Source organism: Pogona vitticeps, chromosome 1 (assembly GCF_051106095.1).
Source record: "Pogona vitticeps strain Pit_001003342236 chromosome 1, PviZW2.1, whole genome shotgun sequence".
NCBI lineage: Eukaryota > Metazoa > Chordata > Lepidosauria > Squamata > Agamidae > Pogona > Pogona vitticeps.
In genome coordinates this window covers 266,703,391-266,809,265 of record NC_135783.1, presented here as the reverse complement: position 1 = coordinate 266,809,265, position 105,875 = coordinate 266,703,391, and the positions used below count along the sequence as shown (strand labels likewise).

Below are 105,875 nucleotides of genomic sequence, written 5' to 3'. Positions count from 1 at the left end.
ATTCATATACTTACTGTTTTTAGTTTTCAATATTGCATTTTACTGATGCAAGCCACCTTGGGTCCTTGTTAAGGAGAAAAACAGGTAAAAATATTTTAAATAAATAAGACAAACATCAAACAACTCATTGCAACAGGAGGACAATGACCTTTTGAATAAACTCTTCATTAGTCTTCAACTGAAAGGTTTCATATCATGCTCCTTTTGTACTTTCTGGCTAGGCAAGGGACTTGATTTTTGTCCCCTTAAAGCAAAATCTGCTGTACAAATTACTTGAAATGGAACTGGTATTCAAGTTCGCATGGGGCTTTTAAACCAATGACTCCAAAATAAAAGGTAATTAAGGCAAGTAGAAATTTTCCAAACCTTGATTTGGCTATCCAGTGGCAGAACACAGTCTGGCACCCTTCTGTGTGGAGATTCAGTAGATTTCCCAAAATGGGCCTTAAACACAGAAAAAGCTACACCTATCATTTTCGTAACTCCCCGAAAGAATTCCATGCTGGCTATAGTCTGCACAGCCTGTTGAGCTAGCTAAAGTTAAATCCAAAAGGAAAATCTAGTTATCCTAACAATATATTTAAGAAGTCCAGAGGTTTGGTTAAAATAACAACAAAATGAACAAATGTTTTATTGGCATGTTCATTGTTGTAAACAACATCTGGCATGGAAAAGTTTACCAAAACCTTTTATTGATTGATATAAATTAGATGGTATTTTCAAAGCCAAAACGAAAGTGAAAGAATTCTCTATGGAATTATTTGTAAATGATCTTGTAATGTAGCAAAGCAAAATTGTACTTCTCTAAGCTTTGCAATGCAATCATGTTTACTGTATCAGTCTGTACCACATCCGGAACTACTGGTGAATTTATACTGGGAAGTGTTAAAAGACATCCAACTCTGGAAAAAAAACACTCTACATATAAAAACTATGAATCAACTCGAGGAAAAATAAAATATGACTTGCAATGGTACTAGAAGATGCAAACGTGCAATGAGTCCCCAAACAAAAATGTACAAAAATACGTAGCCGATCAAAACAAAAACAAAACCCCAAAACTCATTAACATGGGAAAATTACAAATCTAAGTACCCAGCATTGCTCAACAGAAGATGAATACAAATTTAAATAGGCAACTATACTCATAAAAGTACACAAAGAATATTGATATGTGAAAAGAAACATTGTAAGCAGCTGAAATGTAATCCTGCCAACTTGTAAGGGCAGAATTGTATTTACACACACTGAATAGAACAAAGAAGTTGCCTGTATCCATAACCTAAATAAAAATCAGTTACAACATTTCTGCAAAATGGAACACCATCTGCTGGTATGGTAACTTTTGCTAAAAATACTTTCTTCTTCTTCAGATATCCTGTTCTGTGGAAGAGAAATCCAATGAGATTCAGCTAATTTTTAAATTCATTTTGTAAAGTTGGGTACTGCCAATTTTACCACATATCCGTCCACTTTCACTCTCATGCTTTAAAAAAAGCCAGTCATATTTACTTCAGAAATCTTCAATGAGGTAATGTGTGTATCAGTGAAACAAACAGAAAATAATTCATTCATGGCCTTTCCACAGCTTTTATTATCAAGCTATGTGTATCCTGTTTGAGGCTAGTTTACTAGCTACCGTTTTGTGCACATTGTCCTCGATTTTTGCTTATTACCCTCCCCACCCCATTTTCATACTTTTCTTTTTTATTTGCACATCCCTTTTCTCTTTACAGTACATTTGACTATAGTGCACAACATGATTCCAAGTCAAACAGTGACCTGACTGGGGTACTGAGCTTGATGGGGCTGCAGTTTTACCAATCAGTGCTGGTGTCTTGTCTGTACACCTCATGTCCTGCCATAACGGCACTACAGTCGTAGTGTACCTCTCTCACACTTCTCAAAAAAGCTTCCTCAGAGAAAGTTCTGAAATAAGTATCAGTCTTGAGTCAAATCTTTATTTGGCGCTCCATCCAGATATATTTTTAGTGCTTTTTCTTTACGAGGGGAATAGGTCACACGGTGTCCAGTTTTCTGAAGTCTGCTGCTTTCTTTTTTCATCAGTTCATTTCTCTGTTCCTCTGTCAATTCCACCACTTCTTCAGTTTTATCCCTATTGATAAACAGAACATGTTTTCAACTGCATACATACAGTTTAATTTACACACAGTGAAACCTTGATCATTTTTTATCTATCTGTTGATGTAAACTCAGTCAGAGTTGCTAACATCTCTGCCATCTGTGGTCATCTTGTGGTAAGAACTGAGAACCGCCAGTTCCAAAGGCAAATTCTGAATCAAGGATAAATTCTGCACCAGAGTCAAAAGAATGGTGCTGCAAAACAACTTTGCCGAGGACCATTCTGAAATGGAACAAAGGGTCAATATTCATTTTCTCTACTTAGGCCCCCAAAGGAATGTGCCAGCAAACTAATTACAGACAACTATCTTTGGCCATCTCATGAGAAGAGAAGACTCCCTGGAAAAGACCCTAAATAAAATAAATAATAAAATAAAATGTTGGGAAAGTGTGAAGGCAAGAGGAGAAGGGGATGACAGAAGACGAGATGGTTGGACAGTGTCATTGAAGCAACCAACATGAATTTGACCCAACTCCGGGAGGCAGTGGAAGACAGGAGGGCCTGGCGTGCTCTGGTCCATGGGGTCACGAAGAGTCAGACATGACTTGACTAAACAACAACAATCTTATGGTAAGAAAATCAACTGGAGAAAATCATAGAATAATGAAGTTGGAAGAAGCCTGTAAGGTCATTGAATCCAACCCCCTGCTCAATGCAGGAATATAAATCAAAAGATATCTGCCAGGTGGTTGTCTAAATTTCTCTTCAATGACTCCTGTGTTGGAGCACCCACTACCTCTCGAGGTAACTGATTCCACTGCCGTATTGCTCTAATGTTACGAAGTTTTTCTTGATAACCAACTGAAATATGGCTTCCTGTAACTTGAGCCCATTGTTACATGTCCTGCACTCTGGGATGTTTGAGAAGAGTTTCTGCACTCAATGAATCCACTTTGAGTTAATTCCCCAAACAGTGGCTGAAATCTTGTTGAGCAATGTACACTGCATAAGGCGGATGATGTAAGAACATAAGAAGAGCCCTGCTGGATCAGGCAAGGGCCCATCAACTCCAGCTTTCTGTATCTCACAGTGGCCCCACCAGATGCCTCGGGGAGGACACAGGACAACTAGATAACTGTTTCCTGATACCACTCATCTGCATCTGCCATTTGGAGGTACCTTCCTTTTAAGTCTGGAGATTATACATCCCCATCATGGCTTGTAACTTGCGATGGACTTTTCCTCCAGGAATCTGTCCACTCCCCTTTTAAAGGCATTTAGGCCAGATGCCATCACCACATCCTGTCATCAGTAATGACAATTTTTAAAGAAATAAAATATTTCTGGTTCCCTCTTGAAGGTCGCAAGGCTCCCGTGAGATCCCTTTCATGGAGGACAGGTGGAAAATTTGATTTCTAAAAATCACCACTGCGTACGTTAAAGCCACAGGATTTCAGCTGGTGCATTCTAATCTTTAAAATGTATTCAAAATAATGTCATAGTATCTGTCCTGTATTGCTGGACATACTGCATTGTAACTTTATTTAAATTTTGCCCAGGTTTGGGGAAGAGAACATTCTGGACAGTAAATAGTTGAAACAATCACACAAAGCCTGTATATTTTGTCACACTTCTGTAAATGAAATTACATTTTTGGGGGCTATCCCAGTCATTTACAACATGGCAGCTACATACATAGCTCTTGAACAACAACAATGGAATACATATAATGTTCTTCCATATAATCTCCATGCAGCTACAGATTCTGTTGTGGCCAGCATCACAAGATGCTAACAAGGTGGCTACTGTGTTAGTCCACAGATATCAATTTTGATAGTTAAAATGCAAGAGTTTAAAGAGTAGTAACTTCACACATAACAACAATTTCAGCAGAATGGTAGTGAGGGGGAGAAGTCTGATCTGTGATCGGCCCACTCCAGACTCGCCAAACACACAAATTCTGAAACTTCAACCCTCTTTCTGTTTTTTCATTTCATACCAAAACTTACAAGTTAATTTAGAATGATGTTACAGCAATAACAACAGCAACGAAGAGACATACCTATAAAATATCACAGCTCCATCATCACAAATGTAAAGAGGCCATACATTCAGTGTCGAAACCTTAGGATTCCAATCCAAGTCCTGATGTATCTCTAAAACTGAGATCTCACATGGAAAAGTCCCCCTACCCTGGAAAAAAACAGAGATTCATACTAAATAAGTGTATATAATGTGAAGGGTATACAGAATGTACAAAGCCTACCATACAATCTCAAAGGTAGGCCCAGGAAGACCATCAGATTTGCACTAGTCATCGTTTAGACCCCTGTTCTCATTCACTTCTTTCATTCCCCAAACAAATACTGTAACTTATATTTCTGTCTACTGATATATGAACTTAAAAATCCGATTTATGGCACAGAAAGAGATGTTGAAGCACCCACAGGTTAAACACTACAAGCTGGGTGCATACATGCCCTTTAAGGAAAGAAGAGCTCCTTCAGGTCCTGAGGCCTCAAATTGAGAAATGAGATAGTTTTCACCAGTTCTACTTTTTTTTTCTTTTTCCTGTGGACACCTATAGTCCCATAAAAGCCTTCCTGGAAATTTCAGGGATCCTCACAAAAGTGTGGAAGGAAGGATGAATTTATAAAACCACCTCATCTTCCCAGAATCTTAGTTTAACTTCATTCATGGAAAGTCTATTTAGCATGGAGAAAAAGTTCTTACCTTTGCAAACTCAACATTTTCTAATGGAATTCCGCTTATTTCACTTAACTGTTAAAAAAAGTAGACAATTTATTTGTTGGAGGTAAATGTAAGATTAATGTTCCCCCTAAGCCATGTGGGTGCACGCCACTGCATCCAGTGCGCACAGCAGAGCAAGTGTATCTGCCCATTAGCAGCTGAACTCTGTGCGCAAGGGGCAGAACCTCCATGCAGAGCTCCAGAAATTAGAGGGAATGTTGTTTAAGATGAAACACATTTTTATGTTCTTCTTATGACATGCAAAGTTCTATATAAGATACGTCATTTTAATTTATGCAAGATTCTGAAAATCCTTGATTTTTTTTCCCTTTGGGAAGAAAAAGCACATTTCTATCTTTGCTGTGAGTTCTTTGAAAATACACACATAAGGACATAAAAGGTTCACAGTTCACTGTAACAACCTATCATTCTTTGCATTTTCTAGAACTTTCTCTTCTCATGTTGTTTAATCAATACATGCTATACAGTACATTAAAGCAGAAGACAAAATAGTTTTTTTTTAAAAAAAAAAACACCAACTGACCATAGTTTGTAAATACTGAATAACATATACACTGGCAAACATAAAATCTGCTCCATTTAGGGGAGATATCACACCATCAATGGCTATTTTATATCTATTCAGCAGCTCTGCCCTGATTAGGTTACCTTTCACAAATTAAGGAGACATATATGGATACTATGAAGTACGTTTGTTAATGCAAATCTAATTTACCTTTTCTTTTAATTCATCAACACTACTGCTCTCCAAAACTACTTCCTGAAAAGGATCCAGCTTCATCTCTGATGGCTTCCATCTTCTTGACAGAACTGCAAGCTGTGACATAGATTTCATTTTTTCTGGTCCTACAAAAGTTATTAGAACTATTGTAAAAGCTTTCAACAAGATATTTTATTGACAAACACAAAATTAAAAGTTGATGTAAAAATCAAAACTTTTAAAAGAACAAATACTCGAATGCATATTAAACACAGCTCCCATTTGAAGCTTTGGCCTAGAGCTTCATAACATATCATAACTCACTATACTATTCAAAAATCTGGCTCGTTATTATATAAGATAATAAAACTACACATCTGTGCCTTCTGAACTACCATTATACATTAATATGTACATACTGCACAGCATCCCACTAAAGCTGTAAGCCTGTATTTCTGTGCCTGTAGAGCTACGTATAAGGCCTAAAGACCTCGGTAGGATTGATTTTTACACACACAGACAGGATTGGGCTGTTAAAAATGTTTAACTGCTAAATTTCAGATAATGTAGTCAGCTAATTATGATGCAAATTAAATATATTTCTGATTATTTCTAAATAATAAGCTAGATCAGTAGTTACCAACTGAACAGTGTTATTACCATCAAGTATTTCCAGAAAGACTTCCCAGTTACTTGAAATATTTATATCTTCTTCATAAACATGATAATCTAGAAACACAGTTCCTGGATTTTTCCACGTCTTCTTTCTTAGGCGGAATCTAGAGAAACAAATGAAACACAAATTAGCATGTATCTGTAAATTACATTTGCTAGTAATAGTGACATATCTTGATCAAAGCTAAAGCTAGAGTATTTATATTACAGGATGTGCTTTTTATGGAAGGGATCTAACAAATTTGAGTTAAAAACAGAAAATACAACTTCTCAACCTCATTTCATGGAAACTTTATTTTTAGAACACTGTGACTGAAATCTCAGAAACTCGGTATTGTTTTAGTTCTAAAAAGTAATATACAAGATAGCTGCAAAGACTGTCACTGAATGCTACACAGCCCAAAATATCTATCATGTTCATTTCAGTTATTAAGCAACACTGGATAATTCTGATAAATTGAAAGTTGTAGGAATTACTTCTCATGCCTCGTGTTTCCTAAGGTTTAGTTTTAGCAGACATAATAGCAAATAAGTGTATTTCTACTCAATTTTTGATACATATGGCCAAAATCAATAGTTCCCAACCTTGCAATCCTCATGTTGACTATAAAGATATAAACTGGAACTTCTCTATAATGGTGTTTACCTGTCAATGGTTAGATTTAGCCCACACTGCTCCCTGAGCTGAGGAAGTAGTTCCTCTTTTGACTGCCGCACTGTCATTCCTTTAGCAAAAACAGAATCGAGAAGAAACTTGCAGGGCTGTGAAAGCAAATACAAAATCATTACACTTATCACATAAAATATAACTTTTCTATTTCACATACACCACAGCTATAAAATATAAGAATACCACCATTTCCAATCTTCCCTTTCCAAGATATGCAGTACAAATTATTTCATGTCTCGGTAATCTGCAAAACTCCCATCAGCAGCAGCGCATGATACACTGGCAGTGGTGGGAAGAGTACAGCACAATGTTGGGCAATGAAAGAGAAAACTGGTCAGTCTTCAGTGGTCTCTCCACGTTTATCATAATGGCTTGTATGGATGACCAATATTGTGATTTACTAATCTGAAACATACATAAGTCTTTTTGCCAAGACAGTAAAACTAAGATAAAATGGACTTGTCCACAAAAGCTCATGTCAAAAATGTAGAAGTTAGTCTTTAAGGTGACATACCATTTTTGTCTTCTTTACTTTTTAATTTTAATTTTGTTTTTGTCTGACACGCTATGTCTAGAATGTGTGCTTATTTGCTATTCAATCCTGAAAATTTTTGCTCATATTCAATCCTGAAAATTTCTACATTATGACAATGTAGTAACAAGAGTCCTACTTAGGAGTTAAAAGAGTTAATCTAAATGTGAGGAGAGGTTGCTGTTTTTGTGCGTTTATGCAGAGTAACAACCTTATACATATGTATAGAATTCCAACTGTATAGCAAAGCTAAAGGAAACTCCAGACTTTCACTTTCCACATGCAGAGAATGAAGAGCTCATTTTCAGGAGGAGGTTGCTGCACCTGCTCCTGAAACATTCCCACGCTTGAAAATACTTTAATTATTTTATATATTAAATACACATATTCCACTACGATTAATTTACGTTGGGGGAAAGTACTATATTAACTGGCCCTTAATTGCTCCAGTAATTAAAAAAAGCATGTGTTACACATGCAAGGAAACCGCAAGTATATCCTTTTTGCTCTCTAGCTATTGTTGAGATATTAAATGTATTTTTGGAGCTTCAAGACATTACTTACCTCTGGATCATTTATCAAGAGCTGATAAACCTTGACTCTGTATTCCCCCTTCTTCAGTGCTCTCCCAAGCCTAATTGTTATCTTTAAAATGGGGGAGAAAAGAAGCAAGATTAAAAAAACAAACAAACCAGAACCTAAGACTCTTATCTTCAACAAAAAATATTGTCAATATAACAGAACCCCAACAAGTGAAGTGTCTATATACTTTTGTGTCTGTGACAATACAAACAGAAACACTGTACTGTTCAATTTGCATTAACAAACTTGGGAGGTGGGGCGAGGAAGCCTTCATTGACAGGGTCTCTCCCCAAAGTTCTGGGAGCAGGAATTCCGGACAATTCTGTGCCTTTTTGCAAAACAAAATTCTGGAATGAATTTCACTGAGCATCTCAACATTAAAACTCTGCAAGATACAGATGTGGTGTTCCAGAGAAAGGTAAATTTCACTTGTGTAACAAGCTTCCCTGGCTCTTTGCATCCATATGAATGGAGGGGTAGTCATGTACAAAAATGGACATAACCATATTCCAATCTATTCCACTGATTATAACAAAGAAAAGTAACCGCTTTTTTCCTTTAAAGAAGGCTGAACAAGTTAGAAGCACGGTATGCTTTACATACAGTCATGGCCAAAAATATTGGCACCCTTGCAATTCTATCAGAAAATGCAACCAACCCTTCTCTCAGAAAACTGTTGCAGTTGCAAATGTTTTGGTACTCATGTGTTCATTTCTTTGGTTTGCGTTAGAACAACACACACACACGAAAAAAAAAACCAGAAGAAAAGTCAAATCTGATACAATCCCACACAGAAACCCAAAAATGCACTGGCCAAAATTATGGGCACCGTGTCTAAATTGTAAGAAATAATTGTTTTCAAACATGTGATGCTTCTTTAATTTGTATTTAGATGCACCTGTTGCAAGCAAGAGGGGTGGGCAATACAGTAAGCTGGAGAAACGTTGACTCAACCTTTGTGTTGTGTGTGAAACTAAGCATGGAGAAAAGAATGAAGTGTAAAGAGTTGTCTGTGAATTTGAGAGAAAAAATTTGTGGAAAAACATTGATAATCTCAAGACTACAAGTCCATCTCCAGAGATCTTAATGTTCCTGTGTCCATTGTGCACAATGTCATCAAGAGGTTTACAGCCCATGGCACTGTAAACCTCCCTGGATGTGGATGGAAGAGCAAGATTACTGAAAAATTACAACAAAGGATTGTTCGAATGCTGGATACAGAACCCAGATTAACTTCCAAACAAATTCAAGCTGATCTGCAGACACAGTTACAACAGTGTCAGCTCGCACTATCCATCACCATCTGAATGAAAAGGGAAGGAGACCCAGGACGACACCACTGCTGACACAAAGGCATAAAAAAAGCAAGACTGGAGTATGCCAAAACTTATGTGACAAAACCACAATCCTTCTGGGAGAATGTACTGTGGATAGATGAGACAAAAGTAGAGCTTTTTAGTAAAGGACATCATGACACTGCTTACAGAAAAAGAAATGAGACATTCAAAGAAAAGAACACAGTCCCTACAGTCAAACGTGGTGGAGGTTCAAAGATGTTTTGGGGTTGCTTTGCTGCTTCTGGCACTGGATGCCTTGACTGTGTGAAAGGTATCATGAAATCTGATGATTACCAAAGGATTGTGGGGCGCAACCTAGTGGCCAGTGTCAGAAAGCTGCATCTCTACCAGAGGTCATGGGTCGTCCAATAGGACAATGACCTGAAACACACTTCAAAAAGCACTTAGAAATGGTTACAAACAAAGCACTGGAGAGTTCTGAAATGGCCAGCAGTGAGTCCAGATCTGAATCCCATAGAACACCTGTGGAGAGATCTCAAAACAGCAGTTGGGAGAAGGCATCCTTCAAATCTGAAAGCCCTGGTTCTGTTTGCAAAAGAAGAGTGGTCCAAAATTCCAGTAGGGAAGTGTAAGAAACTCATTCATGGTTACAGGATGTAATTGATTTCAGTTATTTTTTTTCCAAAGGGAGTGCTACCAAATATTAAGTTAAGGGTGCGAATAACTTTGGCCAGTGCATTTTTGGGTTTCTGTGTGGGACTGTATCAGATCTGACTTTTCTTCTCTGTTTTTCTGTGTTGTTCCAACACAAACCAAAGAAATGAACATGTGAGTACCAAAACATTTGCAACTGTAACAATTTTCTGAGAGAAGGGTTGCATTTTCTGACAGAATTGCAGGGGTGTCAATATTTTTCCCCATGACTGTATACTACACACCAGGCTTGGATATGGAACTTTTTAAGATGACCTATCTAGCTCTCCTAGGACTATATGAGAACTGTATGTCCTGCATAGTATGTGAAGAAAATCCTACACTCTCTGTCTTATTGACTGAAATTCTGTTGCCTGATGTACTAAAATGCACTAGAGTAGATCACTGAATCAGTAGGCATTTGGTGAATCAACTCTGTAAGTTTCATTCATTCAAACAGACCTACTTTAGTTGCAACTTACTTTAGTTTAATAAGCCAAGCCACAACTAGAGCATGCTCATTTGAATAAACTGAGCTTATAGAGGAGCAGACTCATCAAAACCTCAATGATTCAATGGATCCACTGCAATGTGCTATCTAAGTACAGAATTATAGAATCATGTGAAAGGGGCCTATAAGGCCATCGAGTCCAACACACTGATCAATGCAGGAAAACAAATCAAAGGATACAAGTAAAAGGATTTTAACCATTAAATACTTTTCAACATTCAGCAGGACATTCTGCTAACCTTATTGTCATCTGAAAAGGATGAAAGGGTCTCATTTAGCCGAACACTCTCAAACTCTTGATTGCTGGCATAAACGCGAAAGACCTTAAATTGAGAGGATGAGACTCCAACAAATGGCTCCAAGTGTTGTTTGAAGGAAGCAAGCGTAATTCTTTTATCCACATGAACCAACAACCCTAAGCCAAAACAGAGAAGGAAGGAAAGAAAAGTCAAACATATCCAAGCTCTCCATGTTGGATGTATATTTGCCTATATTTTTCTTGTAATCAAGCACTCACCTGTTTGATTACAAGTTACAGCAGTTGACAAAAAAAGCCTTTAGATACTCTCTGCTGCCACAGAAATGGAGATCACACCCATGCTGCCCTCAGTTTACAAACAGCTGCACTAAGATAACTGCACATGTAACTCTAATTCTTCCTTCTAGCTTTTAAAAGCGTTTTGGTGTATGCTTACATATGTCTAAAGACTTCTATCCACACCTTCTACAGTTGTGTGTCACAGAGGCAGTATACTTAGCTTTGTCTTTTCTGCAGGGCAAGGATAAAAAGCCTGTCTTAATATTCATGCAGTAATTTACTAGAATACACTGATCCTATTTTAAAAAGAGATTATTACTGTGTGTAAAAGGTGAGCCATTTTCACACTGGGAACCCAGCTGGAGGGAACAGAGAGTCAAACGAAGCTGGTGTCTCTGACTCCAAAGGGGGGAGGGTTTAACGTAATAGGAGGGGTTCATTCTTTTGTCTGTTGGTGTTTGATGATGTAAGTTGTGTGTTTGTAGTGTATTAATTCAATAAAATGTTTATTTAAAAAAAGGTAAGCCATTTTCATGTCTCGCATGGTGTATCTGGAATTATGTTAAAAATTAAGTCTCCAGTGGAATGCACAACTGATTGCATTCATCTTTTGTCTCATTAAGGTTACAATAAGCTGAAATGTCTTGGACTACTGGTATTCTAAATCTACAGCGTATTTCCTACAGTCTAAATCAAAAGGCACATTCAAATTACATATACATATAAAAAGAGGACTCTGGTTGAGACATTAGTAATTGTCATTAAAAGTAAGGGCTTTGAAGAGAAGATATACAGTCGTGCCCCGCTTAATGATTACCCTGTATAATGACGAATCTGCTTCACAATGATGTTTTTGTGATCGCAAAACGATGTTTTAATGGGTTTTTTCCACTTTGCGACAATCGGTTCCCTGCTTCGGGAACCGATTCTTCGCATTACGACAATCAAAACAGCTGATTGTGGGGGTTTCAAAATGGCCACTGGTTGCTCAAAATGGCTCCCCGCTGTTTTTAGGAGGCATTTTTCGCAAGACAGGCACCGGAAAGTGGCCGCCTTATGGAGGATCTTCGCTGGACACTGAGGTATTCAGCCCATTGGAACGCATTGAACGGTTTTCAATGCATTTCAATGGACTTTTTAATTTTGCTTTATGACGTTTTCGCTCTACAGCGATTTCGCTGGAATGAATTAACGTCGTCAAGCGAGGCACCACGGTACTGTATAAGGACTTGCATCTTCTCATGATTTTCCTTCAATGTAATACTGTATCAAAGATGTCAAAACAGTTCACCAAATGTCTTGATTTCCAAGGAATGTTTCAAATACACAGTGGCTTGGTCATCTATGGATTATTATCTACGAATGGCATGCAAGTATCTTTCCAGAGAATGCAAAGGATTCCTAAAACTTCCCATTGAGATCTTGGATGGTAAACAATTATTTCTACTATAAATATAATGTGTTTTCAAAAGAGTAGTATAACCCATTTCTCTCTTTTTAAGTTTTCTAAAATATGACAAAGCATTTTGCCTTATTGTGTACATAAACTGTTCCTGTGTTTGCATGTATAGCTGGACAGGTTTTGTTGAAAGACATGCAAATACAAATAAAAATGAACATCTCTAAATTCAAGTTGTTTGCCTTCATATATGTAGGTTTCCATCATACATACATTTTTGTCCCTCTCCTGAACCTTCTTCTGCAATGTAGGGCTCTGCTTTGAAGTACATATACTGTGATTCTCCCCTGCTCTTTCCACTTTCATCGTATTCACTGTCAGTTCCAGAATCCTCTTCAGCTGTGTCCCATGTTTCCTTTTTCCCTTCATTGGCTTTAGATCGCCTGCTACTGGTTATGCTGTGCGAATCAAGTCCATTAGCCAATGGCATAGGCGTATTGTCTACATTGCACAACGTGTCACTGCTGTGGCTGGAACTGAGAATATCACTGTCCACTGAACTTGTACTTCTGTCATTATTCATATCAGAATCTGACCGCTCCTCTGACTGGAAATTATCTGGATCAGAAACCTGAACTGGATGTTCAAGTTCTCGATTTTCTGCTGATGCAGATGAATCTACCTCATTGGAAGGTGATTCAATGGTCTCAAAATCGCTTGCCTCTGTACTCCTGCTGCTGTCTCCATTATCCCCCTCTTGCTGCTGCTGCTGCAAAGACAAGGTTTTGAGTTTTTCAGTACTTTCTTCTAAAATAGCTTCCACTGATTTTATGTTACTTGAAGGTTCTTTTATTCTTTCACAAATTTCATCTAAGTTGGCAGAATCTCCACTGGCTTTTTGAAAAACTGTTTTTCTGAACTGTGATCCAGGAGATTGTTCTGGTAAGGAAATATACAGCTTGATTGTATTTGCATGGCGATCCAGGAGCCTCCATAATTGTGAATCTGTAAATACCAGCTGTCGATCCTGTGACTCTGAACTTTCAACAAATACCTAAAATATAAAGGCACTTACTTCAATAAATTATCTAAAACAATCAGACACAAAACTATAAACAGAGCTATCTGTTAATTGTGGTATTTTCAGACAATGTATTTATGATCATGGCCTTAACAGTGCATACATGACCTTAATACTGCTTATATTCAAAGAACAGTTATTTGCTAGAAATAGCTCAGTTTTACTACTTTGTTTCTGTAAATAATTTGAGACAAAGATTTTTCTTAAATGTGTTGAGATCTGGTGGATTTTCAAAAAATGTTTTCAATACATATTAGCACTGACACTTCAAAAAATAAATAGAAAAGCAGAAACATCTTACTTTATTGCTCCTAAAAAAGCCTTCAGCTTTAAGTGTTTTGTTGGCCACACTGAGAAGACGTAAGTCATTGTAGCAGCGTTCCAGAACAACTCGCATTGTTTCTGCAGGCAAATGTACAGCCTGCAGTGACAGAAAGAAATAAGAGCGACAGTAATTATTTTCCTGTCTTTATTGTATTGGTTAGAATTTTACAGGACTCATGAGCAACCACCCAGAGAATGAAGAAAAAGATATGGGACAGCAAATGAGTCATACATAGCACAGGACTAGTGACTAATGTAGGAAAATACTATCAATGTACCTTTGAAACTAGATGCTTGAACTCTGTAACTGTCTGGTTCAAATAAGCACGAACACTAATAGGAGGAGCCACGTTTTCTTGCTTTAGGTCGACAACATGAACTTTTACCATGACTTCTGTTATAATAAGAAGACAAATATTATACATGAAAATCACTTAAACAAAAAGAATTGGGGCATTATCTAAAGATCCAGTGAAAATTTGTAAAATGATTTAAATACTCTAATATAGAATTCTCTTAAGCATGAATATTAAAGTTATTTCTATTTCCCATCATAAGCAGAGCAATTTTGTAACTTATCACTTACCACCAGGTTTATAACACTGGAAAGCCTGATCGGGCCGTCGTGTTTCTAGAAGGAGATCAAACATGTAGGTTGATTTAACACCTCCAAGTAGGATTCCCATTGGAGTATCCTCTTCTCCTTCATACGATCTCTCCAAATAATCATGGAACTCATCATACTTAACAAGACGACAGCAGTCTAAAGGAACTGCTTCTTCTAAATCCATGATCTAAAACCAATACAAAAACAAAGAATTATTCAAATGATTCTGCCCAGACAAACATTCAGTTGATATTGAAGGAAAGGATACCATTATTTCAAGTTCTGCAATTTAAGCATTTCTTAGGTTTCCTTACTAAAGAAAATAATATTAAAGAAATATTTAAAACATACAGCAGTGTTAAATAGTCTAAATGTAGCGTGGTGACATTCCATACACACCCCTCCAATTCCAATGCTTTGGCACAGCTATAATTGCAAGGTTGCCCTTGTTTAAGATCTCTGTTACTTCCCAAGTGTAAAAGGCAGCTGAAGTAGTATCTTAAATTACAAAGCATTTGCTTATACCACTTTGTCACAATTTGTCTTAAAGAGGAAGATGATAGAAAATTCCATGACTTGCAGCAAAAAGTCCACCTTGCACATGTGGAATAATCTCTATGAGCACATAGGTTGCATCACCAAGTTTCTCCCTCCTATCTACTCAGTATGGTGCTATTACAGATATATTTCTCACTTGTCATTTTTCCTTTTAAGAAGAGAGAAGATGCAAGAGACAGGGCCAATGTCCATTCACTGTGAACATATAGACCACCACCTGCAGCCCTTAGGATCCCAGCAAATTTATCAATTACCATTGAACTATATCAGGCTAGCACAGACAAATATGGCTACCTCTTCTAAAACACCCAGAAGTATGTAATGTAAAGCATACACATTATACTTTACCTTATAAGCTATCTCTACAGCTTCCTTCAGAGTCTTGTCCTTGTGAACTTCCAGTTTGTTCTCCAGCATTATTTGTTTCACAGGATGCATACAAAATAATTTTATCTATTTAGCCATTAATAAAAAGGAGAGAGAAAAAGTCAAAGAACAGACTTTCAGCTATGTTTGATGGTTCTGATCTAGTAAAGGCTTTACACCAGGATAGATGATATCAGCAGGGCCAAGGGCCAGCAGCCTAAGGGCCACACTTCAAACAGAGGTGGTTATAGGAAGGATGTGGCCAAAATGGCTTTTTAAAAAGCTTCCTTATGCTTTCTTGTGGACAAACAGTATTATTTTTTAGAAGATTATGGGAGTCCAAGATGTGCTGGCAAAATGCCCTCATGCCCCTAGAAATCATAAGGGGACATTTTGAGTAACACCCCCCCGGCCACAAAAACTTAAAATACATTTTTTTGGTGGGTGAGGGCTATAGAGATCACAAAAGTGGCCCTGGGGGCTCCATGTGGCCCTTGGGATCCATGTTGCCCACTAATTTTACATAATAAATAGAAGGTAAAATTGAGTTTATAGATATGTAATGTTTTAAACATGATTAATTATACAGTGGTGCCTTCCTTAGCGATTGCCTCATTTAACTATGTATTTGCTTAACAATGAGGTTTTAGGAGCGATCTTGCGCTCCGTTTAGCGATGTTTCCAATGGGGAAATTTTGCATAGTGATGTTCGGGACCATGCCTCGCATAGCGATGACAGTTTGGCTCCCCCTGTTTCGCTTAGCGATGTCCGTTTTCACTATTTTTAAAGTGTCCTAAAATGTTCAAAAACTGTTTAAAATGCTTGGAATTGTTAGTGCACCTTGTAAAACCTTTGCAAACTTAATTTGGCTTTGTTCTGAGTCTCCGTTAATTTTTGGTGAATTCCCCCCCCATTGGAATGCATTGACAGCTGTCAACCCTACAATTCAATGCATTTCAATGGGGGAAAAATTCACCAAAAATTAACAAAGACCCAGAACAAAGCCAAATTAAGTTTGCAAAGGTTTTACAAGGTGCACTAACGATTCCAAGTATTTTTAAACAGTTTTTGAACATTTTAAGACACTTTAAAAATAGCGAAAACGGACCTGTCAAAAACATTGAAATGCATTGAAACCTATTCAATGCATTCCAATGGGGGAACCGAGTTTCGCTTAGTGATGTTTCCTATGGCGATATTCGCTTAAGGACGGTAATCCGTTCCCATTGGAACGGGTTATCCGGTTTTCAATGCATTCCTATGGGAAATGGTGTTTCGCTTAGCGATGTTTTCCCATAGCAATGTTCTTTTTTGAACCAATTAACATCACTAAGCGAGGCACCACTGTACTTTGTAACAGATAAATAGACTGATTATACTTGCCAAAATCCTGTTGCTTAGCATAGAATCACACTAGAAAAGGCCCACTAAAAGAGTTGGGATTTTGTTACTCCTCCATAACTCCTCCATAACTTCCACTGATTCCAATGGGCCTTCTCTTAACTGTGACTTACTTTGTCATGGCTGGTGTATTTTGAGAGCTCTGTAGCACCCTCATTTTATTAAAAATATATATGGCCACTAGATAGCAAAACAGAAGTTTTCAGCAATTCTGCCTCACCCACAAAAAAAAATTTTGGCACAGGGATCACAGGAGCTATGCATTAATATCCAAGGAATGGTGAGGGGGACCAGGAACACACACATCTCTACGTGCTAAACTCTAACCAGCAGTTCATAAAATTTACTGCGAAGAGAAAACATTTTTCCTAGCCAGTGAATGTTTACAAAGGACACAATTTGTTGTTGTTGTTTAGTCATTTACTTGTGTCCGACTCTTTGTGACCCCATGGACCAGAGCATGCCAGGCCCTCCTGTCTTCTACTGCCTCCCGGAGTTTGGTCAGATTCATGTTGGTAGCTTGATGTCTCTGCTTTTTAAGATGCTGTTGAGGTTTGTCATTGCTTTTCTCCCAAGAAGCTGGCGTCTTTTAATTTCGTGGCTGCTGTCACCATCTGCAGTGATCATGAAGGCCAAGAAAGGAAAATCTGTCACTGCCTCCATAGCTTCCCCTTCTATTTGCCAGGCGGAAATGGCCATGATCTTAGTTTTGTTGATGTTGAGCTTCAAACCATTTTTTTTACGCTCTCCTCTTTCACCCTCTTTAAATCCTCTTCACTTTCTGCCATCCGAATGGTATCATCTGCATATCTGAGATGGTTGATATTTCTTCCAGCAATTCCATCTTGGGATCCTCTAGTCCTGCCTTTCGCATGATGTATTCTGCATATAAGTTAAATAAGCAGGGAGACAATATAAAGCCTTGTCGTACTCCTTTCCCAATTTTGAACCAATCATTTGTTCCATATCCAGTTCTAACTGTTGCTTCCTGTCCCATGTATAGGTTTCTCAGGAGATATATAAGGAGGTCAGGCACTCCCATTTCTTCAAGGACTTGCCATAGTTTGTTGTGGTCCACACAGTCAAAGGCTTTTGCCTAGTCAATGAAACAGAAGGAGATGTTTTTCTGGAACTCTCTGGCTTTCTCCATAATCCAGCGCATGTTAGCAATTTGGTCTCTAGTTCCTCTGCCCCTTTGAAATCCAGCTTGTACTTCTGGGAGTTTATTTATTTATTTATTTATTTATTTATTTATTTATTTATTTATTTATTGATTGATTGATTTATTGATTGATTGATTGATTGATTGATTGATTGGACTTACATACCGCCCCATAGCGCTACAAGCACTCTCCGGGCGGTTTACAATTTTTAATTATGCAGGCTACACATTGCCCCCCAGCGTGCTGGGTACTCATTTTACCGACCTCGGAAGGATGGAAGGCTGAGTCAACCTTGAGCCGGCTACCTGGGATTTGAACCCCAGGTCGTGAGCACAGTTTTAGCTGCAGTACAGCGTTTTAACCACTGCGCCATGAGTTCTCAGTCCACATACTGCTGAAGCCTGCCTTGGAGGATTTTGAGCATAACCTTGCTAGTGTGTGAAATGAGTGCAATTGTACGGTAGTTGGAGCATTATTTGTCACTGCCCTTCTTTGGGATTGGGATGTAGACTGATTTTTTCCAATCCTGTGGCTACTGTTGAGTTTTCCAAACTTGCTGCAAATTGAGTGTAGCACCTTAACAGCATCATCTTTTAAGATTTTAAATACAGTGGACCCTCAACTTACAGATGGCTCCACTTACAGACTTTTCTAGTTACAGACTTCTCTGGCCACAAAATTTAGGTTCGTCTTGCAGCCGGAGAATTGACCTACAGTCCGGGAAAAAAAAATGGAACAAAAATGGCCAGTTACGGATTAATCGGTTTTCAATGCATTGTAGGTCAATAGGGACTCGACCTACGGACTTTCCGACCTGCAGTCTCCGTTCCAATACGCATTAATTCTGTACGTTGAGGGTCCACTGTAGTTCAACTGGAATGCCATCATCTCCACCGGGCTTGTTGTTAGTCATGCTTTCTAAGGCCCACTTGACTTCACTCTCCAGGATGTCTGGCTCAAGGTCAGCAACCACACTGTCTGGGTTGTCCAGGATATCCAAATCTTTCTGGTATAATTCCTCTGTGTATTCTTGCCACCTCTCCGTTGTGTCCTCTGATTCTGTTAGGTCCCTACCATGTTTGGCCTTTATCATGTTCATCTTTGCACAAAAGATTCCTTTAATATCTCCAATTTTCTTGAACAGATCTCTGGGTTTTCTCTTTCTATTATTTTCCTCTATTTCTTTGCACTGTTCATTTAAGAAGGCCCTCTTGTCTCTCCTTGCTGTTCTTTGGAAGTCTGCATTCCATTTTCTGTAACTTTCCCTATCTCCCTTGCATTTTGTTTCCCTTCTCCGCTACTGTATTTCTAAGGCCTCGTTGGACAGCCACTTTGCTTTCTTATATTTCCGTTTCTTTGGGATGGTTTTCATTGCTGCCTCCTGTACAATGTTACGAGCCTCCATGAATAGTTCTTCAGGCACTCCATCCACCAAATCGAGTTCCTTAAATCTGTTCATCACTTCCACTGTGTATTCATAAGGGATTTGGTTTAGATTATACCTGAGTGGCCCAGTGGTTTTTCCTACTCTCTTCAGTTTAAGCTTGAATTTTGCTATGAGAAGCTGATGATAAGAGCCACAATCAACTCCAGGTCTTGTTTTTGCTGACTGTATAGAACTTCTCAATCTTTGGCTGCAGAGAACATAATCAACCTGATTTCGGTATTGCCCATCTGGTGCTGTCCATGTGTAGAGTAGTCTCTTGTGTTGTTGGAAAAGAGTGTTTGTGACAACCAGCTTGTTCTTTTGACAAAACTCTACTAGCCTTTGCCCTGCTTCATTTTGAACTCCAATGCCAAACTTTTCTGTTGTTCCTTTTATCTCTTGGCTCCCTGCTTTAGAATTCCAGTCCCCTATAATGAGAAGAACATCTTTCTTTGGTGTCAGTTCTAGAAGGTGTTGTAAGTCTTCACAGAACTGGTCAATGTGAGCCTCTTCAGAATCAGTGGTTAGTGCATAAACTTGGATTACTATAATGTTGAAAGGTCTGCCTTGGATTCTTATTGAAATCATTCTACTAATTTTGAGATTGTATCCCAATACAGCTTTTCCCACTGTTTTGTTGACTGTGAGGGCTACTACTTCTTCTATGGGTTTCTTGCCCACACTACTAGATATGATAATCATCTGAGTTGAATTCGCCCATTCCTGTCCATTTTTACTGACGCCTAGGATGTCAGTGTTTCTTCTTGCTATCTCCTGTTTGACCACATCCAGCTTCCCAAGGTTCATAGATCTTATATTCCAGGTTCCTATGCATTATTTTTCTTTGCTGCATCGGACTTCCCTTTCACTTCCAGGCACGTCTGCAGCTGAGCGTCCTTTCAGCGTTGGCCCAACTACTTCATTAGCTCTGGAGCTAATTGTCCTTGTCCTCTGCTCTTCCGCAATAGCATGTTGGATGCCTTCCAACCTGAGGGGCTCATCTTCCAGTGTTATATATTTTAGCCTTTTGTTTCTGTCCATGGAGTTTTCTTGGCAAAGATACTTTATTGGCTTGCCAGTTCCTCCAGGTGGATCGTGTTTCGTCAGAACTCTCCACTATGACCTGTCCATCTTGGGTGTCCCTGCACAGCATAGCCCATAACTTCTCTGAATTACTCAAGCCCCTTCGCCATGCCAAGGCAGCAAGCTGTGAAGGGATTGGGCCACTATCAAATTAGACAGTCACTGAAATCTTGGATCTACCATACTTGGGCAAAAATGACGCCCTAGAAATCTACATTTCACTAATAATTCAGTAGCACAATGGCAAGTAAAAATATGCAGGTAATTCAAATGCAAATTATTTCTGATTTAACAAATCTGCACAAATCAATTATACCTGTTTTGTATAAATAAATAATATACAATCCATTAAAACATCTCATTTTATTCTAAGCAAGAATGAAATATACAGATACAAACCTTGCAGGTATTGCGCTCTATTTCACGCTGCCTCTTTTCTTGTTCTTCTAACTCCTTTTCTTTTTCTACCAGTTTCTTAATATGCTCAGGATATTCATCCACTTCTAGGAACTCTATCATAGGAATAAGCAATAAGAAAAATATGGACTAAACTGTGCTGTGCATTTGTTTGTTAATTTATGATCTTATCTTCCTTTACAGAAAGCACAGAGGATCTTTATATGATTCTCATGTAGTCTCTTATTTGGACAGCATTTAAATCATATATCTCATTAATTTCAATAGCACAGTTGCATTTTGTGCCTAGAATATCTCTAGGCTTACAGCAGAGAGATCTTCCCTTTAGATGTACTATGTATAGTTAGGAGACAGCTGTGTTAGTATGCTTCAGCATATACAACAAAACAATTGTGGAACCTTTAAACCTCTGTTTCAAATATGTCCAGTTACTGTGATCTGTCATTATTTTTTTAAAAGATATCATCACAAAGATGTTATGTTTGACACAAATCTTACAAGTATTTGTTATAAGTGAACGCTGCATATATAGTTTTAAAATAGCTAGCTGTTAACAGTATCTAAGGAAGTTAATGAACAACTGTAGCAATTTTAAAAAATATTTGCCCTTTCATTAAAAGAAAGGAAAATTACTATTATTTCATTTACAAAATTGTATTTTTACCATGTTGTATTTTAACAGCTTCATTTAGTTATGAATGATAAAAACACATACTTACTTGCATTTCTTGTTGCATCCTTCAATCTGTATATGAGCATATATGCATTTGTAGAGCTATTGGAGAAATTATTATTTTGAAAAGAGTCAGGATGTATATATGAATAGCAAAATAGAATATTCCTGCCTACAATATCCAAACTAAACTATATCTTCTTAAGGCCATATTTCCAAAAGATCTGCAACTGCCAGTAATGCAGGAGTATTTAAATGAAACCAAGCCAGAAACTGGGCAGGGATGAACTCATCTGGACAGCACATAAGTGTACATACAAACTGAGGAGCCATTTGTCCATAATTCTCAAAATAATAATATTCATTCAGTTAAAAAGGCAATTACCTGGACTACATATTACAATGTATTCAATAATCTCCTAACCTTGCAAAAGCACTGGAATAATACCCTCTGCTTCCAGATGTTCCACCATAAGTTTTCTTGATATCTTCACGAGTGATCTGATTTGAAAATTCAGAAAACACAAATACATTTACCAAATTAATTATTTCACTTTCATTTATCATACCCCTACGCATGATAGAGGAAATCTCAGAAACAAAGGGTGATCATACATTAAATTATGTTTCTATTTACAGAATTTTTTTTAACTTATGAATCTATATGTGGAGGCAAACTACTCATCTTATACAACTAAACAAACTACCAAATCTAGTTACTTCCTTCCCTACAGGGTAGACCACTGTAGGGGTACACACAGTTGTATAAGCACCAATATAATGGCCAAAATCCTACCACTGACGTATGCCAAGAGAAGTGCAATGCCTTACATAGCAGCAGTGAATTGCTGCTAGTTAAGGAGTTGACACTTGTACTCCTACTTGTAAAGTGCCAGTCATGTGATTTGCATGCAATCAAGAATGTCAGTGTCAATTCCTTAAACAGCAGCAATTTGCTACACCAATTTACACCACTGCACTTACATAAATGTGTATCAGTAATAGACTAGTGGTGCTTGCTTAGATAGGAGTGGAATATTACCCTCATAGAGAATAAACAGTGCCTCAACAAACTATTGCATTGCTAATTGTTCATATTCATAGTTCCAGCTAGTCAGCCATACTTTTTTCGAGGACACTCAATTCCCCTCTTTTCCAGGTTTTCTAAAAATGCCCAATGCACATGTTCACTTCTCCTTGGGCTGTTCCAGATCCCCTCCGTCATTTTTTCTGTAAAACTGTGGGGTTCCTCCTGGCATGCTCCTACCACCATCTTGTTTTTGGGTGGTGTGATATTTAAGTAAACCAAGCTATTCAATGTCTGTCCTACTGTTATACCTAACATGCAACTTACCTTGCTAACATGTTGATCATTGAAACTGTACCACTGGTCATCGCTAAAAGATTTAATGCACGCATAGTAATGTCCACCAGCTGCACTTCCCGAATGGACCATAACAGAAAATAGTTCATATAATAATGAATTCTGTGAAATGGGGGAAATAAACCAATATACTGCTCAGAAAAGCTTATGGTTGACATATCCATATCATTTTTCACAGCTATAAAGTAAAAAAATGTTGAACTGTTGTGAAACATTGTTGATCATGATGTCCAGATTTAGAAGCAGGTTTCATGACTGCTGCAATTATACACTGCACAAGGAATATTAACATTTAGAATTTAATCCTTCATAGCTATCCCACAATGAAGCAGCTGCCTTTGTCAAATGAGAAAGTCTGATGTCTGAACAACTTCCTAAGAGCCTTATAGACCTTTAAAAGCTCTAGGAAAAATCAGAGGCCCATGTTCATCACGGCTGGCATTTATTCCAGAAAGGGTGAATGAGATAACCATTTCTAATCGTTATCAAAATTCATCTGGGAAATAAACAGCAACATCAGCTTGTCTACTTCTACAAACTTTATTTATCCACATTGTTTCTAGGTTCCATATGCACAAAATAAAATTGAAAAGATTAAAAACATGTAGCTTTTTGACAGGTTACTAGCATATTTCTGTTGGACAGAAATCAGACTAACAGCTATGGAAAAACTGTAGGGACAAATGCTTAAAAATATGAAAAAAGAAAACATAAGTTGCAGGCAAATATTTAAGTCAGATTTCAATCCAAAATGCAGGTGCATTAAAATATCAAAAAGAATGTTTTAATTACGTTCTAAAAACACAGAAGCTTACAGCCTTAAAAAGACACACTGAAAAAGCAGAGAATAAAACTCTAAAATACATCATTAAAAAGTAAAAAGCATTACAGCTTTAAGCAATGTTTAGGCTTTAGGTATATTTCTGGGCACACAAGACAAATATTCAAAGTGCTAAACTTGCCACGCCAGTTTGATTCTATGGAGTGATTGATCTTTATTGTGGTCAATGACCAGCAAATGTATTCAAATATTAGTATAACACGAAAATACAATGAAAATTGTATTATAAACCTACTGCAATATGATTAAATTGCATAGAATCTCCATAGTTTCACAGGACTGAGGAGATCAGTAAATAAATTCAGTAAACTTTGTACGCCTCCAATCTTATCATCCTAAGTAGTGTGGCATATAAAGTATATGGTGGCCAGTACATACCATTACTAAACATCTGAGATTGCTTGAATCAGTGCAAGGAGGTAGCAGCGACACTTCTATGGAGCAAAATCCATGATTTCTTTGCTGCTGCTGCTACTACTACAGTTGTGCCTTGCTTAATGGGCACCCCGTATAATGACGAAATTGTATAGCGATGAAGATTTTGCGATCGCTTTGCAATGGTCTGAATGGGGTTTTTTCGCTTTGCGATGATCTGTTCCCGGTTTCGCTTACCAATCATCGCGAAGCGACGATTTTAAAACAGCTGATCGGCGGTTCCAAAATGGCCACCGGGTAAAAAAATGGCCGTCCGCTGTGTTTAGGGACGGATTCCTCGCTTACCGGGCAGTTAAAATGGTCGCTGTATGGAGGATCTTCACTTAAAGGTCAGTTTTAAGCCCATAGGAAAACATTGAAGGGGTTTCAATGCATTCCTATGGGCTTTTTAAAATCACATAGCAGCGATTTTTACTGCACCAATTAACGTCGCTATGTGAGGCACCACTGTACTACTGTTTCTTCTACATGAAATCTGATGCTGCTTGGTATCTGTGTTGTTGGTATCCAGTGTGTGTGACATGCCACGTGCTGTGTCTGTGTCTCTTGCTTCCATATATTTATATTTTTTTCAGATGTTTCATTTTCTTTCAATTGTAAGCAACTGAATTTTGCCCATGTAGTACACTGCTGATCAGACAATGTACACAGTCAGAAAATTTTCAATAGAAACTTCTGTTGCTTTTACTAAGGTAGCAAACTTGTAACGGAGCAATTAAGTTGATCCTGCGCCCTTGCGAAAATAGCTAATTGGTCCTACAGTAATTTATTTTGGTAGTGTTCTACCAGGTAGGCGAAATGCTACGTGTGTGTATAGCGTTGGTAAACTAACTGATCAGGTACTAATTTACTCTATCTGCATTTTAAAACTCTGACTTTTTTTCTCAACTCTTTTGTATTTCCTTTCCAATTTCTTACAATCTGTTTACATTCACAATCAGGTGTTAGGTATGAAATAGGTTCTTTTTGCAAAGCAATGTTGTTTTACATTGACCTTTTGTGGGTCAAAGGAACAAAGAACAAATGAAGGCTAACTGCCTTAGAGAGAATACAAAAGGGTCGACAATATGTATGTCACAGCCAGCGATGTCTATAGGCAATGCCCTGAGAGCTCCCTTTATTGACTTAGCATGAGTTACATAGTATGTTGTGAGAATTCAGAATGGATACTAGTTACCTAATCACCACTAGGACTGGCTGAAGAACTCTTTGATCTAATGCTCTACCTCTAAGTGAAAGGGCAGAATGAGGGGTTACCCCGCCCACTGGAAGCTGCTGCTCTCTGCCAGGAGTGTATGCTCGTCACTGGAACAAAATGCAGCTACAACCTTTAGGCAGAGGTTTCTCACAACCTTGCCTTCAAACTTAGCTGGAGAACATGCTGTTTCACAGTGACTTTAATAAACTCCTGTTCAAACTTCATTTTTAAAGCACAATGTACACATTCACAGTTGCATTTTTTAAACAGTACCCTTAATTACTTTAAAACTCCAAGCATTCAAAACTGAAACCTTAATAATTTTGCCAGGATATTAAGCACATCCTGAGCATTTGCAAGTATACCTCAGGAAACAGTTTCCCGAAAGTAGTTAGAATTTTTCAAGAAACTCTCCTCCAAAATGGCCACAATATCTTTGGTCCTATATTAAGTTGCATTGGAATGTGGTATTCAAACTGAAGACAGTTCACAAATCATTTACTGTTTTTCACTCAAAGCAGCCCAGAACTTCTGGACCAAAACATACAGGGACAAGATATAACTTCTTTGTCAGCAACTAGTTTTAAAATTGAGGCATGTCCTTTCCCATGATATTCTGAAAATGTTTAGCTTTGATATCTGTTTTCACTTATCCTTCTGCCTCTTACTATAGGAAATAATTGGAGACAATTTTAGAGGCTAAGAAAGAGTTTCCTACATGTTAAACTGGCTAGTGACTTTGGCGTCCTTGTATTACACAAGTTATGTCTTGCCTTCTGCTCAAGTCCCCACAACTGTTACTAGATCATAATTTGTTTTCCTGATTTTTACCTAAGTTATATTTAATTAACTTTAAGTTGTCACTGCCTTGAAGTTGTCTCTTAAACTCTTTCAGCTTCTGTTAGCCAAATTTTACACCGTAAAGCTTTTACAATAATGTGGAATCGTATTTTGTTCACTGATAGCGTAAGAGAACAGTATCAGTCCTTAATTTTAAAACATAATACTAGTGGAGTAAATCTGTAATTATTTCCTCTTTCAAAAACTAATCAGTCATACAACTTTTTTTAAAAAGTACCTTTTCACTGGCAACTTTAGAAATCTTTTCAGCAGTACTATTGTTTTCAAGACAGATTCCTTCATCAACTCCATCATCATTTGAGAAGTCGTTGCTCATCTGATCGCTGTGACAACTGCCTTCATTCTCTGCTCCACTGTCAGTGCAACTCTCTGTTTGAGGAGACTTCTTAAAACAAGCAGAAAAACTAGTTTTGAAAATATTCAGAATAGCTCCATCGATTAGAATACTACCAATATTTAATATAGAATGAATATACTGTATAGTGCAGTGGTTCTTAACCTTTGTTACTCGGATGTTTTTGAACAGCAACTCCCAGAAACCCCAGCCAGCACAGTTGGTGGTGAAGGCTTCTGGGAGTTGCAGTCCAAAACTCCTGAGTAACCCAAGGCTAAGAACCAGTGGTATATAGTGCATGTATCATGAACCACTTGTTAAAATTCCTAGTTTTCTAACAGAATTCTAAAAGACCAATCCTGTTCTTGTTCTCCTGGGATTCAAGGGTCCTATGAGGGGAAGTAGGGGTCTTGCAGATGAAGCCTGTCTCGGAATCTGCAGATGAAACCTCCCTCCCCTCTTGACCAGCAAGGAGAAAGGAGACGAGCGCTCAGGGGTATGTTTCAGGGCGGGATCCGGATGAACAAGGACAGCCTGCCGTCAGGCCTCTGTCCAGATGGAATCTTTTCCTCCTTTGCCGCGCCCCCTTTTTTATTGTACTCTACTACCTTTGCACTAGTTAATCAATACAGAGGTAACTAATTTCCTGAATACACAGCCAGAATAACCAGAGTGCTGGTAAACAGAGACAGCTAATTTCCTTGAATACAAAGGCATCAGTAAACAGAGTGGTTGGTAAACAGACAGGCTGGTAAACAGACAGTTAATAGTAAACAGACACAGCTAACTTCAAATACTCAGACAATGTAAACATTCCTCAGGTAGACACTTTAACTACATTACCCAGAGACAATAGACAGCAGGTTAATGATCATCCTTACTGGAAACTAGTGACTTGCAGTTTTAGCATGAGGCCTGCCATTGTCATAGATATACATTTGCTACTGCCACAGACATATACATTGTAACAGCATAACAGCTAATGATCATCCTTACTGGAAACTAGTGACTTGCAGTTTTAGCATGAGGCCTGCCATTGTCATAGATATACATTTGCTACTGCCACAGACATATACATTGTAACAGCATAACAGCATAAATTTTCCCCACACCTATCTCCAAATCTGCTTTCATTTAAGAAGAGGCATTTTGATGTAAAATGCAAGTGGAAAGTTTGGTTTTTCTCCCTGTTCCTTGTTCCTACATAGGAGAATAAGAAAGGGGACAGGCCTACATAGACACTTATGGGAACACAGGTTGCATGAGAGCCATGCCTGCACTCTGACTAGATCAAACCCTATGTTGTCCATTAGAATGAAACATTTTAAATTTCCGTTCAAACATCTAAACAGCACTTAAATATGAAAAGATGCAAGGCTACATCTTAATAGGTCAAATTTATCGGAAAGGGAGGGAAAAAGTAAGCAGAAAGAGAGGAGGAGCTTTATACGTAAAGAAGTCATATCCCTGTGATAAGATTCTAGACTTGGAACATGGAAAGTTGGAGTAAAACACCAGGATAAACATCAAAGTAGAGGAAACAACAGTGACACTGGGGTGGCAGTTCTGCTACAAACCTCCAATCCAAACTGAATCCTAGGTCAAATTACCAAACATTCCCAGAGGCCATATCAATTGGAAGTCCAACTTGCCAAGAAGGTAAGGTCCAACAAATTCCTCATATGCAGAAAGTAGAAGCAGCAAAAAAGGGATTAGCTATCTTGGACATGGTCCTCACTAATAGGGAAGAGCTGGTGAACAAGGAAAAATTGTGGGAATTTGGTCTTCCCCTTTGGACTGGTTACACTGACTAAAGGAGGCTTGTGTTCAACAATGCATGCTCTGGATTTAAGATGGCTGATAAGGTTAAAGGAATATCTGCTGAGATTCCATAGTCAGAAATACAGTGGTGCCTCGCACAACGGGTGCCTCACACAACGATGAATTCACACAACGATGCCTTTTTCTGTTAAATTTGCCGCCTCACACAGCGATGTTTCCTATGGGGGATTTTCACACAACGATGTCTCTTTTTCGTTCCTGTAAAAGTGTCTTACAGTGGGGTCTTGACTTAAGAACGGCTTGAGTTAAGAACATTTTGACTTAAGAACCGCTCTCATAGGAAAATATTGACTTGACTTACATACTTAGATTTGAGTTAAGAACTGAAAAAAAACCACGTGGGAGGCAGGGAAAGTGCAAAATTTGAACTTTCAGTTAACTGTTGGCCAGTGAAAAGGGTGCCTGTCTGCTTCCTCACTCCTCCCAGCGTTTAGAGAGTGGATTGGGAGTCTTCAGACTGCCTGGTACTGCCTGGACTGTATTTTCCCTGCCTTCCCTGAACCTTTCTTGACCTAAGAAAAAAAGAAACAAAATATCCCCCTCTAGTGGTCGAAGGCAGAATAGCAGCTTCCCATTAGTTTCTATGGACAGAAAAGAGCAGATACGGATCAAATGGTTTTCAATGCATTCCTATGGGAAATGCAGATTTGACCTGAGAACTTTTTGACTTGAGAACCGCCTTCCAATACGGATTAAGTTCTCAAGTCAAGACCCCACTGTACAATGTTTGGAAGCCGTTTTAAATGGTTGCAATGGTTAGCCCACCTCCTGAAACCTATGCAAACTGATTTTGGTGTTGTTCTGACACTTCGTTAATTTATGGTAATTTTTTGTTTTTCCCCCTCACTGAAATGCATGGAGTTCAATGAGGGGGGAAAACAAAAAATTACCATAAATTAACGAAGTGTCAGAACAACACCAAAATCAGTTTGCATAGGTTTCAGGAGGTGGGCTAACCATTGCAACCATTTAAAACGGCTTCCAAACATTGTAAGACACTTTTACAGGAGCGAAAAGGGAGATTGGGAAGAGCTTTAAAAGACAAACGGAGATCAAAGAGCCCTTTCCCGGGGCCCAACTCCCGGCTTCAATACATTCCAATGGAGGAAACATTGTTTCACACAGCGATGTTTCCTATGGGGATTTTCACTCAGCGATGGCAATCCGTTCCAATTGGAATGGATTAACCGGTTTTCAATGCATTCCTATGGGAAACGGTGTTTCACAGAATGATGTTTCACACAACGTTGATTTTTTTGGAACTAATTAACATCGTTGTGTGAGGCACCACTGTACTGATAGAGAAGGAAGTTCACAATGAATGGGCTATTAAAGTTGAGATACTGAAGATATAATCACAATTTCTACAAAGAAAAAAAGAAGGGAAAAATGTAGGAAAGAAGATAGTTATATAAGAAACTTTCAGGTAAGCTAAGATTTGAAGGGTATAGAAACGAGAGCCAAATTATTAAGGAAGAACAGAAAAAAGTAATCAGTATTTGTAGGAAGGCAAGGACAATTAAAACACAGAGTGAGTTCATGTTTGCAAGGAAGGTTAAAATACAACAACAAGAACAAAAACCCCACTTGTTTTAGCTATGCTTGGAACAACCCCACTTGTTTTAACTATGCTTGGAACGAGAGGAAGGACATGGGAATGGGAGTTCTTTTGTGTAGAAAGGATGCAGAAATACGAATGGAGATAGAATGAAAGTGGATCTGCTCAACACCTATTTTGCTTTCATATTCTCCCAAAAGGGAAACACACTGTTTGGTTTAAAAGAAGACAACAAAGGAGATAGAGAGCTATTGCCTAAGGTAGTTTAAGTGAGGGGGGAAACCTGACTACTTTAAATGAATTCAAGTCACCAGGACTAGATGAACTGCACCCAAGGGTACTAAAGGAATCTGCAGATGTAATCTCAAGAGTTTGTTTATAATCATCGACAATCCTTGGAGAACAAGTGAAATCCCAGAAGAACAGAGCAGGCAAATGTTGTCCCCATCTTCAAAAAAGAAAAAACAGGATGTGGACAAGGTCAATATCAATATTAGGAAGGTTCTAAAAGAGATAATTACACTGTTTGCAAGTACTTAGTAGAAGACTCCCTGGAAAAGACCTTAATGTTGGGAAAGTGTGAAGGCAAAGGGAAGAAGGGGATGACAGAGGACAAGATGGTTGGACATAACTTTGACCAAACCTCAAGAGGCAGTGGAAGACAGGAGGGTCTGGCATGCTTTAGTCAATGGAGTCATGAAGAGTTGAACACAACTTAACGACTAAACAACAACAAGTAGTCTGCTAAGATTACTAACAGCTAACATGAGTTTTTCAAAAATACTTCAAATTTTATATTTTTTTCCCCCCGAAAAAGGTACAAATTTGGTAAATGAGTGGAGTGGCCTCAGGATTTTGTTCTGAGTTCAGTGTTTTTTAATATTTCATTAATTATTTGAATGAAGGAGGAGAGGGTATGCACACTGACTCCTCTGCTGGCATGAAATTTAGCCAGGTGATTTTAGCTAGCATTTCTAAAATCCAAAAAGGATTCAAGATAAATAACAAATCAGAGAATGGAATGAAAACAAACACAATGACGGAAATTATTTTGAGTAACTACAGAGGCATAAATAGCAATGATGTCATCAGCCTGCAATGTTACACTTAATTTAAAGCTTTCTGCACCGCTTCAAATTCCAAGGTTTCCTAGGGATCCCTTTGGACCTAGGAAAGCCTTGGGGAGCTTCAGACCAAAAAGAGGGCAGTCTTTAACACTGGAAAATCACCACCAGATTGCTGGCAATGGACCTGGGAAAGCCCTCAGTGATCCCCAGCATCAGAACTTGAATTGAGGTGATAGATACAAAGCTTTAAATTAACTTAACTTAAATTAGAGTTATGTTACACGCTGAGCAGCAGTTATTAGTGACTTTGTACCAACTGTATTTTCACAATTGAGTAAACAGGGAAAAAGGTAAAAATATACATTGTGACAGCAAATAACAGATGCACAAATACAGGATAGGTAACACGATTTGGCAACACAATGTATGAAAAAGATCTAGGGTCTTAGTAGACCAAAATTAAATATGACTCAATACTGAGAAGATGCGGGGGGGGGGGCACACAAATAGAATACTAGGGCACCTCAACAGTAGTATCCAGATTAATTGAAGTAACAGCACCATCCCAATTTGCTTCAATCAGACCTCCCTTTTAATACTGTGTGTAGTAAAGGGCACCACAGCTTAAGAAAGACTACTGGCAAGATAGAATGTGTCCAGAAGACAATAACCAGATTGTAAAGTGTCTGAAAGCCAAACACTATGAGGAACATAGTGTTTGGCTTTCAGCCGGGTAGGTGGCGCTCGTCAGCCATGGAAGGCAGCCCATCTAGGAGAAGGAAATCTCTGATTTCAAACCTCCACTGCCCTGTGGCTATATCCACTCATGGAAACAGCTTCAGGAGTTAACCTAGAGGCAAAATCCGGAGCTGGAGTCCCGAAGGCAGTTCGTGTTGTTCTTCCAACTCCTGTGACGTTGCTGGAACCAGTTGTATTGGCTCTTGCCTTTCCACTGGACCATTTCAGCAACGTGGAGCGGGGGGAATCTGCTGCTTGGGTAACAGCCTATCTTCCATATTACTTTATCCAGGCTTCATGCTCTGGAGAGGACACTCCTCGATACAGAGCACGTTACCATGGTCTCGTGAGACTGAACGATGCCTATGCTATGAGAACAGTGAAAGGAGCTGAGTATCTTGGAGAAGAAAAGATTGGGGGGTGGGCAGGCTGTGCTATGATAGCTATTTTCAAATATCTGTAGGACCGAGAAAAAAATTTCTGTGGCTCGAAGGAGCAGGATCTGATTTAATGGATTCAAATTGCTGGAACAAATTCTCTTGACAGTTGGAGCCATTCAGCAACAGAATGGACAACCTCAAAAGGTGATGGACTCTCTTCCACTGAGTTTTAAACAGCAGATGGATTGTCATATGCCAGGGAAGCTTTAGCTATGGATTTCTTGTTTCTGCATGTTGTTAGACTCAATTATGCTTGAGGCTTGTTCCAGCTATGCAATTCTACAGTTAAAGAGATTTCATAGCTAGTATATGCACAAGCAGGAAGAAGGTTGATCAGGATTTGCTATTAGAACACTACAGAATTAACAGTAAACTGGCAAGGCTTTTCAATTCCCTATACTTCACAGTAACAAACAAACAAAATCCCAGTTCGTGGTGTGTGTTTTATGAAAATATGGCATGTGGACACAGGTATACCATTCTTCAGTTCTAAGTGTAAGCATATACAGTACTCCGTAGTCATCCTTGGTCTAATCCATATTGGCATTCCTCAAAGTTCTGATCTTCTGCAAAATGAAAAAATGTACAGTGGTGCCTTGCATAGCGATCGCTGTTTTACAATGAAATTGCTTTGCAATGGACTTTTTGCCATCACAAGAGCGATTGCTTTGCGATGGCCCCTATGGGGAAAATTCGCTTTGTGATGATCGCGGGGAAGCGCTTCCCCGCGATCACCCCAAAGGCCTCGCCGATCAGCTGTGTAAAAATAGGGCCTTTGGGATGATTGCGGGGGAGCGCTTCCCCACGATCATCCCGAAGGCCCCGCCAATCAGCTGTGCTGCGAGGGGTGGAGAGAGCGAGAGCCAAAGCACAGCTGATCGGCGGGGGTTTGTGATGATCGCGGGGAAGCCATCATTGCAAACCCCGCCAATCAGCTGTGCTACGGCTCTCTCTCCCCTCGTAGTTCCAGCCTCGGTAGAGAGACTGAGCCAGCGCCACCACCCTGGCCGAGAAAGACCCTCTGCAGGCAAAGAGGGTCTTTCTCGGCCAGGGTGGCGGCGGCGGTGCCTCAGTCTCCCTGCCGAGGCTGTCAGTCTCCCTGCTGAGGCTGGAGCTTCGAGGGGTGGAGAGAGAGAGAGCCAAAGCACAGCTGATCGGTGGGGGTTTGTGATGATCGCGGGGAAGTCATCATCGCAAACCCTCGTTGATCAGCTGTGCTTCGGCTCGCTCGCTCTCCCCTCGCAGCTCCAGCCTCGGCAGGGAGACTGAGGCGGCAGCGCCACCCTGGCCAAGAAAGGGTCCCAAAGGCCCCATTTTTCCACAGCTGATCGGCGGGGCCTTTGGGATGATCGCGGGGAAGCGCTCCCCCGCGATCATCCGAAAGGCCCCATTTTCGCACAGCTGATCAGCAGTTCAAAAATGGCTGCCCGCTGTGTTGCCTCGCTTTAGAGCCACCGAAAATGGCCGCCCCTATGGAGGATTTTCGCATAAGGTGAGTTTTTAAGCCCATAGGAACGCATTAAACGTGTTTTAATGCATTTCTATGGGCTTGATGAAATCGCTTAGCGACGTTTTTTCCTGCACGGATTAACGTCGCTAAGCAAGGCACCACTGTTTCTGGTTTTTCTATAAGTAATCAAATTCCTTTCCTGTTTCACAGCACATAAAAAAGCTAGTATGTTGCAAAAATAGGCAACGTACTATAGAAGTCACTACTCAGAAGACTCACAATGTGGCAATTCAACTGTGATTTACTATTAACTCCAGAAAATACAAACCATAGTTAGTGATAGGCTTAAACATTTTTTGTTGTAATTCTAAAAATCAGGCTCCACAGCAAGTGGTCAGTGTTGGTTCTATGCTTAATAAGAAACTTATGAAAGAGAGAAAGGAAAAAAGATGGAAGCTGGGAGTAAATTTCAATGTCATAATGACACCCTTGCCAACAAAGCTAAGTAAGAGATAATAAATATTTCCAAAAGCCACATGGACTATTACCTCATCTTCAATATCAATAAACGTGCTCATGTCTAGCTCTTCAGGAAATGTCATGCGGTCATTAAGCTTGATCCTGTGCATAGTGGTATAATCAAAGTCAAACCTCTTCAACTGTAAGGTTAGCAGATAAGGGAAATGCAAGAACCGCAAACCCTAGAAAACATAAATGAAGCCGAATAGAGGATTATGAAATGGTTTTCAGAAACACTGATATAGACACTTCATAGTCATATAAAAAACAAGTCAAGCTACCTTTCGTGCATCACACTTCTTCTTACATCTTTCACAGAAATATTGATTGGGACCATCAAGGATCTCAGGTTGAATAAAAGCATGTAAAGCTTCCTCCTAATTATGCAACAAGAAGAAGAACAAAACTTTAGCAATTGGCAAGAAATATATGTGCAGTTTAGAACTAAACAGACTGAAACAAAAAACTTGAATTCTATGCACAACAGAATACATACAGATTCGGGTGGAGGGAGCTATCAAGCATACAAATGTCTGAATTCTGCAAGCACCAAATCATTTTATTACAGGACTGGTAGTTTTGGGGACAGTCTGAAGCAAAATCATTCTGTTATCTTGCACATCACATTAAGTCAGAGTGGCACACTCAGTTATTAAAAGCAGATCAGTTTCGTATTCACACCATCTTGGCTTTCTTGATTTGGGAACAAGAGCATCAGTGAGCATGGGATATTAAAATGTATAATCTTTCAATCTTGAAGCATTGCCACATTAATCTGAAATCTCAGGTTTCAGCTCCACGCATGGTATGCATGTAAAAATCTCATTAAACATAGGAGGCATATTTTAGTGTACAAAATGTCAATAACTTAAATTCTACACCTTTTGAAGGCTATATGAGACTATTGTTTTGTGCAACACAGTTCTATGTACTAAAAGATATCATAACTATCAGGTATAAAAGGCAGCACAAGAAATAAAATTATTTTTTCTGTTAATTTCAAAATGACAGATAATGCCATTTATTGGATTTCTGCATGGTCTTAACTCTTGCCAGTTAGTATCTGCATTCAATATGATCATTCAGTCATTTGGTCCAAGATGCTGCTTCCAAATTAGTCAGTTTTGGAGAACACTGCAATTTTACAGTAACAATAATTCACTGCTGGGCTTGCTTCCTTCTATTTAAGACATATAATAGATTAATGCCTAATACAGAAATGTGAGGGATGACTTTTGCTTAGGAAGAGAATCCTTATCTTGTACATTCTAAATGTAAATCTTTCTTGGTCAGGTAGGTCTAAAGTTTCAGGTTCATAAAAGTAGGCTTTAGCTATTACAGGTTGAACTGTACTCAGAACATATCACAGTTGTAACACCATTATCATCAATCAATAAGGCAGTCTCTAATCCACTCCTTGAGACTGCTCAATTTATGCACCGGACCACACATTGCCCAGCATTTTAAGCAAAAAACGACAAAAAATGAGACAAGCAACTCTACAGGACAACTACTTCCAGCAAAGTTAAGGCTCTTTCCACATAAACAAAGTATTCTCTTCTGTGTCAAGGCTCTGTAGGAGCTTTGAGCAGCATAGTAATTGTAGTTTGATCATAAATATCCCCTTGTGATTGCAACAAGGAAGGCCGATTTAAGGGTCAGGAATTTGAGGTTGATGGACGCCATGGGCTCAAACAGAGCCCGCATCAAGGCATTAAGAACCAGCTGCAGTGACCACTGGGGGATGATACGTTGTTGAGGAGGGTGAATGTTGTTGAACCCTTGAGGAACTTCTTGACAGTTGGGTGAGAAAACAACTTGGAGGAGGGAGAATCATCCGACTGGTGAGCCATAATGGCTGAAAGATAGACCTTTAATGTGGACTGGGAAAGGCCGAAACTGAAGAGATGCAGGAGGTAAGCGAGCAGTGTCTTCAAAGAGACAGGTATGGCAGGTAAGTTATTGTCATGAATATATTTTAGAAAAGACTTCCATTTATTTTCGTATAGGAGGGTAGTGGAAGGTTTTTGGGCTCGAAGACGGACCTGCATCACGTTGGGAGTATCCTCCATGCTGCAAGACTGAGAGAGGCAACGTCTGGGTGAAGAATGAGGCCGTGGTTGAGTGAGAGGAGATCTGGGCGGAGAGGAAGGCGGAGCATGTCTGACGACATTGAGACCAGGTGAGTGAAACATGGCTGGCGGGGCCAGTACGGGGCTATCGGGATCACGTTGGCTCCGTCCTGTCGGAGACGGACTATTACCCTCTGGATTAGAGGCAGAGGGGGAAATACGTAAAGAAGATCTCGAGACCAGTCCATCAGGAATGCGACTCCTAGAGAGTTGATGTCCTGTCCTGCTCTGGAGCAGAATCGGGGACATTTCTTGTTGGCATCGGCTGCAAAGAGATCTAGTGAGGGAGCGCCCCATCGTCGGCACAGCCGCTGAAAAATGAAATCGTTCAGAGTCCCATTTGTGTGTCCTCATTGGTAGTCGACTGAGCCGGTCTGCCAAAGTGTTGTCATCAGTGGAGGTGTGGACGGCAATAGGGAAAACATGGTGGGAATAGCACCACTCCCAGAGGTCGACAGCTAGGTAGATCAGAGAAGGGGAGTGGGTATCCTCCTTGCTTGTTGAGATAAAAGACTGCAGTGGTGTTGTCTGTTGCCAACTGCACTACCTGTCCTCGGATGAGGGCAAGAAAGGCGTGGAACGCTTTGATGATTGCCAACAGTTCTAGATGGTTTATGTGACGTGGCAGTTCCTGATTTGACCAGAGTCCGTGGATTGTGTGTTGAAAGCAGTGCGTACCCCATCCCGTGGGGCTGGCGTCGGTTGTGACCTGTATGGAAAGTCTGAGAGGCGAGAAAGGCCTGCCGATGAGAAGGTTGTCTGGGCAAGTCCACCAGTTGAGCTGGGAGGCTAGTTCTGGTGTCACTGGCAGTAGGGCAGAAGGAAGATCTGGAACGGGATTGAACAGGGAAAGGAACCATGCCTGCAGGGATCTCATTTTGAGCCTGGCGTGTTGGACAGCCGTCGTCGATGCCATGAGCCCCAGAAGGTGTTGGGCACGATGCGCCGAAACGCAGTGGTGTGTTTGGAAAAGGTGAACAGCCTTTTGGATTTTCCTGATCCTGTCTGGAGGCAGGAAAGCTCTTGCACGGAGGGAGTCTACCTCCATGCCTATGAATTTGGCCGTCTGCTTTGGGATCAAGTGCGACTTTTCGAGGTTGATCTTGAGCCCGAGACTGTGAAGCGTATGGAGCGTTGTGTCTCGGGCTTTTATGGTGTCGTGGTATGATGTCACCACTATCAACCAGTTGTTGATGTACAGATGTTTACTCCCTGCAGCCAGAGGAAGGTGGCCACCGGAGCCATGCACTTCGTGAAAGTCCGGGGGGCGGTGGAGAGCCCGAACGGGAGGGCACAGAATTGGAAGGCAGTGCCATCGAAATGAAACCAGAGGAATTTTTGATGGTCTGGATGAATGGAGATGTGGAAATAGGCATCCTGCAGGTCGATCATTATGAACCAGTCTCCCTGGGAAAGCAAAGGGATAATAGAGTCCAGTGTAAGCATGCGGAATTTGCGGAGAGATATGAAATGGTTGAGGTGAGTGAGTTCAAGGATAGGGTGGAGGCCTCCATCTTTTTTAGGAACAGCAAAGTATTTTGAGTAGAAACCGTTGGGGGAGTCCAAAGCAGGGACTGGAAAAATTGCGTGTTTCTGGAGAAGTTTGGTAACCTCGTCCTGCAGAGCAGAGGAGTAGGGGATGTATCGAATAAACCCCAGCGGAGGTAATTCAGAGAATTCTATGAGGTAGCCAGATGCTATGATGGATAGAATCCATTTGTCTGAGGTAATGGATTGCCAATGATGGAAAAATGGGGCCAGTCCGGTACAGTTCAGTGGGTAAAGAGGAATGTCAGAAAAGGAAGGCATAGGTAGTTGTCAATATTGTTTACCCTTTTGTTGTCCTTTACGAAATGATTGATGTTGACGAGGTAGGCTTTGAGGTCAGTATGATGCCATCAGAGGTTGACGGGCAGGTAAGGACCTGTTGGTTTGATGGGGACGATACTGTCTATAAGGTTGGAACTGTTGATTCTGGTATTGTTTGGGATGAAACTGGCCCAAACGGTAGAAGGGCCGTTGGTAGGAGGTAGATGGCTGAGCAGAATAAGAGCGCACAGTTTTGCACTTCTTATGAAAGTCCTCCATGGTATCATCGGTTGTGGAACTGAACAGGCCGGCACCATCAAAGGGCAAATCCTCGATTCTGGACTTGGTGTCATCAGAGATCGTGGTGAACTTGAGCCAGGCATGGCGTCAAATAAAGATGGAGGTAGCCAAAGTTTTAGAAGCAGCCTCAGCGGAGCGTCGTGCCGCAATCCTCTGATACTTGGCGAGAAAAATGGCTTGCGAATGGATGTTGATGAGATCAGATCTCATGGGTTCAGGAGATGAGTCAATGAGAGGAAGGACTTGATTCCAAAGATGACGCTGAAAGGCGCCCATAGTTGTCTGGTAACTGATACTCCTGAGCAAAAGGATTGCAGAGAGTAAATTCCTTTTGCCATTGTGTCAACTTTTCGGCCGTCTTTATTGGCAAGGGTAGGTTTGGACCTAACTTGAGTTTGGGCCTGATGGATTTGACGATAACAGAGTTAGGCACTGGATGTTTATTGAGGAATTCGGCATCGACACCGTGGGTCCTATAGAGGCCATCGGTGCGGCGAGAAATCTGCATAGTGGAAGGAGGTTTTCCCCAAGTGTCCTTAGTAAGTTGAAGGATGGACTTGTTAAAGGGGAGACTCAACGGAACGGGACGCTCCTGGTTGATGTCATCGAACACTGGGTCGGCATCCGCGGACAAGGGCTGTTCAGTGTCGAGATTCAGGGCTTGTGCCATTTGGAAAATAAGCGTAGAATAGGAGGAGAAGTCATCCGAGGAGGACGAAGCATGGCTGCCCCTCGTATCTGGGACTGGAGGGGGAAGCTCGGGCTCATGGGAGGACTCAGAGTGTTGTGCCTCTGAAGATGCAGGGGAGCCTGGAGATGAAGGGTAGTCTGATGGACCGAAGCCCTCTGTCAGGGGAGCTTGGTGCCGTTGGATTGGTAGGCCTTCAAAGGGGCCTTGAGATGGTATTGGGTCCGGCATCGATGGTGTGAGACGTAGGGGTACGGCTTCATGAACTCTCACATTCGAGTTAGAGGAATTGACTTAGATGGGGCAGGAGGGCATACAGGCGGAGCCGAAACCGTTGGGGCCAAAGTGGTCGCACGGAGGCGATTCGAGTCGATGAAAGGGACGGCATGGGGGAGTTCCGGCGTCATTCGGGGCCGTTTAGCCTGTTCAGGCTGGTACCTTTCATACAGGGTTTGCCAGATGAAAGGGTCAAAATGGTATGGCACCATTGGAAAAGGGCATAAATCACCTTGCGATGGCACAGACCTCAGTGGGGAGAGGTGCTTTCGTTTCTCCTTTCTCTTCCATGGAGGTGAGGAGGGGGGGAACCTCCAGAACGGATGCCGAGCTTTCAGCTGCCCACCCTCAGTCAGGGTTGGAGTGGACTGTGGCCAGGCTGGACTGTGGCGCAGCCGCGTTGAGGCCAATGCTCGGGGTTTGGAGCGGCATCATTCCTCGAGGATGGGTGAAGGCAGAGAAGGCTGAGGGGGCTCCACACGGGGAAGTCTGTCCTTTCTAGGCCTCTTAGGGGCAGGTTTGAGTTTTTTCTTCAAGCTTGCATTGTGCGCTCGAGATTTCTGAGAGGAGGGCAACTTGTGCTTACCAGACGATTTTGCTTTCTCAGCAGTGTCCTTAGCTGGTAGCACAGAGGTAGAGTCAGAAGTAGACTGGCCTACTGGAAGTCTGTCGGCTGAAAGGGCAGAAGATCTAGCCGCTTCTGAAGACGCAATAGGAGGATTCATGGCTGTTTGCCAAAGGTAAGACTGAAGTCTTTGGAGCCTCTGTTTAAGTGCTGGCTTGGTTAAGTTTTTACAAGCAGGGCACGAATGGGTCAGATGTTCCTCGCCCAAACAAAAAAGGCACTGGCTATGACCGTCAGAAAGTGCGATTTTATTCGCACAGGTCGTACAACGTTTAAAAGGAGATGGCGAGGCCATAAGCAAAGGACTGGGGGGGGAGGGGAAAGGGAAGGGAATAAAAAGACCGCGGGAAGCCGATTAGGCAAACAAAAGACGCGGAGGATCATTAAGTAGGTAAAGATAAACAAACAAAAGCTCAAAAGAGCCTAGAAAAATAGCCAAAAGGCAAATAGCGAAGCGCTCGATCTTTCCTGAGAACCGTTCAGCTCGGCGGAAAAAAGGAACTGGGGAAGATGGTGGGTGGGGGGAGTATATACCTCTTGGAGGATCACACCATAAAATTGTTACTTTTAGCTCTAGAATCTTCCGAGAGAGTCAGCACAGGCGCAGACAATATCCATATGTGTGCATTCACAGAGGCCACGAAAAAGGATACCTTTTTTTTTTTTTGCTACCACTGCATCTGCACAAATACGCCTAATGGAAGTGTTTTTGAGTGAACAAAGGGCTATTACACAGCCACTCACAAGAACCAAGATGCAAAACATTCAACAGCCTGCTGTGAAGAATATGCACAGCATTCAACAGATAAAACTATTCTGCTTCACTCTGACCTAGATATTGTAGTTTATGTGGCTATAACCTTGGCTCCCACTAGTCCTGTTATAATTGATACTTTTCAATCTGTGTAGTCTGATGGAGACAGGGACCTTAGAGATGAAAATGACCACATTCTTACTTTTCCTGGCTTATAAAAGCATTCAGAGGGCAGGCAGGCTGAGTGGGTGAGAGTACTACACACCTCCTTACAGCAAGATTTTAAGACAGCTGCTGAAAAAACAAATCTTCCCTGAACTCCACTATATTAGATGATTATCAGCTAATCTCCAATATTCTCATTTTGAGCAAGGTGGTGACTTCTCAAATCCAATGAAATGGATCATCATTTCAATCCAGTTTCTGATCTGGTTATATGGCATGGACAGCTATTTACCTCTGTAGACAAACTGTGCTGGGGAGCAGACAGAGGAAGTGTGCCCCTGTTGGCCTGCTTCACGTCACAGTGGCTTTCAATACCATTGGTCATAATATCTTTGTGGACCATATGTCTGGAATGGGACTTAGAGGCACTGCCTTATAGTGGCTCTCGTCCTTGTTGGCAGAGCAAACTCAGGAAGTGGTGCTGGAGGACTCCTGTTCAATGCCTTGGCTTCTTAGAGTGGTGGGTCCCTCGGGATTTGATTTTGTCCCCCATGGTATTTCATGCTTACATGAAACAAACTGGAGAGGTTTTCCTTAGTTTTGGAGTTGTGGGTCACCAGTATGTTGATACACCCAACTCTATGTCTGCTTTCCACTAACGGTAAGGAGGCTGTGTTTTTGTTCTAAACAAGTGTCTTGGTGTCAGTAGTGACACCATGAGGGAAAACAGATTGAAACTTAATCCAGGCAAGACAGAAGTGTCCCTAGTCAACTGAAAGACAGATGAATAGGGATTCAGCCTGTGTGTGATGGGTTCCTTATCCCCTCCGAAACTCAGGCTTGCAGCTTGCAAGTACTCTTGAGCTTATTCTAGAGCCAGGAGGCTGAGATATCAGACACGGCCAAAATTACATTTGTATAGTCAAAGCTGATTTCCCACCTGTACCCATTCCTTGAAACATCTGATTTGCCTGCAATGACACATGCCTTAGCTATATCTGGTTTGGACTACTGCAACATACTCTGCATAGGGCCACATCTGAAGACTGTTTGGAAACTTCAGCTAGAGTAAAATACTGCAGCCAGACTGTTGATCAGTGTTGATTACAGGGAGCATATAATTCCTCTGTTGCAGAGGCTGCATTGGATAGCAGTTCATTTCTGGGTCCAATTCAAAGTGCTGGTCATGATTTATATAGGGCTATATAGTATATGGGTTTGGGTCCAGGCTAGCTGATAGACTGTATCTCCTCATATGATCCTCCTAGGTCTTAAAATAATCTGGGAAGACCCTTCTCTTAGTCCCATCTCCCTTACAAGTAACACTGGATGGGGGAGCTGAAAGATAGCTTTCTTGGTTGCAACTCCCAGGTTACGGAATACTTCCCCCCATGAGGCTAGGATGGCCCCCTCCCTCCTAGCTTTTCAGCAACAAATGAAACCTTCCTTTTCAGACAGACTTTTAATACCTAATTTTAACATAAGGTATATGCACTATGGTTGCAACTTTTTAAATCCTTTCAGTATCAACAGATTATATGTGCACGCATAACTAAATTAGAAAGATCATTTTTCAGCAATTGGCTAAATTTTATGTATTACTTGCATATTAAAAATTCCAACCACCTCTGCTTTTAGAAAATGAAACCACAATGCCACATTGGGACAAGCAAGTTATCACAGATAAAAAAATGGATTTTAATAAGACAGATATTATACTTCTGGATAAGCAACAAAGAAACGTGTACCTTATAGAAGTTGGAGTTCCTCTAATAAGCAACTTCAAAGTACAGAAAATTCAACAATTGCAAAGTACCAAACACTAAGATAAGAAAGTTTAAAAATATGGAAGCAAGATCAGATCAACCCCCTCCCCATACTAATTTTAGCTGCAGTGGTGCCCCACATGACGATGATAATCCGTTCCATAGAAATCACTGTTTAGCGAAATCATCTTCATGCGAAAACTGTTTCCCCATTGGAATACACTGAAACCTGTTTAATGGGTTCCAATGGGGAAAATACCTTGTCGTCCTGCGAAGATCACCCATAGGGAAGCCATTTTGCGAGCACCTATCAGCTGTTAAAATGGCTGTCTTGCGAAGCATGGGTCCCAAAAACACAGGGAAGCCATTTTGCAACACAGGCGATTAGCTGTAGAAATTGTCATCTTGCAAACTAACGGTCTGCGAAGCACGGACCAAATCATCGTCCAGCAAAAATCCCCCATTGGAATCAGTTTTGTAAATCACTATACCGATTGCAAAACCTCATTGTCATGCGGATTCGTCGTTTTATGAGGTTGTCGTCTAGTGAGGTACCACTGTACTAGAATAGTTCCAAAATCTTTTGCAAGCAATTTAAAATAATTGCCAATATTGCTAGTTTGCTCCTTATTTTTTTTAAGTGATTTTGCAAACATGTCATTTCACCCACAAAATTTTAGGATTTGATTCTTACTGTTTAGGTTTGACCAAAGGATTCACCCCAGGCACCAGCAATGCTGAGAAATAATAATAATTATATAATCTTGATTTAAAACACTGGTTATATATTTGGAAAACATATCCCATCTTTCCCTGAGCCAACCCCCATATCTGTAACAATCTGAATACAGTGGTGCCTCGCTTAGCAATTGCTCTGTTGAGCGATGAAATCGCTCAGCGACGGAGTTTTTGCGATCGCAAAAGCGATCGCTTTGCGATGGTCCCTATGGGTTTTTTTTTCGCTTTGTGATGATCGCGGGGAAGCGATCATGGCAAAGTGACCCTTTTTTAACAGCTGATCGGCGGTTTCAAAATGGCCGCCGGGAAAACAAAATGGCCACCCGCTGTGTTTCCTTGCTTTAGAGACACAGAAAATGGCCACCCCTATGGAGGATCTTCACTTAAAGGTTAGTTTTTAGCCCATAGGAAGGCATTAATCGTATTTTAATGCATTTCTATGGGCTTTTTAATATCGCTTAGCGATGAAATCGCTTAGCGACATTTTTTCCGGAATGGATTAACGTCGCTAAGCGAGGCACCACTGTATAGCTTGAATAGTGTACTCCAAGTATCTAAGAAAACAATTGTAATCTATGAAATTTCATGTTAAAATAAATTTTATTATGCTGATGACACACAGCTCTATTTCTCTTCTGATAGCTATGAAATGCCGATGTAGAAATGAGACTAGAAATGCCAATCCAGATTATGGAATAAACAATTCAAAGGATGGGGCTAACAAACTGGAAAACAATCTTCAGAAGACAGGGCGGATTGTTGTTGTATGGTAGACAATTTAGGATGGAATCTTGAATTGAATACTCCTTCCAAATGACCAGGCTATCCGAGAAGAGGCTCCAATTAATCTTTTGGCAAGATTCACTAGCTTATATATGTAGACAAGCATGCTATATTCTGGGGATGAAGATGCTCGCCAGTTATTCACAGTCTATTAAGCTTCACATTAATGTAAAATTTTCCAAGAATTTGTGGTGGGGGGGGGGACTGTTTGATTTTTTACATGGTCTTTTTTTGTTCCTTTTCAAAAATCTGAAAATTTTGGTTATGAAATACTTGATTTGGAAAAATAAAGTTTATAAGGTTTTCATATACTGCTACCTAGTCTTTGTTTTCCCAGAATTATTTTTAAGCGCATTCGATGTTACATAGTCACTTTCAAAAGCTGAAAAAAACTAAAACATCCTGGAGAAGGATTCTGCCAAACATATCCTTCCTGCAACAAGGTGACAAGTTTATAAAATGACATAGGTAGGCTCTTGTCTTGTCTTTCCTCTTGCTTGTGTAACATTCTTCCATCTTCTATAGTATGTGAAAGTTGCTGATCTATCTTTGGAAATACACCAAATCAAAAAATAACCTGATACGTGAAAGGATATAAAAGTTTATCTTAATCTGGTGAAACCTGCAGTTTTCAGACATCCATGAAAGCAAAACTGAAGGACCAAAAAGAGGAAACTCAGAAAATGATAGTAATCAAACATTTTTGAACCAGAATTTATATTCTGCAAAACTTTAGGTAAATGTAAAGGTTCCCCTTGGCATTTAGTCCAGTCGTGTCCGACTCTAGGGTGTGGTGCTCATCCCAGTTTCCAAGCCGGAGAGCCAGCGTTTGTCTGAAGACAGTTTCCGTGGTCACGTGGCCAGCACGACTAGACATGGAACACCATTACCTTCCCACCAAGGTGGTACCTATTTATCTACTTGCATTTACATGTTTTCAAACTGCTAGGTTGGCAGGAGCTGGGAGAAGTGACAGGAGCTCACTCCGTTGCGTGGATTCGATCTTACGACTGCTGGTCTTCTGACCCTGCAGTACAGAGGCTTCTGCAGTTTAACCTGCAGCGCCACCATGTCCCTGCAAAATGTTACCCTCCCCATTTATATTTTAGCTATTCTGAAAGTGATTGTTTTCTCTGCTCACTCAAGACTCCAGAGGTATGCAAAATTCTTTTTTTTTCCTTTTTGCTACTCAAGTTATTTTTTTTGTTTTCCAATTTAATGCTTCGCCTACTTACAAAGATCCTGAACTTCTCTACATCTTGTAGCTGCATTTATTACAAAAATTTAGAATTCAACTATTACATTTTTAATTATTATCTAAACCAGTGGTTCTTAACCTTTGTTACTCGGATGTTTTTGAACTGCAACTCCCAGAAACCCCAGCTAGCACAGTTGGTGGTGAAGGCTTCTGGGAGTTGCAGTCCAAAACTCCTGAGTAACCCAAGGTTAAGAACCAGTGATCTAAACAGACTATAACTTTATAGACATTTTTCTTTCTACATACATATTAATTTACATCTAACCTATAGCAAAGTACATGGTGCTAAAAAAGCACTGAATATCTCAATGTTTCGGTCTTCAGAACACAGCCAGAACAAACCCACAACAACCACTGAATATTTGTTAACGTTTTCTTTTTTTCTCAGGAAAAAACACACACACAAAGTTTCCCTCCACTCTGGCTTCACTATTGCCGGGCACAACAGTTCCTTTCAGCTCAGTTCAAAATCTTGCTCTTTATTTACAGAGTCCTATCCAGTCTGAGCATGAGATACTTGAAATATTTTATTTATTTTATTTATTTATTTATTTTATTTCTATCCCGCCTATCTGATCATATTCGACCACTCTAGGCGGCTTACAGTAAAAACAACAATGTAATTTTAAAACTTTACAGCAGAAACTTAAATAAAAAATAATAATAATAAAGAACAGAATAAGAAAAAAGATCGTCAAGGGTTTTCTGTTGGGAAGGCCCGCCTATACATCAATGTTTTTAGTTGTTTCTTAAAAATGCCCAGCGAGGGAGCCGCGCGAATCTCAGGGGGCAAGTTGTTCCAAAGGCGAGGAGCCACCGCCGAGAAGGCCCGGATTCTGGTCTTTTCCTTTCGGGCCTCTCTCGGCGTTAGGCTCCTCAGCCTTATCTCCTGGCTCGCACGAGTGACACGGGTAGATCTAGATGGGAGAAGGCGTTCCGCCAAGTATCGAGGTCCTAAACCGTTTAGGGCTTTGTAAGTAAGCGTTAACACTTTGAAATCAATGCGGAATCGGATTGGCAGCCAATGCAATGCGGCCAGAGTGGGGGAGATATGTTGGTATCTTCTCAGCCCACTGAGTAGTCTGGCCGCCGCATTCTGCACCACCTGTAGTTTCCGCAGCAATCTCAAAGGTAGCCCCACGTAGAGCGCATTACAGTGGTCTAATCTCGAGACTACAAGCGCATGCACCAGAGTGGTGAGAGACCCCACATCAAGGTAGGGCCGCAGCTGGGCTATCCGCCTGAGATGGAAAAAAGCGGAACGGACCACGGACGCCACCTGGGTCTCCATGGTGAGCGCCGGGTCAAGATGGACACCCAAGCTACGGACCCCATCCCTGGCGGGCAGGGTCACCCCCCAAAAAATGAGGGAGTTTCCCATGTCCCCAGGTGTGGGGGCGCCCACCCTCAGTACCTCTGTCTTGTCCGGGTTCAGCCTCAGCCCGTTCTCCTGCATCCATTCCTGTACAGCCTCCAGGCAACGCTGAAGGGACAGAACGGCATCTCCTGCAGTTGGAAAAAAGGAGATGTAGAGCTGTGTGTCATCCGCATATTGATGGCACTGCGCTCCACACCTCCTGATGACCCCTCCCAGCGGCCTCATGTAGATATTAAACAGCATTGGGGAGATGATCGACCCCTGTGGGACCCCACAATTAAGGCACCACGGGGCCGAAACATTCTCCCCAAGCTGTACTCTCTGGGGACGGTCCTCCAAGAAGGAACGGAGCCAAGCAAAAGCCCGGCCACCTATCCCCAACTCGGCGATCCTCCCCAGGAGGATACCATGGTCAATGGTATCAAAGGCCGCTGAGATATCGAGGAGTACCAACAGAGACACTTTGCCCCTGTCGGCCTCCCTCAATAAGTCATCACACAGGGCGACCAATGCCGTTTCTGTCCCATGGCGCGGCCTGAAGCCCGACTGGAATGGATCCAGGGCATCTGTTTCATCCAGGAACGCCTGGAGCTGATCGGCCACCACCCTCTCGACTACCTTGCTTAAGAAAGAAACATTGGCGACGGGCCTATAGTTGCCAATTTCGTCCGCCGCCAAACTGGGTTTCTTTCTTATGGGCCTAATGAGTGTTTCCTTGAGGGCAGAGGGAAATCTACCCTCAAGGAAAGACCCATTAATTATTACAGTAGCCCATTCCGTTGTTGAGGGCCTGGCTGCCTTGATTAGCCAGGCCGGGCAGGGGTCCAAAGAGGAGGTGGTGGCACGACAGCGATCAAGCGTCCTGGCCACAGTGTCGGGCGATACGGGCTGAAAAGAGTCAAAAGACACCGGGCAAGACGGAGCGCTGGACATCCCAACTTGACTCACTGTATTCAAAAAAGGAGCGAGATCCCGGCGGATGGCCTCCACTTTGGATTTAAAAAATGCTGCAAATTGGTCCGGGGTAAGACTAGGGGGAGGCCTATCTCCCGGGCCAACTCCGGATAGGTCACGTACTATACGGAATAGTTCCGCCTGCTGGTTGGATGCCTCACTTATCCGGTTAGCGAGGTAAGTTCTACTGGCAGCCTTTACCTTAGACTGGTAAAGGTTAGTTGCGACCTTAACAGCTATACGATTGAAAACCGTCGGGTCCTTTCTCCATTTGCGCTCCAGCCGTCTCCTGACCCGCTTCGACACCCGAAGATCCTGGTTAAACCAGGGCGCCGGGCGATCTCTGCGGCGGAGAGGGCGTTTAGGTGCGATCGTGTCAATGGCACTAGTCGCGGCGGTGAGCCAGCCGTCAGCCAGGGCCTCGACAGGAGCGCCAGCCAGGTCAGCCGTAACCCCTCTCATGGCATCCTGGAATCCAATCGGATCCAGTAGCCTTCGAGGGCGGACCATGACAATAGATCCCTGCTCCCTGCGAGGGGGGAGGGCCATCTTGAGGAAGCATTTTATTAGGTGGTGATCCGACCATGACAAGGGGACCGACTCAAGGTCAGTCACCATCGGTCCACTCTCACTCCCATTGGTGGAAAAAACCAAATCTAATGTATGGCCGCCCACGTGCGTAGGGCCGTTGACATGTTGGGACATGTTCAAGAAGGCCATGGTCTCCAAGAACTCAAGAGCTGGTCCTATCCAGAGAGACGGGATGTTTATTGAGTTGTTCCTACAGACTTTTTCTAGAGAATCCTGCTTGGTGCCCACAGTGCAATTGTTTTAGCACCAGGCACAGACATTTTTATTTCCCACAAGCTTTCAAAATGCTATTTAAAATACTTCCACATTTGTAATGTTTATGCTAGTTTTATCTTTTTCATTTTGACCACAGATTTATAGTATTATGTTTTTAATTCTGTGTTGGATTCAATTATAGCTCTCTATCAAAGGAATGGAAACTACCCTGAGTGGATATCTTCACCCTCCTGCAGCCCTCTAAGCAAACAACCCAATTAACTCTGAAAGACAGAGATAGGGAGTAGGGCAGAAATAACAATCTGCAGAAACGTGAGGAAGGGAAGAAGAAAGAAGAGGAAGAAAATGAGAAGGGGAAGATAAGAAGGCCCTGTTGTGCATGTGGAAACCTGCTTGTAAAATGCTGTACTGAAGGACTTTGTAAACCATCTCAAAACAGATGTCAAAAGGTGGCAAAAACACTCCTTAACAAATAAAATATTGAATTATATTGCCTTTGGTTTGCAGCTTTAATTACTGCCACATAAACACTAAAATGCAGCTGGGGAATATTTTGAATTTATCACCTGGCTAAGCTCTTGGGGGGGAAAGTAAAAAGAATTCCATTTGCTCCTCAAGACACTACACTATTTCTTTCTTCAATACAATACTTCCAATATTGGGCAAATGATAAAAAATGCAAAATGATGTCATGGATTTTGAGGGGTGGTTTCAACTTTTAAGTCAACAGGACTTTTACTCAAAAGTTAAAAAAAAGACATTTCACCCAGTAAACATGAAAATTAGAATAAGACTGGGCTCATGAAATCATGAGGTACCTTTGTCTGGCAAGAGTAAAACACACACCATTTGCAGATTACTAAATTGTTTCTTGAAGTCTAAATAAATAATAGGGGCTTAGTTGGGCAGAAGACTCACCAATTGCAAAATGACTGGTACACAGCTTATAAGATTACTATCTAAACCATGTTGTTTGATCCATCCCACTTTAGGAGGTGATCAAGGATATGGGAAGGTCTCCAAAAAGCTTCCAATTCATCCTTTTTTCCCTCCATTTCTGGGAGCCCAGAGAAGCACTAAGAACAAACAGAACAAAAGTTTTACAGCCCCAACTTTTCCAAGTGAACAAAAATTCTATGTTGAAAGAGAAGAAACTCCTTACAAAAGAAGTCTTTCAGACAATAATAATTGAGCAAAAGGAGAAAAATCAGACTACAGAGTGAAATATAGTATCACACTATTGCTTTCCTCTATACCACTTTCCTTTGAATTTTTTTAAAGTTGAATACTTTCCCTAAATAATATAGAATCCAAATCAAGTGTTTTTTTCCCAATCAAAGGCCACTTTAAAAAAAATCAAAACGGCAGTTACTGAAAACTATGAAGTGGATGACAGATTTTGCAGTTCAATTGTATTACGTATAAGACAATTCTGAAGCTTTCATGTATACCATTTCACACGTTGAAATCTTGTTGCTTAACAAAATAGGTTGCAACTAGATTAGGCCCATTTCTATCAAATGGAATGCATGGATAGGCTGACTCACAATATTCTCATTCGTACAATGGGCTTACTCTAGCGTTATTTACTACAACTAAGTAACAGGATTTCAGTCACTATGTTTTAGACAAGAATGTAGCACCTCTCAAGAAGTCTGTACTAGAACACTTCTGTGGTACAATATTTTGCATCAACTCCTGATCACAATGTCAAAGGAATTAAACAGACATGAATATACACTGTACAACAGAAAATGTTGCATCTTTCTTAATAAATAAATGGCATGTGTATGACCAACAGAAGTGGTTACATACAATTTATGTAGACTTTGTGTGATGTGCAAGGCAACAAAAACCCATACTATTCTATATTATTTTATGGAGATTTTTTTAAAGTGATGTTCCTATGGGTCTTCAAAAGCAGATGAAAAATCATTAATAGTATTATTTAACAAAATTACTGCTTACCAAAGAGGAAGTTATGCTTAAAATAATTATTTTAGTGACATTTTGATAGGTTTTTAAAAGTGCCAAGAATTTGACTTCCATTTACTTTAATACAGTACTTTCCTTTCTGAGTTAGCTTTGTATTCATTCATAAACATATCAGTTCATAATATTTGTCATGACTAAAAAGATATATTTTATACCATGTTAAGTACAAGAGAAAGGTTCCAAACTACTAGTGTAATCCTACACTGCAATCTAATGTATGTGTTCTTTGTCCCATTGAAAATAAAGGGTATCCAGACTAAGGGTGTGTCTGTTGTTGTTCTCCGCCGTCAAGTTGGAACCATCTTATAGCAACCCTAACAGAGCTTGCAAAGTAAGTGAGATATCTAAGGAGTGGTTTTACCAGTTCCACTCCCCCACTTAGTTTCCATGGGCAAATGGGGACTCAAATGCTGCTCTTCAGAGTCCTAATCAATCACTAGATATGTCTAGACAAGGGAAATTATCCCATCTTGACTTGGATCAAATAAGCTCAAAAAGGTCGCTTGCCAGAAACCAAAGCAAAATGAAGCATTCTGAGTGGCACCAGAAGAACAGTAGCCACTGATGATGAACCAAAAAGATCCTAATTAATACTGAAAAGGTTTGCAATTAGTTTTATGTAATGTAGTCATGTAAAAATACATCACACCTAACTAGGCTGTCAGCAGCTCAAATGGGGATATATCACTTTATAAGCTCAACTAATGTACGACTGAAGCTTCATAGCATCTTGACTTACGGCAAACCCCACCAAACTGCATTTAAAGTGCGAATTTTCCACAGACTGGTCATTACTACTGATAATTACATGTATTAAGTTTCTAATGGTTGCTTAAGACTGACACTGAACTGCAGTGTTTAAAACTCTTTCAAAAACACTTTAAAAATAATTTGCTTTAAAATATAAAATCTTAGGTGTACAAATTGAGATTGTACTGTTTTCTGAGAAGAGTAAGGTAATTTATGCATACATAATAATATGTGTCAGAGCTTCAGCTGTGGCAAACAGTTCAATGGGGAATGAATTCCTACTATTACAAAGACAAAGGTGCTATAAAAACTTCTTTTTCAGACATATTTGTACAATATTATGTGAAGATGATTAGCTATACAATATTACTCGACTCAAAACAACTAGGCAACAAGTAGGCAACTAGGAGGCTGGTACTAGAGAGGGCTGAACTTACAATCCTTTTTCAAGGTTTGATACCTTGTCTAAGAGTATTTGAAAAAATTATTGGAGGGGAAGCTATAGAAAATTGCTAAAACTGTCCTAAAATTATAGTACTTTTAAATCTGCAGCATGAAAAAAATAGTTGATTATGTTTTTTCAAAATAATGAGCCATCTCCAGCAAAGCAAGGTCGCTGAATTCATAAAATTTGCTGCCAACTGACTATTTTGCTTTTCAACTTCTAAACAGAAATACGATTATAATAAACATTTGACAGATGAGAATAATGCTGTATTGTAAAAGCATATATTCTGTAATACAATAATGCCATCTATTGATGCGAGTTGAATTGTTGTAAAATATCAGCCCCAGCAATCAGCATTCACAGCAATCAGCTCCTCCAGCTATCAGCAGCTAAACCCGTTAGCTCCCTTTGTTGCCTACTGACTCTGGATAAGAAAGTAATGTTTTGGTGTTGTGCTAAAGCACACACAGTATAAATATGGGGAATAAAACGCACACAAACATGAGACAACTCATCGTAACATGATGACTTCACGCTAAGCTACACATGCCAGAAAAAAAAGAGAGCAGAAGAAAATTAACAATGGAGTTTCCTCCACAGATGTAAACTAGCACAAGGCTAGTTTGGCTGGGTGAGATCTTTTTCTTTTACAAATTTTGAGTGTGTGTCTGTGTGTCTAGATACACTAATAGGCTAAATAATGCATTTTATATGGATAGATTTTTAAATTTATTTTATTACCATTTCTGAGGACACTGTTGATAATATCCATTCTGTCATATTTTAAAGAAATAGGAAATCACTTACCTCTAATTAGAGTTCTTTGAAGGTAGTATCCTCCTTAGATCCCCTATTTTGGGTAGTGCCGCCTCTGGGAACTGTACAGCAAGATCCAAAGACTTTTATATTCCCTTCTACAAGCCCTATTAGCGCATGTGTTTTTTATTATGACCGCTAAGCCAAATCCTTAATTATTCTAATCAATGAGGATCAATGGAGGATACTACCTTCAGAGAATTCCATTGAGAAATATGCAATTTTTCCCTTCTCCAAAAGCAAGTATCCTCCATAGTTCCCAACTGTCAAACATCTAGAATATTTTACACCACCAGAGAACCAACTCGACAATCCAATGTAAGAAGTACAGCATAGCTCAGAAGACTAGAGCATCAACATGTTTTCTAACATAATGGTGTTAAAAATAAGTGAGCACATGTTAAACCAGATTCTGCTAAGTTATTCATAAAAGAAACAGATCATGTTGAACTAGGCAGAACAGGTAAGAAGTCTTTATATCTCTGCAGGTTTCTAGTGGTTATGATTTATGAAAAAATGCACATATTCAGATACTTAATTGACTGCTTATTTCTTCCCTTTCAGAGGAAGGGTTTTAAAAAAAATCAGACACTAATATTACATTATTTTGTAAAATATAATAGGAAAAAAAAAGAAATATTTAGTCTTCACTTCCCCTACAGGCTGCTCCATTAAAATTTAACTTTAACGGTGTGCTGAATGCTAAGCAAAATATGGAGGTAGTCAAAACAGTCCTCTTTAATAGATAATGTCCTCTACATATTTTCACTAACTAAAATTTCTTAAACCGCATAAAAAGGTTAAAAGTATAAACTTTTCAGATACTATAAACCAGGGAAGTAGATCATGGGCCACTACCCATTCACCAGTTGATAAGTAGCCTCTGCTTTATATTGGAATTTTAGGAAAGAATGCTGGATTACATGCATCTTAGTCTAATTCTTACAAAACACTTATATTCACAAGCAAAACCATATATTTAGACTTGCTTCTGTTTAACTTGAATAAATGACAAACAATGCACTCTTGGTATATATAGGTAAACACTCAAAGGACAAAGGAGATTCTGGTTTTGTTTTTAAACGCTTTTACCATCCTCATTAAACAAAAAAGGAGTGTAACACAGACTCTTCTCTTGTTTGCCAAAAGCAAAAAATCAAAATTGATACACTGAAAAAGCAGCAATGACAAGGGGAACAAAGAAAAGTTGGCAACTCTAAGAATATCAATGTATGTCAGAAAAGAATATTTAAAATCTTTACAGCATGTTCAAAAGAGTGATAAGATTTTTTATCACTATAATGCCAAGGGAGAATAAAAAGCTGCACCCAGTATTAAATTTAGAATCACGTTCAAAAGACCACTGCCAAACAACTTAATGAATTGTATCTAGTTAGCTAGGTGGATAAGTCACCTACTGCAGTGAAAAACAGATTTTAAAAAAGAAACACTTTTTGATATAATTAGTTTCTCTGCTTGGGTCCCCACATCCACTCCTAAAAAGCACAAAACACAACTCCAAATTCTGTTTCATAATTCTACAACAGCTATCACTAGTTTCAGGATAATTAGTCCAAAAAGCAAGTTCTACACCATCTTATTCCTCATTTCAGAACTACCCAGTTCTACTTGTAATAGAAGAAAAAGTTTTATAATTCTTTAGTGATATTAAGACTTCAGATATTCATAAAGACATCCACACAACAGCTCAATAAAACTAAATTCCTAAGTACCGTACAATGAAAAGGAATGTACAGTTATATTGTAACCTAAAGCTACTTGGCTGATCTTCCTTCCTCTTAAACATGCACCAGTAGGACTCATTGAAGGGCCAAAAACCTTACAGAACTTGCTATCTGATTTACTGCACAAAGACGGACAACCCAAGATGGAGTATCTAGGATGATACTTGCCTTTCAAGAAAGCGACACCACAGGGGCATTATGTACGCAATACATGTATAGATGTACTAGCAGTCAGTTTAACAGTACACACCACACTTGCAAAAGCCTGATTGGAGCCATAAGGCCGAATGACCAAAGGAATATCCAGGTATGTATCAATTCTCCAACTTTCATAGCCACATTCCAGACATCTTACATAATCCTTCAGCTTGCCTTGGTAGAGCTGATTTATCAGATCAGCCTGTAATTAAGAAAGAATTTTCATGTTTTAGTGAAAGATTGTAAATCTGTTACTTTGCATTATGCAATATTCTATCCAGTGCCATTTAAACATAGCCAATTTACTGACTTTTAAATGTCTAAGTAACATGCAGAGATAAGAGTAGCTCAGCATATATTAAATCTGCCAATCACTTTCCTTTGATTCATTAACAATAAATTCTTTTTATTGAATGAATAAAATATATTTTAATTTCTTTCTATCATGAGATAATTGCCTTGTGTTGTAACGCAATGCTTATCTAGGGTACCCAAAAGACTGAATCTCCCCATATGAACCTTCTCGGCTCTTAAGAATATGATAGTTTAATTTGTTTTTAGTGTGTTGTTTGTTGTGTTTTAATTTTACTTCCCTTACCCTTGTGATCAGCCCTAAGTCCTCTTATGGGGAGAAAGGTGGTTTATAAATTAGAACAAACAAATAAATAATCCATTATTTCATATTTTTTTCAAATAGTGCATTTTAAATTGAAACTAAAACTATTTATAAGGCTAAGGGCAGGTAAAATGTTTTTCCATCCAATTTATCATAAGCACATTTTATATAGATCATTACTGTTAACATTCCAGCTAGGAGGTGACAGTCTACTCCGTCTCAATTTTGCTTGCATTCATCCCTAAATCTGTTCCCTTTTGACATAATATGTAATTCTAAATATTTGCATGAAGGTTTCAATATTAATACATATTTATTTATTTATACTTAATATGCAGGTGTTAGCCCCTTTTTAAATGTTATTTCCCATAATGTACAGTACACATTTATAAACTTATTTTAACTAAATGTATGCTTTAATAAATAAATCTGAATTGATTTTTTCATTCAGGAAAAAAATATTGGCCTTCTGATGTGCTGGGAAAGAGGCATGAAAGAGCAAGCTCTGTCCTCTTACTGCTGAAGAAGAGAAGGGCTCATGTTCTCCAACTTTAAATACCTGGCTTAGTGCCCTGGAAGACATCCTAGTGTCATCCTAGGGTCAACCACACATATAGAAAGAATCAGCTGAGGTGTTCACAGGAAAAGACAGGAGTGTACAGGAGAGATTCATAGAGCAAATGTTGCTTGTATGGATTCTAGGGATTCATTTTCATCCCTTGAAACTCACAGATTTTTGCAACGTTTTTGGTCTGCCAGATGGTCATCTGAACAACGTATATATTAGATTTCTCAGATAAGTGAATGGGAGAAACCTTTGCTGGATACATAAGAGATTTTGGCTATAGACCTTTCTGTTTTTCCTTCCAGCTTTAAAGAGAAGAGGTATGCTCCATTTGTGGCATCTGTCCCTATCTTGATCCGTAAGTTGCTCAGTAAAATAATGGATAACTTGTGTTTTTTAAATTAATCCTTTGCAGGATCTTTACTTCCCTGAACCAGGAGGAGAAGCCTGGGAATTAGCTCTGCAGGAAACAAAAGGTCCTCCCGTGAAGACTAGGGAGACTGTTGGTTTGGATCACAGCAAAAGGCAGTGTGACAGGGATTAATATAGGCACTTCTTGCTGTAAACTGAGCAGAGCTACAATGACTGCATTGCCATTCAGTGGCCAAGCCTGGTAATGCAATAGTTTTTGCTCTTAACAGTTTATCCCTTGCTTCCGCACAACAAAAGAACTTAGAAGCATCAGATGTAACAATGTGTTACTGGGAGAGGGGGAAGAAGTAGAGACAATACATTTTTTTTAAAAAAAGATGGTAGTAACAATTCTCATCCCTAGTTAAAAGCAGTGTATCCTATCTACCCCTTACTACAAAAATAAGATCAAAGCATTATACCTGTTCTGTTTGCTTCCATTTTTGTTCCAATGCATCAAACATGACTCTGCAGAGTTCCTGCACATCATGCTGCTGCCATGCTGTTAAAAAAATAGAAGAGGTAAGTTAATATAACAACTTTCTAACATGTTATTTTAAGCTGAATTATTTAATTTTGTTCTTACTTCAGAAAATATTTTTTAAGGAAGAGTTGCTGAAAATTGTACAGAATTCAGTCAACAGCTGAAGACTAGACTCAAGCAAAATCTTGCAGGCACAGTTATGCTGGCATAAACTGGATCCAAGCCACTGGAAGCAATTAGTTTAAGTGACTTGAAAGCTTCCTATCTCCTGCTTTCAGGTTCTGGGGCATTCAAGGGCTCCTTTTTGCCCTGGGAAATCCTCAGGAGCCTATGGACAGCAGGGATGAAGTCTTCAATAGTCAAAAACTGCCAGTGGATTGCAGCTGCAGGGACCAGGATTGCTGACAGCAATCTGGAACCTATTATGACTAAAGGTTCTCCCTGCCCCATCCCAAGATTCCCAAAGGCTTCTCCAGAAAAAGGAAGTCCTAAAGAGTCTCAGAATCTGAAGGAGGAAGGATGGAAGCTTTCAATTTGTTTAATTATTTTCATTGCCCAGATCCAGTTTACCCCAGTGAACTACACCAACAGGAGTTTGCCTGTTTACGGAGAATATACGTTATATAGACTTATAGGCTGATAACAAACATCCAAGGATCTGGCCTGGCAATCTATATATTCTTCCACATGTTCCTGCAAACATCTGAGTAGCCACTATGGCCAGGTAAATAGAGGAATAGACAACCCAGCAGTGACCTTTATTCCTTAAAATCAATGGGCTCATTGGGATTCTTTAGGTAGAAGATTAACATATCCCAGGTACAATATTTGCATTTAAATAATATTTTAATTTAATAAACCTACATGGGTGTACACAATCCTTCTGCTGCCACCTCACTCCTCCCTTCAAGCAAGTAAGCAAAGACACAGGGAAGCTGCACAATGTACCATTATCAGTGAAACAGGAACGCAGATTAATAGCTCACAACCAAGCCAGGATTCAAAAGTCATATTAAATTCATAGCTTCATATCCTAGCTTATTTGAAAGCTATTATTCATACATCCCTAGCTGAGGTGTTAACATGGTTAATTGTGGTTTCTTTGCTTCCCTGCTCATACAAAAGGAGAAAGTAGTACATAAATAGAGCTCATATATATTTTGTCCTACTAAGAGAGAATTTGATTAGCAGTTAGTATCTATATAGTATCTACTCTAATGACTGATGAAAATATTTTGTTATAATTACCCTCACTACTATCCCATCCGAAGCTTCGTGTAACATCTGTTGTTTCAATTGCTCTCTTTTTGCTGGTCTGTAATAAAACAAACAGCCTTTGAAGCTGATAAGGGATGCTTGTCACTGGATCTTCTTCAGATTCCTCAAATTCCCATCTATTAACAAAACAAGGCATCTTAGTAACATCACGTGTACACAATTACTAAGTTACAAGGAAATACTCTCAAAACATTGTAGACACAGATGGTTTTAAGAAGACTGCACGACATGGAAATATAGTCGTGTCCCGCTTAATGATTACCCTGCATTACGATGAATCCGCTTCACAGCGATGTTTTTTGCGATCCCAATTGCGATCGCAAAACGATGTTTTAAATGGTTGTGTTTTTTGGGGGTTTTTTTTTTTTTGGTTTGTGAAGATCGGTTCCCTGCTTCAGGAACCGATTCTTTGCATTACGATGATCAAAACAGCTGATCGTTGGGTTTTCAAAATGGCTGCCAGGTGCTCAAAATGGCTCCCCACTGTGCTTAGGGACGGATTCCTCACTATACACGAACAAAAAATGGCCACCATATGGAGGATCTTCGCTGGACGGTGAGTTTTTAACCCATTGGAACGCATTAATTGGGTTTTAATGCGTTTCAATGGGTTTTTTATTTTTGCTTTACGACGTTTTCGCTCTACAGCGATTTCGCTGGAACGAATTAACGTTGTTAAGCGAGGCACCAATGTAGTAGGTAAAAATACAAATTCAGAAAATCAATGATCTTATTCATGTTTGATTGTAATCTTAATACAATTACAGTGGTGCCTCGCTTAACGACGATAATCCAGTCCAGGAAAATCGCCATTAAGCAAAAACATCATAAAGCAAAATAAAAAACCCCATTGAAATGCATTGAAACCCGTTCAATGCGTTCCAATGGGATAAAAACTCACAGTCCAGCGAAGATCCTCCATATGGCAGCCATTTTTGCTGCCTGTGTAGCGAGGAATCCGTCCCTAAACACAGCAGGGAGCCATTTTAATTACCCGGTGACCATTTTCAAACGGCCGATCAGCTGTTAGAAAAACGTCATTTTGCGAAGAATCAGTTCCTGAAGCAGGGAACCGATCATCGCAAAGAGAAATTCCCCCATTTAGACCATTGTTTTGCAATCGCAATTGCGATCGCAAAAAGATCGTCATAAAGTGGATTCGTCATAATGCGGGGCAATCGTAAAGCGAGGCACCACTGTATAAGGGAAAAAATCCAGTTACACTTGAAGAGTAAATATTTATCAACAGGTAAGTTTCTATCTACCAGAAAAAAATTATGGTGGCTTTTTTAAAAAGTACATAAATACTTTTCAAACCAAATACTGTATCAGAATGCAGAGATTCATAATGTTCAAAAGTAGTGCAGTCAGTTCCAGACTGACCAAGTCAGAATGAACTTGGATAAATTCTTGGGAACATTATTATAATTGGACCATATGCTGTTTAGAAATTCAGTGAACAATAAAAAAGAACAACAAAAAACCCACAGTGAATAAATGCTCATACATTGTGCCTTCATTAACTTTTTTCCATCTATACTTTTCAATGTAAAGAACAATATTTACAGCCAGAAGGCACAGGTAGTTATTTGATTACTTTGCTGATTATATCTGTTATATAGATTATAGTTGTTTCCATAGTATACTTTAAGAGTTTTTTTCAAGGAGAAAAATTCTAGTCCATTACAGACACTACAGTTCTCAAAGATATTAGCTGCGAGCCATTCCTCCTACTCAGTTCAAAGACCTTCATTCAGCACTTGTGGATACCAGGGCATAAACAAAGAATGACACCATATAAACTGTAGTTATCCAGCAACACTGATAGTTCTTATACAGTGATTTTTAAAACATGTTCAAGGAAGTTCTGCTACAAGTATGCTTGGTGTTGCACTAACTCTTGCTCAACTTTACAGCATGCAATTAGGGGTCCTGGAAGGCATTCTCGGGCCCTTTGGAGGCTTCTCCCACACTCACCCCCACTGGCCCAGCAGGCCGAAATTCCCAGATTATTTCTTTCCTGTTTTCTTTTCCTAAAAATGTGGTGAGTCTTATGGAGAGGTCTGTCTTATGGAACACACCCTAGGACTCTTTGGAGGCTCACCCAGCCCCCCCAGGGGCCAGAGGGGGTGAAATCAACACCTTCAGGGACTCTTCTGAAGCTTCCCAAGCCTCAAGAGTCCCAGAAGGTGGCGATTTTGCCCCCTCTGGCCCCGTGGGGGGGGCAGGGTGTGCCTCCAAAGGGTCCTGGAACACACCCTAGGACCCTATGGAGGCTCACCCAGCCCTCCCCCCGCAGGGCCAGAGGGGGCAAAATTGCCACCTTCAGGGACTCTTCTGAAGCTTCCCAAGCCTTAAAAGAGTCCCTGAAGGTGGCGATTTCGCTCCATAAGACGCATACACTTTCCCCCTGGCTTTTTTTGGGAGGAAAGTGCGTCTTATGGTGCGAAAAATACAGTAATTGAATGCAAAAGTGACCACATGAAAATTAATTAATTAATTAACATTTATACCCTGCCCGTTTAGTGAACATGCCACTACTCTGGGCAACTTGCAAAAGTTTATTAAATATATATAAAACATATAAAAATAAAACAAACCCTAACCCCTCCCCCCATAAAATCATCCATCTGGGGCATAAGATGACAGACAACAGGCCAGCATAATTTTACATAAGGGTGGTCCTTGGGAACACCTGGGTAAAAAGCCAGGTTTTAATTTGCTTGAGGAAGCTCAGGGGGGTGGGGGCCAGTCATATATCCAGAAGAAGAGAGTTCCAGAGTGGAGCAGCCACTACTGAAAAGGCCCGGTTTCTGGTTGATGTCTTACAGGCGTCTTTTGGAGTGGCCACATGCAACATTAAAGACTGGGAGGTTCAGGTGGGATGGGAAGATGACCTCATGGAGAGGTGCTCTGACAGATAACAAGCTCCTAAACTGTAAAGGGCTTCATAAGGTAGCACCAATACTTTGAATTTGGCCTGGATGCATACTGGCAGCCAGTGTAAGTGAGCCACGACAGGTTAAATATGGTCAAATTTAGATGTATCCGTGACCAGCCTGGCCGCTGCATTTTGCACTTACTGTACCTTCTGAACCATCTTCAAGGGCAGCCCCATATAGAGAGCATTGCAATAGTAAATCCTCAAGATTACTAATGCATGGACCTGTGTTATTAGGAATCTCCTGTCAAGAAGGGGACAGAGGTGTGCAACCTGCCTCAGATGGGAAAAGGCAGATTTGGCAACAGCCAGGATCTGTTTCTCCATGAAGACGGCCGTGTCCAGAGCACACCCAGATTTCACACCTGATCCTTCAGGGGGAGTGTGGCCCCATCAAGATCTGGTAACAGGCCCCCTAACTGATCAGGATGCCCTCCCAACAACAGGATCTCCGCCTTGTCAGGATTCAATTTCAGCCTATATGCCCTCGTCTAGTCCATACCCATGGACAGGCAAAGTTCTAGAGTCTGTACAGTTTCCCCTGCTGAAAAGGAAAGATAAAGTTGTGTATCATCCGCATACTGATGACAGTGAACTTTGAATTTCCAAATGACCTCTCCCAACGGCCTCATGTAGACGGGAAGATGACTGACCCCTGTTGAACACCACATTGTAGTGTCCATGGGAACAAAACAGCCTCCCCAAGCTGAATTCTCTGGCATCGGCCATCAAGGAAGGAATGGAGTCAGCATAATGCTAGATCTCCGATCCGTAATCTCCATAACCAATCCAGCAGGATACTGTGGTCGACAGTATCAAAGGTGGCTGAGAGGTCTAGGAGGACCAACAGGGCCACACTCCCCTGGTCAGCCTCCCATAATAGGTCATCTAGCAGGGCGACCAGAAGTGCCTCAGTCCCATGATGCAGCCTGAACCCCGATTGCAATGGATCCAGACTATTGGTATCCTCTAAGAACATTTGCAATTGGTTCTTGAAAAATTAACAAGAGCCCACTGTTGCTTTATTTAGAGGAAGATTTCCAAGTTACCAGAAACAAATCTGCAGGACCTCTTAAAATCATTTTAAAACAGAATACATACTTCAGAAAAATGAAAAAGTCTAGCAAATGCATAGCACAACTTGTGCATTATTAATAACTATTTTCTTTATATTTTTACAATAGTTTACATTATTTTTTACAATAATGGAGAACAACTGGTATAAAGCTTTTTCATACTCACTGACAACCATCACAGAAATACATGCGTCTCAGGAAATGCAACAGTCTTTGAACATCTTTGAAAAGTAGAGTCCAAAAATACCTACAATAATATTACATGCATATGATCTCATGTACTTACTTATATAATGCATTTCTAAATTCAGGAGTCATGAAAAGGGTTTGCAGCAGGCTGTTCAAATAGCAGGTCATTGCTTGATTTACTAGACCCACATATCCTAAACAAACAACAGGTTTGCAATAAGATTAGTAATTATGCTAGCTTCTAATATAAACACAATTTTTGGCGCAACAGGAATTAGCAACAACTGTTATAATAACTTCAGTGTAGTTTGGAAAGCTGACTGCTGTCTCTACTGAAATTATTTTAAATTCGCTGTATCAACATAACAATATTTTGATCTCCACCTAGGTCAAATAGAAGTTCACTGGATTTCAGAATATAAGCATATCCTCCAAATTTCTGAGATGGAAAAACTAATAACGTACAGGACCTTACATTCACATAGCACACCAAGTTTAAGAATTTTTCACCTTTGGATATCAGTTGTAGTATTCAACAAAATCACTTTGCAGCATGATAAATGTTGAGATGTTTCCCCATCCTGGCAAGCAAGAATGCACAGGAACCGGATGACTATTTACTGGATCTGATCACATGCAGAATTAGACATGCTTAAGACCAATAATTTCTATGGGTTTAAACACAGAACAGCAACAGCAGAAAAAGTTGGAGCAGGACAGGTGCTGCATAAAACAGCACCTCATACAGGCTGGAGCTCTTCTCTGAAGGGAAGTCTACTAGTCAATTAGTTAGATATGGAACACAGCTTGTTCTCATCAACCAATGGATTCTTTATGTTGCTGGAGTAGTGCACAAAATAATGAGCTATCCACACCAAGTGAACTGTAAGGAAAGAAATATCTTAATTGCACACCAAGGAGTCCGACGCAAGCGCAGACTAAACCCTATTGTGTGCATTCACAGAGGCCATGAAGAAACTTTCAAAACAGAACTAGAAAAAAAGAGGAAAACTTGATCTGGGATTTTTATAATCTACTTGTGCTACGATGGTGAGCATTTAATTTCTAGATACATGTAGAAATTCAGGATTTATGTGACAGTGACATTATCTGGTCTCATGTATCCTTTACTTTAATTCTGTGTGGTCAGGACAGGACATGCAACACTTGCTCTGTAGAAAGAGAGATATTGTGCATGTGAACAGGTCACTATTAATGTTCCCAAGAGTGTTTGCAATGGCACAAAAGTACCCATGTGTGTGAATCGGAGACCACAAAGAAGATCTGGTAACTTCTAAGCCTGGACACAACTCACTCACAAGGCTGTATGCATGTGGAGCAGAATTATCAAAGATACAGTTTAGGTATCAAGTAATACTAGATTTTATTTTTAAATTAAACATATGATATATACTTCCTATTCTCTCACATCATCACTGAAATCAGTAGAACTTCTCCAAACATACTGACCCAAATTTCACAAAAAGAGTGCTCTGCTCTGGTTCCATTCTGCCTTGCCAATACTTAATTGCTTCTACACATGGTTGAAATATGATTATACTATGTAGAAAGAGACAGATCATCATACCTGTTTCTGATTTACTTAGAATTGATGAGTAAGAGTAGCTCTGACTGACATAATCATTAGAACAACCAACTGAACCTTCTCGTGGAAGAGGGCCTATAAATCTATCCACATTCCGTTCATCTGCTCCACTGGATTCCTCCTGAAAAGTGGATACATTAATTAGTGTCTTTTCAAAACACATAGGCCAAAATCTTGTCCAGTTAAAGTACACACTCAATCACTCACTCAAGCATGAACAGTTTTACTTTTTCACTGCTTCTACAAGAAGGTATATGGCACTTCTTTGGGCAAGTAGTAAGTCAGCTATTTCCAACAACATTTCTGCTGGTGGTACCTAGCAAGATGATGACCCCACTAAACAATGAATCTGCATAATGATGACTTTTTGCGATCGCTATAGCGATTCACAAAACAGTAATTCCTATGGGAGATTTTCGCTGGACGTCGATTAGGTCCGTGCTTCGTGAACCGTTTGTTTGCAAGATGACGATTTTTTCGGCTTCGCAAAATGGCTGCCCTGTGTTTTCCGGATCCATGCTTCGCAGGGCAGCCATTTTTACAGCTGATCGGTGCTCGCAAAATGGATTCCCTATGGACTATCTTCGCTGGATGACAAGGTATTTTTCCCATTGGAACGCATTAAACCGGGTTTCAATGCATTCCAATGGGGAAAGGGTTTTCACATGACGACGATTATCGTCATCATGCGGGGCACCACTGTATGTGCAAGTGGGGCTTTATACTTTGTCAGTGTCCAACAGGATCCTGGGAAAAGCTAACAAAATTGTAGCAATACAAAATATTTCAATTAAGGAAGCCCACATAAATTGTGATTACATAAAGAAAACATAGATGAGTCCCACCACACAAGTGCCATAGTTTACAGAAGACAGCCAGGATATTACTCTGGTATAATCCATCACCTCTCAAATGCTGGGTGTAGGTATTTCTTCTTTATGTCCCACATTGTAGCCTAAGATACACCCATCTGAGGATAGCCATATTCATTGCCATTTAATACAGTTATACAGAACTGACAAGATTGAGAACTCATTCTCCTCTCCAAAGAAATGAGGTGTGATTCTCGGGAAAACAGAGTGTATTACTGTATATAAAATGATAATACATATTTTTCCTAGCTTGAAGCTAGAATGGCTTTGATTCTTAAAGACATGTTACAAATGGGGAAAAGAGAGAAAAGGATTTGGCTTTACTTATATTACCAAAGGCAAGGATGTGCATTACATTCTCTCTGTATACAGACACACTGCTGTCATTTTTATTTACCAGAATATACACATTATATATTCAAATTACAAAACTGTCTACAGTGGTGCCTCACTTAACGAGCGCACCGTTTAACGACGAATCCGCATAGCGATGAGGTTTTTCTGATGTTTTCAATGGGTAAACATCGCTTTGCAATGACTGGTAAGCGTTTCGCTTACCGATTATAGCATAACGATGTTTTAAAAACAGCTGATTGGCGGATCCAAAATGGCCGCCGGGTGAAGAAAATGGCCACCCGCAGTGTTTTTGCGCCCTTTCCTCACTTACTGGACAGCGAAAATGGCGGCTGGATGGAGAATTTCCGCATAGCGGTGAGGTTTTCCCCCATAGGAATGCATTAAACATGTTTTAATGCGTTCCTATGTTTTTTCCCCGCATAGTGACGAATCTGCATAGCGACGATTTTTTTGGAACGGATTATCGTCGCTATGCGGGGCACCATTGTATCAAGTTTATTAGCCTTTTGCGAGATACAGTAGATGATTCATACACTGGGGACAGCTTGGATGTTAACCGTGAAGTTTATGCATGCCCTTGAAGAACAGAGCCTTTTTTCCTCACCCTTGCCTAATTACTTCTTCTTAGGGCAGGGGGGGGACTGCATATTTTTCAGGCAGCACAACTGTTCACTTCAACAACCACCCTGATGATTTGGTCTGCATGGCATGGAAAGATCAATGCAGGGAGCTACAGGAGGAAGGACTGTAGTACTTTTATTCTCCACCCCCAAAAAACAAATTCTAGCATGCACATTAAGACATCAACACCATCAAATGCCACTGTATCTGTGTCTCAACAAATTAACAGCCATAATTCCCTTGATTTTGTTTTTTCAAATCCCCTGGAAAAAAGTTTACCATTGTTCTAGAATTCTCAGAATGCAATAGCCATAGATATAAATAAACTATCATTATGAAAGCACGCCTATTTATATAATCAATTTAATCTCATAATTACACAATACTCTTCAACAAGATACAAAGAAACTAAGTGTGGCAATTGGAAGTACAGTATTGGTACCATGAAAATAAAAGTGTAATAAACAAAAGCTTCCATGCAAGTTTATACACAGAAGCAAATTTGTAACACTGGTTACTATAAACCATTTCATTTTCTCTCACCAAGGCTATCTGAGGCTGTTCTCCGTCTTTATCTGTTAGATGCAGAAAATTCTTCTTCCCAGACTCAAAACCAGCATCAACCACAGATTTATCACTAGACTGATCCAATGGTGTCTATAAAAATCAGAATAAAGATATAGTTTATCAGATAAAATCAGGTGATGTCTGTTTTCAGAATTTCAACAACAGGAGAGCAGGTGCATTTTTGTTTGTTTGCTTGTTTTGCACTGACTCATTTGATATATCATCATGCTTTTGCCTCAGTTACCACTAGCGAAAAAGTACAAAAACATGCTGGCTGAAATCCTATTTCTGTATCATATGCGACACAAAGTTGATTTACATCATCAACAGTGGAGATTACTCAGAAATTAAACTTGAAAATTTATCTCCTGAAGCTCCCAAGATTCCCTGGTAAGCCCTTTCACCTTTGGGAACCTGTGGAAGCCATGAGATGGGAGGGGAAAATATTTAATTACTGAAAATGACCAGTGAAGTCACCCCAGTGGAGAAAGTAAAGCATAAATCCCTATTCCATTGTTTCTGTAGATCAATTAAAAGGATTAACTGAGAGCCTCTAGCCAGGCAAGAGAAATGTTTAATTTCTGAAAGACTTCCACTGCTAATGACATCAACAATCTTAAGTAGCACAAGTTACAGCAATAGGATTTCAGCCAAATTTTCTTCACAGAAAATCTTGATCTCCAAACAAGTCAAAGAATCACACAAGCTTTTTACATTACAGAATCTGCCTGCTTACTACTCCATCTGTAATAACTATTTAATTAATTTTTTATATTTCAATTTACATCAGCTTTCCTTAAGTTGGTACCCTCCAGGCATTTGGAATTCTACTCAAATCAGCCTCATCAAGCAAAGCCAATGGTCAGGAATGTTGCGAAGACACTATCTAGGATCAACTCTGGCCTTTGCCATCTGGAGGGTATCGGGTCTAGAAAAGCTGGTCTGTAGCCTATATAACAAAACAACAATCTATGGATCAAATACAAGAAAATCAAATCCAACATCTACAGAAACCAGAAACATTGCACTGGCTGTAAATCACAGAAACAAATGTAATATCTGAGTGCCACATAATTCATACTACTGTATCAGCTCCAATTTACTGTTTTATATTTTAAATGTGATTCCATTTTCAAGTGAATTGTTTTAATCTTAGCAAAAGCAGAATATACATTTCTTAAATATAATATCTGTAGTCCACTCTATCAGCTGACTAAAAAATTTCTATCTGGCTTTTGATTCTATTTATATCCTAATATTCCCAGTATACAACTGATTACCTTCAAATTTCTAGTTAGATTTTAGAAAGAAACTGACAAAATATTTTCAATCAGCCTCACACACTATAAAACAAGAGTGAAGCACTTTTTAAGTGCTTTGTTTCTTTTCTATCACTCTGTACTCCCTGACCAAATTTTATCAGGACAGACTGCTGTCTCCTGAGATAATAACTAGCACAGGAGTTTTGAGAAACAATGCACAGATATAGGCTGATCATCTGTACTCTAGATATAGATGCATAGATGATCTAATCATTTCCATTAAGTGAAATAACTGTTTTTACCGTATCTGCCACGTTGATGCCATTGGCCCAAATTAAATCAAATGTTCCATTAACATAGCCCACTTTAGTGGCCACATCCTCGAACAATCTTTTTACAGGGGTGGAAGCTGGCAAGTTCAACGTGATGCGCTCATTCACCGTTTTAGCATTAGTAGTATCTTGTATTATACAAAGCACTCTAGGTTCATCAGCAGCATTTTCAGTCTGTAATGAAAGAAGAAATACATTATGAAAATACTTTCTATTTTAAAAAAATGTTTATAACTAGTCAATTTCAGGTTTTAGTTAAGATGTAAGAATGTGGTATTAAAATAAATTTAACTAGTTTGCAAAAAGAGAAATGACACAAAAAACCCACTCTTTTATATAATCCAGTTCCACTTCTAGATCTTCTTGACCGCCCCATAGTAAAGCCGTATCTTTCAAACTACATAACCTTTAAGATACATTTATGAGTTCGCTTTGTATCTGTATGCAAACTTATGAAACCTGCTATGCACACACCACTTACACCCAGATCGGATTACCCTATACAGGGTTCCCTCTGAAGGTCCAAAATTTCAACTGGTATAGAATGTTGTTGTTGTTTAGTAGTAAAGTTGTGTCCGACTCTTCATGACCCCATGGACCAAAGCACACCAGGCCCTCCTGTCTTCCACTGCTTCCCAGAGTTGGGTCAAATTCATGTTGGTAGCTTTGATGACACCGTCCAACCATCTCATCTTCTGTTGTCCCCTTCTGCTCTTGCCTTCACACTTTCTCAACATCAGGGTCTTTTCCAGGGAGTCTTCTCTTCTCATGAGATGGCCAAAGTATTGGAGCTTCAGCTTTAGGACCTGTACTTCCAGTGAGCACTCAGGGTTGATTTCCTTCAAAATGGATAGGTTTGTTCTCCTGGCAGTCCAGGGGACTCCTCAAGAAACCCCTCCAGCACCACAGTTCAAAAGCATCAATTCTTCAGCGGTCAGCCTTCTTTATGGTCCAGCTCTCAATTCCATACATCGCTACTGGAAAAACTATAGCTTTTACTATGTGGACCTTTGTCAGGAAGGTGACGTCACACTTTTTAAGATGCTGTCAAGGTTTGTGATCACTTTCCTCCCAAGAAGCAGGTCTCTTTTAATTTCCTGGCTGCTGTCACCATCTGCAGTGACCATGGAGCCAAAGAAGTAAAATCTGTCACTGTCTCCATATCTTCCCCTTCTATTTGCCAGGAGGTGATGGGGCCAGTGATCATGACCTTGGTTTTGTTGATATTGAGCTTCAGACCATTTTTTGTGCTCTTCTCTTTCACCCTCATTAAGAGATTATTTAATTCCTCCTCACTTTCTGCTAGCAGAGTAGTATCATCTGCATATCTGATATTGTTGATATTTCTTCTGGCAAACTTAATTCTGGCTTGGGATTCATCCAGTCCTGCCTTTCGCATAATGTATTCTGCATATAAGTTAAATAAGCAGGGAGACAATATACAGACTTGTCGTACTCCTTCCCCAATTTTGAACCAATCAGTTGTTCCATATCCAGTTCTAACTGTTGCTTCCTGTCCCAAATATAGATTTCTCAGGAGATACACAAGGTGGTCAGGCACTCCCATTTCTTTAAGAATTTGCAATAGTTTGTTATGGTTGACACAGTGAAAGGCTTTTGTGTAGTCAATGAAGCAGAAGTAGATGTTTTTCTGGAACTCTCTGGCTTTCTCCATAATCCAGCGCATGTTAGCAATTTGGTCTCTGGTTCCTCTGCCCCTTCGATATGCTGTATTTACTATGTAGTGTTTCATTGTAAGACTGTCACATTGGATTAAACTGCAGAGAAAAGCCCCAGTATACAGTAATCAATCTCATGAAGAGGAGGAGGAGGAGATGGAGGAGACAGTACTCTGGCTTCCAGATATCTGGGGCAAATGTTTCAAACACGGCAATAAGATTGTGAAAACCCAATGAGCTTATCCTCTCCCTCTAATTTCTTCCATACAAATTTCTGCATTTCCCATTTCATCACTGGTTATAATACAATATTGTATATGAAGAAAGATTCACATTAATACAGTGAGCTCTTATCAAGCTTTTCATGAGATTTTGATAACTGAAGTTCTCATTAATCTTGGTCCAAATGAATTGCTAAGTCATGAAAAAAATGACTGGAATGGTACAGAACAAAGGATTCAAAAGGAAAAAGATGTGAATTTGGTGAGGAAAAAAATTAACATGGCTTTGCAACATGCAATTTTGTCTCACCAAATTCAAGCATGTCAACAAGCATGCAGATATGGATACTCTAGTAAATAAAATGTTGAGCACAGGAGTAAACAGCTGTCACAATGGAAGCTTTCCCCTCATGTAGCTACTGGGTTTGAGACACTTTGATTTGGAGTCAAAATGAAAGGATCTTCCAATGACACACAAAAAAGTATACTCAAGCAGCTATAAATTACAAGATACTTGGGCTACAAATCGAAAATAATGTTCAGTGGAGATGTAGAGTGGAATGCATTTGAACAAAACCTCTTATTTTCTTACATATAGTACCGTGTCTCAGAAAAGTCATATTTCATGAGGACAGGTTGTAGTGCTTTTACCACATCAGTTCAATGTAGTGGTAAAAAGGGAAATTCCATGCTCGAAATTACTGAGGGGCAGTATTAATAATAAACAGCCAATACTACAACATTTTATATACATCTGTGATGCAGCCACATTTAGGAATATTGTATACAGTGGACCCTTGACTTACAGATGGCTTGATTTACAGACTTTTTGAGTTACAGACTTCTCTGGCCGCAAAATTTAGGTTTGACTTGCAGCCTGAGAATTGACTTACAGACCAGAAAAAAACCAAAATGGAACAAAAATGGCCTGTTACGGGATTAATCGGTTTTCAATGCACTGTAGGTCAATGGAGACTTGACCTACAGACTTTTTGACTTGAGAACCGCCTTCCAATACGGATTAAGTTCTCAAGTCAAGACCCCACTGTATTGCTCTGGCTGAACCATCACAAAATGAATTAAAAGATTTTAGCTCTAATGTAGAAAAGTACAAAGGGCCAGGGATTGATGCACATTTCCTAAGCAATAAAGTTAAGATGTTTGTAGCTTTCTACCATAGGAAAAAGGTCACTGATTGGGAAACTGATTAGTATTTCAAAGAATTGTGAATTATATGGAGAGCTATTTCCCTCTCCCTTTCCCTCTCACTAGAACTCAGGTCATTCAATAAAACTGACTGCCAATCAATTCAGAATGTACAGTGGTGCCTCACAAGACTATTGCCTCATGGGACGATTAATCCACAAGACGATTAGTTTTTGTGATCACTGTTGCACTTCGCAAGACAATGGTTTCCTATGGACAATTTTCACAAGACAACAATTTTTCCCCATTGGAACACATTAAATAGATTTCAATGTATTCCAATGGGGAACTGCATTTCACAAGACAATGTTTTCTATGGATGATTTCTGCAAGACAATGATTTTTCCATTGAAATGCATTAAATGGATTTCAATGCATTCCAATGGGGAACCGCCTTTCGCAAGACTATGTTTTCGCAAGACAGCATTTTTCTTGGAACGAATTAACATTGTCTTGCGAGGCACCACTGTGCTTTATATAAAACACATAATTTTTGGAATCTGACATATGAGGAGTTTAAAAGAAGATTAGACATGGGGATTATATCTATTAATGGTTTATTAACTACATTTGCTAAATGAAACATCCAAGCTGAGATTAAACAAGCTGTGAATTCTGTGGGGAATTCTATAGGCATCTGATTGACCCCTATTGAAAACTCAATATGAGAAAGATGAACCTGTGGCTCTATCCCTCTGTAAGCAAAGCAGAGCTAAATGTAAATATATGTTAAGTTTCAGCTAAAAAAGATCTTACATAGAAGATATGCAAGTCCAATGAAAAGAAGCAAATAGAGTCTGTAATTTTCCTATACCAAATGATTAAACTAACATTACCAGAAATGGCTGCTTAACCACAATGTAATATGCTCCATCCCCTGATCAATTGTTTTTTATTATTTCAAAGTTTAAATCAGTACTGTATTATAAATTATGGTACAGAAGACATGCTGTCGGAAATTTTGTTGCTCAACACAATAAGTCACAACTAGAGCAGGCATACTGGATTAGTAGAGATTTAGTTTGTCACTGCTTCTTAAGTTTCACTGATTTAGTGGGCCTACTCTAGTTACAATGTACTATGCCAAGCAACAGGATTTCTGTCACCATGAGAACTTCAAGTTATTCACCAACTAAGTGGATCCTCCCAACTCCTGCATAAGCTTTTATAAGTAAGCATTATACCAATAAAATTCACACACCAACATTACAGGACTAATAAAGTCTTTGATGCTGGTGAGCAAGACAATTGTCCAGAAAAATGCTGCATTAATTACAGCAAATAAATCAGGTTGCCAGAAAATCCAGCAGTGGGATTTTGGATAGACAGACTGTGTCTTCTAATTCCAAGAGGCAAAGGCAAGGCTTTCTTCCTCCATTTCACATTCTTTCTCTTTCCAGGAATACTGCATGTTATTGGTGGGTAGACCAAAGGGAGAGAAGGCAGAGAAGGGGGAAAAGATATTTCATAACAACTCAAGAGCCTCTACACCCTGCCTAGAGGCTGAGTGAAAATAAAAACAAACATGGAGGGAGAAACTCTGAAAAGAAAGAGTGACACTCTAGAGTAGTCTTCTATGGAAAAAAGACTGAAATGTAGAGACCTTGTGTTTTTGGGCTCAGATACATATGACATCCTGTGTGGAGACAGGACTGTGCAAAGCACAGAACCTGCTTGAATAGGTGCGAGGAAACAATATTAGGAACAAGACACTAAAGGTATTCCTGAAAAAAATAAGGGCTTCAATTTGGTCTGCATGGGGAATGTGAACAAGAGTTTGTATTCTTTTTTCCTGATTTGCCATTCTCAACTAGAGAGAAGACCCACCGAGTCAAGTGCTGAATAACAAGTTGGCACTTATTTAAATCCCATGCATCCACTGGGTCTACATTAGTTGGGATTGGAAATAGGACACTGTACAGAGCACAGATAGGCAAAGTGCAACCTTGGGGTCACATATGGCTCTCCTAATCCCCAAATAATTTCTCCCAAGCAAGCAAGCAAACATTCCTCTTTTTCCACAATTCTGAGGATCTGTGCAGCCCGTACAACAGTGGCTGCCAACCTTGGGTCCCCAGATGTTCCTGGACTACAATTCTCAGAAATTCTGGCCAGCACAACTACTGGTGAAGGATTCTGGCAGCTTTAGTCGAAGAGGCATCTGGAGACTCAAGGCAGATCCCTAGAGAATCCCAAGGAAGGGGAAACTGGCTTTAGACCTGTGAAAGTTGTCCACACTTGGGATACAGGACATTTGCAAATGAGACAGAGGCAGGATTTAACTTAAACAAAATGGCAAGGGCTAAGAGGAGTTGCCATCTGCCTTATGGGTCTGTCTCTTCTTAGAGGCAAAAGTCAGGATGTACCACTTCAAGTAAACACACTCTTTCTACACTCAGAAGACTTATTATACCATCTCCTTTACAGTCAGCTCATATTGCTCTGACCATCCTTCATCTTACTCAGTGTTTGTAGGGAAATACAATGCTTCATTTTTTTTCTGGTCTGCAGAATCTGCTTTCACTTGCTTTTTACTTATAAAAGCTCCTGCTCACAAGATACATCTGTATTGTCCACAGCATTTGTAGGCACTTGTAATGTTCTCTAGGCAAGTTACAACATAAGCTTCACAAATTAGTTAAATACAAAATAAGCAATTTAAAAAGGAAGTTTAAACTATAAACAAAAAAAAACCCGAGGAGAATATACTTGTATTGCTAAAACAGAATTTAAATATGTGAATGAAAATCGTTCGTTTAGTTGTGTCCGACTCTTCGTGACCCCATGGACCAGAGCACTTCAGGCCCTCCTATCTTCCACTGCCTCACGGAGTTGTGGTGAATGAAAATAATACCAGCTAAATATAGTTAAGCTTTAAATCACTGACAGAACAACTTCAGCAAAGATTTCTAGGCTACTCACAAAAGGCACTGTAACAGATACTTTACAGCTAATAATTTATGCAAATATTGATGTAGGATTGTCAATAGTTCTTGGCTTGTAACCTGCTCAATTAAGAGATATAAGTAAAGTTATTTTTGGCAACAACAAAAAAGCAAATTAACATACATAATATGTGTAATATAAAATATAAAACATACACAGAGAAAAATACAACTGCTATCTTTAAGTATAAATGTTTAGGGCTGTGGAAGAACAGCACAAATAGCATGTGCACAGCCGCTGACTCCAGATGGATACAGAAGCCAGGAACATTCAATCCTGATTCTACATTACAGCATTTTTCAACTTTTAAAAAAGTAGGCCAAGATCTTGAAAAGGGTGTTCCCAGCTTCTTGGAATATTTGACTGTGCTCAAATAGCAGTCAAATTCCAATTATGATCAGCAGCTCAATGTTTCACTGCAACAGGCTTGCAAGAAGACATCACATCATTCCATGTTATGCATATTCAATTATTTAATAAATATAAATATTCAAATATATACAGTATTTATGTATATTCAAATAAGTAGTTGAATATCTCACTGTGTAGAGCTGTGTATGGCTCCTTTTAGAACAGCTTTAGAAGACTGTGTGCACATCCCTTGACTAGAAATGCCAGATCTCGCTGGGAGATACTCTGTACATTTTCCCCTTACAGGCCAACTTATACACAGACCCACAGGGCAAATCACAGAAGTCAGTTTTTGTTAAGGTGCCAAAAATTTTCCAGGTTCGTAGTGTATTGCCTAGGAATTTTTGTACTCCTTGATTTAATTGTATAAATACTATTCATGAATACTTTGTAATTTTACTTCACATATACCTGACATTGTAAAAATGTGCATTTAAAACTTGTCTTCTTTTCTGTCTTATTAAGCAGACAAGTAAACTATGCAAACTTATGCAAAGGTTACAAAAATGTTTCAATTAACAAAATGAATATATTGAGTATACTCAAAGTATATTTAGAGAGAAGAATTTCTCATCACAGCAGCTTCAAAGAAAAATTGTAATTTTACCTACAAGAACACTGTTAAATTTCTAAATGGTGGTGGAAAATAAGTTCATAATCACAGAACTATATTGCAACAAACTACAACAAATAAGCAGACAGACCTCAAAAAGATAACTTTAATTCAGACACCTAGTCTATGAAATTACTTCTTTCTTAAAGAAAGAAAGAAAGAAAGAAAATCCTTCTGTATCAATATTTTTCTAACGAGACAAAAAGACTGAGTACAGATAGAATCACTTGGAAACTTCAATCAACATTTCATAAAACTAGACAATCGTTCTACATTGCACCTGAGGTTATTAACATGGTAAGTAGATTGTATGTTAATTAACATGGACTTCAGTATTTGTTAGTAGCTATAGATGCTGTTACAGGACACCCAGATGAATTCTGAAATCCTTGTAAATAACTTCTGGGATTAACCCTTTATTGGGATAATATCAACAATTATGAACTATTCTGCTTGTTTTTTGCTTAGGAAGTCTATAAATCTCTATAAGACATCTGGGGAAACATGTCAATCAAATTATTTATCACAGACAAAGCAACACAACAGGTAAACAAATACATACAGCTTCACTCTTGACAACAATTTTCTCTGCAAACAATAATACCATAAAATTCGTATTTTGATGGCAGGAAAAACATGTGCTCACCAGAACAAGTGTTCTATGTTTACACTGTCTACTAAATATATCATGTACCTCACTGCCCATGAAGGGAACATGGAGAAATTGCAAAAAAAATAAATAAAAATAAATAAAAAAAATAAAAAAACCAACAAGCAAAGTGTGCTGCTTATATAGCAATTAAAGCACTCACTCTGTGGGCAGCTTACAAGTTATTTATTTATTTATTTATTTATTTATTTATTTATTTATTTATTTATTTATTTATTTGTTTATTTATCTATCTATCTATCTATCTATCTATCTATCTATCTATCTATCTATCTATCTATCTATCTATCTATCTATCGTCAGCCATGGAAGGCAGCCCATCTCGGAGAAGGAAAACTCCGATTTCAAACCTCCACTGCCTTGTGGCTATATCCACTGATGGAAAAGGCTTCAGGAGTTAACCTCGAGGCAAAATCCGGAGCTGGAGTCCCGAAGGCAGCTCGTGTGGTTCTGCTAACTCCTGCGACGTTGCTGGAACCAGTCGTATTGGCTCTTGCCTTTCCATTGGACCATTTCAGCAATGTGGAGAGGGGGGATTTGCTGCTTGGGTAACAGCCTATCCTCCATATTACCTTACCCGGGCTTCATGCTCTGGAGAGGACACTCCTCTATTCAGAGCATGTTACCATAGTCTCTCGAGACTGAAGGATGCCTATGATGTGATATTTATTTATTTATTTATTTATTTATTTATTTATTTATTTATTTATGTAATACGCCACCCACACTACCCAAAGGTCTCTGGGCAGCTTACAACATTTAAAATACAATACAATTTAGAACAATTAAAATACAATTAAAATATATATAAAAATTGCCATCGGACCCTCAGTTGATGTTATTTCAATTAAAAGCCTTCTGGAACAGGAAGGTTTTGACCTGGCGCCGAAATGTCATCAGCGTCGGCGCCAGACGAATCTCAGTCGGGAGGGCATTCCATAGTCTGGGGGCAGCTGCCGAAAAGGTCATTTGTCTACAAGCCATCCCTCTTACCTCCTTAAGGGACGGCTCTTTCAAAAGGGCCCCCTGGCTAGATCTTAATGGCCAAGTAGGTTCATATGGAAGGAGGCGGTCCTTCAGGTATCCAGGGCCCAAGCCGTTTAGGGCTTTATATGTCAAAACAAGCACTTTGAATTGGGCCCAGGCAACACCTGGTAGCCAATGTAACTTATACAGAATTGGCTTGATATGTTCCCTGGCGGCTGCACCACTCACCAGCCACGCAGCTCGATTCTGGACCAGTTGCAATCGCCGGACCGTCTTCAAAGGCAGCCCCACGTAAAGTACATTGCAGTAATCTATGCGGGATGTTACCAGTGCATGTGTGACTGTCATGAGACTCCGCTCGTCCAGGTAGGGTCGTAGCTGGTATAATTTCCGCAGCTGAAAGAAGGCGCCCCTGGCCACTGAGTCCACCTGGGCTTCCAGTGTTAGACTGGGGTCCAGGAGCACCCCCAAGCTGGGGACCCTGTCCCTTAGGGGGAGTGTAACCCCATTCAGGGCAGGGAAATGGCCCTCCAGCTTGTCCGGTGAAGCACCCACTAACAGCACTTCCGTCTTGTCAGGATTGAGTTTCAATTTATTAACCCTCATCCAGTCCATTATCAGGTCCAGACACGAGTTCAGCACAGAAACTGCCTCACCTGGATTGGTAGAAAATGAGAGGTAGAGCTGAGTATCGTCAGCATATTGCTGACTCCTCAGCCCAAACCTCCTGATGACCTCTCCCAGCGGTTTCATGTAGAAGTTGAACAGCATGGGGGACAGTATTGAGCCCTGAGGAACCCTATGGCATAACTGCCATGGGGCAGAGCAACTGTTCCCCAGCACCACCCTCTGGACACGGTCAGCCAGGAAGGAGCGGAACCACCGTAAAGCGGTGCCCCCAACTCCCAACCCAGCCACCCTATCCAGAAGGACACCACGGTCGATGGTGTCGAAAGCCACTGAGTGGTCCAGGAGTATCAACAGGGTCACACTCCCCCTGTCTCTCTCCCGGCAAAAGTCATCGTACAGGCCGACCAAGGCAGTCTCCATACCAAAACCCGTCCTGAAACCCGATTGAAATGGATCCAGAAAATCCGTTTCATCCAGCAGCGCCTGGAGTTGCCCGGCCACAACCCGCTGCAACACTTTGTCCAAATAAGGGAGGTTCGCCACTAGTTGGTAGTTGACCACCAGCCTTGGGTCCAGGTTTGGCTTTTTAAGGAGTGGTTGAATTACCACCTCTTTCAAGGCGGTAGGGACCACTCCCTCTCCCAAAGAGGCGTTCACGGCCTCCTGGATCCAGGTGCGAACCCCCCTGGCTGATCTTCCAATTAGCCAGGATGGGCAAGGGTCGAGCGGAGTGGTGGTAGAACGGACAGATCCAACCACCCTGTCCACATCCTCAGGTCTCAACAATTGAAACTCATTCATTAATACTTGACCTAAGCACGGCGCACTGGACACATCCTCTGATTCTGCAGTAACTGTGGAGTCCAATCCACTGCGAATCTGAGTGATTTTTCCCTCAAAATGGATGGCAAACTCATCACAGCGAGCTGATGAGCAGTCCTGGACCTCCACCGGAATTCCCGGTTGAAGATCCCGGACCACCCGAAACAGCTCTGCTGGACGACATTCTGAGGAAGCAACACGGCTGGAGAAATATTGCCGTTTCGCCAGCCGTATTGCCACAAAATAGGCCCGATAATGGGCTCTAAGTCGTGTTCGATCGGACTCCCAGCGGGACTTCCTCCACCTGCGCTCCAGCCGTCTCCCTTCTCGCTTCATCACCTGCAGTTCAGAAGTATACCAAGGAGCTGTCTGGGCTCAGCGAGCAGGGAGGGGGCGCTTTTTGGACTACAACTACCTGTGCTGGTCAGAAATCCTGACCAGCACAGCTAGTAGTGAAAGCTTCTGGGAGTTTTAGTCTAAGAGTATTTCGGGACCCAGAGTTGAGAAGCATTGGTCTACAGGCTCGGCGAGCAGGGAGAGGGCGCTTAGGCGCAATCGTGTCAACTGCCCGGGTCATCTCTCTATTCCATAGGGTGACCTGAGCTTCAACAGGAGCGCCGACCATATCAGACAGATAATGCCCCAGAGCATTCAGGAATCCATCTGGATCCATTAGTCTCCGAGGGCGGATCATCTTAATAGATCCCCCACACTTGCAGAGGGGAGAAGAAGCTAATAGACTAAACTTGACCAGGAAGTGGTCTAACCATGACAATGGGGTCACAACCAGCCCCTCCACATCCAAACCACCATCTTCCAGTCCCGTTGAGAAAACCAGGTCCAAGGTATGGCCCTTCTCATGCGTCAGGCCGATGACACATTGAGACAGCCCCATGGTTGTCATGGTGGCCATGAAGTCCTGAGCCGCCCCAGTCAAGGCAGCCTTGGCATGGATGTTGAGGTCTCCCAGCACCAACAGCTTGGGAGTCCTCAACACCAGGTCTGAGACTACCTCCGTCAGCTCAGGCAGGGAGACTGTTGGTACGCAGCAGGGTGGGCGGTACACCAACAGAATCCCTAATCTGTCTCGCAAACCGAACACACAATACAGGCCCTCAAGACCTCCTCTCAAAGGGACAGGAAGCCTGGTCAAGGAGATAGAGCTCCTATAGACTATAGCAACTCCCCCTCCCCGACCCTCCGAGCGACATTGGTGCTGGACTAAGTACCCAGGCAACCACAGCTGGGAGAGGGGAACACCACCCTCCTCTCCCATCCAGGTCTCAGTAATGCACGGCAGGTCAGCACCCTCATCCAGAATTACATCATGGATGAGGGCAGTCTTATTTTGTACCAACCTGGCGTTCATCAACAGCACCGTGTGGCTCGAGGGTTTGATGATATGGTCACCTGATACCATCTGGTTGGGGGTAGGACTAGAAGAGGGGATAGATGTAAGATATCTAACCTCTCTTCTCCTATGCGGGCATGTCCTACCCCCCACCGCCATTCCTTCCCCTACCCAGCACCACCTCAATGGCTGCCCCCTCCAACGCCCTCCCCCCTTCCTGTTCCCTAAAATCCACTGTGGGTCTCTTCTTAATTGATGGCAATTAATCACAACTTAAAATAAGTTTTAAAAATATATTAAATAAAACCTTTCTAAAGCCCCTTCTCTCCCTCCCAGCCATGTGGCTCATGTTGAGAGGGGGGTGAGGCAGCCAGGAGCAGCAAGCCACACATGCCCCCCCCCGCAAGCTAGGTACAGTAGTCATTTACCAACAGGTACAAGGTGAGGAGGCATAAGACTGAAATGTCCATAAAGGAAAAACATTTTTTTAAAGTTGAAATAAATTTCTGTGATAGAGACTAGATAGATTTTTTTAAATGAATTGTGCTTATTTTTAATTTTACATTATCTGTATTTTTAATAATTAACAATGAAGCTTACCATTTTATAGATTTTTTATTTCAAATTTGGATTTTTTTAAAAAACCTAATATCCAAACAAACAAAAAGAGAGAGGTTGGCATTACATAATGTTGAAGGAGAGGTGAGGGCATTAAGGTTTCTCAAAAATGGAAAAAAGAGGGATGAAGCCAAAAAGGTTGAGAACAACTGGTTCTATATTTTTCGTTTGTAACACACCCCCATTTATAAGACAACCCCTCCCCAAATTTTCTAACCCCCAAATCAAGAAAATGTAGCTTTGAGGATTCAGCCTCTAAGCTGAAAATGTCAGACATTTTGTCTCTGTTGAATCTTGAGCCTACAGGCTCCACCTCCAAGGAGGTGTGTTCCAATTGGTTTGTTCAGAATTAGCTGACGTCAGTTCCATAAGGCTCGTGATTGGAGGAAGCTAAGTCTCCTGACTGTAGGAAACCAAGCCTCGTGGCTGAAGGAAGCCTGTTTACAGAGGCAAGGTATATGGAATTTTTTCCTCTCCTCAGCTATCTCAGCTTACTTCCATGTAAAAGACACCCCTCAATTTTTAGGGTAATGATTTTAGGAAAAAGTAGCATCTTATAGATGGAAAAATATGGAATATAGGAACATTTCAACCACAATGTGAGGCACATATGTGCCAAGTATTGCTTTTGGAAAAGAAAGGTGTAAATCTCATATCGTACACTGAAAATCTATTTTCTATTTAACACTATGAAAATTAAGATAAATAATCTTTTATTTACAAATATTTGCCAAATTATCTCATTCTGTGCTTTTTAAGTCTTGCAGATGCCGTACACACATACAAACAAAACAATAAAGCTTATTATGTTATAGAACACAAGACATCCAAAGCCACTTTTATTTTCAGGATAATAAGTAGAATGCAAATTATTTTGCAGGTGCATGTTAAGCAAGTGCTACAGTCCCATGCCGTTACTACAGTTGAAATACCATTTTTAAATATATAGTGCAACTAACTACCTGGGAGAATTTCTTCTTCATTTCATCAAAGATACTTTGTCTGCATCTCCAAAGCATATCCTAAGGTATATAAAGATAAAATAATAAAATAATGCTAAAATAGAGATCTACACATTCTTATTCATAAAACCTACAAATTACTTACCTAAACCAAGATTTTTAAAAATACTTTCTTCTACATCAACAAGCATTTGAAATCCTACCCACTGATCTTTAAATGTTCGGTAAGCATAGCCAACTTTGACGGATGATTTGAACTGAAGTCCAGAACAGTCTCAAAGAGCATGTGCTCCCCCATCCCTGTTTTACATTAATTTAAGATACAGAAATATTCAATGTTACTGAGACAAAGTTTTTTTTACATATTTCATAGGAAAAAAATGAAATACACTAATCAGTTTAAAATTTAATTGACTTAAGCAGCAGCTATATGTGTTCCAAGAATTTTGGAACTATTTAGGTTAGAAAGCTACAAGGACTTAATCTTCTTGCCACTAAATTAGAAATAACAGAAAACGTTGTAAAAGAGTCTAAAGAGATGTCAAAAGCAACTACTAGACCTGCCAAAGCATTAAAGTGCACTGCACAAAGAATAGAGAACTTGTACTTCTTTATTTTAAAACAAGGATCCAATATGAGCTCTTCTTTACATATGCATAATGATTTGCCTCTTCCATAAGGCACAGTCTATGGTGCCCTTTAACACTTTGGAGAAACTTCATAAGGAGAAGGGAACAAGCACCAGATATAACTCTGCCCACCTAATAGCTACATACATTAAAGATACAATGACCTGAATATCAATATTATTTTTCTTGTAGTTGCTAAGTACAGTGGTGCCTCGCTTAACGAGTGCACCGTATAGCGATGTTTCCGTATAGCGATCCCTTTTTCGGGATCGCTATACGGAAACATACCCGATCGTCGCAATGGGGAAAACCCGCATTGCGAAGATCGGGTATTGCGGCGGCCATTTTGGAGCCGCCGAACAGCTGATCGGCGGTTCCAAAATGGCCGCCGGAAGCCCGGAAATGGCTGCCGGCAGCCGTTTTCGCGCCCTGCCCTCGCTTAGCGAAGGCGCGAAAATGGCTGCCGGCAACTGGAATCCTCGCTGAACGGGTAAGTAACGGGTAAGTAACAAAAGTATTTCCCCTACCCGTTTAGCGACGATTTCGCATAGCGAGGGTTAATCCGGAACAGATTAACCTCGCTATGCGGGGCACCACTGTACATCCAAAATTACCAAAGAGGCACAGTCTGAACACTATAGCATATTCTAAGCCTGGAGTTTGTGTTACTTTTTTTTTTTCAGAGACACTTGACAGTCAAAAATATGGTATATGTAGGAAACTATCATAATTAAATGTTCTTAATTAACTGGTAATTAGCAATTAAATATATGTAACTTACGCCCACACCACTGGTGTCTAAAGTAAAAGGTGAGAGTGTGATTTAAAGGAGTAGTTTAGCACCACCTGCCCTTTCTCCATTTAAGGTAAAGGTTCCCCTTAACATTTTAAGTCCTATTGTGTCCGACTCTAGGGCGTGGTGCTCATCGCCGTCTCCAAGATGTAGAGCCAGCATTTGTCAGTAGACAGCTCCCATGGTCACGTGGCCAGTGCAACTAGACATGGAACGCTGTTACCTTCCCACCGTGGTGGTATCTATTTATCTACTCGCATTTAAATGCTTTCGAACTGCAAGGTTGGCAGGAGCTGGGACAAATGACGGGAGCTCACTCCGTTGCGTGGATTCGATCTTATGACTGCTGGCCTTCTGACCTTGTAGCACAGAGGCTTCTGCAGTTTAACCCGCAGCGCCACCACGTCTCACGTTTCTCCATTTAGATACTGTATAACCAAAACAGAGTCTACCACAGACGTGTATAGTCTAAGTTTCAGCAACCTTCTGCAAAGAAACAAACGGCAGTTGTTGGATAGGTCCTATGCCTAGTTAGGAGCAAGGACTAAAAGACATAACAATGCTCTTGTCTCATTTAGACTCACCTTGTCATATAGCCAGGAGAGAGACTAGGAAATGGACAATGAAAAAAGTTCAGCTTTGCTTTATTAAGGTGCACTCCTATCACTCTGCTGCTGCTAAAGATTCTGAAAAAAATATGTCACATCTTCTCAGTGTCAGTCTCTCCATACAAAAACAGCACAGGAATAAAAGATTGAATACTGAAAGAAATCTTAAAGTATTATGTCTCCTGATCCTGTCAATACAGTCTCAGACCCTTTGTGATAAACTCCACTTCCTCCATGACAACAGCACAAAATACAGATTATCTTACATTCCGAATAGCTGTTATCTATGACATTAGTAGTGTATAAACTTGGGTCTTGAGCTGCTTGTCAAAGGATGTGTTTTATGGGAGGGAGAGAAATGACAGCAACGAGAGTATACCCACTGAAACTGTTCAGGGCAAGGAAAGATGTAGTAGGCATAAGCCACTTTAGCAAAATATAAGAGGGAAGAACAACAAGATATTGGTTGCTTCTAAGATGTCCCCAAATTTAAATTGTTGGGTAGCTTTGATGGCAGAACCCTTGGGCTGAAAATACTGATGTTAAACGCTAAATCAGTGAATGGGAAAACAAATGTCATCCAGGACCTGATAATGCATTAGCATGCTGACTTCACTTGCATTACAGAGACCTGGTTGGATAAAGCTGGGGGTGTTAATCTCACTCAGCTTTGTCCACCAGGGTTTTCTGTGCAACAGCAGGCAAGACCAGGGGAGCAGGGAGGTGGAGTAGCAGTGGTCTACTGTGATTCAATTCCTCTCACATTCCCCAGTTCCTGGGTTTGAATGCATGAGTCTGAAAGTAGGAGCCAGGGACAAGATAGGTATTCTCTTGGTGTACCGCCCACCCTATGGCACAACAACCTCTCTTGCAGACCTAACTGAGCTGATATCAGAGGTGGTGTTTGAATCCCCTCAGCTTATCATGCTGAGTGACTTTAACATCCATGCCCATGTAGCTCTGTCAGGGATTTCTCAAGACTTCATGACCTCCATGACAATCATAGGTCTGTTCCAAATACTGTAGTATCTGTCCCATTCATAACGCAGGCCACACTCTAGACCTGGTCTTCTGTACCAGCATCGATGTTGGTGACCTGGGTATAGTAGGTCTTTCTGTAGTTCAATTGTCATGGGCAGAGCATTGTCTGGTGCGATTTGGAAGCTGCTTCAGTTCTAGATCAGTGTTTGGCATCAGTAATGGAATGGATGAGGGTGAATACATTGAAACTTAATCCAGACAAGACAGAGGTGCTCCTGGTCAGTGGAAAGGTATATCAAGAAATGGGGATGCAGCAGGTACTAGATGGGATTAACTTTCATTGAAAAAACAGTTGCACAGCTTGGAGGTGCTCCTGGATTCATCCCTGAGTTTGGATGTCCAGGTCTCAGCGGTAGCCAGGAGTATTTTTGCACAATTAAGTGTGCCGGCTTGCACCTGTTTCTTGAGAGGTCTAATCTGGCCACTGTGAGACACACCCTAGTTACTTCATGGCTAGATTACTGTAACATGCTCTATGTGGGGCTGCCAATGGAAAGTATCAGAAAACTTCAGTGGGTCCAAAATGCAGCAGCCAGATTACTGACTCAGACTGGTTATAGGAATCACATAACCCCCCTGTTACAACAGCTCCACTGGCTGCCAATCAGCTTCTGGGCACAATTCAAAGTACTAATGTTAACCTATAAAGCCCTAAATGGCCTGGGTCCAAGCTATCTGTATCTCCCATTATGAACCGGCCTGACCATTAAGATCATCAGGAGAGGGATTTCTCTCCATCCTGCAACTTTCACAGGTGTGTCTGATGGGGACACAGGAAAGAGCCTTCTCTGATGCTGCTCCCTTACTTTGGAATTCCCACCCACAGGAGGCCAGGCTGGCCTCACCTTTGCTGTCTGTTCTTCCATAAGCAGGCAAAGACATTTCTCTTCAAGCAAGCCTTCTCTCAGTAGCCAGCTACTGGTCTGTGATTTTTTTTTTAAGATGGACTGTTATGCATGACTGCTTTGACTGGATTTTTAGTACTACTTGTGTTTTCCATTTCTCAGAATGACTTTTTTATTGTATATTTATTGTTCTCAGCTTTAATATTGCCTTTTGGTAATGTAAGATGTCTCTTTACTCTGTGTTCTTAGCTTTAAATATTATTTTAATGATGTTAACCACCGTTGTATACTCATTGTTTTCAACTTTAAATACTATCATTCACTGTTGTAAACTGCCTTGGGTACTTTTCAAGGAGAAAAGCAGGGAAAAATATTTTAAATAAATAAATAAATAAATAAATAAATTTTTTCGACTTAATTCTTAATACAATTAAATTTTTAATCATCAAGCTGAAAAAAATAGAATATTTCCAAATCCTCATATTCTGGACCATAACACAACTGAATAAAGGTGACAAGACACTGACCCCATATATCATCAAGTAAAGTACCAGAATCATAATCTCTCAGAAAATCTATCTAATCTCTTCCAATCTGAAGACGGGCTCAAAAAGAACAAAGTATACATGAAAGCCTTTCTTTTTAAAACAGAATACCCACTATAAAACAAACATGAGAGGTTGCCAGTTGCCATGTGAAAGCTGCAATGTTAAAAAAAAAAAAACTTAAACTCACTAAATACACACAATTTCTGCAGCCACAACTGAACTCATTAGGAAATGTTTGTGCCAGCGGAAATGGACATTTTATCAGAAGTGATGAAGGACTGTCCTTTACAAAAGGCAACAGAAATATGGGACTTATTCTACACATGGACTGAGTCAACAGGCAGCATATGAAGAGCATATATTGAAATGAGAACTTAAATCTGGAAGGCACAAAATAGTAAAAAGAGTAATTTGGAATTTTGATATGGCAATATGTATAGAATGGACATTAGTATGTTACTGTTTCTCCTCTTCCCATTTAACCTCAATTCCCCTTTTCCTTTATGTCACCCCTTGTTAAATTAAAAAAAAAGGAAATGTTTCTGCCAATTCTTATTTCAGGAGACTCAAGATAAATAACAATAAATGGAATTAATGTGATGAAATGTACACTTCTGGAGAAGAAAGTTGAATTAAACCAACTTACTTTCATTTGGAGAATCAGACACCACCTCCTAAGATAGGGGTAGTAGTGTCAGTGGAACAAGCAGATGGATCTTTTGGATCAGGCATATTACATATATGAAAAATATGCATGAGAGAGGGCTTGATTTTACATATGCAATGTGCCAAATCCAAATTCAATCTGTTCTAACTCATTTATTAGACTTTCTATAAGCATGCTACTATGAATGCTGAAGAAAGGGACAAAAGGACTTCTGATTAAAATTATACTGTTCTAAATGCCTGATAGTGAAGAGATGAGATGCTTAATGCTTACTGACTAACACAATATAAGACTTAGTTAGACCAAAAAAACAAAACAAACCTAGGGCTGGAGCTTCTGCTTCAAACTCTTGACATCTGTACAATGGGAAGCCCATCATGCTTAGAAACAGACCTTAAGCTGAAGCTCTAATTCTGTCCCCAAGATCATGTGAAATCTGTACTCGTACTATCCACACACTGAACATAAACATCTGTAAATGGAAAGTCTTTGCACTCAGATTTTCCATCTATTCTGGGCTTCAACTATGCAAGGCCTCATAGCACTTGGAAAGCTACTTCTTCCAGACATCCGTATCTAATTCAATATCGTATGGGTGTAAACTGTAGTGTGGTTCTACACGCACACTGTCAACATTAAATTCCTTCATGTGACTGGACATGCCTGAGGTGGTTTGTAATGTTTTCCAAATGTTTTTTGAAGTGGGTCAGACTAGTCAGCAAGATTCCGAGCCAGAAAACATGACCAAGAGAAGTAGCTGCATGTTCTGAGAACTGGGTAGTACTCAAGGTCAGTGGTTTAGGCATCTGGCTGCATAGCCAGAGGTTGGGGGTTCAATTCCCCACTGTGCTTCCTTGACCGAGGCTTGACTTGATGATCCATAGGGTCCCTTCCAGCTCTAGAGTTCCATGATTCTACGATATGCTACAGGGTCAGCTATTCACACAGATTCAGATAAATATGGGAATGTTAGTGCAAGAGTCAAGTTGTGTATTATACCCCAAGTTGCAGAATATCCAGTAATAAATAATACTTTCGGGACATGAGATGATCCAATCAGGAAGCATGATGAATCATAAAGACATCTGCAATGTTGTTATTTTCTACAGTGGACCCTCGACTTACAGACGGCTCCACTTACAGACTTTTCGAGTTATAGACTTCTCTGGCCACAAAATTTAGGTTCGACTTGCAGCCAGAGAATCGACCTACAGACCAGGAAGAAAAAAACAAAATGGAACAAAAACAGCCAATTACGGATTAATCGGTTTTCAATGCATTGCAGGTCAATGGAGCCTCGACCTACAGACTTTTCGACCTGCAGCCACCGTTCCAATATGGATTAATTCCGTAAGTAGAGGGTCCACTGTACATGGTTGATAATAAGAAACTTAAAATAACCTAGGTAAAATGTAGAAACATCTGCATTATCAGATATGTGGGCAGAGAATTATCAAAGGTGCAGCATCCCTCAAGTTTTAGGTCAGAGGCCATAACTAGATGTCAACATTTAGACTGCTATTAACCTGTCTTGTTGTTACCTTCATCAAGAGCTCAAAAGCATTGGTGCTCACTGGGGTTTCTGAGAATTGCAATCCAAGATCACCTGGGTTATCCAAAATGGAGAACTACTGGTCTAGAGGCTAGGCTTTACTGTTCTGCTTGTACAGCCACCAGCTGCTATTGTTGCTACTGTGTATCTTGTACACTTAATATGTGTTATATTCAGAGAAGGGCCTGTATATCAGTGGCAGAGCACATATTTTGCATCCAGATGATTCCAAGTGTGTTTCCTAAAGTGATACATAGTACAGACAAGAAAGACTTCTGTCTGAAATCATGGAGAAATGACACTAACATATTCACTTAGCTGGATGAACTGTCTTATTCAGCAGAAGACTTCTTTATATAACCAAACTGCCTTCTTAGACTCAATTATAAAGTACAGGTCATCAGCTATTCTCTGGCACTTGGTCTTGGCATTTTGCCAAATCCAACAAGTTTAGTCTCCAGTCCCAAATAATCTCTGACTTAGGTATGGATCTCTCTCTGCTATCTCAACATTCTTTCAACACTGTTTTCTTGTAAGGAACTTTTTTAATTTTTCCCTGCTTATATAGTTGAAGTCTATCTTAAATTTTCTGCAACAATTTTGTGAAATTGGTGAGTTTAAATATTATTCATCTGTTGCAGCTAATTCTCAAGTCCAGCACCAGGTTTATGACACAGGTTTTCTTAAGTACTGGAAAATCTAGCCTTTCATTTTCTTAAACAACAATAAACCTAAGCCTTTTATGACTAAGCTCTCAAGAAATGTAAAGAACTGTACGGTAGATTTACTTGTTCATACTTGAACCTAGAACCAAATAAAACTGTTTTTTCAGAAGCTGTTTCCATATGCAACATACCGAGGAAGAAGAATTTTCCAATCAAAACATATACAGTGGTAACTCGGTTTACGAATTTAATGCGTTCTCCGGGACATTTTGTATTGAAAAAATTCATAAACCGAAATGTGGTTTCCCATAGGAATGCATTTAAAACCAATTACAGTGGTACCTCGCTAGACTATGACCCCGCTGTACGACGAATCCGCAGGATGGTGACTTATTTGTGATCACTATATCACTAAACAATGTTTCCTATGGGGGATTTTTGCTTGACATTGATTAGGTCCGTGCTTCACGAACCATTTGTTCGCAAGACGGCGATGTTTTCTGGCTCTGCAAAATGGCTGCCCTGTGTTTTCTGGACCCATGCTTTACAGGGCAACCATTTTAACAACTGATCGGCGCTCGGAAAATGGCTTGCCCTATGGGCGATCTTCACTGGATGACGAGATAATTTCCCATTGGAACGCATTAAATAGGTTTCAATGCATTCCAATGGGGAAACTGTTTCTGCTGGACGATGTTTTTGCTTAACAGCGATTTCAGGGGAACGAATTATTGTCGTGGTGCAGGGCACTACTGAAATCCATTCTGGACATCATAAAAAGTAAAAAAAAAAAAAAAAAAACGCACACACACACACCAAAAAACAGAGCACATAGTAAAAGGCATGCAAATGACGAAGCTCAGCTCCCTACCTTTCCACTGCTTGAGAAATGCACCAAAAAGTTCCAAAAAATCACAAAACCGCTGCAAAAATTTCAGAATGGCTCCAAAACTCAATGCAAAAACCACTCCAACATCTTCATACTTGACGCCACATGCTACCCACAGACTCCAGCATGCACGTGTGTGTGTGTCTGCTATAAACCTCCCAGACACAATGCATCCTGTGGAAACTTGCTTCGTATTGCAAAATTTTTTTCGTAAACTGAGGCATTCTTTTCAATGGATTTTCATTCATAAACCGAAAATTACGTTAACTGAGGCGTTCGTAAACTGTGGTACCACTGTATTCTGCATTTAAATTCTCTCTGGCTTCGGTATTCATAATGATCAGCCCATTCCCAGCTTTATGCCAGCTTCAGAAAATAGTTCAGGCACTTGATAAAGTGGTCTTAGTCAACAACGGCTTGCAGTATAATAACTTCAGTAGACTTAAAACTCAAATGATGCTTGGAGTACCTTTGTTTTTTGTCTTCTTACAGTGCCTTTTGGTACTTTGGTGCTGAAAATGTGCTGCAGAGGGGTTTGTCACCCTCTCAAGCAGGCTTTACAATACATAGGGGCTGTAGGTGGGACAGGAAATTATCCTGCCTCTGCAGTGGCTACCACTGCAATGATTCTATGGTTCTAATATATCAGGTGCAACAAAACTCTGTTCCTATTAACAATAACACCTTTCTTGCACTATCTTGACTTTTCCTAATGCCCCATGGCATTTATGTCATGGGGTTTCTCAGGGCTCGATACTGTCCCCCATGCTGTTTAACATCTACATGAAACCGCTGGGAGAGGTCATCAGGAGGTTTGGGCTGAGGAGTCAGCAATATGCTGACGACACTCAGCTCTACCTCTCGTTTTCCACCAATCCAGGTGAGGCAGTTTCTGTGCTGAACTCGTGTCTGGACCTGATAATGGACTGGATGAGGGTTAATAAATTGAAACTCAATCCTGACAAGACGGAAGTGCTGTTAGTGGGTGCTCTGCCGGACAGGTTGGAGGGCCATTTCCCTGCCCTGAATGGGGTTACACTCCCCCTAAGGGACACGGTCCACAGCCTGGGGGTGCTCCTGGACCCCAGTCTAACTTTGGAAGCCCAGGTGGACTCGGTGGCCAGAGGCGCCTTCCTTCAGCTGTGGAAATTATACCAGCTACGGCCCTACCTGGACGAGCGGAGTCTCATGACAGTTACACACGCACTGGTAACATCTCATATAGATTATTGCAATGCGCTCTATGTGGGGCTGCCTTTGAAAACGGTCCGGCGACTGCAACTGGTCCAGAATTGAGCTGCGCGGCTGGTGAGTGGTGGAGCCGCTAGAGAGCACATCAAGCTGATTCTGTTCAATTTACATTGGTTACCAGTTGCTGCACGGGCCCAATTCAAAGTGCTTGTTTTGACATATAAAGCCCTAAACGGCTTGGGCCCTGGATACTTGAAGGACCGCCTCCTTCCATATGAGCCTACCCGGCAGTTAAGATCTAGCCAGGGGGCCCTTTTGAAAGAGCCATCCCTCAAAGAGGTAAGAGGGATGGCTTGTAGACAAAGGGCCTTCTCGGCAGCTGCCCCCAGACTATGGAACGCCCTCCCAACTGAAATTCGTCTGGCGCCGACGTTGATGACATTTCGGCGCCAGGTCAAAACCTTCCTGTTCCAGAAGGCTTTTAATTGAAATAACAACTGTGGGTCCTGATGATGGCAATTTTAATTGTATTTTAATTGTATTTTAATTGTATTTTAGTCATTTTATTGTATTGAATTTTAATTATTGTAAGCCGCCCAGAGACCTCTGGGTAGAGTGGGTGGCATATAAATTAAATAAATAAATAAATCAATAAATAAATAATGCCTGCTCTAGGTAGCCTTGTATTCTAGAACTGCCCAACTCATATCCACTAGGGATAAGACCTTTGAGTTAGGATGAATGAAAAATACAGAAGAGGCTCTTACATCTGTTTTCAGATTATTTTGTCATATTCCTAAAGAGAGACTCAGTGTGACCCCTTCCTGATCCCCTGGGGTCTAAAGGAAATCTTTCTTCCATCATGGACTCTATAGATGAGGCAGGAGTTTCTTGCTGAACAACAGTTTATTAAACTTAGATCAAGTGTGTTAACAATGACAACTTCACTACTACCATAAACAGAAGAACTCTCAATCAACTTTGGTAACCCCCGTCTAACCACTTCTCAATTCCCTTCAACCTAACTCTTGTTCCCAGTTAATGTGACCAGTCCAGGATTTAAGATCAGGATTGCCTTTAGAAACAACAGCGGGGATGCCACAACAATGATAGCTTGGCTTGCAACCCCACAGGCCATACAACTTTGATGGTCCTTGGATTCCTTTGACCTGTGGCAGTCTTTTTGAGGGGGGTGGTTTCCTTTTTCCTCCCTCTTGCACCAGTATTACTTCCTCCTTTAGTTCTTTCCCTAGAGGTTCCTTATTGTGCCTTTTGCTACTTTCACCTCCTTTCTCTCTCCCATCACAGTAGGAGTTTATAATGGGGTTGGGGATTGAGGTGTCTCTCAGCTTCTTTCCAAAGAATCTTCAACTGAACTAACACCTCAGTCCTGGATCTTTGTTACATACACAATCCCATTCCCTGGGATTTGTGGTTCTTCAGGGACCTTAACTTCTACTTCATAAGCCTTGGTACCCTGTTCCTTCAAGGCACTGCCACAACCCCCCCCCCAATTCTCCTGTCTGGACTGTTCTTACTCTCTCAATTCTTCCTTTATTAATTCCTCAGACCACTGGTCCCCCTCTATTCCAATTCCCAGTTCTTTTCCTTCATTTTCTACCCTTTTTAAAAAACAATTTCTGGATTTTAAAAACACTCTGGCTTCTACCTCCCCCTGGCAGTCATATAATATCATTGCTTTTCTCAGATCCACCAGGGAACATGAGGCATGATATTCTGCTGGACCAGGAGAGGGGCAGGACTCCTGGCTAACAGAGATGGCTGCACCACTCTCCTCAGTCTCAGAAATACTGTATTTTTCCATTTATAAGACAACCCAATGTATAAGACTACCCCCCTTTTCTAACCCCAAATTAGAAAATTTCATCCCTGTTTTTCCCTTCCTTTTGCAAAAGGAAGGGAAAAGTAGGGATTAAAGGGCTCCCTTTGCCCGCCACTTTTCCCTACCTTTTTGCCAAGCCCCGTGGCTTCGTAAAAGGCAGGGAAAAGCGGCTGTCAAAGTGACCACCACTTTTCCCTGCCTTTTGCGAAGCGCTGCTTCTCCCTTCCTTTTTGCTAAACCCTGTGGATTCACAAAAGGCAGGGAAAAGTGGCGGTCATTTTGACAGCTGCTTTTCCCTGCCTTTTGCAAAGCCACGGAGCTTAGCAAAAGGAAGGGAAAGGGGGCAGTCAAAGGGCTCCAGCAGCGGAGGCAGCAGGAGTCAGAGACTGAGGCAAAGAAGCAGCCCAGCTCGGCCACTTCTGGCTGTTGCCCATTGACTGCCGCCACCTGATCACAAGGAGATGATCACTGGAGGGGGTGATCAGGCAGTGGCAGCAGCAGCGGCAGTCGATGGGCAGCAGTCAGAGGCGGCCAAGCGGGGCTGCTTCTTTGCCTGTCTCTGCCTTCTGCTGCTACCTTCCATGTATAAAATGACCCTCAATTTCTCCTCTAATTATTTTAGGGAAAGTGTCATTTTATTCACAGAAAAATACAGTATTCATCATCCATTTGAACAAATGAAAGGAACATGGACCTTCACCGTTTCCCTAATTCATAGAGATATCATTAGATATATTGTAGTACTGGAGAAACAGAGGGCCAACTCCCTTTCTTAGATGTCATGGTCATACGCAAAACTGACCTCCTATTGGGACACAAGGTCTACCGAAAACCCACCCACACAGACCGTTCGTTACCTACACCAAAAACTCCAACCAGCACCCATGACAAAAAAGAGGCATAATCAAAACACTGGTAGACCGTGCAAATCGGAACTGTGAAGCTCAATTTCTCAGCACCGAACTCAACCATCAGAATTGGGCCCTACAGGCAAATGGCTATTCCAAGAATGAAAACAAAAGAGCCATCAAACCAAGAAAACAACACCAAACTGAAGAGGAAAAAACAGCCACCCACAAATAAAGTATTTCTGCCATACATCAAAGGGGTCACGGACCGCATGGGGAAACTTTTGAGAAAACGCAACCTACAAACAGTATTCAGACCCACCACAAAAATACAACAAATGTTACGGTCAGCAAAGGACAAAAATGACCCCCTCACCACTGCAGGAGTATACCGGATACCTTGCAGTTGTGGACAGGTATATACTGGAACCACAAAATGCAGCATTCACACCAGAATGAGAACATGTGACACATTGCAGACTAAAACAACCGGAAAAATCAACAGTGGCTGAACATGCCCTAAAACAAGCTAGACATGAAATTAAATTTCAAAAAACTGAAGTACTGGACAATACCAGCAATCATTATGTTAGACTGCACAGGGAAGCCATTGAAATCCGTAAACATCAGCACAGCTTCAACAAAAAAGAACAAAGTCTGAAACTGAACAAGGCCTGGTTTCCAGCACTGGAAAATACAGCCTGCAGAAGGTCAACGAACTCTACCCAGCCACAAGGACCAGGGATCATTGAACAAAAAAGACCAGCTAAAGATACCCATCAACCACAGTGACAGATAATCTCTCCCACTTATCACAACAATACATCCACAACAAAAACACGCTGATAACCTTATCTCCTGAAAAGGACAAAAGCTGTTCCCACAGCTATAAATACTCAACTATCCAACAAACAGCAACAGAGCATGGACAGAGTTCCTACTCCAGTCCTCTGAAGATGGCAGCCACAGAGACTGGCAAAATGTCAGGAAGAACAACCTTCAGAACACGGCCAAAGAGCCTGAAAAACCCATCAGATTCTGCCTGTGAAAGCCTTTGGGAATACATTGTATTTTAATTGTTTAATCTTTTACTCTTTTAACTGTATTTAAATTGTTGTAAGCCACCCAGAGACCTTTGAGTAGTGTTGGTTGCATATGAATTAGTTAATTAAATAAATAAATAAAATAAAATAGCCTATCCACCCCGATCATTTCTCTCCTTCTTCTTGCCTCAGTCATTGTTGTCATAAGACTCCCTATTCAGCTAGCCATACTCTTTCCCTTCCTTCTCCCTTTTGCCTCTTTACCACCTTGAGTCAAGAGACACTGCCTCCAAGAAAATGAACTGAAACAGAAATGAAAGTTTCTACCACCCACATCCCTAATATTCATCTGATTCTTCATTCTCTTCATGCTGTTCCAGTGCCCCATTATTTGTTAAAAGTTTAGGATTACTTGCACATTGCTTGTTAAATATAAGCATTCTCAGTTGTTACTGGAGAGTGAAATCAAGTGGGCCTTAGAAAGCATGGCTAACAACAAGACCAGTGGAGGTGATGGCATTTCACCTGAACTATTTAAAACCTTAAAAGATGGTGCTGTTAAAGTGCTACACTCAATATGCCAGCAAGTTTGTAAAACTCAGTAGTGGCCAGAGGACTGGAAAAGATCAGTCTACATCCCAATCTCAAAGAAGGGCAGTGCCAAAGAATGCTCCAACTACTGTACAATTGCACTCATTTCACACGGTAGCAAGGTTATGCTCAAAATCCTACAAGGCAGGCTTCAGCAGTATGTGGATTGAGAACTCCCAGAAGTACAAGCTGGATTTCCAAAGGGCACAGGAACTAGAGACCAAATTGCTAACATGCGCTTGGATTATGGAGAAAGCCAGAGAGTTCCAGAAAAACATCTACTTCTGCATCATTGACTACGCAACCACAACAAAATATGTCAAGTTCTTAAAGAAATCAGAGTGCCTGACCACCATATCTATCTCCTGAGAAATCTATATGTGGGACAGGAAGCAACAGTTAGCCCTAAATGGTTTAGGACCTCAATAACTAGCAGAACGCCTTCTCCCACCTAGATCTACTCAAGTCACTCGCTGTAACCAGGAAAGAGGCTGAGGGGCCTAACGCCGAGAGAGGCCCAGAAAGAAAGAAAAAGAAACCAGGCCCCTTGACTTTGGAACAACTTGCCATCAGAAATCTGCCTGACACCCTTGCTTGGTATTTTTAAGAGCCAATTAAAGACTTGACTTTTTAGGCAGGCCTTCCCTCCTGTCAATACTTGACTTTTACCATTACTTAGTTTTTTGTCTATTTTCCTATCTTGATCAACACTAATATGTCAATTTAATTTATTCTTTTAACTGTTTTTATGAATGATTTTATTGTGACCCGCCCTGAGTAGACATTGTCTAGAAGGGCAGGATAAAAGTCTAAATAAGTAAATAAATAAATAAATAAATAAATAAATAAATAAATAAATAAATAAATAAATAAATAACAACTGATTGGTTCAAAATTGGGAAGGGAGTACGACAAGGCTGTATACTGTCTCCGTGCTTATTTAACTTATATGCAGAATACATCATGCAAATCCCAAAGCGGAATTAAGATTGCCGGAAGAAATATCAACAACCTCAGCTACGGAGATGATACCACTCTGATGGCAGAAAGTGAGGAGGAATTAAGGAACCTCTTAATGAGGGTGTAAGAGGAGAGCGCAAAAATGGTCTCAAGCTCAACATCAACAAAACTAAGATCATGGCCACTGGTCCCATCACCTCCGGGGAAATAGAAGGGGAAGATATGGAGGCAGTGACAGATTTTACTTTCTTGGACTCCATGATCAAGCAGACACATTTATTTATTTATTTATTTATTTATTTATTTATTGGATTTATATACCGCCCCATAGCGCTACAAGCACTCTCCGGGCGGTTTACATCACCTTGCCGACAAAGATCTGCATAATCAAAGCTATGGTTTTTCCTGTAGTAATGTACAGAAGCGAGAGCTGGACCATAAAGAGGGCTGACCGCTGACGAATTTATGCTTTTGAATTGTGGTCCTGAAAGAGACTCTTGAGAGTCCCCTGAACTGCAAAGAGAACAAACCTATCCATTTTGAAGGAAATCTATCCTGAGTGCTCAATGGAAGGAAAGATCCTGAAGCTGAGGCTCCAATACTTTGGCCATCTCATGAGAAGAGAAGACTCCCTGGAAAAAGACCCTGATGTTGGGAAAGTGTGAAGGCAAGAGGAGAAGGGCACGACAGAGGACGAGATGGTTGGACAGTGTCACTGAAGATACCAACATGAATTTGACCAAACTCCAGGAGGCAGTGGAAGACAGGAGGGCCTGGCGTGCTCTGGTCCATGGGGTCACAAAGAGTTGGACATGACTGAATGACTAAACAACAACTAAACAACAAGTTGTTACAGCTGTTTTAGGTTGCTTCCAGCAAGGTTCTAACTATGTGATACCAACTCATACAAAGACAAGAAGAAAGTCACTCCTTCTGAGTATATATTTGTATTAGAACATGAATATTGAGACCTCATAATAAAAGTGTGCTACTACTATGAAATAAATCAATGTGATTTATTATGCAGCAAGCACACATCTACATAAATGATTATTTGGCTAACATGTGCAATTCCTATGTTACACTAAACATAAGAACACAGTCATCAGTGGTGAACCCTACAAAGTGATGATCTTTGATTAGGGCTCCCAGCATTTCTGCACACTGCAACTGGCATAAACATTACTGAAATATCTAATGGGATGCCCTTATGTTCAGAATTTTGCTGTTTTTAAAAGTATACATTCCTGTTTCACAATAAAAACTTAGCACCGAGTCTTGAAGATGGGTATTTTAGAAAAGGTAAAAACATTCAGGCTTCACACACAGAGGACTGACCACAGGAAACACTGTGATAGTTCCCAATAGTTCTGAGCAAAATTACCATATTTTTCCGTGTATAAGATGCCCCCACGTATAAGACACCCCCCCTTTTCTAATCCAAAATTAAGAAATCTAAGTGGGGCTTAGCAAATGGCTTTGATCCCTGCTTTCTCCCATTGTGCTAAGCCCCATGTGGCTTAGCAAAAGGAGGGGGAAAGGGATCAAAGCAATTCCACAACTGCACAATCATTTTGATCCCTTTCCCCCTTATACAGCCACAGGATTGCTTTGATCCTTCTCCCCCTCCTTTTCCTAAGACCCATGGGACTTAGCAAGCAGAGGGAAAGCAGGGATCAAAGCGATCCTGCAGCACTTTGATCCCTGCTTTCCTTTTGCTAAGGCTTAGCAAGTGGATGTTTCCTTTAGCAAAATGTTTCCTTTTGCTAAGGCTTAGCAAGCAAAGGCTATGCAAAAGCCTTCGACTGTGTGGACCACAGCAAACTATGGCAAGTCCTTAAAGAAATGGGAGTGCCTCACCACCTTATCTATCTCCTGAGAAACCTATATGCGGGACAGGAAGCAACAGTTAGAACTGGATATGGAACAACTGATTGGTTCAAAATTGGGAAAGGAGTACGACAAGGCTGTATATTGTCACTCTGCTTATTCAACTTATATGCAGAATACATCATGTGAAAGGCTGGACTGGAGGAATCCCAAACCAGAATTAAGATTGCCGGAAGAAATATCAACAACCTCCAATATGCAGATGATACATTCTGATGGCAGAAAGCGAGGAGGAATTAAGGAACCTTGTAATGAGGGTGAAAGAGGAGAATGCAAAAAACGGTCTGAAGCTCAATATCAAAAAAACTAAGATCTTGGCCACTGGTCCCATCACCTCCTGGCAAATAAAAGGGGAAGATATGGAGGCAGTGACAGATTTCACTTTCTTGGGCTCCATGATCACTGCACATGGATACAGCAGCCATGAAATCAAAAGACGCCTGTTTCATGGGAGGAAAGTGATGACAAACCTTGACAGCATCCTAAAAAGCAGAGACATCACCTTGCCAACAAAAGTCCGAATAGTCAAAGCTATGGTTTTCCCTGTAGTGATGTATGGAAGTGAGAGCTGGACCATGAAGAAAGCTGACCACCGAAGAATTGATGCTTTTGAATTGTGGTGCTGGAGGAGGCTCTTGAGAGTGCCCTGGACTGCAAGGGGAACAAACCTATCAATTCTAAAGGAAATCAACCCTGAGTGCTCACTGGAAGGAAAGATCCTGAAGCTGAGGCTCCAATACTTTGGCCATCTCATGAGAAGAGAAAACTCCTTGGAAAATACCTTGATGTTAAGAAAGTGTGAAGGCAAGAGGAGAAGGGGACGACAGAGGATGAAATGGTTGGACAGTATCATCGAAGCTACCAGAATGAATTTGACACAACTCCGGGAGGCAGTGGAAGATAGGAGGGCTGGCATGCTCTGGTCCATGGGGTCATGAAGAGTCGGACATGACTAAACGACTAAACAACAAAGCAAGTTGATGGTAAAGCAGGGATCAAAGCCCTGCAGGATCACTTTGATCCCTGCTTTCCCTTCCACTTGTTTTTCTCCTCAGCTTACTTTCGTGCATAAGACGACCCTAAATTTTTTGTCTAAAGATTTTAGACAAAAGTATAGTCTTATATATGGAAAAATACGGTAAGTCATTCTGATACTATTAAAGTATGAACAAATCTACAGGACTGAATGCAATGTTAATCACAACAAAAAATTCGGTAAACAGAAAAATTTTCAAAATCGTCCAACACTGCACTTTACTTCTCTCGTCATCATTAACAAATAGCAATGTTCCCCCCCCCCTTCCTTCACTTTTGATATTCATTAAATTAAGACTGCAACTCTAAGTATGGCTTTCTAGAAAGTTATTACCCTGTCTCCCTGGAAATGAGTCCTAACCTGAAAATAAGCCCTAGTATGATTTTTCAGGATGCTCGTACTATAAGCCCTACCCCAAAAATAAGCCCTAGTTAAGTGAAACCCCGCCCTCCACCATTGTGCAGCAACTAGAAGAAAATGACATGATTGTATTTGAATAAATGTAGATTGTTGTACATGGGGGGGGGAGAGAAATCCCCTGAAAATAAGCCCTAATGCATTTTTTCAAGCAGAAATAAATACAGGACCCTGTCTTATTTTCAGGGAAACACGGTACAACTATAAACATATACTGACACTATTAAGTTTACACTGCAAGTACAGCAACTTCCAAGTCAAGCAAGCTGCAACTTTTTTTAATCACTTAGAAAGGTGGTTACCAGCCTTAGGTAACCCAGCAAATCCCAGAAGCCTTCACCACCAGCTGTGCTGGCCAGGGTTTCTCAGAATTGTAGTCCAAGAACACCTGGATTGCACAAGGTTGGGAACCACTGAAATAGAGGTTCAGAAACACTGAAAAAGTACAGATTAGTGGCCAGATTCCTATTAGTTATGCCTACCAGTATTAACACCAGCAGTTTAACTCTCAACAGCAAATTGCCTCAAGTTGAAAAGTCAGAGTATGCATGTCCTATCTTACACCAACTGCATGACTTTTTATATGATAGGAAATACTTACATTAATTTCTTAACATGTGGCAAATCACTACTAGTTATGTTACCAGAAATATAAAACAGGATCTGCGCAATATAAAATAAAGCACTGAAAAGCCTATATACTATCTATAGATATGGGAAATTTATTTCTTCAATATTATCTTCCAGGTAATATTGCTCTTCAACATTATCTTCCAGAATCCCTTCATATACCTCAAATAGGAAAAGCATTAAAACTGCCTAACTCAAGCTGTTAAAAATAAGCTTCTAAGTGTATTTTAATAACTACAGGAATGATTATCACAGCCAAACCCTGCCATTAATCATTCCAGGCTATGGCAGTTATCTACAAGTAGTGCCAAAGGCCTTATGCCACTAGCTTTCTTTGCTTCTTGGCTGGCACATGATACTGCACTACCATTGTTCATTTTGTTATAATTCAGGAGGTATCCATGCTTGCCATACATCATTATATATTCCTCATATATCGTTAATGAGGTGGTCCTTCAGCTTTATGAGCAGAATGACAATTCAAAAATTAGTCCTAATTCCACTAAAATATTTGGTCTAATATTTTATTTTTCCCATTAACTTTTACAATCTTATTGTATTGTTGGATTTAAACACTGATAGGGGTATGGGAACCTATAATGGTGTGACATCAAGATATGTTCTACTGGTAATCAGAGGGATGGGGAGAACCAGAAACAAAACAGTTTTCAGACGCAGCTGAATCTTTATGAGCAAGCTCCCTACCAAGTTGCATATATGCTCCAATGTAGTGGAAATGTGTTAAACAAGTGTATGTTGTACAATGTAATTATACTGAAGGAATTTAGGGTCAAATTACCATGTACTGTTATTACATAGTACATCACCACTGTGAAGTCATCCATACACTGCTTACTGTTAACATTATTAAGGACTAGTTGGTTATCAGAAGAATTATTGTAAAAGTCACACTTATTTGCTATCTTTACCTCATAGATGTCCATTAGCTGTTCCTACATCCTCAGTAAATTTTGTAAATTACATTAAGTGCAAAATTATACTCTAACAAATCAAGCACACACAAATAACTTTTGCATACTTGCAAAAATGCCACTAGCATGCAAAGACTCCAGTACTACAGTATATCTAATGATATCTTTATTTGCAACATTTTGTTGTTTTTAGGTAAAGGTTCCCCTTGACATTTAGTCCAGTCGTGTCCGACTCTAGGGCGTGGTGCTCATCCCTGTCTCCAAGCCATAGAGCCAGCGTTTGTCCGTACATAGTTTCCGTGGTCATGTGGCCAGAGCGACTAGACATGGAACGCCATTACCTTCCCACCGAGGTGGTCCCTATTTATCTACTTGCATTTGCATGCTTTCCAACTGCTAGGTTGGCAGGAGCTGGGACAAGCGACGGGAGCTCACTCTGTCCTGATTCGATCTTACAACTGCTGATCTTCTGACCTTGCAGCACAGAGGCAGTGTCCCTTGTTGTTTTTACATGCCTTCAAATCAAAACCAGCTTATAGTGACACTAACAAGACCTTCAAGGTAAGTGAGAGATTTAAGGAGTGGTTTCACCAGTTCCACACCCCAGTGAGCTTCCATAGCTAAAGGGGGATTCGAATTCAGACCTCCTGAGTTCTAGTCTGTCATGCAATTCACTACACCATATCTGGTATCCTTTCTGCAAAGCACCAGCCACAGTTGCCTATAGGTAGGCATTTTGGGAGTTGAGCTAAAAACTGGAAGACATTTGGGGACTCAAGGCAGCCCAAAATAACCATAGCTTGAGAAGCAGCTATGTGGTTCAGACTAACACATCAAGCTGCTCCTTATATGTGAAAGTCTGTGTTAATGGTTCAATTTTCTTTTACTAATATCAAACCCACTGGTTTTCAAACTATGTTTAGGTGAAATTTCATGGGGAGTGTTTCACAATGACAAGATCAGTCATGGAGAATGATCTTTGTCCATCAAAAGCTTATCTTCCTCTATGATTCACAACCGCAAAGCCAATATTATATGAGTTCTGGTATGAATTCCCAATTCACACACAGCAATCAGGAGATCCAGAACAACTAGCGAGGTGATGTGGAAAAGGCATGACGATTTACTATAAGTCACAAAACACCTCCATACTTAATCAGAAAACTCCCCTCCTGCAATATTTTAACTTTCATTTCCACCTGTCAGATAAATCCAGTGTTGAAACCCAGCTTTAATTACGTTCAGAGCTCTCCTACAGTTACTCTCTAGCTCTTCCAACCCCTTTCGAAGAAACCAAAAGAGACAAGACAGATCCCATCTTAGCAGCCCTCATAAAAAGCCCTCATCATCCAGATCGTCCTGCCCAGGCGGGTAAGTGGAAAATTCCCCTAACCCCCACCCCGGATTCCTTCCAGAAAGGAAATGCTCCTTCTTGGACCTTCCTGCGCTCCAAAGATTTCTCGCAGTGACAGGTTGATTCCCCCCCCACGAGAGTTGAACTCCACCACGCGTGTTGCCCCTTGGCGTCCCGCAAAATGTTTTTTTAGTGAGTCTTCCTCGCAAGGCTTCGCAGGGTCCCAAAAAGCCAGGCTCCTCCAAAAAGATCAACGGCTCTAACCCGCCCGCCCCCAAGCTCCCACTGCTCCAAAGCGAGAGACGCCGCCGGCTCTTCAAGCCGTCAGGCGGCTCCGTTCCCGCCCCGAGGAAAGGCCCGGGTCCTGTCGAAGTCGCTTCACCTACTCAGGGCCCCGGCCGAGTTTCTGTACCCGCCGCACCGACCCGGCCACCCTCGACAACAAGGCCTTCACGACACGCACGCTCCGGGACTCCTCGCTACCGCTACGACCGCCGCGGCGACGACTCGCGCTGCTGCTGCCAGCGGGGCAGGCGCCGCTCGCTTTCCGACAGGCGCAGGCCTACCCGCGGCGAGCGCGAAGGGCTGGCTACTCACCTCTTTGGGGACCAGCTGGTTCTCCTCGCTGGGCACCATGGCTAGTGGCGCAGCCAGCCCGGGGGAGGAGGAGGCAAGCTCGGGCGAGCAGTCGTCGTCAGCAAAAGGAGCCGCCGGTGAGGGAAAAGGAGGAGGAGGAGGAGGAGGAAGAAGAAGAAGAAAGAGCGGCGGCTCTTAGAAGGCTGACCATCTTGACTACCTTGGCCGTCCCCTCCTCTTTTCCCTCACGGCCTGTGCGAGCGGCTCCCCCTCACCCCCCGCCTTCCCCTCCGCGAGGACAGCTACGCCTCAGCTCCCTCCCTCCCGTCAGTGCCAATCAATGGCAAAATGGCCGACGCCCGCTTTCTCGCGAGACCTGGCGGAGCCCTTTCTCAGGGCGCCCTTCAGGGCCGTCTTTTTCCCTTTCGCTTCAGAGAGGGAGCGATAACAGTCGCCGCCGGCGGCTCTGGGGTAGCCACGGTGGCTCTAGGCGGCCGGTTGGGCCGCATCCGCGAACTGGTCACTCGGCTGCCTTTGTTTTTCGTAAGAAAAAGTACGGCGACTCCCTCTCGAAACTGCCAGAAATGCAGGCTTCCTCAGACTAATTTGCAACACTCTTTTGTGAGTGAAGTCTGCATCTTATGCCTGTTTACTTGGAAGTAAAACCCATGGAACTCACTGGTACCTACTTCCGAGTAAACCTATCTAGATTTTGGTTGTTGTGGGTTTTTCGGGCTCTTTGGCTGTGTTCTGAAGGTTGTTTTTCCTAAGGTTTCGCCAGTCTCTGGCCGGCATCTTCATAAATACTGCACTCCCAAAGTCAACTACACCAGAGCGCAGAGTGCTGTCCTCTGAAGATGCCGGCCACAGAGACTGGTGAAACCTTAGGAAGAACAACCTTCAGAACACGGCCAAAGAGCTAGAAAAACCCACAACAACCATTAGATCCCGGCCGTGAAAGCCTTTGCGAATACTATCTAGACTAGAGCTTAATTGTACGAGCAGCCCAGTGTTAGCTCCGAAAAGAGGTCCCACTGAGGATTTCTCTCAAGTTAGTTTGCAGATGGTCACAATTTTGGGTGAATTTATTGTAGGTTGGGCAGGTGAGCTTTTTATTGCTCAATTTATTCTAGCCTTCGACTGAAGAAAATTAATTCCAGCACTTTACCACCCACTATTGATTCTTCATATTAAATATATAAATGCCATCAATTATTGCACATAATTTCAAACCATCACTTTAAGCTTCCCCTCCAGTGCTGTATTTTAATGTTTACGTGTTAACAGGCTCAACATGAGCTTTATTCCACCATCCATGGGTGGTGTTCGGAGAGTATGAGGAAGTTTATCCAGGCATTGAGAAGAAATAGAAGAAATTAATCAATATTTTCTTTCATTTATTTCTGACAGCATGCCAAGAGGCATGGGAAGGAAGAATGTACAGTATTTGTTAGGCACTTCTTTCTTAAATAACAGGGAAAGGGAAAGGTTCCCCTTGACAATTTTGTCCAGTCATGTCAGACTCTAGGGGGTGGTGCTCATCTCCATTTCCAACCCATAGAGCTAGCGTTTGTCCAAAGACAATCCTCCGTGGTCACGTGGCCAACACGACTAGACACAGAACGCTGTTACCTTCCCACCGTGGTGGTACCTATTTATCTACTCGCATTTTGCATTTTGTATGCTTTCAAACTGCTAGGTTGGCAGGAGCTGGGACAAGCGACGGGGACTCACAATAACAGGGAAGCATGAATTAATTCTTAAAGCTATTTGCATAGCTGCTTGAGTTGCCACGGTCCATGTAGAACAATTATGCCTGTGTGTACTTATGAATACAAGTGCATTATGCAGCTGCCATATGCAGATAATTCTCTGTAAGAAGAGGTGTGTGCTACCATATAGTCGGCAGTTGTATTTGACAACCTATGCATTCTGCCTTGTGTGTGAAAACAGTGAGCTGAACAGCTTTATGTTCCATTGTACCCATGTTCACTCATGGGTACAATGGGCATCCATGGATAACTATATGCTACCACTGCACCTACAGATAACAAAGTGACCCAGTTGAAACAAAACAAGAAATTGCATAGAAGGCACAACTATCAATCGCTGCTCTAAAATACCTGTTCTAGCATTGGAGTGGCACAAAAGAAAAGGCAACACAACGAGGAGAATACTTCTGCACTAACATCCTGCTTCCAGGCTCCCAATAGCATCTGGCTGGTTACTGTGACAACAAAGAATGTGTCAAGATAGGCCTTGGGTCTGAACCAGTACAACTGTTTTATCTCATACCTATAGCTGTTTTTAAAACCCAATTAAAAACTTGGCTTTACATCCAGGCCTTCCCTCCAGCTAATTCCTGATTTTTCTTTTAACTCTTTTCTATTTTATTTATTATAATTGCTATTGATTGATTATGTATATTTTGTGTTTTTATTGTCTTGTATTGGAAGCTGCCTAGAGTGGGCCGTTGGTCCAGATAGGCGGGATATAAATCAAATAAATAAATAAATAAATTCATTATTAGTACAAAGAATCTCCTTTGCATTAAAAATGAATAATATCAGAAGCACTCTGATTCCCCTTTGCTACCAACTATCCAAAGTCTTATCAGCTGCCACTCCTTCTTCTCTTTCTCTCTTAAGCTTTTATTAGACAATTTGCCTCTTTGGTGCCACCTGAATGCTATAACACTTTTTGAAGGAATGTTTATGTTATGTATTGCATATTTTTAGGCAGCCTGTGCTTAAGCATTATTACTGTTTATGTAGAATTTTTTAATTCTTTCAGGCACTTAACTTGGTTTTTAATGGAAATCTGGTTATACCTGGTGGATGAGGCTTTTGTCCTTCTTATTTCAATACTGGGTAGCTCAGTGGTTTAGGTATCTGGCTGAAGATCCACAGGCTGGGAGTTTGATTCCGCAGTGTTCCAGGGGCTGGATTTAGTGATCCATTGGGTCCGTTCCAACTCTGCAGTTCTAAGATCAATTTTTTAAAGAGTTGATACTTCACTGTATTTTATTACTGCATTCTTTGTGAGGTTCTCTTAAGGCTTGTTAAAGTTATGTACTCTGACCCAGAACCCATATTTTTAAGTGAAAGGAATATGAATGTCATTCCATGTTTGTCATTTTCAAAGCAATGGTCATCAAGGAACATAGGATAATTGAATCCCTTTTTGGAAGGACTGATTGTACACAAACAATCCCCTCATGAGTAGGGTTGCCAGAGGTCAAGCCTAATGTCCTCCATCTGTCAGGCAAAGATAAAAACCTTTAAAATGTCAGGCTTTTGTATATTTTATGTTATAATTTTGGATGGGAGGGGGAGAGGTGGAAGGACCCTCCCTCCCCCTGTCTTTTCCCACCCCCACCTGCCTGCCCGCCTGCCCCCTGTTACCTGCTGCCAGCACTGGAATGCAGCC

The 105,875-nt window shown here is 40.7% G+C and overlaps 1 protein-coding gene across 4 annotated transcripts; it reads right to left on the bottom strand.

The window, feature by feature from the left end:
- Nucleotides 1-596: 596 nt before the first annotated feature.
- On the bottom strand, nt 597-102,763 carry USP47 (ubiquitin specific peptidase 47). Of its 4 annotated transcripts, none has more exons than XM_020789905.3 (29): nt 102,468-102,752; nt 80,899-80,958; nt 67,753-67,956; nt 66,165-66,278; nt 63,754-63,892; nt 62,263-62,359; nt 57,930-58,075; nt 56,620-56,699; nt 54,658-54,807; nt 34,502-34,597; nt 34,250-34,402; nt 26,490-26,657; nt 22,908-23,039; nt 21,978-22,054; nt 21,600-21,655; nt 20,863-20,975; nt 15,372-15,476; nt 14,445-14,652; nt 14,137-14,252; nt 13,836-13,955; nt 12,727-13,507; nt 10,756-10,931; nt 7,997-8,077; nt 6,877-6,992; nt 6,216-6,334; nt 5,571-5,701; nt 4,817-4,864; nt 4,146-4,276; nt 597-2,116 (listed from the first exon to the last, which is right to left on the bottom strand). In XM_020789905.3, exons 1-29 carry the CDS (start codon nt 102,504-102,506, stop codon nt 1,942-1,944), a joined length of 4,131 nt encoding a protein of 1,376 aa, XP_020645564.3. In that variant the 5' UTR covers nt 102,507-102,752; the 3' UTR covers nt 597-1,941. The 4 variants fall into 4 exon arrangements, with proteins under 4 accessions (XP_020645564.3, XP_020645565.3, XP_078240066.1 ...); XM_020789906.3 differs by having other exon boundaries at nt 26,490-26,654; XM_078383940.1 differs by lacking the exon at nt 80,899-80,958 and having other exon boundaries at nt 26,490-26,654; nt 102,468-102,763.
- Nucleotides 102,764-105,875: the final 3,112 nt, after the last annotated feature.

What these genes read in the sequence shown, in the direction of transcription:
- USP47 (XM_020789905.3), bottom strand. Translation starts at nt 102,506, where the DNA reads ATGGTGCCCAGCGAGGAGAACCAGCTGGTCCCCAAAGAG. An exon ending in TTATTGATATTGAAGATGAG is followed by an intron (nt 26,658 to 34,249) that starts GTAATAGTCCAT and finishes GCTTGTTTTAAG; the next exon opens with AAGTCTCCTCAAACAGAGAG. An exon ending in GGAGCTGTGATATTTTATAG is followed by an intron (nt 2,117 to 4,145) that starts GTATGTCTCTTC and finishes GTTTATCAATAG; the next exon opens with GGATAAAACTGAAGAAGTGG.